Consider the following 144,179-nt stretch of genomic DNA (forward strand, 5'->3'; position numbering starts at 1 on the left):
AATCAATCAATCAATTGGGAAGCTTCGATCGTGATAACTCATAGGACTCTCATCAAGATCCGATAGCCCTTCAAGATTATGAGCATCCAAGACTATGAGCATAGTAACACCCGGTTCCCACAACAAACATAACGAAAAGACGAAAATCAATCAATCAATTGGGAAGCTTCGATCGTGATAACTCAAAGGACTCTGATGAAGATCCGATAGCCGGCCAAGATTATGAGCATCCAAGACTATGAGCATAGCAACAGCAGGTTCTCACAAATAAACATTTTCCCACGGATCCTGTGATAGCCGTAAAATGCTATGAACATAATAACTAAATGCTTGTCGAAACTTGCCTCAGAATTCCAGGAAATGATATCGAATTCTAAGAACGGGAGGGATCAAATTTCATCCATAGTGCCTGATATCTACTCCAACAAAGTGTTCTCTTGAATGAGTTGTATATTATGTTTGCGCAGGGAGGAATCCACAACGGACTCCTGGACGGGGCGGATGGATTCTTAGGGGGCGGTTGGGGATGCTAGCAGTGAGAAATTACTTAAATGATCTGAAATTGGCACAAATTATTACTAAAGTACACTGTTGGTGCCGCTGGATAGGGACCAACGACTTTTCGCCCTCGCACTGGATCCGTCTATGTATTTGCATGAATGATATAGATCCTTATTCAACCTATGCAAACTTAATAGTAGTGGGTTAATAATTATAAAGATACGTGTTACTTTTCGAGGCCGCATATGGTATTTTGTATACACATACTGCTACACTAATACATTAATTTTAATACATTAATTGACATTTAGAACTTTATCTCTACTACAATTCTTAATACTAACTGGGATGGTACGGTCATAGAGAAACTATTTTTAAAGAAAGAATAAAAGCTCATCAAGAGCAAGAAAAGGAAGTTGCTCCTTAATTTAATTTGATCTAAATTTTATGGGGTGTTGTATTAGCTATGGCCTAGGCCATCCCGATTAGGAAATTGCCTCATTCAGTGACCACAATAACTTAGAAAGAATTAGGAAAGTAAGCAGCCTCAGCCTAATGAAGAAGCTTGGGTTTGAGACTAAGGTTTCATCCCAGCATTTGACTAGTGTTACAGAAAACAAAGGTCAAATTTGCATCAGGACGACCGCTTTAAACAAGATTTACTACCTTCTCGATCGGGTATTTCCACTAGAAACGAATCTGACAGTGAGATTGCTCTCACCAAAGTCGACAGTTTTAGTCAATCACATTTCGAGTAATTGTGACATACAAGGCACAAAAACCGAATATCAACAGAATGAAGAGAACGCAAGGCTGTCACACGATTACATACCACAAGTGTCTTAAAATCTTATTTTAAGCATAGGATTGAAAATCACTTTGTTAATAATTTCGGAAACTTTGCTGATTCGGAACACCCGAATTTTCTGACACGGACTTTCGGATCCGGATCCAAGATCCGGTTTTTCGGATACGAATCCAAAATCCGGTTTTTCGGATCCGGATCCAAGAAACAAAATTTCGGATCCGGATCCAGTGTCCGGATATCCGGATCCAAAAATATCCGGATCTGGCCATCCCTAATGTGTTTTCGCACTATATTGAACCATGCCTTCCTTATATATGTATATTTGGGAACCTGAGACTCCGCAATATTGTTCCGAATCGTGCCCTGCACCTTCTAACTGGATCAGATTATCTTCTTTCCCTTACTTTGAAGCAAGACCAGTGGCGGCGGTTGGACATTAAAAGTGGGGGGAGGCAAGGCATGATGTGAACAATTGTATATCAACGTTAGATTTCCTGGTTATTTTTAACACTGTTTGATGAAAGGTTGCATAACTAATAGGATAGTATCTTTCTTTACTTATAATACCATATATCGTATTTCTATTTTATTAAGGAAATTCATAAGTGCAATACAGGTAGGTGCTAGTCCTTTATACACTTAAACAACGAAAGAGTAAGAAGAGATTTGAGTCCTTGCTCATGAGCATCTTAAAATTCTGCATGGAAAATTGTGTGATCAGATTATTTAATAAATTTGCAAAACAAATAAATAGAAGGGATAATATTAATCATAGTAATGATTAATGACGCTTGCTTTGCAAAAGTTATATTGAAACTGGGAGTTAATGAACAACTTATACCTTTTAATTCCACACATGCCATTAAATGAATGTTTTTACTCTTAGAAAATGAAATATAGTAAGTACTGCAAGCATATGCTATGACATTTAAAGAAATATGCAATTGCAATATTAATTGCTTTGAATTGCAATTAAAACGCAATTACTGTAGCTTTCTTAACTCCACGTTAAGACAAATAACCAATACGTACTCACGCAATGGCAAATATATGGCACCGTTTCTTTCTATGAAACAGTAATACATACAAAACCTTTACCAGGGTGTCCACATTCTGGAAAATAAGTGAAAGTCAGGGAAAGATCAGGGAAGTAAAAAATGTATCAGGTGAAGTTAGGGAAGTGGCAGATTGGTCAGGGAAAGTCAGGGAAAAATCGATTTAGGTCCATTGTTCAGTTACTGAATTTATGAAATTGGGTTGATTTCTTTATTCTTACTGGATGCAAAATGTGGAATTCTCAATGATTATATTGAGGGAGTCAGTGTTCTCTGATATATTTCTTGAAACTAATTTTCTGCTAGAAACACAACTAAGTGCATCCTAGCATATTTGCTCAAAAGGGTAGACGCTGTTCTAGAACAATTGCATGGTGCCAAGAGGACATCTGGACAAGTGGCTGAGAACGCGAAAAAATAGTATCTCCAGCTCACAGTGAAAGCTCAGGGAATTTAAGGAACATTCGAATGAAAAAAAATGAAATGAAATCTTTAAGTGTTACGTCCCACGGTTATGCCGGTTAGGCTAAAGGAGACCGTGATGAATGAATGAAATGGTGGAATGAAGAAAGTGGGAGGAAACGGGAGAACCCCGAAAAAGTCCACGAGCACGGTGTTTGTTCAGCACAAAGTCCACAAAGCGCGAGCTGGGATCGAACCAGGGACCCGAAGCACCAGAGGTGAACAATCTACCACTGAGCCACCGCGCCCCCGAACATTCGAATGAATTCATAGCCAATGACAGAGATGGTATTGGACTTGATGAGTTTTCTACTTAGTCTTACGAAATGGAAAGAACTTCGTAGACTTATGGTCAGTTTTATGAAATTATGTTTTATCTTCTTTCACGGAAACGCATTTTTTTTAAAGTGGTGTCACAATAAATAAATTTCTCATTGTTGACAAGTTACAAGAAGAATCTCTGGTGGCTCAGTAGATCATATATGACTCTGTGATGAGAATAGGTGGATCATTGGGATTAATAATTACAAGAGGTATGATAAATTCAGTGAGAAGTTTAATGGAACAATATCAGGTGAATTTTGGAAAAGAAAAGAGAAATAAATGCTGGGGGCGAGAAGAGGAGAGAGAAACGGAAGAGTCAGCAACAACTAAAGGAGCTGGAGGAAGAAGAGAAGAAAATTAAACTGCGGAGACAAGAAGAATATTCAGATCAATGAGAAGAAAACTATGCGAGAAAGGATGAAAACAAATTTCTAAATGGGTTGCATTTAACAACTGCACCAGCAAAAGTATGTTACATAATGTGTGCGTGTGTGTGTGTTATATACTTTTGTTTGTAACTTTACATTTTGTGTAGTATGTAGGCCTAATCAATATCGGCCTATTGCACATGTTTGTAAATTTACATTCCTTTGGAAAGAAAATTGAAAAAAGAGAGAAACAGATGCGAAAGAGATCAAAGCCAACTATGGGGAGTATGGAGGCTGGGGTTTCTTTCTTTTTTTGTATATTTTTAAGTTATCCAGGGGTCAGGGAAATCTGAAACTTTCGTCATGGAGTCAGGGAAAAGTCAGAGATTTTTTGTCCAAATTGTGTGGACACCCTGTTTACATTTCCAAATGAAACTATATAAATTATGGCGTCACTTCAAAAAAGTGGGGGAGGGGGGCAACTGCTCCCTCTTGACCCCCCTAATCGCCGCCCATGAGCAAGACAACTATTTTTTTAACAGATTGAGTTCCCTCAAGAGCAGAATCTACTTTTAATTATGTGCTTGAGAACATATTGTCCTGCTAGAATACGTTAAATATAAACAATTCTTTATTTAAACTTACCTTTTTTTCGTATTTATTCCATTTTCCTCGTGTTTATGAGTAAAATTCAATTGTAAGTATGTGGAGATAATAGAAAGCAATCCATCTAAGGAGATATTTCCAAAAGAATATAATAAAATAATAAAAATATAAGTAAAAATTAAAATTATGCTCGGTTTTGTGTATACTGGCAATTATGCTTAAGAGGGATTTTTAAGTAGCATAGCACAATTGCGAAGGGAAATTGACAATAGGCAGTGAACTAGCTGGCGGAAGGAACTGACAAGTGGAGTAAAATATTGAATTTATTGGTTTAAACCTAGTGTTTAGATGGTTTGCCAAATATAAATTAGCTCCTGTAACTAATTTGTCGTACGAAAATATAGAATTAAACAGAAAAACTCTTATCTTAAGGTTCGAAGCTATACGCACCATGATTATGAGCAATATTTGTTAAGGAAAAGAGAGCAAACGAAACGTAGTTTCCGTGGTTAGGTGGATAGAGTGGCGGAGTAGCAGTTATTTTATTATTTTGACACGAGATCGAATCCCATCCCATTCCATATATATTTTTTCTTAGAAAACTTTATAAGAAGTGTATAATTTTGATGTTAATAAGAACCGAAACTATATAATAAGGAAATAACTTATTGATAGTATCCTTTAGTCGAAGTATTTATTCAGTATTAGAATACGTGTACTATTTGAGACAGCGGTTGTTTTCAGTTTATGGTCTTGTATGTTACACCTCTTGAACAGCAGACAACTCCATTGGATTTGTGTGTCAGGAACAGGGAAAAAAAAACATACGCGACCTTGAGAGTCCTTCCAGTCTTACTCCTTTGTTATATCGACATGACGTTACATCGAATGTTAAAATAGCTTTTTTTCATGAAAAAAAGGAAGAAAGGAAAAAGCTGATGTGAAATTTTCGTTTGCGTGTGTATGTGTGGTTGCTGGTGTGGGTGTTTTTTTTTAGAGTATTAGCTTTTCCCCCTCTTTTTCAATAATAATAATAATAATAATAATAATAATAATAATAATAATAATAATAATAATAATAATAATAATAATAATAATAATAATAATAATAAAGAAAACGAAACAGTTCTTTACATAATTTATTTATTTAAGCATGGAAGTGCAATTAACTTAAGTTATTTCTCTCTCCCTCTCTTTGAAGGCAACAACCTTTAGGGTGCCAAGAGTAGAAAAGGACTTGTGGCACTCACAACTATAGGGTGGTGTGTGGTTGGCCCATCGGGTTCCTTTGTAGTTAGTCCCAACTTCATGGACCGGATGGTTATTCCCAGTAGAAAATACAAGAAAATATACCTTTCTAATACTATTAAAGTAAATAATTACACTCATTCCCTCAATGTGATACCGGTACTTGTTTGTTTAACTGTATACAGAAAGCTGATCCGGGGAAGAATCGTTGATAATAATAAATAAAATAAACTCGACCAATATTATTGTAAATAATAGGTTAAAGTTTGCGTCACACTGTTAATTGCTGAGTACGCCAGTGTACCATGTTATCCGGTTATGACACACTCGAATATAGGGTACAACTTTCTAATTTTTCCCAACTATTTTAACTGCTTCAATTGAAATGAATCTCTAATAATAAGAGAGTGAATTTAGTCTTCTTACCCTTCGACTTAGAAATAAGTTCCGCTAGAATTGTATATATAAAAAACAATAATACCCAGAATTTTATAGAGTAGTTTGTTTTATTCGAAATGACATACTTCCTGCAACTGTTTGGGTTGGAATTATTTGAAATCAAATCTTTAAGTTTTACAACCCACGGTTATACCGGCTAGGCTTAAAAAGACGGTGATGATAAGAAATGAATAAAATGATGAAATGAAGAAAGTGGGAGAAAACAGGAGAACTCCGAGAAAACCCATGCACATAGTGTTTGTCCACCACAAAATTCACTTGCTGCGAGCTGGGGTCGAACCAAAGATCTCATGCACCAAAGGTGAACGCTTTATCACTGAGCCACCGCGGCACCTCTAGCGTTTTGTGAAATATTGCTTAATATTCAGGAAAACCTAAGTCAATAAAATAATAATAATAATAATAATAATAATAATAATAATAATAATAATAATAATAATAATAATAATAATAATAATAATAATCTTAAATTAAAAACTCTCTTCTGGAAATGTGCCTAGTGCATTGGCACAATTCCACGAATTAAAAAGAACTTGTTTACTTCTCATGTAAATGTAGAAGGACTTAACCCTGTTGCTTTCAATATACGAAGGAAGTGTCCAACTGTCAAATGATATGCTACATAAAATGCTCTATGCAACATATTGTAGTATAGACTCGTCATTTCTAGGTTGTCTAAAGAACACTTTTGTTTTAGCAAGAAAGGAAGAAAATAGAAAATGTTCAGTTTTAACATATTAGAAAGTTTGCAGATTTAAGGGAAAATGCACAGAGTTGTTGGATATTAAATGTAGTTCGGATTAATGGAGTAAGACACCGTAATTAGTTTATTGTTTGAAATATACTGGGAGTGACCAAGCGATTACCTATGTAAATATCGAAAGAGATATGTTAATGGTGTTAGTTGGAAACTGTTGTAGAAATGAAAAATTTAAGGAAATCTCTAAAACTCTGAAATCACAGATCCAAATTGACTGACTGTTAAGTAAAACTGCTAAATCTGACTAAAGCAAATAATAATAATAATAATAATAATAATAATAATAATAATAATAATAATAATAATAATAATAATAATAATAATAATAATAATAATAATGACCTGTGTTACAGTTTCAGACATATCATTCTCATATCAAAACTACGATAAATTATGAATTTACAGTTCTGGAATACCAACAAATGATTTTGCTAGATGTAAATTTTGGGAGAACGTTTTTTATAAGGCTTTCGATTTATTTATGGGTTTGTTTGTTTATTAACTTCCCCATGCCGTAAACGTCGCCTACTTGCCGGTAAATTGCGATCGTCGATATAGCGACGCGTCGAAAGATTGCCGCTATTGTGCCACTAGTGGCAGGCATTCGTCGAGTCGAAGCAGATATCTAGAATCTGTGGTATTGTAGTTACCACCACGTAACAGCGAGGACTTCATTTTGATCCGCGCTCCTTTGATTTGTCATGGAGAATCGCAAAGGGACCAATATAAACTATCGCCAGTCATGTGCATACGGTTATTATTTTATATTATTTTTCCGTGACAAATTGTTATTATAAGGACAATGCTTGAGCTCCAGGGGTCAAGAGCAACTCCTGCCTTTACATCATAAAGTGAAAAATCTTGAGATGGGTGCGTATAATTGTATGAATTTAGATGCCAACTGTAGCCGACCACTAGCAAGTGAATATGGGAGAACTATGAAAAAAGTAAACAAACACTTGCCATTTTGCTATAAAATTACATGGTGAGTGCATTTGATCTGATTCCAAACAGTTGTCGTCATATATACACGGTTAAAGGAGTACTCTGATTAGAAATATTAAAAAGACTTCAACGATTTATCACTCTACAAGGTTTGTCTTCATAATCGCTTCCGTGGCAAATTCGGAAGAACACGCAATTTGTAACCCTAACGTTGATGGTTCGCGCCCAACTCAGGGCACTTTTTGTTTACTTTTCTAAAAATGTTTTTAGGCTCACCTTAATGCAAACAAATTACGCATATAGGCGATTTAACGTATTTTACGGGAATAATTTTGTGGTTCGTTTGCGTCCTGTCGCTTCACTTCCGCTGGTGGTATAATTTTCTAAATGGAAGTGGGACCACTGCCGATCGTCGCTGCGGGACTGCCAATTTTTGGGGACATGTTGCTAGTTTCTTATCGGTGATCCACCGACGCTTACGGCATGGGGTTGTTCCCTCACAAGTGAGGCAGATTGTAATCGACCAAAAGTGTTTGGAACAATGAGGAACCTCTTCCGACTTCGAATTCTGAATAATCCGTTTAGGATCAAGTCGCATCAAGGCTGCCCCACGAGAAGGTAGAACAAGTGAGGCAATCGTTCCAAGCACTATGCTCGAGAGCCTCCGTCTCATTCAAGACTTACCACTTCTCTTCAGGAAAAGAAACAAGTTTATTACTTGTAATTTATTCTTTGAGTCAAAGTATTTTGCAATAAACCATTGTTTTGTAAGATATGTTTACGATTGTATACTATTAATTTCAAAAATTGTACTCATAATACAATTTCCCATCATGGACTTGAAAAGATCAAACTTCGAACAAAGAAAGATCACCGATCTACATGTCTCTTTATGTTTGATATGGAAGTCTCATCTTCATTATTGACCCTTAATTTATTTTAGTCCTAGGCAACGTGAATCGACGGGTTGGCTCTAAGTGAAAACATTCATTTAGATAGTTAAGTAACACAACAGATCTTGAGGGAAAAAAAAACAATTTTGCTTACCAGGGGGAGGGAGTAAATCATCTGCTTACGTTTGCTTAACTAGGAAGAAGACAAGGGCGCCGATCCTGGGGGGAGGCTGGCCGGGCCCCCAAAAGCTCGTGTGGGCCCTCCTTTGTATTTATGAATATACAATATTTGGCACAACTTGAGTTCAATTTGTCTTAAAATCCTCATATATATATATATATATATATATATATATATATATATATATATATATATATATATATATACAAATTTCGTAAATTTATAATTAGCATAATGTAGGAAATTCAAGAGCAAAATAGGAATTTCTATACCACGAGATGGAATTTTATAACGTTTGAAGTTAGCACAACCGATTTGAACCCAAAATCATATTCTGTCGCGGATATACAATGGCGATAATTATGTGGATTTGTTGATAATGCGTGCGGGCTCACGTATACCAAAAGTGAATTCGCAGTCTCATTGTTAAGTCCCGTACTCTGAGGTCACATATTCAAGGAATTTTCAAATGAAAAGGCACGAAACGTCGTAGAAACAAAACATCGCTTGTTGAAATAGGAATATATCGCTTTGAAATACCTAGGTAAAGTACTGCGACATCTAAGGATAGAATGTAGTGTCCGGCCTGGTTGTGCCCATGCGTGGCTGGCTTTCACATGATGCAGGAGAGAATCAGTCAATTATGTGCTCCGTCCAGGTCGAATTGACTCGGCAGTGTGTGCGAGGAAATAATAGCGTTCACAATGAAACATTCGACGATTGAGGAGCAGAAAGGTATTATCCGATTTCTGACTGGGGAAAGTGTTTAATCGGTCGATATTCATCGCCGGATGGTGACTCTGTACGGGAGAGACTGTGTGTCCAATAAGTCAGTGAGAAAGTGGAGTGATTCTGCTCCACGATTACGCTTGTCCACACGTCTTGCAGGTCACACGAAGTGTAATGAATAAGTTGAAGTGGGAGCAGCTTCAGCATCCGCCCTACAGTTTGGACATATCTCACTGCGACTTTCATCTGTTTGGGCCGATAAAAAGGCCTCAAAGGCAAGCGCTTGAACTCTGACGAGAACTGAAAGAAACAGTGGAAGACTGGCTGCTATCATACCCACTGGATTTCTGGGAACAGGGAATCCTTCGGCTCATTATACAGTGGAATAGTTGTGCTCAGGCGTCTGGTAATTTCTTTCGAACAAAGACTTCGATTACACCCACAGTGTCATCTTTTACCATTCCATTTAATAATCCCTCGTATATCTGACATAAATATAATAAAATCAATACATTCTTTGTATCGGGTCTTGTTAGAGAGAACGATGAGAAGGAAAACTTGGCTGCCATAATGGTTCTCTGTTTTTGATAAGAACTGTTATAGAATTATCCAATTTTTTTAAATCGCCAATTTTTTAATTCGATAATTTGTGTTCTATCGCAAGCATGCATACTATTAAGTATTCCGGCAGTGCTAATAATATTATCAAACAAGCAGGTGGTAGCATCGATTCTCCAGACCTCTGGATGAGGAGTGAACCTCGAAACTGTTTTGCACAGGGCTTGGGTGTTATTCCAGTGATGGGAAAACTTATTTAGGAAGAGGCCAAAAGAAAAAATAAAAACACTTTGGCGGGCTAATATCCAAAGAAAAAGGACAATTAGGTGGCCTGTACATTTTCTTAAAAAAAACTTCTTGTATTACTAAGCCTATGATTGAAAGACTATAAAGTAGAAGTGGTAAGTGAAATTTGTACAGCATTTCTATGTTTCTCACAATATTGATTAGAGTGGGATTTACGTATTTTCAGAAGTGAAGTTAAATTATGTAGATCAGGACTCATATTGCGGACCTTGAGGTGGACAAACACCGTGCTCGTGGCTTTTCTCGGGGTTCTCCCGTTTCCTCCCACTTTCTTCATTGCACCATTTCACTCATCTCTCATCATTACCGTCTCCTTTAGCCTAACCGGCATAAACGTGGGACGTAAAACTTAAAGATCTCATTTCAGTTTTCATATTGCGGACCTGATAGAATGTTTCAGCCGGTGGCATCTGGCCCGTGGGCCGTAGTTTGCCCATCACTCTTCTAGTCTACAGATGGATAAGACAAAGCCGGTTCCGATACCACTGTACCAAGTTGCTGCATAATTAATATCAGCGCCAGACCTTACTGATACACTGGAAACTTCTTTACTTTTGTAAGGTGTTGGAAAGTCTGCACTAATATTGTTTGCTGTCTTGGGCGATAGAATGTTTTCTTTCTTTAACTGCAGTGACCACAACGACTCGCGAAGCCTGGGCTCTATACCAATCACAGAAATGTTTTGCTTTACCTCTGATACATCAAAAGATTTCGGTATACGATTCGTGTAGCCGTCTTTCGGACGCACGCTTGAGAAAACGTCAAATACCAAAAGTTCACCAACAATATTGCCAAACTTTGAAGACGTGCTGATGATTTGGTTTCGCAAAACCCATCCTAAATAAATCTAAAGACACTGTATCCTCGTGATATATTCTCCATATAACGCGGGAGACGACAGAGGCAAAATTTCATGCATAGGAGTTGTCAACCGACCCCCCTCGCGTTCTATAGAGCGGAAAATCGGTATAGGCCTATTTAGGTGAATTAGACATGTAGGCAATGTTGAATGATATTATGAGGAATGTTCGATAATTCCTGATATAGAAGATCTTCCATTTTCCCACATAGTCCCCTTTCACTATAATGCACTTCTCCCAACAATGTTCTAGAGCATGAACACCAGATTTTAAAAAATCCTTGACGGCTATACTGGAATCCATTCTTCGACAGCCTGCATAACATGCTCATCATTGGTAAACTTTGTTCCTAACGGGTGCTACATAATCTTGGGAAACAGGTGAAAGTCACTTGGGGCAAGATCTGGAGAATGGGGAGGGTGCTCAAGTACTTCATACCCGGCATCGGCAATAGCGGCGGAGGTAAGGTGACTTTTGTGAGTAGAAGCATTGTACTGCAGCAGCAGCACTTTCATGTGTAGCTGTGTTTCCCCTTGATTGCCTGCCTTACTTTTGGAATCAGTTGTGAATAGCAGTCACTTGTAATTGTCGTTGGACCCTGAAGATAATCAATTAACAGTATGCCCTTACTATACCCCCTTCCCAGAAAAAAATGTTACCATAATCTTGCCATCTGATTGCTTTATCTTGAATTTCTTGAGGGGTGGACATATTGATGCCGCCACTGCATGCTAAGTTGATTGGACTCTTGACCGCAATGATGTACCCAGGTTCCACACAGCCATAAGAATACATAACCAAATCAATTTAACTCTCTCCAATCTTCGGATTCTTGTGCACTCGTGCTATGTGAAAGGAATTTTAAAGCTTAGAAGAGAAGAACAAGAGAAGAGATATTTGTTCTTATTTCATTCTTTCTTCTACGATTTTGTAAGATTATTACATCGAATTGTCGAACAGTGGACATTCTTTCAGAAAACAATTGACGTTTCATTGAAAAGCTGGACTTTTTACATGTGAATTTGAAAACATTTTACCTTTTAACTGTGTGGATGATGTTGAATCTGCCTTAGTTCTTGAATCAGAATTGTAGTTGCCCCGGCCAGCATTTTTTGACCGAAGTAATGCATTAAGTTGTTGCAACAAGTATTTGTAAATATCATAATTCATGTTCATGAAACTACATACATTTTAGTACAATGATCGATCCCGTAAATGACTGTATTAACGAGTTTTTCTTTTCTTTTCTTTTTTTTTTTTACACTAAGCATTGACTAGAGAAAACACTCTTTACTCGCTGCATTACCGTACTGCTAAAATCGCAAAATAAAGTTGATAAAGTTCACTAGAAATTTCAATGCCATTGTTACTTCTAACAAATGCCCAACACAACTCTTCAGCAAGAGGTAAATTTTCATTCTAGACTAAGAACTCATAAAAGATAAGGGCTCTACACATAATGAGTTATTAGACCTAAGCTATCTGCTATATGTCTGTGCTTATATAAGTACTTACGTAACTTTCGTCATTTATAGTTTTGTCTTTCATTGATTATTTCCTGAAAGATCAAAGGGAGTTATACAGTACAAATTCAACCAAACTCGTTTATCTGAATCAAACTTGGCATGATTGTAAATCTGGACAACGTTGCATTCATATGAAATAAATATGATGTGCAGCCTTTTAGTTACCGAGTTAGATTAGATCAAATTTGAAGTTTGGACTTCGACACATTTTAGAGAATCAATTTTAATAAAGAGTTGATTAAAAACCAATGAAGGACAGTTTTCTAACGCAATTGAGAAACATACTAATTTTTCAAACAAAATATTGAAAAAATAGAAATATGATTAAATGCCAGACTATTCGAAAACGTAAAATTGTGGATCTAATATGGTGATTACAATTACAAAAGTCTTCTGGTTTGAAATGGTCTGCAGTTAGCGGAAATCAATTATAGTTGGTAGAGGTTACTGCGAGGAGATTGCAGAACGATTTGAAACACTTTCTCTACTTATTTTAACGTAGATGCTTGATTAAAGTGCATCTCTATACCTCTCACTATTCGAGGTGCTTGTTTATAGTGAGTCTCCTCGCTTCTCAATATGTCAGAGTTTCATATATCCTCAGTTGTTATAATTATGAATTTATTGGACAAACGTTTTACAGTAATGATATTCCGTAAAAAGATGTGTGATGCATAAACATAGTTTACATAACGCACACCTTATTACAGCAATAACTGCACACAAATTACAAAATGATCTTTGAAATAAAATGTTACGGGATTGTCAAACGTAGGAGGTTTTTATTACAAATAACCGCTTTCGTATCATAGATACCTAATATTTGCGAATGTGGGAGGAGAAAACCTATTTATGAATCAATGATTAGATCTTAATTATATTATTTAATTTAATTACGTTAATTTATGTTATAGGGAAGGACAATGTCTGAAAAATGTCCCAAGATGTTTCTCCAGGGACTAAAGAAGAGTACATCAAGATCCTAAATCCAGTTGTTCCTTCAGGAATGGTTTCTATTTTGAGATACTCTTTTGAGGTTTAACTCGGGACTCAAATATAATATAAATCACTTAAATACGCACCCCGACTAGTGAGAGGCGAGGAGACTCACTTTTAATAAGCACTTCGAGTAGTGAGAGGCAAGGGGGTCACTTGCAATAAGCATCTCTAATAGTGGGAAGCGAGGGCTCACTTTCTATTAGCATCACAAATAGTGAGAATTGAAAGGACTCACTTTAAATAAGGACCCCGAATAGTGATAGGCGCAGAAACTCCCTTTAATCAAACATGATAGATTTCAAATCGGTTTGTAACCTTCTCGCAAAAACCCCTGCCACCTATGAGTGTTCTTGGCTAACTGCAAACCATTTCAAACCAGAAGACGTTTGTTAACTGTAATCAACATATTGGATCCGCCAGTTTGAATTTTCTAATTTTGACGTCAGATTTTGTATCAGCTGTCCTAAAACGTTCCTGGGTTCTTCTATATTAAATGATTGTTTTCTGTCTCTGCTTCAAAACCTTCCCTAACGTTCAAACTGTTATCGAGAAACCTTAAACCCGCACCATTGCCGAAATTAAAAAAATACGTGTCAATTCTTTTTCGATGTTATACAAATCTGCAAAGTTTCATCTGAGTTACACTTCCGTCAGTCTCCTTGTTAGAGACGCATTCAGTAATATAATAATGATGGCCAAAAGAATTATCTTACACACTGAGCAGGGCTATTACAAGAATATTTTCTAATTCTAGAATTTACATACAAACTGTGGAAACAAAGTTGTCACAGTACCTTTGTAATGTGCAATTTTTGTACTGAGTGCTCATGTTTCAATGTAATTAAGTTGATCCTTAAATTCGTATGGTCAGTACAAGAGCCCGATCAAAAGTCCTGTTCATCTATCCGAAAAGCAATTCCAAACCTTCCCTAACGTCTGAAAAAATAGCTACGCGTTAAAATTCTCAGCATATACTATTTATGTTTCTGTATTAACATTTTTCTTTCGAAACAGTTCAGTTCTTATTCTTTTCCTTTGAATCGAAGAATGTGATATAAAAATAGTCTCACTGTCGTGAGAATGTTTCTACGTCATCGTCACGCAGAAGGTAAAGGAAGTGTTTGAATGACGGGAGAGTAAATTGAAAAAGTGGATATATCCTTCTGAGGGTTTATTAATAAATGCAGCAAGCAATTGTGGTCATAGCAAACCTCGAACGACCTCTCGCCTGTTTACGAACGAGCTCCACTTCTTCTCCGATAAAGCGAAGTGGAGACCAAACAGTTAGAGTGTCTCCCGGTTTACCGTGGTTGCCAGATTTAACCCTTAACAGGAAATATGTGTCTGTCAGACACGTATGGTTTTTCTTTGTATTACATTGGCAACACTGATTCACTCAATGTATCGGTTTTCTCAGTACCTTCCTATTATTTAGTTGTACGTGTGTTGCAGTAGTTCATTGTTGGCGTTAATGTCTGAGTGAACATTTATAGATGATTTTAGAAAACCTACAGTGCCTGAGAGACACACATTTCCGTTATCGTCTATATTTTTGCGTGTTTATTGGACACACATTTCCTGAAGAGACAGTTTTTCTTTCAAAAGGTTTTGTGGTTGACTTTTATTTACCATGAAATAGAAACTATAGAATTCTTTAAACATACTGTTTATATGTTTGAGATTATATGGATTTGCAAAATATAGACCTAGTACTTCGATAAACAAATATAAGAAAGAAACTGTAAATACAGCAGATCCTTATTTCACGGCAAAAAATTCCAAAAATGCTGAAAGTGGAGGAGGACTTTATGTTGTTGTCTCCAGTAGATTCTGATTAAGATCCCTAATTTTTCCCTGAAATTCAAGAATTACCTACTGACAGTGAGGGTGATACTAATTTGATACAGTGCAATGTGTGAGGTCAAGTAGTAACAGAAATGTCAATGTGAGCAGCCCTACTCAGGTTTCATGTGATAACGAAAGCCTTAGATACAGAGGTAAAAACAGGTTTGTTTGGAATTCAAATGAACCTCTAAGAAACCGAAGGGTTCTTCATCAAGACATAGTAAGGGAGATGCCTGGTGTAGCCACCCATGTAAGAAGTCTGGAGTAAAAATCCGAGCAAAGTTGATATTTAGTCTACCTTATGTGATGATGATGTAATTCAAGAGATTTTAACATGACGTTGGAAGAAGGTCAAAACAAATTTGAAGTAGAATAAAGTCAAACTACAGATCTACTGACCTATCTGAAGATAAAGCCCTTATTGCTCTTCTAATGTTGTGTTCTATTTGTAAATCACGATACGACGACATGTATTCACCATTTTCAAGACACTTTGGGACGACTTTTATTTAGAGCTACCATATCCATCAAATGTTTCCAAGCTCTTTTGGACAAATAGCACATTTGGGCAGGGTAGCTACATGTGGACAAATAGCATATTTGCAGGATAGTAATGCGTAGAATTATACTAACTTAAAATTTGTGAGTTTTTAAATGTATGTACTATTTTTATTTAGATATTGAAATATTTTCCGAATTTATATGTCAATAAAACGGAATTATGTTTATCATATTTTGCTCGAAGTACAAAATATAATGTTTCATTAATTTACATTACACATATGTTTTTTTTTTTAAAGAAAGATATTGCTTTATATATGTCCGTGTCCCACAGACACACATTTCCTGAAAGCGATAAAAAATAACGTTTCCTGTTAAGGGTTAAGGAGAAGTGTAGTAAGTTCACTTGACGAATATATGATAATTTAAATATAAACAACTATGTAGTTTCTTTTCACACATTTTTAAATTCTTGTAGACTTATTTCCCAAAAATTGCGTCTACTTTTCTACTTTGTGCTATTATTTTACACTGTAGATAACTGAAATATTGCAACACTGTAGAGGTCTTCATAACACCTGCAATTCTATAGAAGAATGTTAATAGTGTGTGTGTGTGTGTGTGTGTGTGTGTGTAACATTAGATCATCCAGATATGTTATTAGTACCGGTACCATTTATATCTTGCAGGTGATATTGACACCAGGATCCAATAAATATAGTACAGCACCACACTTGTTTCCCAAGAAACTGTTAGAAATAGCGACATAGGTATTTTCCCACCGCAAATGTGAATAAAATTAATGCATTTTGATTTCACTCACGTTTTTGCATCTCTTTTAGTTTTTTATGCACATTTGGTTCCAACAAGTCGGTCTCCCAACTCGGAGCTCACAAGTACGCAAATACGTGTATAGGTGTGTGTGTGTGTGTGTGTGTGTGTGCATTTAAAATAATTAATATACTAATGTGTTTGTGTCTAGGCCGGAAAGAAGAAGAATTGTAATTCAGATTGGACAGTGAAGCTGTGTGCAACAGACCCTCTTCCGCCTGAAAAACTTTAATAGGGTATTTGGTGAATCGTGTTCCGTTGGAATCGCTAGCTGTGAATAAGTGTGAATACCGGAGAATTTTATCAAAAGAGATAAGTAAAAATAACCTAGAAATAATAATATATTACTAAAAAACTTACGGTCCATGAGTATTTTTCAAGCAATAAAATAGTATGTTATGTCTTCATTTAGTTATAAAGGCACTCGAGAGAACAAGTTATAAAGTGTATTTACTCATAGCTATATCGTGTGTGATAATGAGAACTAATCGTAACATTAAAAAAACACACACACACATACATATATGCAAATCAGAATGAGATATGAATGTCTGTTTCCTGCTCTCTCTCTCTCTCTCTCTCTCTTTCTCTCTTTCTTTGTTTGTTGCACATTGAATTCCATGTTGAAAAGTGTTTAGTTTCAAATAGCGGCGGCCGCTCAAGGGGAGCCAATGTGCCGTGGCACTACCACAAATAATACAAAAATAATATAAATAATATTTGCATCTTACTGAATAACAAACTTTTTAATTTTATGCACAATTCTTTACTTGCAACGTCATCATTGCTCACGAGAAGCTGGTTTGAGTCGCGCTCAATGATTGAATGCGCTCAGAATTACTCGCAAGCTAGAGTACATAGGCCTATCTCTACTCTATTCGTGCCAAGTTCTCCCGTGCACTCCCGACTGTTCCAAAAATGGTTTGTGCACATGCGCATTAGTCGGAGAGCAGGAGGAAAGTACGGAGAAATAACTAGCGTTTTGTGCCAGGATTTAAGGTGGCTCAAAGCGGGAGATTTGTTTCGTTTTATGTTTTGATGCTCTAGGAAAGGGGGTTTTGGTTTGGAGTTAGGTCGCCTGGAATTCTAACACGTGACTCTTGATTCACTTGTTCCTATTGCAGTGATTCCAAACTACTTACTTATTACATATCAATATGTACCATCTAGATTTGACCCTCCTAAAAATCGATTTGGAGTTTATTTCGTTATTGTGTTATTAACCCAGGTATGATCCCCCCTGATTAAAACATAAACACATTGTGCGGTGTGCGCCTGAGTGTTTGTGGTGTTGAATGTGGTATGTGTATGTAACTTCTCAATTATAGATTTTTGCAAAATTTTGATGCTGAGTACTGTACAGGGTTTTCATAAAGTCTGGACGGATTTAATTCGCTTATAATTTACATAAAAATGCTCATATTGAAATCAAATCAAGTGCAAACGGTAGCGGAAGGATTACATTTTTACCTGTAATCTGCACCAGCTCAGTTCATTCACCTCCAACTGGGCGCCATTTACGTTCACACATTCGCGTTGTTGATGATGCTTTCCCTTACCCTGCTCACTGTTGCAGGCGATGTTGGCGGCCTCCCACTTTGAGGACGGTCCAGGACGCTTCCTGTCTCCAAGAACTTAGCATGCCACTTTCGGATTGCACTCTCAGTCGGTGCCGGGTTTTTGAAATCTTTGGTGAACTTTCAACACACCAGAATTGGTGATTTTAGCTCTGCGTACCACAGAACACATTGCGCTTTCTCTTTCACCGACGCCATCTTTTATACGGTAAAAAATAGTCTTCTCAGAGGAGTTTTTCATTTATTTATTTCTTTAAAAGACACACACACCAATACAGTTTACAACTTACTTTTAACAGTCAACATTGAAACAACAATGGATGGAATTTGGTAAGAAACTGACCCTTGCTCTCCCTCTCCCTCTCTCAACGTGTTCAGAGTTGCCGCTTATCTAACAGTGTTGCCAAGTAAAAAATTAATCCTTCCGCTACCGTTTGCACTATATTTGATTTCATTATGAGCATTTTTATGAAAATTATAACCAAATTAAATCCGTCCAGACTATATGAAAACCCTGTATTTAAGTGTAGTGCTGTTTTTCTTCTTTCTCTATATTTGTAACTACTTTTCGTGAAACCAGAACAATACATTACGATGAATGTGGCAAGTAATTTAGTGAAATGCCCGTTTTCATCCCTATCATATGACGACAAACTAACTGGAAGCAGGAAATTTAGGAAAGTAAATGCCTAATTTTAAATTGTGTGTTAAGTAAGTGATCCGTAATAAGGAAAGATTGCACCAATTTAACATGAACATGTATTTGAAAAACAGTTCGAATGTGTGGTTGTGATATAGCCAATCCTTTATTTTGTTTTCCGCGTGTTATTTGGTGTGGGGTCGCAATCTGGACAAAATCTGCTTTATGTTTATAATAACTTTACTGTAGGCACAAACAACTTCACTCTAAATAACGCTCTCTCTCTCTCTCTATATATATATATATATATATATATATATATATATATATATATATATATATATATATATATATATATAGATAGATAGATAGATAGATAGATAGATACATGTATGTGTGTGTGACTGTAAGAAAATGATGTTATTTGTGCCTTTACATGTACGGCGTTTATTTATTGTGTACGTTTTGGCACTACCATATCATATACTCAGGAACCGCCACTGTTTTCAAGAACAAACAGTTAAGATGCCCGAGTACATGTTCTGACGATTCGTATTTCACCTCAGTCACAGCTGTCGTGGGAACGCCTGGATGATCTTGTATACAACAGATAGTGAACATTGAACGATAACAGACATAGCACTTGTAATTGTATGTTAAATAATATTACGAAAAGATTAGGTATATTATGTGTTTTAAATTTTGGTAATATCATGTCTACCTGCTTGTCTATCTGTCTGTAGCATGTGCGAGCGGGGCCAGCAAACATTGACGACACGAGCTGCTATTGATCCAAGGACCCCCAAGCAATAAGGCACCGTGCCCCCTAAGTGTATGATAATAAAATAAAATGTGAAACGCATCCTGTCTACCTGTTTATCAGTCTGTCTGTAGTATGTGCTCGGGGCCAGCGTGTGATTGATTGCAATGATTGGAATGACACCATGCAATGATCGTTTGACATCCCATAAATGTTTTAACAATGAACTATGTCCATATACGTATGAAATATAAATAAAAGCGTATATCTGTCTGACTGTGTGTGTGTATGTGTGTGTAAAAAAATTTGAGTTTTACGTCCCACGCTTATGCCGGTTAGGCTAAAGGAGACGGTGATGATGAGTAATGAGTGAAATGGTGGAATGAAGAAAGTGGGAGGAAACGGGAGAACCCCAAGAAAACCCACGCACACGGTGTTTGTCCACCACAAAGTTCACTTAGCGGGGGCTGGGATCGAACCCGGGAGCCCAAGCACCAGAGGTGAACGCTCTACCACCGAGCCACCGCGGCCCCCTGTATGTGTGTGTGTGTGTGTGTGTCTATTTGTGATCTGGGGGTCAGACAAGGGAGCCGAAAAGTTATCAAAATTTGGTTGTGGTCTCAGACCAGGACGAAGTGAAGATATGTGTGTTTAGCCATTGACAATATAATATGATAATTATAAATAAAGTGTATGTGTGTTTGCCTATCTGTCTGTGATATATGGGGTCAGACAAGGGAGCCGAAATGTTATCAAAATTTGGTCATGGTCTTACATTAAGACGAAGCGTTCTGGGAAGATGGTAAACTCGAGTTCACGTTACTTTCAAACTTATCTTAATTTTCATGAGGTAAGGAAGATCCCAAAGTAATAGGGGGTTGATTACCGAAAAATTATAAAAATAATTTAAAATGATTGGTATTGGTGTCAAATCCATAGTTTTCGGGGACGTTGTGTTCAGTAATGAAACTTCGAACGCATTAACACATTATTTAAGGGGTTGAAGTAGGGGGTTTCCAGGGATGATATTAAAACACGTAAAATAATTCAATATTAACAATATTAGTGTCAAATCCATAATTTTCGGGGCCATTTTGTTCAGATGTGAAACTCCGTACTCACTGACACAACATCTAGTGGGGGTCGCCCAGGAGTAATATTAAAACGTGTAAAAATAATTTAAAATGATCGGTATTAGTGTCAAATCCATAGTTTCCGGGGCAATTGTGTTCAGTAATGAAACTTCGAACTTATTAAGAAATTATCTAAGGGGTTGAAGTAGAAGGTCCCAGGGGGTGATATCGAAACATGTAAAAATATTTTAAAATGCTCGATATTAGTGTCAAATACATAGTTTTAGGAGTCATTGTGTGTTATTAATGAAACTCTGAACGAATTAACACATTATCTAAGGTGTTGAAGTAGAGGGGGTCTCTAGGGGTGATATCAAAACACGTAAAATAATTCAAAATGCTCGATATTACTGTCAAAAACATAGTTTTCAGGTCCATTGTGTTCAGTAACGAAACTCTGGAATCATTAACACATCATCTAAGGGAGGTTGAAGTTGTGGTCCTCAGGGGTGATATCGAGACAAGTAACAATAATTCAAAATGATCAATATTAGTGTCAAATCCATAGTGTTCGGGATCGCAGTGTTCAGTAATGAAACTACGAACTCAGTAGCACACCATCCAAGGGTATGAAGTGGTGTCTAGCTGTGAAATCGTGGATCTGGTTACACTACATGTAGTTCTCCAGATAATTTTTGATTGAAATATATATTGGATCTTGGATTGTTGGTCACAACAATTTTCATTCACAATATATTGGATCTTAGATCAAGGGGCCACAAAAGTTTTGAACGGCCGTCTAAATTAAGTTTCCTTATTTTATACGGGATAAGAACATCATACTGAGTTAAGTGATAGTTTTCGCAATCATTCAGACATCATACCTCGTAAGAGAGAGAGATGAAATCTTTCAGTTTAATGTCCCACAAATACGCTCCTTACGCTGTAAAACGGACGATATTAGTGTCAAATACATATTTTTCGAAGTCGTTGAAACTCTGAAAGAATAAATATAAATATAATCTACAGAACCTTTGTGCATTAGACAACACACTAGAAGCAAACTGTGAACATACATTTGTTCCACTCCCGTGGAATACAAAAAAAGTTTTATAAAATTATTTCAACTACTTGAAACGTTTCCTTGAAATTTCTGTCTTTCCGTATAACGAATTGATATATATATATATATATATATATATATATATATATATATATATATATATATATATATATATATTCCGTTTTACATAATACTTATATATCGTGTATAAATAGTTGCATATACATACATATAGGAAAATGTCCTTTTTCAATTACGTATATACATCTAGGGGAATAAAAAATGGAAAACAAGAAGAGTACACAAGAATTATTAAAAGAGATTACGGCCTTTATTATTGACATAGAAAAAGAAGAAGAGACCTAGTAAATAAAGAGATGGAATTTCTTCTAAGGGAAATACATGACGTAATCGGGATATAAGAAGAACATGGTCATCATAAGAGGAAGAAACAAGTCCATAAGGAAGAAGATGATGAAAGGAAGAAGAAAGGAACACAGAAGGAAGAAGCAAGATTACCAAAAGATGCAATTGCTCAAGAAGAAAAAGAAGGAACAGATCTAGTTAATGAAATGGAAATAGCAGAAGAAGAAAAAGAGATGATCACCAGTGCCAAAGAAGAAGAAGAAGAAGATAGACATGCAGTGAATGAAATTAAAATTGCAGAAGAAGTAGAAGATGATGATGAAGAACAAATAGAAATATTAGAAAGTGGATGTAATAGAATGATGACACAAGAAGAGGAAGAGGAAGCATCAGCTTGTATTGAAGAAATTAAAAAACGGTTACAAAAAGAACCAGAAGAAGAAGACGTCGAAGAAAGGACAAGTGAAGAAGAAGAAGAGTTGCTAAATCTTACATTTTCGTAGATAATATAAAAGATTTAGAATGAGGAAGAAAAAATAAAGAAGAAGAAGAGTTTTGCGAAAATGAGCTACAAAATTGGCTTACCAATTTATTGCCCAATCCTATAAAAGAATAGGAACAAGAAGAACAAGACGTCAAAGAAATGACAAATTAAGAAGAAGAGTTGCTAAATCTTATGTTTTCGCAAATAATAGAAGATGCTTACAATGAGGAAGAGAAGAAGACAGAAGAAGAAGAATTTTACGAAAATGAGCTTCAAAATTGGCTTAACAATTTGTTTCCCACTGTTGGAAAAGAAGATGAATAGGAAGAAATATATTCATTATTTATAGAAATATTAGGAAAGACTAACACTGAACATGAAGAAATAGAAGTGGATTTAGACGAAATAGAAAAAAGAATGGATGAATTGCTGTCTGTATTTCAAGCAGAACGAAACACAAATGTACAAGTGGGATTTGAAAGTAACAGGCGTAATCATGATAACAATAGATTTCATATAATACAAAAACGTAGAAGACAATACAGAAGATACAACATGGAAGATAAAATGCTAAGATTCCGTCTAGGCCCCGTGCGTGAAGATGAAAATCCTTGTACTGCATTTGAAACAAGTCTACGAGCTCTAATAGATTATTTGCTACGTAATGTGGATCAACAAGATTACGTAGGAATGACAATCACAAATGAGAAAGAAGGGCATGGCCCTTTTTTGTTGTCGTTCAGAGAAGCAAGAAATCTCTCAGTAGAAGTTCTATGGACAAGTTTTGAGAAAGAACTGTAAAATAATGCGCCTTTTCTTATAAATGAAGATTGTATGGTGAATTATCATCATGTACGTATGCCACGAGGACAAGGTCGTTTGAAACAACATGTTATGAATACCGATTAAGATATAATGGCAAAACATGGTATTACCACAATTAAGAACACGGGTACAAGATGTTTAGAGCACGCAATCGTCGTTGGCATAGGATTAGAAAAACTACAAGGGAGGAAATCAAATCAAATTCAAAAGATATGTAAACCAATATAAATATATAATAGAAAAAGAAGCAGAAGATCTGTGTGAGGCATCCGATGTAGATCTTAGTAATGGTGATGGAATTCTTAAAATTCGTAAACTTCAGGAATATTTAAAGGGCTATAAAACCACAGTGTATAGGGGATTCTCAGGAAGTGGTGTCATGTTCGAAGCACCACCAAGTGATATCGAGAGAACACCTTTAAATTTACTTTTCATAGATAATCATTACAACGTAATTGAAAGCTTAACAACATATTTTAGCTGCGGATATTATTGCCAAAGCTGTCATAAGGAATATACAACGAAGCATGAACATTTGAAACATTGTACAGCTGTATTTTATCGTTGTCATCAGAAGCCACCATGTGACTTTAAATAAGCCCATATTACGTGCAATGATTGTAATGGCCATTCATGCTACGATTATTACGAGTCAGCTCCTTATCAAAATGAAAATCCTTTATGTTCCATTGTGAAATGTTGTGCCCAGTGTTTCAAATTTATGTAGTGAAAGAAGAAGGATCTCATGTATGTGGACAAATGTGTTGCAATATTTGCTATAATACAGTACAACCTAATCATGAATGAAAGAAGAGTAAAATAAAAACCCAACGAAAAAATCATGGAGAAGAAAGCTATGATTGTATTTTATGATATTGAATGTACACAAGATACGAAAATAGAAGAGGATGACACAAATATATATGACCATATACCTATTGTCTTGGTTAGTCAGCATGTACGTAACAGTTGTTATAAAGACAACGAAATAAAAGATGATTTATTGTTTGTGGAAAAAGAGAAAAATATTTGATGAAGAAAATATAATAGAGAACTTTCTAAACATTTACAAAAACCACGTCGAACATTAAATCAGTAACATGCATTGCACACAACTCGAAGGGTTATAATGCACATTTCATCATTGAGACCATGGTTGAGAAGATGAATTGAACTCTAGAAGTGATGAATGGGGCGAAAATTCTATCTCTTAAAGTAGGGAACGTAACCTTCACTGATTCACTAAGTTTTCTTCTAATATCATTCTCAATTCTTCTTCAGACGTAACGCTATACCTCCCTTACAAACAAAATATTAGCAATTTATATCGAAAGAACGGAAAATTGTAAAATGATGGGAGCAACGTTGGACAGTATGCATGCATAGTACTCAGAAAAATAAGCGATTTCAATGCAAAATGAACGAAGAGTCATTGTCATGGGGAGTCATGGGGCCACGGCAGAGCCCTCTTTAGCCAAAATGTCGATAACTTATATCGAGATAACAGGAGGTGATAGTGGGATGGGACCAATGTTAGACACCGTGGATCCATAAGGCGCATCGAAAAAATTGGGGGGGGGGGGCACCAGCCAGCTTTACTTATTTCCAAATAATAATATAAAATTATATTGTCGAAATACACACACGAGTTAGCTAGTAATATTTCATATTATTATTATTATTAATATTATTATTATTATTATTATTTATATTAACAGCGTCTTTTCATTACGTGTGCATGTTTGACATGAAACCAAAGAGAAGATTCATTATTCGTAGAAAGAATAAGAATAGCCAGTTACTGTGAAGGACGGCGAAAAATACGAAAGGAGTGACTACCTATAGCGAAAAGAAACAATACTTTCTCTAAAATGGATAAAAAACCAAGCCGAAATAGATTCCAACTCGCATGGACGGCGCGAAAAGCCAGTGCTTTGTCCATTTTTTAACTGACTCACCGAACGTGCTTCAGTGACTTACTTATTGCTAATTTTACTTGCTTCACTCGTTTAACTTGCTTTTTCTAATAACTTACAACGACAGGGACACGAATACAGAAACATCGAGGACAGATAAAAATCACAAATGCTCTCACGCCGGGAATCGAACCCGGGACACCATACACCAAAGGCGTACGTGCTAGCCTCTAGACCAGCGGGCAGGGCACCGCTCACCCCCTGTGTCGTTAGGGATTACGACCACTGTATTGCCAGCTATCACTTCTGTGGGTTGTATACTATTATCACATGCTCCTTCTTTGCTGGAAGAGCTAAACCTACATTCTATGTAATACATAAAATATTTAGACGTACATGCTCTTCATGTAATGTAATAAAAAGGTAACGCTGGGAATAAGAAAAAGAACATTCCTTACACAAAACTAAAACTATTGGCATCAGAAATATTTATCTATGAGGCATGTGCAGGTCGCATTTTTTACTTTAGGATTTTTGATGGCGATTGATCGGCGATGACATACGTTTTATTATATTCAGATATTTGAATACTCGGATGTTTCAATACTTGAAGTATCAAATCTTCAGGAATAATAATAGATCTAGTAATAATAATAAACTAATATTCTGAGGCATAATTCAGAATAGTTACTGTTTAGTTCAGTAAAGGAAGAAAGGGGTATAAAAAGCAAATATGTCGCGTCAAGAAGATAGACCAGAGTTGAGGGAGGCGGAAGCAAATGTGTAGTAATACAACAACTTGGTTAAATTGATAATTCGTTCTGTATCCTGTAGTAAATCGTATCGCAACTTTACGGGAGATCAGAGAAAGACTTACTAACGCTGTCATATAGTAAGATTTAGTAACACGATAATATAGACACAAGTGGATGTAACTGTGAGTACTATAACTTGGATTTAACGAAAGCCGTTTAGATATTCAGTGGCTTGCAGGGTTGTATAAGACACAAAGGGATAATGCACATTACAATTCTTCATACCTCAGTTTCCGGTAGCTAGATAGATGCAATTTCTGGTTAGATACTGAAACTCCTGTCGGATTTTAATACATGACGTACTGGAGGACACAAAATGCTTTGCATTACTTCTTTCTTTGTAGACAACTACTAGCTTAGTGTTCTGAAAGGTTGTGTATAAACTAGGGATGGCCAATTCTGAATTTTTACTTTCCGGACTCCCGAAAGTAAAACCGGACAAATTCCGGAATTCGGAAAATTCCGATTTTTTTCGAAATCCCAAGTTTTTCAAAATTCCGGAATTTTGTAAATTCCGAATTCTTTCCGAGCTCCGGAATTCTTCTGAACTCAGGAGTTTAACTGAATTCCATAATTTTCCGAAATCCGCAAAGTGCAAGTTCCGCTTTCGAAAAATAGATTTATTTTGTTTAATATGAATCGTGGCGGAAATAAGTCTTTGACCAAATAATGGCGACTGCTTAAAAGAAATGGAGAGTATGAGAATTCCATCTGTCATATCTGTAGTTTCGTGTGGAGAAAAAACAAACTTGTGAACCAACGGCTTAAGAACAACTCAAGTTATTAATGAAAACTTTTCCGACATCATAAGAGAAATACGAAGGACATTTTGAATCGAAGAAATATAACACACAAGTTTGCAAGCGGAGACAAAGAAACCTAACTTAACCAGACGAAGGACGAATCGTTTACCGCGTAGCGATCGCGGTTCAGTGGTCAAGGTGCTTGTGTGAATCCACGTCGCATTTTTTACTTTAGGATTTTTGATGGCGATTGATCGGCGATGACATACGTTTTATTATATTCAGATATTTGAATACTCGGATGTTTCAATACTTGAAGTATCAAATCTTCAAGAATAATAATAGATCTAGTAATAATAATAAACTAATAATAATTTTTATCTCGTAATAGATTAAAAGTTAGGAGATAATTATCGCTTCGGTCATACCAATACAAGCAGAAACGTGAGATTGGGAAATAATATCTCGGTTTGGTTTAATGTTGCCCACGGGAAGCGGAATTTCTCATCTCGTTTCTAAAACAAACAAAATAACATGAGAATTAACATTTTACATTCGAGACGGGACAAGGCTATCTCAAAATTTTCGTTTCGCTTTGGAGATGAGAATCGAGACGAGACGAAAAGTATCGTAAACCTTTCCCGTCTTGCCTCGATTCTCGAAATAGTGTATGTCCATTCTTTAAGTAACAATTGCTCTGCAGACTGAATCTCATAGGCTATTACATTACATTGTTTTTCAGAGCTCATTGAACTATAGTCGGTGTAGGTATTTTTGTAGCAAAGCTTTTATATTTACTTCTGCATATCCTAGAAATGAGTTTATTATACGCCTTACTGTTGCGTGATGTTCAGTTATTTTTATTACAGTTATTTTCCTTAAAACACGCAGTAAAATACTTTCTACATGAAACTTCAGTGGAATGCTGTAGTTTAAAATTTTGGTAGTTCAGAGGTGTGTCTTGAAGGTACGGAACCCTTTCCCCTAAATCTCTACTCTTAAGTATGTTTTGCCATGTTTTAGGGCAAGTTTAAAACTTTTAATGCCATTATTATTATTATTATTATTATTATTATTATTATTATTATTATTATTATTATTATTATTATTATTATTATTGTTATTATTATTATTATTATTATTATTATTATTATTATTATTATTATTATTATTATTATTATTATTATTATTATATCAACACCGTGTATAATCTTTAAAAGATATGCGGTTAGCATCTGAATAGTAAAATCTATATGACTGTCGATCTCGGTCGTCGGGAAGTCTTCAGGAGGCAACGACATCGGTCACGTTCTGGGTCTGAGTTCCGAAGGGGCAAGTATTTGGGCTCGAGCCGAAAATTGTTAAAAGTTATAGGCTTCAGCCAAGCATGTTCAAGACAGCTGGGACCAGGTTTAGGCTCGAACGACTAGGCTTACAGCTCATTCACTACCGAACCGAACTGAGAAGTGAGCCGAGCCAACAGCTCACCCAACAGAGCGGATTTGAGCCATCGGCTTAGTTGAGCTGAGACGAGCCGTGCCGATGGAATAGTTTCAACTTAGCTGGCACGAACCGGTTTACATGAGCCGAGTAGGTAACCATCCCAACCGGCTCAGGTCATCGGCTCAATTGGGCCGAGCTGATGGCTCATCTCAACCGAGCTGACTCGAGCTGTTCGCTCAGTTGATACGAGCCGAGCCGGTTGGTATCACTACCCGGGTTGGTCTTCTGCTTGGGCTCAAGAATTCGACCGTGCAGGTCTCAGCCATGATTTTAAGAACTACAGTATATACTTATATTGGTGATTACGACATTTGAGGCTGTCTCGTAATAAAAAAAAACTCTTGTCCTTTCGTTATCCAGACGAAACGAGATACACTTAAATTGCCCCACGAGATGCTCTAAAATTACGAGACGAGATGCACCCCTGTCGTGAACAACACTAAAAGTATTTCACATCACTGCTTACATTTCTCATTGCTTTCGCTTTCCAGTCTAATCAGGCCATTATTTCAAAACGAGTTAAAACGAGCTGAACGAGCGACCGAGCCATTATCAAATTCGACTCAACTCGAAACTCGACCTCGAAAACAGCGACTTGGCTCGGAACTCAACTCAAGAAAATTACCTTTGACTAGACTCGAATTGAACTCGAGTCGAGTCGAATTTTGGCTCAAATCGTGCTCATTCCTATTCGTATTTGTATTTTATGTTTCCACTTCAACAATTTCTACTCTTTTTCTCCGTATACCTGCTGTTTCTGGATTTCTCTTTCGGTGTCGTCCTTTATTTACAACATGCACTATTCTTATTTACAGCTTGTGACCCGCTTCAATGTCTTATTCAATTTAGGCTTTTCTCCTTACCTTAACTACACATGTGATTGGTTTAATTTTCACTTTTCGCGCAGGATCAATGAAAATTATTATTATTATTATTATTATTATTATTATTATTATTATTATTATTATTATTATTATTGAACTTGCACGGCGAAATTATTGTATAATACGATATCATTTCTGTAACTTTACTCCATTGTATGTTATTTAGTTCATTAATGGTCACTAAATTGTCTCCAGATAATCGAATAAATTTCCTTAGTCATGCACTTTGGTGGAAATATCATTACAGGAACATCACCGGTTCGTTCCAAACATCAGGGCTGAACTTAGCAATATTTAGCTTAGGATGTTGCATGAGAAGACCAGAATTGAAGTGGGTCTTGTGTCAAGTGAGACATGTGGGTCAAGATGTGTAAGTCGGTTACTGGGTCGTGGGTCAACAGGATGCACTAAGTAGAGTGTGTCGGTGGGTCGTAGTGGGTATGTATTTTATGGTGGGTCGCTGGTTTATGGTGGGTCACGGTGGATGGTGGGTTGCAGTGGACCACGTTCTGTTGACCCACGGCCCACGATCTACTTCACCTCTGGTGAGAGGCTTCTAATTCAGCATGGACAAGACAATATAGGTTTTGTTAAATCCGAGACGAAACGAGACAAAGCGTCTGCCTCGTCTCCTTTTTCTAGACGAGACGTGACAGGTCCTTGTCTGGACTCGTCGTGTTTTAAATGTCTTGAAAGCATTCCATAGCCTTCTCTTGGCCGATTATCAATTCTAACTTGTAAACTTCGTTATATTTCGAAGCCGCATGGCCTCCAATTTTACTTCTATTATTATGAGGTTTACGAAAGAAAATTAGACGAAAGGAGACTAGATAACAATTTGTCTCGTTTCGGAAACACAAAATGACACCGGGATAGCCACGAGGCCACTGGCGGATCTAGAAGATTAAAACTGGGGTCTTCCTGAATTTATACTATGATAAGTATATCATGACCTTACTATAAAGTTTCAAAACTATATAAATAATAGCTTAAATTATTTTCCTCAATTTGCAGATGAGGGGCCTAGGCCCCTCGCCCCGGAGGTAGATCCGCCAGTGCACAAGACGAAACACGGGATTTTTCTCGCTTCTCTAAAACAGGACATTTTAACATGACGAGACGAAACAGGCAACCATGTTGTGTCTAGCGCACAAAAAGCATTCCTTTTATTAAATTCTGTTTTCAACTCATTATCAAGTTATTTCCCGAAATACGACCTCGGATCATCTTTTAATTGGGATCATACGTCATTTTTTCCTTCAATAACTTGTGTTTATAATTGTAATTTTTTTAAAAAATCATTCTATTTTCTACAGTTTTCATTCCACGGTAAGTCTACGGTTTTCATTCTACCACTTGTGAAGTGGAATTAAAATATGATAGGTTATAATGGTATTGTGAATGTTTGTTCTGTGTCTAATTGTTTGAAACCAGTGTATATTTAGACAATCTATATTATGTGGGGTTAATTGCATTCCTCTATTACTACTTAACTATCTATGTATGGTTTATCTATAAGTGTAGTGTTCTACGTTTTCCTTCGTAGAACAAAGTTGTTTGAAGGCTTTGGATTAAGTGTAATGGAATTGTATAATAGTCTAGCATGTAACTTTGATGGGGAAATGGAAGTTAGAACTACAGCATGATCTTTCTTTTTTTTTCTCTTGAAATCTCTGTAATGCATTGCTTGTTACGTTCACTGTATCGCTATCTGTCCTTACTGCTTCCTTCAGGCGTTATTCAGCGTGCCTCGGTGGTTAGCCTCTGCATAGCTCACGAGTTTAATATGCATGATTCACTGTGTAACATAGTGTTGCAATAACTTCGCTTTGTCGTTAACAAATATAGTGCTTTTGCTGTCTTGAATATCAATAGAACTGGTTTGGAAAAAAAATAACTGAATACGAAACTGCTAAAAGTCTACTTATATAGTTTAAATTGTAGTCTTAATATGGTCCCTCATCCCAAAACTTGTGATTGTTTTCATTTGGGGTAAGGTGGAGTTGTGTAAGTCACAATATTTTGGCATACGGGATATTAGTGATATGTTGTTCAGATCTTGGAACCTTAGGTGATAACGCTTGCCATTATTGCTTTGCTGTTTTATGGCTGTTTGTATTCGGCATTCTTATTATGTAAGAGTCTATTTGTCATCTCGTTGATTTGAATGGAAGCGTCACATTCTCAGTTCCGGGAGAATCCCTCTCTCTGCGCATACGCACATTTCTGGAGAAATTTGCCTATCGTAGAGATTCACATGGGCGAAATTCGGGAAAATTTCCAGGTCACACCCTCTGATACAGTCCCTGATTAAATATACTTGCTTCCTTATTTTGATTGTCTCACTTCCCCAATAAATTTCACTGAAATTTTTAACCCGTTTTCACTTAACATATTAAACGGGTAATACGCCCTCTTTTACCACCTTACATGTACTGTATGTATTATTGAAAAAAATAAAAACATACTACTTGGGGCAGACTTGAGCCACTGTTCTTTGGATTTGTGATCCAGCGCGTTAATCACTACACCATGTTCGCTACTTGGTAATCGCTTAGTTGTTGGCATATTTGTTGTATTTGTATTTTATGTTTCTGGCTTTCTCTTTCTGTGTCGCCCTTTATTTACACTATGCACTATTCGTATTCACAGCTTGTGCCCCTCTGCAATGTCTTATTCAAATTAGACTTTTCTTCTTGTCCCTCAGTAAACATTTGATTGATTTAATTCTCATACTCTCCTTGTATGAAGCGCAGGAATGCCAGACTCAAAAAACAGGTGTACATTTACTTTCCTGACAGATAATACAAGGAAGCTTATTGAATCTTTCGGGAAGTATGTAGAAGTACTAATATTTCACCATTCCATGTGCACTCCTTGTGGGGTGGGCTACGAATTTTTCAGCAGCTTTTCGTATATTTCTACTCAAAATGGTAGATGTCACCTCATTGTTTTGAAGCAAAATATTTAAGGAGAGCACTAATTAATAACGATTACTAACAAAAAAATCAACATTCTGACAATACATTTTATTAGGAATTAAGCAATTTAATTTCATACACTTACTATTATTATAATTTGCAATAAGGGAAAGCACATCTCTATATATCTCTTTCCAAAAGTAAATCCTTGTACTCGTAAATTAAGTTATTATAAGCCCATCCTATGAATATTGAATGCTCAGAATAAAGTTTCAGAAAAAAAGTATGTAATCTCTAAATAAAACAAAATGTGAAACCGAAAATTACAAAACTCGATAAATACACAAAAGTTATTTAATGTATAAAACGATGTTGATCCAATACGAAGAAAACAAGTTAACCAATTCTGCAATTGCTATTTGTTAGATACAATGAAAGTTCCATTACCAGTTAAATCGAATATACATTATTTCCTATTTTCAGTGCTGAAGTTTAAAAAAAAATCACAAGAAAGAACTATAACTAAAATTTACCGGCAAAAGCGCTAAATTAGAAAACCAGATGCTCAAACAAGAAAGTTTGAGCATTAATCTGCCACATAGTAAACGCATGGATAGATCAATTTGACAATGGCATGCACTGGATTTCTTCATACAACACTTATTATTAGAGAAGCCATATTATGCTTTATTCTTTGTTATGCTTTATTTTTCCCAAATTATGCTTTATTGTTTGTTTCAATCATCATTTTACATTACTCATGTATGATGTAAAATATTTACTATACATTAAATATTCTATATATCTTGATCTATTTTTAAGTATTTTATGCAAGCAGCTTCTTTCATATTTAATGAACTTTCTACTTCATGCACTGTAACAAGATATACATTACTCGATTCAGGTTTTTAATCACTAGTGTGCGCCCTAGAGGTGCATATATACAGAAAGGAAAATTAAAAGATAGAACGAAAAAGTGCAGAAAGTGCTCAATTTCAAGAGGTACACATAACAATATTGTGTGGGGTTCTTGTATGCTATTCATTGTTGGCGGAAAGTTTTTTCTTTTGCTTTCTTCTTTTCTCTACATTAAAGGATTACACCGAAAAGTTCACAGAAATAAAAAGAAGCTTTTTATTCTTGCATTGTTATTGTCTCAATGTTTTTGCATTATAAATATTGGTTTAATAAATATTAATACAGTATGCTAAACTTTCAGTTAAACAGAACTTTCAAGAATTGTACAATATACTTTAAATTATGCTATATTTTCTAAAATTATGCTTCGAAAATTGTTTTCTTCTGTATCCTTAGACACCCACAATCTTGTTAAAGGTACCAACCATTATTGTAAATTGCTTTTAGGCCGCGCATCCATTGCCTTCGAATGTGAATGCGAAGGCGAATGCGAATTTCACTGTACGTGTAAATAAATATTAGTGCCTCTACTAGTTCCGACCTGCGAATTGCGAAAACCGACAAAAAGTTGTGAATGCGAACTATCCCAACGTTCTGGGATTGTTCGTCTGAATTCGTGCGAATGGAGAGTCGTCTGCAGAGGAATTTAGATCTACGTGAGAGAAAAAGTTTGATTTGCGTGAAATTAGACGGCGTTGCGAGTTGCGGAGATTAAAATAAAATAAAAATAAAGTTGGAAATAATGTTTATGCTTTAATACATTGTTTTATTTTTGATAAAGTTCCATTTTGGAACCAAGCTCGTGCAGATTACCACAAACGACAGGTCGTGAACAAAACATGGGCTGATGTAAGTAAGGAAGTTGGAGTGGAATATATGTATATTTTTCTTTATTTTGTCTTTAAAATGTAAAGACTTAATTAATACAGGAACCACAACTTTTTATTCAATGTTTATTTCCTTTTTGTTCCGTAAAGAATGCTTTTACAAATACATGTAATGATGTAATTATTGACAAATATGCTTGAAATAGCAATAACGGGTTTCTTTACACATGGAGAAAATTTAGTATTTTGATTCTGTTATCTCTAATTTAATTTAGTTAATTTATTTTAAAGTTAAAATATTAGCGTTTACCACTGAAGCATAATAATAACGGGAGCGATATTCACTCTATTTTGCACACAAAAGAAATTATTGGATATTATTATTAATTAGGCTCTGAAGACTTTAAGGCAAGACTTTAACTTTCACGCAAAAATATTTCACATTGAAGCTTCGAAAAATACATTGGACTTGATTCGCACTCACAAAGCTTCGGAAGTAGTAGAGGCACATGAATTCGCAGTTCACGTTCGTATTCGAATTCGGCATCTCATTCAGAAGCATTGGAGGCTCGACCTTTTGCTTTTTACGCTTTTGGATTGCTCTACTTATTATAATTTTATTGTTAATAATTCTAACATGGAAAATGTAAGGTATGACAATTGACTTAGTGTTTGTAATTTTTATTATTCTTGTCTGTTTTACTTGTGTAAATACAAAAGTAAATATATAAATAAGGTGTCCACTTAAAATGCATTGTAATACAGTGCAGAATGTAAGAAAAATGGACGAAAATAAAGACAAAACAACACGAAACAGTATCATAATTTGCATCCAGTGTTGGATGGGTAATGTACTTTTGTAAGAACAAGATTGAAGGGAAAAGTAAAAATTACAAGCATAGAATAAATCAATGAAACAACTTTAGTTGGAAATTAAAAAAAAAAAAACTTATCACCATACTTCTAAAAGCTAGGGAAATTTTTATGACAGCCGAGGGAAATTTTCTAACGGAAATCTACTAACTCTGAATCAGGCTCGTAGAAGCAACAACGAAGGGGAGTTCGACAGAGGCTGTGTTAGTGAGTGCCTTGTGGCTTGTGGTGCTTTGTGAGGAATGAGGTTAAGTGGGCCCTGTGATACACCTACACTACACTTACACTTTCTGTTCCATTTACGTACATACATCCCCTTCTTTTTTTACACTCTTTCTATTTACATTTTATACTTCCCACTTTCCTCTACTTTTTTGTCCTGTTCATTTTGGCTTTTCGCCCTCCTTCCTTGTCTGAACTTCCCTCCCGATTATGACTTTTTTCTAATTTTGACTCTTTTCCCGACTTGTGTCCTTTTCTCAATTGTGTCCTGTATTTTATTCTATTTTGTTTTTGAATCCTAAATCCTCTGTTGAGTACACATTTGACAATTTTTGCAATGGTAGCACATATGAATAGTGAGTCGGTGCAACTACCTATTTGACCGATAATGGTTTACGACAAGACAAACAACCAGTGTTGTCAGATGGCGGGAAATTTCCCGCAAAACGGGAAATTCTTAACAATTTCGGGAATGCGGGAAATTCTGGTTGAAAATGGGAAATTCTGTCAACTTTTCCTCCTTTTCATGTCATCTCTTTCTCAGTCCTCAGGGAGTAATCTACACCCCCCTAACACCCCTCCAAATTTCTTTACACACACCCCTGGATGGAAAAGGAACACTCCCCCAAATCCAATTGTATCAATCAGTATCATATAGGTTATTTATTACATCAAGTTAAAAAAGGTTTAGCGTTTAGGAAAGAAGGCAATATTCTTATTTATTTATTTCACTTCAAAATATGAAACGACCTCGTTCTCATGTACGGGCTTCAAGAACCACATGACCTCATTGTTTCGGGCGGTGTTTCGTTCAAAACAATTGACAAAACAGACCTGCTTTATACCTACCCTCCTGGGCTCCGCGGTCGTTTCCGAGAAAAGAGATTGATGTACAGATGCAGATGACTGAAATTGGCAACGTCTTGAGAGGTCATTCACCTACCTCCTCCTCAACAAGGAAAAATGTGACAATAAAGTAATAAGCCTATACCAGATTCAGTTGGTAAGTACTACTCTGTAACAGGCTCGCAACCAGAGGGGGCTATGGAGGGCCCGGCTCTCCCTTCATTTTTCATGTCCCCTCCAGACCTCAATACAACATGCACAATTTAGATATTTGAAAATAAAATTTTTAATGACTTGGCCCCTCCTAACATATTCGTGGCTCCCCAAAGCTCTGTGGCTGGTTTTGAGCCTGCTCTGTAAGTGGTGTATCAACGGACGGACGTTAGAAGGGTGTAGCCAAAACGTTTTTAGAAATGAGGAGATCGATCGAATTAAGAATTATATATATATTTTAGACTGAGTCTAGTGTTATGCAGGAACGCATTTGGCGCTAGCTTAATTTTTGTAAAGTATATTTTTGTTCACGTAAATTGATTGAGTGGAACAGAGCTCATAACGAGTCACTTTTTAACTAAAATTTACTTTTTTTGAAGTTGGTCACTAAAAGTTACTTTTTTTCAAATTTGTCACTAAAAGATACTTTTTTGAGAGGAACGATAATGTCTGAGACGAAGAAATTCGGAAATAGGCCAGAACTGGTTCCACTTACTCAGGAGCTTTTTACATGTGCTAAGTCTGCTTACCACATAACTACAAAGCTTACTCTGAAGACCTAAGAAAGGAGGAAGCTCAAAAAGAAGAAGGAAATAAGAAACAAAACAAACAAAGAGAGAGAGGTGATGGAGAAATTGACAAAACAAAAAAGGGGCATGATGAAATTTTGGTCACTTTTTCGTGTGCTTTGCCCATTTTTGGTCACTTTTCAAGTATTTACAAGAGACCAGACCACTATGAGCCCTGGGATTTTTAAAATTAGGGTATATTAAAGAAGACAAAACAGAAAGATACAAAATATTTGTAAATTGAAAAACTGGATTTCTGGAAAACAACTAAATCAATGAATAATTTTCCTATGAAAGATATTCAGAGCCAATAACGCAGCCAGGAAGGGGCAGGAACGGACATTAAAAGATCAAATAATATTACAACAATTAACGTTAACAACAGCGTTAGAATATTAAAATAATGAAATTGGAACTATGTACGGTATAAATTACTAAACGAATGTGATTTCATCATGGGACGAGGGAATTTTTCCTAATTAATATTTTTGAAAAAAATCACCCACTAAAACTTGCTGGGGTGAAAAGAGAACCCTTCCTTTTAGGGACACCCCTCATTTACGGGCAAATAATGGTGTTCCACCGATGTCCATTTTGAGAGGTTTCACTGTATTACTTAGTTTCATAATAATAATAAATGCTGAAATGTGTGAACTTACTTTATTGAACCTACAAATGCGAAGAGCTGATATTATTATTATTATTATTATTATTATTATTATTATTATTATTATTATTATTATTAGTAGTAGTAGTAGTAGTAGTAGTAGTAGTAGTGTTGCAATAGTTGCGTAACAAAATATACTGTTTTCTTGTTTGAGTTTGTTTAAAAATTATATCACTATTCTGAGAACCCCCCCTTTTATTTTGAACACCCCCCCAAGTAAAAAGTTCTGGCGTACTTACTGTCAGTCCTTATCTCCATCTCTTTGTAAATGGAATACTATGGATTGGAAGCGTCTTTGAAGGTCAAAAGAACCAGGACAGAAAGAACAAAAAATGAAATGAAATCTTTGAGTTTTACGTCCGACGGTTATGCCGGTTGGGCTAAAGGAGACGAGGATGATGAGTAATGTATGAAAATGGTGGAATGAAGAAAGTGGGAGGAAACGGGAGAACCCTGAGGAAACCCACGCACACGGAACAGAAAGAGAGGTTTATAAACCGAACCAAATGAAACTAATTGTTAATCGCGCCAATATTCATTTTCTGCGAGGAGAAAGAAGTGAGGGAAGGTTTATGGCCCATTGCTTACTATATTTGTTATGACCAGTCATTAATGGAATGTTAGTTTAAAGTGAGGAATAGGAAGAAAGGGTATGCTTGGAAGTAGCACACACGCACACACAAACACACACACACACACACAAAATGTATATTTCTCTCTATACTAAATAAACTCCAGATAGAAAATAGAAGGATAGCCCTATGATAGATTTCTCCTTAAAAGATGTAGGCTGCTTCTGATTGATTTCTCATAGCTATTTGATTTTAACTTGAAGTTATTAATATAATGATTAATTAATTAATCCTTAATTATTAATTAAATTAATTAATGGTTGCTATTCTTTCTTGGCGAGAAATTTTGCACGCGATCGGGAAATTTCAGGGCTTTGAGCGGGAAATTTGTTATTCTGAATCTGACTACACTGCAAACAACGAAGGCTTTCAAACATTTTGTTTTCAAAGAGCAATTACGACCGACGAACTTTTCCGGTATTTTTCAGTACAAGTCACTCCTATCAACACCTCTTCTTTCATACATATTATAGAAGCAGCAGCATCAGAAGCCTCCCCATCTACTTCTCAAATTCCTGGCCAGACTCGAACCCAAGCATCCCGTTCCCATTTTCCTTGGTGGAACAGACGTTGCCAACAACTCCTAAATGATAGTAAACAGAAGCAAAAGGCATTTTTTAACGAAAAGTCAACAAACATATGTACTCTATCGCCAGTCCCAAGCGATGTATAAACGATACATCCAGCAATGTCGCAAACAACACTGGCAACAATTTTGTGCCACGCTCCACCCACAGGCTACTTCGTCTTCTATCTGGACGTTTATACGGAACCAAATTTCAGGATCTCCTCCACGAGCAGTTCCTACTGACAGTCTACCGCCTTGGATTGATGAATTTCATCGCCTTATCACGCCTCCAGAACCACTGAATGACAGACGAACTATACAACCTTTTCTTGATCCGGAGTGTGATTCACCAATCTACAAGAATATCACCATCCAAGAATTGAATCTGGTGCTAACTGCTCGGCGATCCACAGCTCCTGGGAGAGATCAGATTAGATATCAACACTTGTACGACCTATCTCCATATGGTCGATCTGTACTTCTTCAAATCTACTCTCAGATATGGAGGACAGGACATATTCCATCTTCATGGAAAGATTTAGCGGTAGTCCCTATACTTAAACCACACAAACCTATCGGGTTGGCTCAGAGTTATCGTCCGATTACTCTTATTTCATGCGTCGTGAAAGTTTTTGAGAAGATCATCCTCTCTAAATTGAACTGGCACTTGGAATATTATTCAGTCTTCCCACCCACATTAACTGGTTACCGGAAAGGCATGTCATCTTTGGACTCGGTTGCTGCTCTTCTTCTCGATATCTGGAACACATTCCAACATCGACAGTATTTGATTGCCGTTAAACTTGATCTGGAACATGCATATGACTCTATCATTCTCGATCGCCTCATCACTCACATGGCACAACTCCACCTTCCTACACCTTTTCTCCGATATACTCATAATTGGTTGGTACAACGTCGCATCTGCGTCAAATACCATAACAGATATTCTTCTTATCGTTCAACATCATTGGGTATTACTCAAGGCTCTAGTCTCTGTCCCACTTTATTTAATATATACACACTCTCTCTCCATCAACGACTTAGACAACTGGTTCGTATTCAACAATACTGTGACGACATGTTGTTATATGTCAAAACTTCCAACATAGTGGACGGGATACGCATTTTGCACGACGCTCTCTTAGAACTTCACTCCTGGACCTCTGAAAACGGCATGTCAGTCAACTGGGCGAAGTCTTCTTGCACTCTCTTCACCCGTAAACGTTTTCAACCTCCCATCCATCTCACGGTAAATAACACTCTTTTACCAGTTACACCTACTTTACAATATCTTGGTTTTCATCTCGATTCTAAACTAAATTGGAAGCATCATCTCAAAACAATAGCACTTAAAGCCCAACCTTATTTTAAGTTGTTGTCTTGCATCAGCCACAAGGGTTGGGGAACAGATATATCCTCCCTGCAACAAGTCAGTACTCAATGTGTGGATGCAAAACTTCAATATGGCGGAATATTACTTTCTCCATTACCCAAACGGATCAGCGAACATCACATCCGCCTTCAAGCCACAACACAGCGAATTATATTCCGACAACCAAAGGCGGCACCTTCTTCCGCACTTTTAGAAGAAGCTGGAATAATTCCTTTCCCAGTGAAAAAATATTTTATGGCTAAAAAATTCCTCCTGCAACGCATATGCTGCACCTCCTTCCTATTATTACCAAAATTACAATTCCTATACAATAGCAACCTTCATACCAGACTTCCATATTATAAACAGCTACCTTGGATATATCGAGCATTCGTTAGTATTCATAACTGGCTCAATCAATTACATCGAGGACCGAAATTACCATGTTATACTGCACAATACAATACTCTTCTATTTTCTCCCACACTTGAGCAACCGGTGGTCTCTTTCAAACGTCTTCGATCCAATCAGCCGCAGATAGTGCGCCATCTCTGGGAACACCACATTCAATCTCATCACTCAAATACCATTTTAATTTACACGGATGCTTCTAAACAGCATACCGAACATGGATCTGTGGTTAGAGCAGGAATTTATATACCAGCGCTTAATTACGCAGAGACTCACAGACTTCCACCGAATACATCCATCTATTTAGCAGAAAGCTGGGCAATTCGCACGGCATTGAAAGTCGCCCTACAACGAAAACTATCTAACGTGGGAATTTGTAGTGATAGCCTTAGTGCGTTACAAGGAATATGTAGAACCCCATGGGCATCTGCCAATACATGGTTACACATCAATATTCGCCAACAGCTTCGAATATTACATAATAATCATCAAGTGGTTACGTTAATTCATACGCCCGCACACTGCGACATCCCCGGGAACGAAGTTAGCGATATCCTGAGCAGATATGCAACACAACATGGCACACCGATAGATCTCCGGCTCCCAGCATCTTCTTTCGACGAGATGCTGCTACAGAAACGGCAAACCGAATGGCGAACCTACCAACAACAACAACGATCAGGACCAGGAATTTATTATTGGCAACTAGAACCGACTCCCACCACGAGAAAATGGGAGGCCCCTCATAATTGGACAAGAAAACATCATTGTTTATATTCTCGCCTTCGTCTACATACTGCTCAGACTCCCATCCAGCAATATAAACAGCAGCAGCGCCCCTCACGCTTGTGTTATTGTGGACTAACTGAAGGTTCTATTGACCACCTGACCTTTCAGTGCTCTCTAACGCCTGGCTACCGTCCGATACTCAACACAGTCATTCATTCTGTTTATTTCACAAGCCCCGTAACAGTGTCTTTCTTACTAGCTAACAAAAACCACCTTGTTCTGTATCATCTGCTTCAATATTACATAGTGAACAACTACGACTTGTAATGGCGTCAAAGTGATCAACAGTGCAGTGCTCATGTTATTCATTGCAGTTTGTAACATATAGTTTCTTCGACATAGTTAGTGTTCCACATGAAGTGATTGTTTCTATTGTGTTTGTTTATGTGTGCCCAAATTGATCCTGGACCATTCATCTCTACAAGTATAGATACCCATTTAACCGTCTGTATTGCTCAGTGGACGAGTTCCTGGAGCATCAAAACATTGAGAGAGAGAGAGAGAGAGAAGAGCAATTATTATGTATTTTATTAAAATCTGACTGTATGTTTGATTGTAAGTATAAAGCTGCTTCTGTGAACTTGTTAAGTCATTTCATTAACATTGGCAGCATAAAATAAAATGAAAATATCAAGTACAGTTGCAAATTTGTACGTATTAAATGTAAAGTCATAATGGCTAGTGAGGCGTCTGTTAAGTTGGAATTTTTGTGCAAAGAAGAAATTGATCATGGGTTCCCTCAGGAAGATCCACTCGAAGGGAAAGGGTGGACATACCAACTGATGACTGATAGCAAAGAATTAATATTATCTACAACGGAAGGAGAGCAAACAATGGAGAAGGATGTAGCTGTGTATTCTTCGGATGTGAAATTAAACATTGATGCGCTGAAATCAGAATTTGCAGCAAAAGATTATGCATTTGAAAATAATATGGAAACACGAAGAAAAGTAAAGGTTGAAGTGACCTCTACGTCGTACTCTGGTGACTATAAACAATTAACGGCAAATGGTTCAAATTCAGTTAGGCAAGAAAGGTAATGTTAAATTTTATATATAGTAATTGGTTCAGATTGATAATCCAGTTACATGGGTTGGGACATTTTATAGTGAAAAGCAATGGTTCGCGAGAAATAGGAATGGCAGGTAGGCCTACGTCAAACCTAAGTTAATAATCTACGGTTTGGAAGTGGAACAACAGACATATTCTAGTTGTACGCAAAGACACGTGAGTACAGCCATACCGGTACAAATATCATGTAGCTCGTATCTCAATGAAGTAATGATTACTATTGATTAAACATTTTTCACGAACTCTTGTAAATATTTGAACTATGGGTGACTTGGTATAATGTTTCATATCTAAAAACTTGTGATAAAGAAAAGGTGTGACTCAAGGGGATCCGAAAATTTCCGAAATGCGAACGTAATATTTGTTATAGTGGATTTTTTTTTTTAAAGAAATAAATATCCGACTCTTGTGAGTTTGCGCAGAATTCGTGTCAAATATGTCCAGCCACACTTTTCCGAAGGACTTCGAAAAACAGCAAACCGTAACACAATAGATAATTCTTATACCTGCAAACTGTAGATTTGCCAAAAATAGGTGCCGATTTATTGTAAGGACCCATACATAAATACTTACCATATGTAATTCTTTCTCAGAAACTCGACCTTTTGTGTTTTCAACAAACGTTTCTGGAGAACGGACTTGCATTCATCCATGCAGCTTCATTTTATGGAATGCTGCAGTGTACATACACAAGAAGGATTGATATACACAAGGCACTAACAAACTTTTGCGTGGTGATCACTAGAGACTTAAGTACTATTTAAATCAGAGCAGGAGCGCAACATAGAGCAGGCGTTTGATGCGTCGTTTGGGGACAGGCGTGTCAGCAAACTTCAATATAAATATAAACGAATATAGCACAAAACAATATTTGGCTTAAAGTTACTTATCTTTCGTGTTAAATTATGTATTTGTATACTCGTAAATACGTTATAGGTAGCATTCAAATACGTTTTCTTTGCTTATATGAGTGTATATCGAAACAGCACGGTTACTAAAGTATATTTCGCAATTATGTGGATCCCTTAAGTCTGGACACTTCTGTAGTAGCGGTACATTTACTTTAGATACTTCACTTCCTTTCACTTACAATGGTTACTAGGTACTTTGTCGGGAAATCCGTGTATAACAGGTTTGACCTTTATTAATTAGTTTTTACAGTGGTAAGAATCTGACGGGCAAGAACACAAATATTTGAAATATCTGCTAGTAGTCTATTAAATATAATTTCAGATTTGTTATGTAAATTATACAGTAAATCTGCACCAGTTAATGCTAGCGTATTTGTTTCTTCTGGTATAATAATTTACGCCGTAGAGTTTGAACACTTCGAAGTAGTTTATCGAAGAGAGCATAGTTTAGATGAAATCGTATGATATATCGACGGGTTACTGTCAAAGAAATGTATCTACAAAAATTGTTTGTTTCAGATACGAATATATATCTGACTTTATAAAAGTTCGAATGTTTCCCCGTGTAAAAGATTATAAGTCAAACCTTACTTGTAAAAAATAGTTGATCACATAAAAACCATTGTGGATTATCGAACGCTAAATCAAATATGAAAATACAATCTGTTTTCGCAATTATTAAAACTAATCTTTTGTAGATACATGCCTATGACACTAAGGCATCGATATATAAATATTTTGTTTACTTTAAATGGTGGGAAGAAAGCGTCAAAATAGAAAACATGGTGAAAATTTACTCACTTTCTCTTATATATATATAAAATCAATCACATTAGAGAGATAAAAATCAAGGATTTTTTAGTTCATTTCTGTCCTTTAGATTATAATTATATTCAAATATTGTATACATTTGTATTTTATTATACTCGACTGATACTTGCTTTCATTTCATGTAGCAGTGTATTATAATGCTATTTTTGATAAAAATTATCTGTTGCTTTGTTGTGAGCTAATCTTATCCGATACCCTTAAGAATTTCGGCCTGCCAGGTTTGATACATATCGTCAGTAACATCACAAACGCAAGATTTTGCATGGATATGTATTTCTGCCACCGTTATATAACAAAGGTAGCGAGTATTTCAAGCTACTAATTAACTATATGATGTAATCTGTATATCTTTTAGCTAATGAAATGTTACATATATTTATCTACAACTATATATTAAATGTTATGTACAGGAGATTAAAAGTATAATTTCCAATACATAATAACTGTATAGAGCAGCGTTTTCAACCGTTGTGCCGCGAGGAATCGCAACAAAATTATTAATTTTATAACAATCAAATTGTAAAACGAAGGGAAAAAGGTATATTTGTATTTCACACTACTGTGAATCTCTACTATGGATCTACAGTTTTATGTTTCATACCGTGTTACTGTTTCGTTTATTTCTAATGTTGAAAAAAGTATTTGTAGTCATTGTGATGACCGTTATTGCTTTCTTATTGTTGCAAACAATTCGCAACTTGAAAATTCAAAATATCATTCAATCCTTTCGAAAAAAATACCTACATTTGTGTTTTAAAAGTAAAAGAAATTGGTTTGTTCGTTCGTTATGTAGTGATCTTCCATCTTAGTGAAAAGTTGAATACTGTTTTTTTTTAAACAGCGTATTTTTAAAAATTGAGTCCAAGATTTCATTGCAATTGTTTTCTATTTTTAAATTAGAATGAAAAATAAGCATAGTGATTTACCACGGGAAAAAACAGTGTACGAGCTTTTTTTGCTGTGAGAAGGAGATCGATAATCACAAAAAAGAAAAAAAAAACACTGTGTTTTACAAATAATATCTATAAGTGTGCCGCATGGATCCAAGTAACACCCGTAGTGTGTCGCAAGTTGGGGAACGCTGGTATAGAGTATATTTTCGAAAACAATAGACTGTTAATATCTTTTTTAAATGTGCCTTATTCACGACATTGGCTTCTTCTATGAAGGATTCCTTTAATGAAAGATGATCATTATGACTGTAAATCAATTTGTAAGCTACGTTAGTGTCAGTCTTTATTAAGGGCAATAACATTTTTTTAGAAAATATGTTTGTAGTACATTTGAAAATTGAATCTAATGAGCAATGTTTCATTACTCTGTGCAGAATCCTTTAGGGCAACTTGTTCGTTATTATTATTATTATAAGTTGATTTCATAGCGAAGTTAGTCTGAATTTTCATTGTCGGCCACTGACATTTTATCATAAAATAACAGCATGAAAAATTGCACCTTCTAACTATCTTTGTATTTTTGAGTGCAGGTTTACTTTAGGTAAGCACAATGATTGCTATAAATAGAAGGTAGTTAGATCTAAAATACTTTCTAGGAAGGTAGTATCCTCGTTTATTATGTCTCTTGCACGGAGTAACTCATTGCATGGTATAGTGGAAATCTTATGAAGATGAGAGTAAAAGCAACTCAGACAATTAGGTTATGGTTCAAAGGCACTATTTTTAGTTTACTTATATATCAGTTTTCCAACTTATATATCAATTTTATATATCAGGCCTCTACTTCGTGGACGTGAAGTATAATGCAGTGAGCTATTCCATGTGAAGTAAAAAACGTTGGGAGATGAACCCTTACAAATTAGATTTCACATTCGAAATAATATGGTCAATGTGTAAAATTGGAAATCTCAGGTTGATTTCCAAGTCACTTTTGTAATTACAATAATTCCAAATATAACCATAATCTACCAAAGAATTGAATGCACGACATTTCTCCGATTGTCATTTGCAGCTAGATTGCAGGACATAATGTACAGGTTTGGGTGCCACTTTAAAGCGTATGAGTCACCGGTGGCAAAGACTCCTTTATCAGGTGTATGATTTTTTAATTATATTTTCGTTTTTTTGATTGTAGTTTGTATTTTTTTCTCTCTTGTCTTGGTCGATTTCTTTCTTATCTATGGTAACTTGTATCAAGCCGTTTTTCTTTTCTCTTGTGCTTCTTTATTTCCTTTGTCTCCCTTTTTCACACGATTAGTTATAACTCAGCATGTTGAGGCATTGCAGAGTTTTATTGTTATCTGAAACTTTAACTCATGTTCTTTCTCCCTATTTTTTACGTTATTTTTAATTTAAAAAGTGCAATATGTATTTATTACAAACATGAAAAATATATAATAGTTGGAGCTACGATATATATCTATATCTATCTATCTATCTATCTATATATATATATATATATATATATATATATATATATATATATATATATAATAGTTTCTTTTTTATATGTTCTTTAAAAATAATATTTGGATGAATTCTTCGTGATTACTTCCCAATTAGTATCGTCTTAAAATAAATATTTTAAAATGTTACCTAAATTGGAATTAAAACAAGGGGATATTGCTTTCAATCAACAAGGATATTTTCTAAAAATTTTTGTTGTTGGTTCTGTATTCTTCGTTTCAAACACCATTTAGTTATTTTTTTTCTTTTTTCCATTTCATTTGTTGCCACACTAAAGACAAACATCTTCAGTCACACATAAATATTATAACGAACATTAATACAAAAAACTGAGGTTTAATTGTTCCAGTCTATTTCAGGAAAGTTTATTTTGTTTGTAACATACTTCCCTCTTCATCTGTAAAGCTTTGTCCTAGTCCGTGTTAAAGTAATATATGACTTTCTTCTCCACTTTCTGTATTCTTCCTTTCGATACATTCTGCAGTATCTGTTTAGGTAAGATCCGAAATTTATTAGATCTTACTTTCTCTCTTATGATGTTTGCTTTTTCTTACATTTTAGCTTGTTTCTAATATCCTTACTGTTTTCATTTCTTCCTTCGTGTAATCCAGACAGCAGTAATATACCGGGTGAGGCATTTAAAACTGTTTTTTTTTTTAATATCTGGAAAACTACAAATCGGATTTTGAAGAAGTTGTAATAAAAGTTGTTCGTCTCGAAGGGGGACATCCAATGATACCACACTCGACCCCTGCCTCCACCCCGCGGGGGCGGGTAGTGGGCAACTTTGAAATCTTAGATAGGAACCCCCATTTTTTATTCAATATTCTGATTCCCCGTGAAAAAATACGTAACTTTTGTATTGAACATTTTTTTCGTTGCGTGATAGATGGCGCTGTAATCGACAAAAATCAAAATGGCTCACAAACATTTGAAAAATGAGGCATTTAAAACTGTTTTTTTTGAATATCTGGAAAACTACAAATCGGATTTTGAAAAAGTTGTAATAAAAGTTGTTCGTCTCAAAGGGGGACATACAATGATACAATACTCGACCCCCTTCGCCCACCCCCCGGGGGCGGGAGGGGTTCAACTTTGAAATATTAAATAGGAACCCCCATTTTTATTCCATATTCTGATTCTACGTGAAAAAATACGTAACTTTTGTATTGAACATTTTTTCGTTGCGTGATAGATGGCGCTGTAATCGACAAAAATCAAAATGGCTCACAAACATTTGAAAAATGAGACATTTAAAACTGTTTTTTTTTGAATATCTGAAAAACTACAAATCGGATTTTGAAAAAGTTGTATTAAAAGTTGTTCGTCTCAAAGGGGGACATCCAATGATACCACACTCGACCCCCTGCCCACACCCCCCAGGGGGGAGGGGGCACCTTTGAAATCTTAAATAGGAACCCCCATTTTTTATTCCATATTCTGATTTTCTGTGTAAAAATACGTAACTTTTGTATTGAACATTTTTTTCGTTGCGTGATAGATGGCGCTGTAATCGACAAAAATCAAAATGGCTCACAAACATTCGAAAAATGAGGCATTTAAAACTGTTCTTTTGAATATCTGGAAAACTACAAATCGGATTTTAAAGAATTTGTAATAAAAGTTGTTCGCCTCGAAGGGGGACATCCAATGATACCACACTCGACCCCTGCCCCCACCCCTCGGGGGCGGGAGGGGGGGCAACTTTGAAATCTTAAATATGAACCCTCATTTTTTTTTCCATATTCTGATTCCCCGTGAAAAAATACGTAACTTTTGTGTTGAACATTTTTTTCGTTGCGTGATAGATGGCGCTGTAATCGACAAAAATTAAATGGCTCACAAACATTTGAAAAATGAGGCATTTAAAACTGTTCTTTTGAATATCTGGAAAACTACAAATCGGATTTTAAAGAATTTGTAATAAAAGTTGTTCGTCTCAAAGGGGGACATCCAATGATACCACACTCGACCCCCTGCCCCCACCCCCTGGGGTCGGGAGGGGGGGCAACTTTGAAATCTTAAATAGGAACCCTCATTTTTTTCCATATTCTGATTCCCCGTGAAAAAATACGTAACTTTTGTATTGAACATTTTTTTCGTTGCGTGATAGATGGCGCTGTAATCGACAAAAATCAAAATGGCTCACAAATATTTGAAAAATGAGGCATTTAAAACTGTTTTTTTGAATATCTGGAAAACTACAAATCGGATTTTGAAAAAGTTGTTCATCTCGAAGGGGGACATCGAATGATACCACACTCGAGCCCCTGCCCCCACCCCCGTGGGTGGGAGGAGGGCAACTTTGAAATCTTAAATACGAACCCCTTACTGCAATGGGTGAAGTTGGTACTGTTGCAAGAACATAACTTTTATTTTAACAGTTGTGGAATTTGAAGTGCCATTCATTTGGATTCTTCATATTTTCTTACGATCCTTACTTCCAGTTGTACAAGGCAGTTTCGTCAAACATCTCGATTAGTATTTATGATTACGGAACACTTTAGCATATCCTTTAGGCTGTATCATTGTATCACGACCCTTAAGCTCAAGCTCAATCCTATTATAAAACACGATAAGAAGTGAGATAGGAGTGTCCTGGAGAAGTTAGATATAGTGCATTCATTCAGCCAATGGAACAAGATGCAAATCTTAGCAGAGTTCTTATTCTGCCTTGCATATCCATCTACAAAGTGTCGAATTTCTGATACGCCTTCACATGACGTGTTTTGCAGACGATGAAACACTACTGATGCAATTTCCGATGATCCTTTAGCTACGTGTGCTTCTGTCCAATAATATACTGTGTAAACAATTTGTTCTTTGTTTGCCTATCGGTTGACGTTCCTTCGTAAATCGTAAAATTAAACAACTAAAATTGTGCTGCTGTAATAGGCGGTTTGACCTGGAACTCGAGGAAGAACATGATTCTTTTGCGAGTCGAATAATAAAGTGATTGCATCATTGCTTCAACTTTTCAATAAGGAATGAAAGGCTTCACCTTTCTCTTATGTATCAAAAATTCAGTTTCACAAGAGGTATTCCCTGATTGAAGTCTCAACTCAAACTGCATACATTTCGAACATTTATTCACAGCAGGACTTCCAAAACTTATATTGTATTGAGTTACAAATAAGAGTATGGAACCCGAAGATCGTTTTCCACATCGTTATTTTACAGTTGGTGAAGTTTTGCTACAAACAAATAACTTGGCAGCTAATGCTTCTTTCCATTTTCTCGTCTGCAATAATGTTTCTGTACAGGAATTAGTCTTTCACAGGCCCGTTTTTATAAGATTGTGCGCCTATGTGCCCTTTTGCTGCCTCCCCGCACAATTTTGCCTCCCCCTCAAAAACGACCAATATTATTATAGTTGAATTCAGTTATTTGGGTGGGGGGTCGCTGAGATGTATAACGACAGCTTTAATACATTTCAACTTCAAGGTCATATTCCACTCCCCAGGAAGGGGGCGAGATTTTAAAAGTAATCGAAAACGACAGATATTAGTGTTGAATTCATAGTTTTCGAGGTCGCTAAGTTTAACGGTATCATTTTTCATGATGTTTTAAGTTCATCCTCACCGCTTGGAATGGGGTTGGAAAGGATGACTTTTTTAACATATTTTCTCGCCCTTCCGCGGGACTCTGCAGATTGCTGGTTTTAAATATTACTTTATTGTGAATCTTAGAGAAATTCCAAAGTTTTGCCGCCCAATAAATTCTGCCGCCTTGTGCTCGAGCATAGACTAGCATTTACCTAAATACGGGCCTGGTCTTTCAATGAATGTTTTAACAGTTTTCTTCTTGGCTTCAAACATATGGGACTTATGGTCTCCTATTCTGTTTTCTGATGCCAGCTATCCACTTTCAAAATTTCGTTTACATATTAGCTTAAACTGTTTCTCAGATACTCCTAACACACAACAAAAAAATTCTTACACACTAACAGCAGTGTTTTGATGTCTATCACATTTCGGATCGTAATATCGAATCCAAAGCTGTTGCTTCTTCCCTGTTGTTCTTTGGTCTTTTTCGTTGTGGTGTTGAAGGTTTCGTATGCTTTAATATGAAATTGTCTTGGATTATTTTATTTTTAACCAAATAGAAGCATTGGTGAAATTTGCAAATATCTCGCATACACATTTCTGTACATCTAAGTCTTTCCTCCTACATGGTTACAGTTAAAGTGTTTCGTGCAAACATTTGGGTGAATAGGTTGACTCTTTTAATTTTTACGTTTTGCGTTTCCACTTGTCAGGATTACGCATTTTCTTCCTGCCGTTTCCAGGTGGACTTGGTGTAATAATAACATCCTCCTCTTTCAAATCTTTTAATCTTTCCATCTCCGTGGACATTTACGCCGGAAAGCTTCTTTTTAATAGGATAGAGTGATTTCATTACACTCTTCAAGCTACTTTTGCTACTCCAACAATGGCGTCGTAGTAAATAGAACCAACCTTATCGTTAAAACCTTATCAAATTTTCAGTTATAGCCTGTGATAGCACAATATTCTTTCTTGAAGGAGAAATGAATGTAAATCCCGTGAAATTTAATTGTTTATCACTATTATCTTGCTTGCTGATGCAATGCATAGCATTGGGACAAAAGACAATTTGAACCGAAAATGGCAACTAGTCATTCAATGGTTATAGAAAAGAGCCGTTTTGAATTTAAAAAATCCTTTCCTTATCAGTGCGCCATGTTGTTGTGGACAATATCACTTATGAACAAAAACCTACTTTTCAAATTACTTTTTTAAAAATGTTTTAGACAGTTTTGGCAAGAAACCAATTCATAAACAGAAAGATACGACCTCAAAGATTTCAAAGCTACTGATATCTCAATTTAAAAAAGAAAAAATAGACAAGATCCGTTTTGAAAATAAACTCGACAATTAAAACTATTTTTAGCGTTACCCAGGAACAACGACGTGGACGTAGTAGTAATTTGTTCCCTTCGGGGTGCTTTTTTAATGTGAGTCCCCTTGCCTCTCACCATCGGGGTGCTTGTTTTAGGTGAGTCCCCTTGCCTCTCACCATCGGAAGCTCCATATTTTACCGAAGCAAATGCTCAAAATGGTGTCCGTTTTCTGCAATACACATTACAACTCTGTTTCTGAAGGACAATTCTACTGCTCTAAGTGTCTCTTCGCTAATGTTTGCACATGCATTGATTATGCGCTGCCGCATATTTTCTGGGGTTGTTGGTTCTTCCGTGTAACATTTTGCTATTAGCGTTCCCCACAGGAAAAAGTCGAAAGAAGTTAAATCAGGGGATCGTGCAGGCCAATTTTGAGGACCACCTCGTCCAACCCATCGATCAGGATATTTTCTATTCAAAACCTCACGAGATATCCGTGAATAATGCGCTGGACATCCGTCTTGTTGAAACCAAATATTCATTCTTGTTTGAAGTGGGACATCTTCCAGTAGTGTTGGCAAAATATTATCTAAAAAATCGGCATACATTTGACCATTCAAATTCCCGTCTATGAAGTATGGGGCAATTATTCGTGTACCTAAAACACCGCACCAAACGTTCACACTCCATGGACGTTGACGCTCGACTTGCCTTAATTAATGTGGATTATCTACTGACCAATAATGCATATTATGCCGATTCACTTGACCAGTATTCCTGAAAGTTGCCTCATCAGAGAAAAGTATCTGTGAAATAAAATCATCATTAACTGCTAATTGCTGTTGTATCCAATTGCAAAAGTTCAAGCGGTGTTGAAAGTCGTCCCCATGTAGTTCCTGATGCAACGAAACGTGATATGGATGGAATCTGTGTTCATGCAGTATGTGCAGAACAGTTCTTTGCGACATTCCAGAACTTCGTGCAATTTGCCGAGAACTGATGTGAGGATTTGCAGCAACTGCAGCTAAAACATTCACTGCGGCATTTTCGTTCGTCACAGGCCGTGATCGGACTCGTTGTCTGGGTTGAATACTTCCAGTTTCAATAAATAATTGAATAATACTGCGAAAAGTCGTTGCAGAAGGAACATTCCTATCAGGGAACAGGTTATCATACCTTAAACGTGCTTCTTCTACTGTCTATTTGACTCAAAGTACTCCTTAACTTCGTCACTTAATGTTACTGATATCTTCAATTGATCCATAATAAGAATTTTTCTGTAACTAATGAACAACTATTTTCATCATTATTGATCACAGACTCTAACTACATAGCAACGTCCAACTTTATGATACGATACGGACTATTGTCTTGTTGCCCATATTCTTTTCTTTCAGTTAACATCCCATTAAAAGTGAAATCCACAATCGAACTCCACTCAATAGAATTTCATCAAGAAACTAATCCTTGAAACTACAAGTTATTCTCACCAATACAAACAACGACATAACCCTGAATGACATGTGAACGTACTTTTTGAGTACGTTATGTAACATTGTCTTTCTTGGCGCTGTCTAATAAATGGCGCTCTAATAGACAGCAATCAAAATGAGTAAACACCGCTGACAAGTGATAAGAAAATGTTCGAAATTGTGACTATTTTTTGCGATATATTTTGCATTATTCAAACTACCGTCTACGAAGCAAGAACTGCTATCACGCGTAGCAGTCCATGGTTAGATTTCCTGTAGGTGTAACACTTGCAATAAGGGATGGGCACGAGCGAGTTCGAGCAAGTTTTCTTTGAAACTCGACTCGACTCGAAAAACTTCCTCCAACTCTACTCGAAATTCTACTCGAATTCGGGTTAAGTTTCGAGTCGAGTCGAGCCAATTCGAGCTAAATCCTGTGTGTAGTTCCAAATACTCTTTTCAAATATCTTACGTAGATAATATAATTATCAATGATATTACTAGTAATATACTACCACTACTATAACTTATTATTATTATTATTATTATTATTATTATTATTATTATTACTACTACTACTATTATTATTATTATTATTATTATTATTATTATATTATTATTATTACTACCACTACTATACGAAAGATAGACGGTTTGTATCTGAATACTAAAAACTAGTTGACTGTCTATCTGCGTAGTCGACAAGTCTTTAGGAGGCAAGGACATCGGTCATGAGGTTCTGGGTTTGAGTTCCGGAGGAGCAAGCCAAAAATTGATAAAAGTTATAGGGCGTCGGTCAAACATGTTCAAAACGGCTTGGTCCGGGTTTAGGGTTGTCATCGGCTCAAGCGGTCGGCTCACAGCTTATTCACTATCAAGCCAAACAGAAAAGTAAGCCAACAGTTCACCCAAGCGAGCGGGCTCAGCCATAGACTGAGTTAAGATGAGTCGAACCGAGTCGATGGGCTGCTTTTAATGGAGCTGGCTCGATCCGATGGCTCACATGAGTCGAGTTGGTGGCTGATCCGAATGGAACCGGCTTGAGCCATCGGTTCAATTGTGCCAAGTCGCTGGCTCGTCCCAACCAAGCCGGCTCAATTGAACCGAGCCCATGGCTTTCCATCCCAACCGGGCCGGCTTGAGCTGTTCGCTCAGTTGAACCAGCCGAGCCTATTGACATCACTGCACGGATTGGGCTTCTTCTGGGGCTCAAAAAGTCGACCGTGCAGGTCTAAGCCTAGACGGTAAGAACTACAGTATATACTTATATTGGTGCTCACGACATTTGAAGCTGTCTTGTTATAAAAATCTATTGTTGTCTCGTTTTCGAGACGAGATGACATATACTAAACGTACCCCCACCAGATGTACCTCTATCGTGAGAAATATTAAAAGTATTCGACATTACTGCTTACATTTCTCATGGCTTTTGCTTTCCAGTCTAAACAGGCCATAATTTAAAAACGAGTTAAAAAGAGCTGAATGTGCGAGCCATTTATCAAACTCGACTCGCGCCTATCCCTACTTGCAATGTGTAGTCTATTGCAGAAAAGGGGGACCATTTCGAACGTTTGTTCGTTTGTTCAGTAAACAATGAAGATGTGTGAGAGGCAAAGAGACAACCCCAAAACAAACACCTGAATGGTAGGATGCAAGAGGCTTAACTAAAACAAACACCTCGATGATGAGACTCAAGGGGACTTACCTGAAACAAGCACCTCCTTAGTGAGAGGCAGGGGGACTCACATTGAATCAGCAAACCAAAGGCAACAAACTAATAGATACTACGTCCACGTAGTCCAATTGAAGTAAATTTCACCTACATCGGTAACAGAAATTACACCAAAAATATGGGCAAAGTAATGAATTATGTTCTGGAGAATCAAGTGTTTTGCTTAAAACATTACAGTTTCTCATTAAAGATTTTAGAATAACCACCTTTCAGAATAACTGAGACATCGTTACGGTAGTCAACTATGGTGTCATTTGATAGCATTTACAAAGATATCAAAATTAACTACTTTAATTTTCTTAATCTGATGCGTATTTCTTGGATATTTTTCAATTGTTCGTAACACATTTTCGTCGATTATAGCGCCACCTATCACGAAACGAATAAAATGTTCAATACAAAAGTTACGTATTTTTCCACGGGGAATCAGAATATGGAATAAAAATGGGGGATCCTATTTAAGATTTCAAAGTTGCCCCCCTCCCGCCCCTGGAGGGTGGGGGCAGGGGGTCGAGTGTGGTATCATTGGATGTCCCCTTCGAGACGAACAACTTTTATTACAACTTTTCTTAAAATCCGATTTGTAGTTTTACAGATATTCAAAAAAATAGTTTTAAATGCATCATTTTTCAAATGTTTGTGAGCCATTTTGATTTTTGTCGATTACAGCGCCATCTATCACGCAACGAAGAAAATGTTCAATACAAAAGTTACGTATTTTTTCACGGAGAATCAGAATATGGAATAAAAAATGGGGGTTCCTATTTAAGATTTCAAAATTGCCCCCTCCCTCCCCCGAGGGGTGGGGGCAGGGGGTCGAGTGTGGTATCATTGGATGTCCCCCTTTGAGGCGAACAACTTTTATTACAACTTTTTTTAAAATCCGATTTGTAGTTTTCCAGATATTCAAAAAAATAGTTTTAAATGCCTCATTTTTCAAATGTTTGTGAGCCATTTTGATTTTTGTCGATTACAGCGCCATCTATCACGCAACGAAAAAAATGTTCAATACAAAAGTTACGTATTTTTTCACGGAGAATCAGAATATGGAATAAAAAATGGGGGTTCCTATTTAAGACTTCAAAATTGCCCCCTCCCTCCCCCGAGGGGTGGGGGCAGGGGGTCGAGTGTAGTATCATTGGATGTCCCCCTTTGAGGCGAACAACTTTTATTACAACTTTTTTAAAATCCGATTTGTAGTGTTCCAGATATTCAAAAAAACAGTTTTTAATGCCTCATTTTTCAAATGTTTGTGAGCCATTTTGATTTTTGTCGATTACAGCGCCATCTATCACGCAACGAAAAAAATGTTCAATACAAAAGTTGCGTATTTTTTCACGTAGAATCAGAATATGGATTAAAAATGGGGGTTCCTATTCAAGATTTCAAAGCTGCCCCCTCCCACCCCAAGGGGTGGGGGTAGGTGTTCGAGTGTGGTATCATTGGATGTCCCTCTTCGAGACGAACAACTTTTATTACAACTTTTTTAAAATACGATTTGTAGTGTTCCAGATATTCAAAAAAACAGTTTTAAATGCCTCATTTTTCAAATGTTTGTGAGCCATTTTGATTTTTGTCGATTACAGCGCCATCTATCACGCAACGAAAAAAATGTTCAATACAAAAGTTGCGTATTTTTTCACGTAGAATCAGAATATGGATTAAAAATTGGGGTTCCTATTTAAGATTTCAAAGTTGCCCCCCTCCCGCCCCCGGGGGTGGGGGCAGGGGGTCGAGTGTGGTATCATTGGATGTCCCCTTCGAGACGAACAACTTTTATTACAACTTTTTTAAAATCCGATTTGTAGTTTTCCAGATATTCAAAAAAAAAAAAAAGTTTGAAATGCCTCATTTTTCAAATGTTTGTGAGCCATTTTGATTTTTGTCGATTACAGCGCCATCTATCACGCAACGAAAAAAATGTTCAATACAATAGCTACGTATTTTTTCACGGAGAATCAGAATATGGAATAAAAAATAGGGGTTTCTATTCAAGATTTCAAAGCTGCCCCCTCCCACCCCAAGGGGTGGGGGTAGGGGTTCGAGTGTGGTATCATTGGATGTCCCCCTTTGAGACGAACAACTTTTATTACAACTTTTTTAAAATCCGATTTGTAGTGTTCCAGATATTCAAAAAACAGTTTTAAATGCCTCATTTTTCAAATGTTTGTGAGCCATTTTGATTTTTGTCGATTACAGCGCCATCTATCACGCAACGAAAAAAATGTTCAATACAAAAGTTGCGTATTTTTTCACGTAGAATCAGAATATGGATTAAAAATTGGGGTTCCTATTTAAGATTTCAAAGTTGCCCCCCTCCCGCCCCCGGGGGGTGGGGGCAGGGGGTCGAGTGTGGTATCATTGGATGTCCCCCTTCGAGACGAACAACTTTTAATACAACTTTTTCAAAATCCGATTTGTAGTTTTCCAGATATTCAAAAATACAGTTTTAAATGCCTCACCCGATATTTGATTATATTCCATATTTAATCCTTTAATACTTGGTTTAAAGCGACCATGACCTGTAACAACTTGCATTGTTTCTTTGTTTAATTCTCTTGTATCCTTATTTTAGTTGACCGAATATATTATTTCAATTTCTCTTCTTTTGTTGAATTTTCACAACTTATTTGGCACTTTCCTGTGATGACTGCGTACAGCTTTAGTTTGCTAATCGAAATTTTTGCACTTATTTCTTTGTTTTGTAAATTCTTTATTGTAATCGAAGTTTCAATTACTGGTTCAAGTACAACTAACGAATGAAATTTCTGGGGGTTGGAGTTCCAAGAAAAAGTAGCTTTGTCCATCAGTAAAATTACTTCAGTATACGTTTCATAGCTGAAGATCCAACATCACGGTACAGACATGCTCTAATACATGGCATGCCTGGATATTCGTCCATTTGAAGCAAAAAAGAATGAATTGATCAGTATTTTTAGAAAACCATTTGATAGATATTCCGTTAGTAGTTTATGTTAAATTAGTGACCATGGGGTAGTGGAGGTTAGGTGTCGCGATGTATTGTTACACTTTGCTTTCTTTCGACAGTGTACGTTCTTGACACACACTCATAGTCAACGTCTTGCGAATAAAATCAGAAAAATAAACACACTGCTGAACAAGACTGCACTTATTTAATATAAAAACATATTTACACGTGACGTTTCGATCTTCTAGCCAAGATCCTCATCAGACGTACACTCTTACCGGGATGTGGTTTTTAATGTTATGATGTGTATAACACTCAGGTTCTTTCACGAACTAATTGACTGACTTTGACACCATCTTGCTCCGATTTCGCCTCGTTGTTCTCTAAATACAATGGACAGACCAATATTTGTAAGGTCGTGTCGCTGGCGTGATGATTGTAGCGTTGGTATCTGGAATGAAGAGACGGTCGAATCACGGCAGTGGTTACTTTTCCACTTGCAAAATATATTTCTATATGTTCATATAAATTATTATTATTCACTTTCTTGCATTTTTTGTACATTGTATTAGATTATGCTACGATGGGTTAGAGTAGATTACGTAAAATCACGTTTGTCGTTTCTTTCTTTCAAAATACATTCTGTCTGTTTATATTTATTTATAATAACTTGCATCTTTCATGTTTACTGGGCATGGGTTAACGCTCGGTAAAGTTACGTTCGCAGAAATAGAAAACCGCCGGACATTTTCTTTACACAGCAGTTGGTTGTATTTTCTTTCGCACTGGAAGTTACTATTTTCAGCCACTCGTAGTGTGTCAGTAGCTGTGTTACAATGCATTATAATCCCGACAAAAAATGGAAAGTATATGTGTTAAAATTTGTACTGGTTTTATCTGAACACCCAACAAATTGTTTAGGGTACATTTAATATTAAAGCGGATATATCACAACTGGTTTCGAATCTTGGATAATATCACGGATAATGTTTTTAACTATATACAGAAGTCTTTTTTGGTAAATTTTTGTTCATAATGTGCAATTAACCAAATACTGCGTTTTAGACTTAACCTATTGTGTGCATAAGTGACAGAAGTCTTGTACAATAGTTTGTTTGTTCGTCCGTCTGCAAACAGCTATCAACAAAATTAAAAAAAAAAAAAAAAAAATCGAGAAACGGATTTTTGCCAGCGGTTAGGCGTCCGAAGAATAGGTTTCATCTCCTCTGTTTATTCTATTCAAATCTGAAGTGGTTGAAATTTTTCATTTCTAATTGCAACGTTTATTGCCACAGCTCGAAAATTTTAATATAGCGAGAAGTGGACACTTGTTAACGATTCAGCAATTTAGCACAACATTCAAGGCTATCCAGAGTATTCTACCGAAACCGAAGGTAGTTCAAATTTACTATTACGTCCTGTTTCAAAATTGATTTCGGTACAAGATAAACAGTCAACGCTTTCAAGATGAAGTTCCTTATAAGTATTTCAGTATGTCATGAATAGGTTCCATTTCGTCCCATAACCCTGTTTTCGAACCAAATATTATTCAACTTAGTCATTTTAATTTCAACATTTATTGCGTTAGAAGGAAAGTGTAACACATAACGGGAAGCGATTGTTTGCAAACGATCCAGTATCTATAGATAACATACGTATCATGACTATATATAACTCTGTTAAAACCGGCTGTTGTTAAAAATCACTGTTACCTTCGGTTTAACATTTTCTGTCTACTTCTATTAAAACCGGAGCAACTGAAACAGAGGACTAGGTATTAAGGTTTAAATATTTGTCACCATGGAATGGAAACCGTAACAGATAGCTACAAATGTTTTTTATATTCAGTTCAGGGTCCAAAGAGGTCATACGAGAACCCACAGCACGCTAGCAAGTGCTTGAAATGTAATAGTATCTAGTTTCTGAAAAATAAACTCACTACTGAAGAAGACTGCACTTATTTATTATAAAAACACATTTACTCGTGATACGAGAACCCACAGCACGCTAGCAAGTGCTTGAAATGTAATAGTATCTAGTTTCTGAAAAATAAATTCACTGCTGAAGAAGACTGCACTTATTTATTATAAAAACACATTTACTCGTGATCTTCCCATCTTCTAGCCAAGATCCTCATCAGACTGCATTGAATGATACAAAAACTACTCTAGAATATATACGCAATTGATCTCCCTAGTTGCTCTCTCATTGGCCCGTTCAAAGAACCAATCAGAAGCGTGGAAATCTATTTGAACTGACCAATGGTACAACATAACATTCTACCTTAAAGAAACAACAAGCCTAGCCGGCTTATTTCTGGGACGTAAAGAAACAAACCTATCCGGCATATTTCTTGGACGTAAAAGAAAAGATTTTATTTCATTTTATTTTGAATGAAAAGGGTTTAGTGCTTAAACGTTACCTCTGGTACATGGGGTCCGTGGTACGATCCTAGCTCGAGCCAATGGAGCTTTGTGGTGGACAAACATCATGTGCGTGGGTATCCACGGAGTTTTCCGATTTCCTTCATTTCACCATTTCATTCATTTATCATCACTGTCTCGTTTGGTCTAGTCGGTATAACTGTGGGATATAAAACATATTTATTTTCGTTTCTTACTTCTAAACCGAAAATTTTAACAACTGGCGAAACGCGGCTTTCTGTAAAATATTCATCATTTATTGCAACATATCATGACTACCCACAGCAATCTACCGAACCGGACATGGTTAAAATTTACTATTACTTCTAGTTTCTTCATATTTTAGTAGTGTTATTGTCACAGAACAAAAACGGTTAAGCATAACGAAAAGCAGTTTCCTGCTAAGGATTTAGCTTGTCAATAAAATATATATTGATTATCCTCAACAATCTCAAAATAGGAAGTGGGACCGCGCTGCCTCTGTTGTAGAGCTTTCCCCTCTTGTGCATGGAGTCCTTGGTTCGATTCCAATACGCGCCAAGTGAGCTTTGTGGTGGACAAACACCATGTGTGTAGGTTTTCTAGGGTTTCCTCCTTTTTTCCACGTTCTTCAATCCACCAGTACTTTCATTTCTCATCATCACCGTCCCCTTTAGGATAGCCGGCGTATGCATGGGACGGAAAAACTAATGAATTTCAAAATTGGAAATCGTTCATATTTACGATTACGTCCAATTTCAGAACTGATATCCCTAGTGCAAAAACGCTAAAAGATGTTAATTTGCGGTTTGTTGCAATCGATTCGACATTGAAAGTATATGTTCATTTTCTCCGTTGAAATTCAATTCAAACTGGAAGTGATTAAAATTAACCGTATGTAGTTTCAACATTTATCTCCACAGAGCAAACACGTTAATAGATAGCGAGAAGTGTTGCTTTTTAAATGATTCCTCATTTGCAAATATGACTACAGCACTATATGATGATCGGAAGTCTTAGATTTACCATAAAGTTTTGAACTTTATTTCCGTAGAGTGAAAATGATAATAGATATGTTTTTTTTTTCTTTTGTAGTCGAGTTATCTTGCCAAGAAAACGTTCCATCTTCCTCGTTGAACCTCTATTCAAATAAGAGGTGGTTAAAATTATCAGTTTCCTGTTTCAAGTTTTATCGACTTAAAACGAAAATTTTTACAAATAGCGTGGAATTATTTTATTTGCAAAGACCAGCCATTTTCAGCGTCTCAAGACAAGTTGGCATAAGTACCGACAAGAATTTACCAAAACAGAAAGTGGTACAAGCTTACTAATACCAGTTTTAATACCTATTTCTATAGAACAAAAACGATAAAAAAAAATCTATGAGTTCTTCAATTCATTTAGCTTGCCAAGAATCGGTTTTATATTTTACGTTAGTCCTAAGTTCAAACCAAAAGAGGTCCAAATTATTCATTTCTGGCTTCAAAAGTTATCACTATAGAACACAAATGGTAATAGATATCGACAAGTAATATTTCTAATGGATACACCTGCTCTCTCATATATATATCGCCACAACCTGCAGTACCGTATCGAAACCGGATGTCGTTGAATTTATTAATATTTCTGGCATCAGATTGTCATGGAGAAAAACTGTAAAAGATTTAGAGAAATGTTTTATTCTGACCTACTCAGCGTCCCAAGTGTAGCTTCTATTTCATCCCTTAAACCTCTGTTCGAATTGGAAATGCTTGAATTTTACGATTGTTTTCAACATTTATTTGCATTTAATTAAAAGTGTAAAGTGTAGCTAGTAACGGCTTATTGAAATAGATCCAGAGTCCAAGGAAGAACTTGTATCTAGGACCTTATTTTCTAATTCAGCTAGTATTAACAGATGTATTATCCCCAGTTCGAATATTGAATTCGCTTCCTTTGGAAGTCTTAGTTTCCCACTTCGTAACGATTTTCATTTGTTTAACTTAGGCCATGTCCAAAAGATACAAGTGTGCATTCGAAGTACGCTTATTTCCGGAATTGAAGTCACGTAGTGTGCGTCAAAGGATCCAAGTTCACGAGTGCATAGTACGTAGTGTGCCAGGATGTACAATACGTTAGCACACTTGTGTACTTAAGATGGGAGTTCTTCGTAGTAGTAACAACAATAATATCAAAGTAACTTAATAAAATTTTAAAAAAATATATTTTTAATAAAAAAAATATATTTTTAATATTTTTTTGAGGCGAATATACTTGTCTGCTGATCTAATAATAATTTACTTGATAAATATACAAATTAGTGACTTTACAAGTGGAATATAAAAATATTACGGAAATAACAAAAGTGTTTACGTTGTGTTATTTTAGTATGCAATGGAATTTAAAATAGCATAGCGAAAGCAACCAAGTAGTTTCTTTAATAATACTATAAAGGCAATTGTGTTTAAATATTAACTAACTAAAACTAACTAACTCTATGGCCTATGGAACCCGGAGATTCAATGCCGCGTTCACAAAAGCTCTCCACTGACTTCTATCCTTAGCTAACTGCATCCAATTTCTACTTTGTATTCCAATCTCTGCGAGCTCCATCTTAATATTGTCCTCCCATCTGCGCCTAGGTCTTCCTAATGGTGTTTTAATATTACATGGTTTATGTAGCTTAATTGAAATAATTACACTATCGGTTATGGAGCTAGTTGCACGTAAATGACAAATTTTAATTTTGTATGAATTACAATGTTAAGCTCTAGCATAAAATAATGATTTCTCTATAGCTACAGCTACAGGTGCAGCTGCAAATGAATTCGTAGGTAGATAGGCTTAATTTTCTATTTTAGATTCTAAACAAATTCCTTTCAAGCTACCATATTTTCTTGCACTTGAGAGACTGTAGTTTACTAATTATCATACATTTAGCATTTTTGACAACTGCCCAAAACTGAAATACAGGTCAAAAATGTCTTTCCACACGTTTATCAAAGATCTCACAAATTCTTCTTGATAAGTCTTTGCTTTGGCCATTTCATTTCTTTTTTTCTATCTTTTTTTTTTTTATTTCTTCGATTCAGCGATTTGATCTTTCGGTTTCGGTTTTGAAAACTTGCCTGTTAGCTCATAAGTTAGTAACTAGCTTGGTTCCTTTCTATAACGAAGTTTAATATTTAATTCACATAGTATTGCCGAGCGAGCCTCAGCGAGTGAAGGCAAGTTAGAGGCTCGCAAGGCACATTCTTTTCAGTCTTAGTTATGAATCGGTTCACTGAACGATTCCTTGAATGAAATGACCAAAGTAAATATTTGCCTTCCTTTTAATTCATATAATCTCATTACGCTACCGTTTGTGAATTGATTATGAACAAATAATTCCTTCCGTATAGTTGAGCAATGAGAGCCACTACATTGCATACTGTATTTTTCATAAAACCGTCTATTAATTTTCATAAAATTATTATTAGATTAACCCTTTGGGGATCTTATGGTACAATTTGTACCATACGGTGTGTTTCATGGTACATTGCGTTATAACTCTTCTATTTGAGCTTTTTCGTCCGCTTTTTTTGTTTTTCAAGTACAGAGGCATTGCAGAAGACATTACGAATGGTTTCACACCTTCCTGTGTCGAGACATAGGAGGTGATGACGTCATAAATCTAAAATTTATATTTTCGTGTAATACTTTTTTGGGGGGGGTTTATGTAAAGTATTTTTGGCAAGCTTATTTTTGCACGTAGAAGATTGAAATTTTGGACAAACATGCAGTCCACCGAGTAGTATTTACCAGATTTTTTCTTGAGATTTCTGCGTTAAAACAGGGGGAGATCCAGAGGGTCAAAAAGTTGAAAAAGGGATATTTTTACCCCAAAATCCAGTTTTTCCTCATTTTCCCACCTTAGATACATGATGGAGACAAGCGAGTGGTACCGCCTGAAAGGCAGTTCTATTCTGAAGAGAATGATGTGCGACACATGGCCCTAGGATAATTAGAAAAGTGTCAGGGAATTTTTATCAAAATATAGCCTACCTCTGTATAGGGGAATTTTGGGCATTTTCGGTACTATTTTTGTGCTGGCTTATTTTTGCACCTAGAAGATTGAAATTGTGCGCAAACATTCAGTCCACCGAGTAGTAATTACCAGATTCTTTTTTCAGATTTCTGCGTTAAAACAGGGGGGTACAGAAAGGCTAAACGTTGAAAAAGGGAATTTTTTACCAAAAAATCACTTTCACGGGATTTTCCCGCCTTAGATATATAATGGGGACAAGTGAATGGTACAGTCCGCGGCATAAAATTTGTTACAAAAATTCTAAGTCCAAATTAATAACAAACTCTTGCCCAGTTTTCTTATGCATTCCCGCAATACATGTATCAATCGATTAGGTGCTTCTAGTATTTATTCCAACTCCTCCCCGTCCTCCACCTCTCCTTGTCTAAAGCAGTGTGTGTGACGTAGTACACTCTTTCCATTCAGCTGAAAAAGAAACAGGAATCAAGTTTACAACGTTATAGCTTTAAAACAGTCTTTTCCATTCGTTTTTTCTGAAATATTTTTAAGAGCCTATATTAAAGTCACACAATCTTCCCAGAGCTTCATAAATATCTTTAGTTTCAGTCTTTTCTTTCTTTAAAGAGTGCAAGCTAGTAAGATGCTCCCTAAAAAATCTATGGAAATTGCCAAGAGCTCTAAAATATCTACGGACGGAAACGAGTTTTATTCAATGATTCATTTAATTTCTTTTCAGTAAGTACAAGCAAATGTTTCAGGGGCGTCATTTGGGCAGGACAGGAGGGTGTAATTCCTCCTCTCTTGAGCTTCATAAATACGTATTTTTTATCAAATGTATAGTAATACACTAATAAAAAGTGAAAATCTTATGTCGCCGGAGAATCTCTTCCTTCCCCCCCCCCCCGAAAAAAGTCTAAAAGACACTGGTTTTAACAACAAACCTATAGAGTTACGATAGCACATTGCTAAAGAGCTTACATTTGGTTTCCAGAGTCGAAGGTTTGATCTCAAGCCATATGAATTCCTGGGTGACATTGAGAGAGAGAGAAAGAGAGGGGGATTCAAGTATGGAGACAGAGAGGGATGATTTGTATACACAGATTTAGAATTGGGGAAAAAATGATCGGACAGCATTCGTATTACGACGAAAATTCTGATTTTGTGAAAGATAAGAAGGGAAGTTTTCGAACTGCGAGGATAACATTAGGCAGTTGTCGAATTAATGTGGAGAACTCTTTTTAGAGCATCAGATGATTACGAAAGGAGAGAAAGATTTTCAGAACTGAGGAATTAAGATTTTAAAAAATTGGTTTCGGCGACGGGTTTCGAACCACGAACCTTGTGGTCATCGAACCATGACTTTATCCATTCTGCTACGGAGGATTCTATTACTTGTTCACATACGTTTCCCTTAGCTGCGTTGAAAGCTACCTTAAGGGGATATTCCAAAAGTTGACTCGGTAGATGCGCCGTTCAGTTAGGACGTAAACATCTTGTAACTTAGTTACAATGTGCAAAATGAACTTCCTCTTCTTCAGGACACTTTTTAAAGCTTTAAAATTTGTTACTATTGGTTTAATTAAGTTACATTTGATAGAACCATCTGATAAAGTAGTGCCAAGCCCTGTGCGTCATTGTCTGTTAGGTGAATGGTTAATGTAAGTTACTTTTACGTGGATGGTCCAAGGTTCCAATCAAGACCATTTTTATTGATTATTTTATTTGAGCTACGCTCATACTGTATATTCCACAAGTTCAAGTTTGAAGTAATGTAGTCACAGCTAGTTTAATTCGAAATAATTTTCCAATATAATATTTGTTGCTAAATTTACATGGCACTCCTCACTTGTTTGTAGCCCTGCATAAATGCAAAATTGTTTTAAAAGTATATTTTACTTTCAAGTATTATTGATTTTTTTAAGATTGTCCTTCAAATTTATTTTATAATTATTTTCTATTTCTTAATTATAACATATTTTCTATTTGTATTGTATTCTACTTTACACGTTTATTATTTACATTTTATGTCTTACCTTTGAAGAGGAGCTTTTGACAATTCAGAGCAGCAGGGACATACACACGATGCAGGCCTTGGCAATCCAGAGCTTTTGCCCCCATGAAATCACTACTTTTTTGTTTGTATATATATCTAGTTTTATAGATGGTGATAGCAGGGGCGGATCCAGGGGAGTGTGTTTGGGATGATCGCATCCCCCAGAATAGGGAACTTTCTATACCTATTATTTTAAAAATAAAACATATCCGAAGTATTTTTCATCTTTGTATTATAAACGTAAATTAAAACCTCAAGTAGATACGCCTTACTTTCTTAAGAAAGTTAATTGTACAGAAGAGCTCTTTCTCATTTTCTAATTTTTTCTTTTCTTTTCTTTGTTTCTTTCTTTTTTTTTCTTTTTTTTGCAATCCTCTCTTACGTTGATTTGACTTCGAACGACCGCCCCTCCCAAACAATCATCCTGGATCCGCCCCTGGAAGATAGACATTTTAGTAAAATCTGTCCTCAATCGCTGAAATAAATTCCTGTCAAGCTTTCGATCGCTGAAATAAATTTCTGTCTACGGCCCTGCGAAACAGTGACGATTTTAGGGAGTGATCAGTTAGTAATGCCTCCCTGGAGCAACGACACTTCCTCAGAAGTCATATCTCCGATATTTCATAATGTGATTTGTGCATTATCACTTTTCACTCTCAGTGTCTTGAAACGCACCAGAAAGGAACTGTTCTGAAGTATTTACTGGTTCTCCCTATGACCCCTTTCAATATGGCCAACTTTGGACATATACACATCTGAAATATCACCTTTTATGTCAGTGATCCCGAATACTACCCATTCGACACAAATAAAGGATATTTTCGATTCTTTATTCTTGTCACCCTTCCATTGTCAACTCGAACCCAACCAAGGCTTATTTTGGACTTACGCAGCATCCACAGTGTGATTTTTCATCTTTGCATATGAATTCGACACTAATTTCGTTCTTATTTGACTACTTTTACATGTCACCTTCACCTCTTGGTAGGGATTTTTTCAGTATCTCGCCCCCACAACTACGGAGAAATTTCAACCAACTAAGTATAATTATAAATTATCATCTGAAACACAACAGTACGGGTGATCTTTTTCGCAGAGGAATTCGTTAACTACTGTTTCGATATCAATGTATTGGCTTTTTTTTGCTGTCCATGCTGAAAATTGCCAAAGGGCTAAACTTCATCTGCACTATTTTGCAATGAATATAGGTTTTAGTGGTTTAATTTACTGAATACTCGCTTAGATGTTGCTCTCGTCACAGAAAAAGTGATATACAGTTATAAAAGAAAAATGAAATGAAATATCTAATTTTTACGTCCCACGATTATGCCGACTATGCTAATGGAGAGGGTAATGGTGTGAAATAAATGAAATTGTTTAATGAAAAAAGTGGGAGGAAACTGGAGAAACCCGAGGACACTCATGCACACGGTGTTTGTCCATAATAAAGTTCATTCGGCGTGAGCTGGGATCGAACCAAGGACCCCATGCACCATAGGTAAAGTTATAAAAGAATAGACGTCTAAACAAATAGGGAACACTACTATCAATGAGAGTTATATGGATTAGATTAGATTTTTAGTTATTTTATTCTAAGTTAAAGTTTCAATCAATCTTGTTCTTCATTATTGTTCGAAAACATACAGTTGTTGCTGCAAGGACGTGATAAATCTTTTCAGTAGACTTCGCAGCTTCTTTTTCATGTAAGGCTAAAGTAGTCTCATTTTAGACATCGAGGAAAAATAGTGGAATTACGAATTTTCAATAGGCCCCGTTTTACTTTGGGCTCCCTCAACGCACTGCCGTTAGTTACGTCACTGTTCAGGATGTATGATGCAGCTTCTGCTTTTAGGAATACTTTCTAAGGCAGTACGATTTTTTTAACTGCTGAGTGAATTAAGTTGTATTTGCTAGAAGTGTCGGTTAAAGGAAACTAAAGATCCTACACTCAAACACAAATAATCTCTTTCGAAACTCTAATGGAAAACGAAACGAATCGTCCTAAACATGTTACGCTTTTGAAGAGAAAAAGAGCAAAGCAGTAGTTGCACATACGCTTAATGGTGTTTCTTGGATACGAATTTATAACTTACAAAAGTCATGTTCACGTCATGGTTTGATAGATGAAGGGGTAGTAAAAGGAATTGTTACGCTGGTGGTCGTGGGTTCGAATCTCTGCTCTTCTTGTTTATTTTTCTCTTAGCTACACTTAGCTTGTGCATTCGAAACCTCGAAGTTTGGTTTGGATTATTTATGAAAGCAGGTAGAGAATTAATTGTAGTCGAAATTAGTTTCAAATATGAGATTATAATTACATATTTTGTCTTTAACTTAATACGTATCAATTTTTATATCAAATTTTCCAGTCTTTATTTAATTCGTCTTCCGGTGTAATACAATGAACATTTCCAGAGCGACATCAGTCGGACGAAAGTACTATATTCCAGTGTTACTTTAATATTCCTAGGTATTTGTTCATATATTTATAAATTGTTTACTAAGTAAAAACTTATGGCGGTCCACATTATGTGTCATATAATAGACCGTACGAAGGTGGACATAGCAGAAGGCGTATTGCAAATATCCCTGGTGATAAAAAGTAGGGGTCTTCTTCACTAGATTCGAACCACTGTTACAGGCTGTTTTGGTTTACATAGCAAGCATAATACCACTTGGCCACCAAGTCTCGCACGTTAGCCGCTTTATTAATGCAGAACATACTGAGACACTTACATTCACTGGTGTCGCGTAATGTATTTCATAAAATTTTGATAATAAGTGGGTGGAATTAGGTAGCCCTCGAGAGGGCTGATGGTGTTGTGGGCGAGCATTTATTAATAGTGTGTATAGTCCCCTTGGGACTCGATTACAGCTGCCATACGCCGTGGCATTGAATCCACCAGGCGAGAGATATAGCGTTGGGTGCAACAGATCGACCACGCATTTTCAACACGCTCCCAAAGATCATTAGATGTTCGTGGAGGATTGTTCGACCTGGTTCCCCGCAATGTTCTTGAACAGAGGCCCACATATTTTCAATAGGGTTCAGATCTGCTCCATGATTAACCCAGTCAACTATTTCGACATCAGGTTGCCTTTGCAACCATGTCTGAACCACATTTGAATTATGTATCGAGCTATTGTCCTGTTGCAAATATAATAGGCCGTCACCTACATGAGCTTTTATTTCCGGAAGCGTTTCATCCAGATGTTCCACATACTTGTGGGCGTTTAGGCGACCATGAATCCTGTAGATTCCTCCGAAATTTGCAGCCTTGCATATCCATGCCCAACATCGGACAGTTACATGTCCCATTCGACCAGAACGGGAAACGTATTCAGAGGCATACCTTTTTCCAGGGGGGGGGCGGTAAACACGCTTCGGCCCAAAGTTTGCACTGGAATATATTTTTTCGTCTGTGAAAATGACCTCGTCCCACACACGTGCAATATTTAACAGTGCAAACGCCAGACGGTCAACCATGTGGTCTTCTGTTAGTCGCTCCTTAACAGCTGCCATGTATGATCTCAAACCGAAGGATTTGAGTCTACGACAGACAGTCGTAACATCGCCTGGGAAATTGATTTCCTCTCGTAACTGTCGGGCAGACATGAAAGGGTGCTCACGGCATTGGGCAATTACACTCTGGTCTTCTTCGGCAGAGGAAACCCTTTGTCGCCCACTTCCTCTTTTACGTCTTACATCTCCTGTTTCTTCATATCTCCTCCACCACCTCCGTGCTGTAGCACGGTTAACGCCATATCTCGCGCCTGCCTCGCTATAGTTCATGCCCGCATGCTCAATTAAAGCAATCATGCTGCTTTTAACAGAAGCTTCGTAGTGAGCCATTTTCACACCAGAAGCAAAATGATAGTTTTGCTTAGGTGTTTGAACAGAACGTGCTTCATGTGACGTCACGTAACAAGGCGGAGTTTCCTCTCATTGCTGTAGACGATATCGTACGCCCTCTGCTGGGTGTTTCGTGACGGAAAAAGTGCTTTTAAGCAGTTCATGGCGACCGCTTTAAAATCAAATGTAAAGTATGAAAATTAAATTTGTCATATCTGTAGTTCGGTGTAGAGACAAAACAAAATTGGAAACCAAAGGTTTAAGAACAACTCAGATTATTAATATAAAACAAGTCAAAGATTATTAACTTGTATTATCATACAAGAATTGCGAGTATTTTGAAACAAAGAAAAATAACTCAGAAATTTGCAACTGAAGACAAAAAAAAAAAAAACTAACTTAAACACACTAAAGGGTATGAGTAGGGGGATTAATGGGGACGTCAGCAATGAGGCTATATGTCCCCGTCTCGATTAACGCGAGGGATGGATTTTACCATTTCACTTTGACGGAATAACGTAGAATATGGAGAGGAGGGGGAAGATACATAACAGCTATAAATATAAAAATAAAAGTGACAATGTTCGGTGGTGAATAACTCTTGGTGAAAAATAAATAGAACAACTCTTGAACCATCCAACTGATTTCGATCAAATTTTCAACGTACATGACATTCGGGCCTGAGATAATTTTTGTCATACCGTGCTCCCAACATGGAGAGGGGAGAGGGATACATAAAATCATCGAAAATGACCAATATCAAAGAGTGCTTTAGTAATAGTAAAACCATAACATATTACTATTTTTCTTTAATTTAGCCCAGCGAAATCGGGGTGCGACTTAGATTCGAGGACGTCTTAAGTTCCAGTAGTTATCGAGAAATAATTAAAGATATTAACGTGTTATTGAGTTACTTTGCTAATAATAATAATAATAATAATAATAATAATAATAATAATAACTACTATTATTATTATCATTATTATTATTATTAGTAGTAGTAGTATTATGATTATTATTGAAGATTTGATCATTCAAATATTGAAGGATCAAAATATTCAAATACCTTGAGACAATTAAACGTTTGTCATCGCCGATTAATGACCACCAAAAATTCTAAATTTAAACAAAATATTCACACATGGTTCCGACTTGAGAACCTCCAGATTATTAGCTAGCGCCTTGAGCACAGATCCACGCTCTATATGCGCTAAATGGTATGTTTTAGTATGTTTAACCCTGCTACTACCGGAATTTTTTCATTACACTAAATACCGTTGGGGTCACTGTTGACCCCATTTCATTTATTGAAGTAACACAGCCTTCTTTGTTTAAAAAAAAAACATTTAATATTGCCCACTTTTACATTCTATCGTGTTTGTTTATACATTCTTTTTAACTTAGCTTTTCTGGTCACGTAATATGCTTATTGTGTTGATAAATTGGTAACATAGTGCAATTATATACATTAAGTACAGGTATGCACATAGGGAAAGTTAATAATTTGGATGATGATTAGTAGTATAGCTGAATTTTCTAGTCTAATTACCTATTTTAGACATACAATTCGATTTTATAACAGCTCTCGAAATTTTTGTTTACCTGTGAAGTAAAGTTTATTTGGTTCAGGAAATTTTGATCTTCAAGAAACAAACTACTCACAAAAGAACTTGTACAAAATTATACTATCGTTTTAGTCGCTGTCACATTTTACACAAAGAATAGCTGAGTGTTGCTTATACACGTATGTTTCGCATCTTTGCATATCTCTTGGATAACATACCGCTCATAGAAATGACAACAACCACGTTTTCGATATTTATTAGCTTCTGAAGATATACACGTGAACTCCGAACGCCGAAGTCGGTTTTGTGTAGTTAGAGACTTAGCTAGTTCAAGTAGAAATATTTTCTATCTGTAATTACTTCTGCTGTTCCATTCAGAGTTGAGTGAGAACCAAATGAAGAAAAAGTTGAGAGCACTGAAGCTAATGACGGAGGGGTCAGCGTCCTCAAAATGACACTAATTTTTCATCAATAGTAATGTTACCCGCTATATATGCGTCCTGTAACGTACTTCCACATGCATCAAAAGCAACTCTAATTGGAAATAATTTTTCCCAACTATGATTTTTGCCTCGTTATTGAGTTTCATTGAACCGGAAGCATTGAGATATCTGTGTAAATCTATTTCTCCACATTGATTTATTGGAAATAGGCCTGTCATCTTCTTTATTCCACAAATGTGTAATACATTCATTGTGTGCTTTTTATACTTCCGCCAGTATAAGAAGCAATATGAAACACTGAAGTTCACCCTTATCAACATACGCCCATTTATATCCATATGTAGTAGAGCATTCCTTGTTTTTGCATTTCAAAATAGTTTCAAGAATATTGGGTCTCATAAAGTGCTGGAAAGGAGGTTGAACCGTATCCACATTCCTGATACTATGACGTGTAAGCCCTGTTTTCAGTCTGGATAATATTGCGAAACGGAGTCTTAGAGACGGAAACTGAGTCCTGAGAAGTCCTTAGTGGATTACTATTGTAGATTTATTATCCATTCTTCGACTTGAAAAGAAAATGCGGATTCATAAGATTAAAGAAAGGGACATTCAACACTGCAAAAACATAAGAGGACTAACAGAAATCAGAATCAAAATCAGAACAAGGATGGAAATATGTTTATCATCGTAGTTGATCGTGCTCATTAGGAACAATTTTAGTGGATTATTCAGAAACACAACATTGAATAATGTGCCCGGTGGCTCATTGGTAGCACCTTCATCTCTAGGGCCTGAGATTTCTGGTTCAATCTCAGCTCCCGCCAAGTGTAATTTGTGATGAATAAACACAGTGTGCATGGGTTTTCTTGGGCTCACCCGTTTTCTCCCACTTTCTTCTATCAGCCATTTCATTTATTCTCATTATCATCGTCACCTTTAGCTTAGGTGGAATAATCATGGACTCTTTTCCAATTCCTTTTTTTACAATATTGAATAAGGATGGGAAAAAGAAAATAACGAAAAGGGAAATCATATTATCAAATGAAAGAACAATTCTGAAATATGTCTTTCATTAAAGTTCAGAAAACTAATAGATCAAGACAAGAAATACAGCAGATATTGCAAGGCTACGATTTCAACTAGGAGCTATTTCTCATTATTTTCAGGACTCCGCTGGATTTAGAGGCTAGCACACTTACCTTCGATCCAGGGTCGGGTTCTATTCCCGGTAGGAGTACAGTTGAAGGAAGAAATTGGTTCGGATTCCCCTACACTCAGTACACCTACGTCTCCTTTAGTCTACACAGCATAATCGAGTGACGTCAAACTCAAAACAAAGCAAGATTAGATGTTTATACTACATGAAAGTATATCGGACTGTATTTTCCCATTTCCATAAAATAATAAAATCAATTGACAACAATCATTGACAAAAATACAAATGAAACAAAAGCAGAAGTTCATTAGAATATACTTACTTGTAAGTGCAGATGTGGTGGAATCATTTTTGCTTCTTTCAAGCATACACTCGTCTTCAGAATCTAGATATGAATTTGAATTTTATTCATCTATATCATTATAGTCCAAAATTTCATCTATTTCACAATTGTCACTAGAGGAAACATCATCGCTTGCAGGGTCTTCTGGCGAAAAGTCAGAATCAGTGATTTCTTCATGCAAATTTTTTTCTACGTCTTCGCAAGATAGATTTGTTGATGCCATGGTGCTTCTCATACATTCGAGAAAACAATTGAAGAGTGACTTGTGTCAAATTTGACTTCAAATAATCAGTGGAATGTATCGGAAAAATACAAAAGTTATTAATAATTACTGGGGTCCTATATGACCCCAATGGTATTCGGTGCAGGAAGTAGAGAAACTTGCGCTCACATACACGTAAAAAATATCACAGTGTACCAAAGTGTAGTTCCAAAGCAAACATGAAAATCCAGTGTTTTTCATTTTCTAATGTAATATATTACGCGAGTTACACACTGCTAAACTTAGCTTGGGGTCATATAGGACCCCACGGTAGTAAGAAGGTTAAATTAGATTTCCTTGCCTCCAGTTACAAAATTCTAAGTTAGTATTTTTCGTTCTTTCAAAATTTCTTTCGATTTTCTTATTCATATAAGTCAATAATCTTTGGCATAGTTTATATTAATAACGTGGTTGTTCTTAAACCTTTCGTTCGCTATTTGGTTTCTTCTCCACACCAAACTACAGATATGATACGTTTAATTTTCATACTTGTCATATGTTCAAAGCAGTCACGATTATCTGGTAAAGCAATTTTGTTCGCCACGATTCATTAGTTTTGTAACAAAACACGTCAAGCAATGAGTTAAATGACGGCTGCAAGAGTTTATATCAAAGTTGAGTATTGTGAGCTAGTGACAAGCATGTAATAACGTCTCGTATTTGAAAATAATGTTAGCTACTTTTAATTCACTAACTGGTATTAGATTTAATTGAAGCTTAAAGAATTGGAATGAACAAACTCAGTGTAGCTTAAAGAAACAAAACGTAAGAAGAACGGACGAGATTCGAACCCTGGACCACCAGTACACAAATCCTGTTCACTAACCCCTCACCTAACAAGCCATCAACTTCTATAAGTTTTAAATTTGCAAGCAAATGATACCATTATACGTTTGTGCAATCAATGTTTTGCTGTTTTCCTCTTCAAAAACGTAACATGTTTACGACGATTCGTTTCGTTTTCCATTAGAGCTTCTAGAGAGATGATTTGTGTTTGAGTATAGGATCTTTTGTTTCCTTTAACCGACAGTTCTAGCAAATACAACTCAATTGAAACAGCTGTAAAAAACAAAAAACAAAAAAAAAAAAAAAACAAAAACTAATACTGTCTTAGAAAGTATTCCTAAAAGGGAGAAACTCCATCGTGCACCCTGAACAGTGACAGGAGTGCGTTGAGCGAGGCCAACAGCAAAATGGGTTCAATTGAAGATTCGTAACTACACTTTGAAGGGTTTTAATTAATTTCACACTTTTTCCTCAATGTCTGAAATGTAACTACTTAGTCTTAGATGAAAAGGAAGTTGTGAAGGTGCTATAGACTGTGAAGTCTACCGAAAAGATTTATCACGTCCTTGCAGCAACTATTTCCAGCAAAAGGGAATAAGTACATCAGACTTAAGTTTTCAAAAACCTTCCCGAGGCGTATTTGTATTTGTTTCAACACGTGTATAACTGATTAATTGTAGCAAAAGAACTGACACACTCTAAGACAAGAAAAACAATCTTGTATTGTAGCACTGCAATTGGTGAGAAAAGCTTGAAAGTGGAAAAAATATTTTTATGTACTTATTCCCTTTTTCCAATCAGTGGTTCAATTATGAGCCTATATTTTTGAGGTGTTAAAAATAATAATAATAAGAAGAAAACTTATTAACTGGTAGGTTACGCTGGACTCTTAATTGTGTATATGGAATAATGGAACGTAGGGTTATACAGAGGATTTTGGATTTCTGTTGGCAATCAATTAATCTTTACCCTAGTAGGGAATACTGGTTGGTCCGGATTTCGAACAGTAATGAAGATCAAGATTGATTGAAATTTCAACTTAGAATGAAATAAATAAAAATCTAATCTTATACAACTCCCATTGATAGTATTTAAACCTTTACCTATGGTGCATGGAGTTGTTGGTTAGATCCCAGCTCGCGCTGAATGAACTTTATTATAGACAAACACCGTGTGCATGAGTGTCCTCGGGTTTCTCCAGTTTCCTCCCACTTTCTTCATTAAACGATTTCATTCGTTTCTCATCATCACTGTCTCCATTAGCGTAGTCGGCATAACGTGAGACGTAAAACTTAAATATTTCGTTTCGTTTTTCTTTTATAACTGTATCTCACTTTTCCTGTGACGAGAGCATCATCTAAGCGAGTATTCAGTGAATTAAACCACTATATTCATAGCACAATATTACAGAATCAAGTTTAGCTCTTTGGCAATCTCCAGCATGCAGAACAAAAAAAGCCAATACATTGATATCGAAACAGTAGTTAACGAATTCCTCTGCGAAAAAGATCACCCGTACTGTTGTGTTTCAGATGATAATTTATAATTATACTTAGTTGGTTGAAATTTCTCCGTAGTTGTGGGGGCGAGATACTGAAAAAATCCCTACAAAGAGGTGAAGGTGACATGTAAAAGTAGTCAAATACGAACGAAATTAGTGTCGAATTTATGTGCAAAGATGAAAAATGACACTGTGGATGCTGCGTAAGTCCAAAATAAGCCTTGGTTGGCTTCGAGTTGACTAAGGGAGGGTGACAGGAATAAAGAATCGAAAATATCCTATATTTGTGTCGAATGGATAGTTTTCGGGATCACTGACATAAAAGGTGATATTTCAGATGTGTATATGCCCAAGGTTGGCCATATTGAAATGGGGTCATAGGGAGAACCAGTAAATACTTCAGAACAGTTCCTTTTTGGTGCGTTTCAAGATACTGAGAGTGAAAAGTGATAATGCATAAATCACATTCTGAATTGCGGAGATATGACTTCTGGGGAAGTGTCATTGCTCCAGGGAGGCATTACTAACTGATCACTCCCTAAAATCGTCACTGTTTCGCAGGGCCGTAGACAGTAATTTATTTCAGCGATTGAGGACATATTTTACTAAAATGTCTATCATCCAGGGGCGGATCCAGGATGATTGTTTGGGAGGGGCATTCGTTCGAAGTCAAATCAAGGTAGGAGCGGATTGTAAAAAAAAAGAAAGAAAGAAAGAAAGAAAAGAAAAGAACAAATTTAGAAAAGGAGAAGTAGCTCTTCTGCAGAATTAACTTTCTTAAGAAAGTAAGGCCTATCTACTTTAGGTTTTAATTTAAGCTTATAATACAAAGATGAAAAATACTTCGGATATGTTTTATTTTTAAGATAAAAATTATAAAAAGTTCCCTATTTTGGGGGTTGTGATCGCCCGAACGCACTACACTGAATCCGCCCCTGCTATCATCACCTCTAAAATTAGATATAATTTATAAAAAAAGTAGTGATTTCGAGGGGGCAAAAGCTCTTGATTGCAACGGCCTGCATCGTGTGTATGTCCCTGCTGCTCTGAATTGTCAAAAGCTCCTCTTCAAAGGTAAGACATAAAATATAAATAATAAACATGTAACATAGAATACAATATAAATAGAAAATATGTTATAATTAAGAAATAGAAAATAATTGTAAAATAAAGTTGGACAATTAAAAAAAACAATAAAACTTGAAAGTAAAATATACTTTTAAAACAATTTTGCATTTATGCAGGGCTACAAACACTGATGAGTGCCATGTAAATTTAGTAACAAATATAATATTGGAAAATTATTTCGAATTAAACAAGCTGTGACTACATTACTTCAAACTTGAACTTGTGGAATATACAGTATGAGGGTAGCTCAAATAAAATAATCAATAAGTATGGTCTTGATTGGAAGCTCGGACCATCCACGTAGGAGTAACGTACATTAAGCATTGACCTAATTGACAATGACGCACAGGGCTTGGCACTACTTTATCAGATGGTTCTATCAAATGTAACTTAATTAAACCAATAGTAACAAATTTTAAAGCTTTAAAAAGTGTCCTGAAGAAGAGGAAGTTCATTTTGCACATTGTAACTAAGTTACAAGATGTTTACGTCCTATCTGAACGGCGTATCCACCGAGTCAACTTTTGGAATATCCCCTTAAGGTAGCTTTCAACGCAGCTAAGGGAAACGTATGTGAACAAGTAATAGAATCCTCCGTAGCAGAATGGATAAAGTCATGGGTTGATGACCACAAGGTTCGTGGTTCGAAACCCGTCGCCGAAACCAATTTTTTAAAATCTTAATTCCTCAGTTCTGACGATCTTTCTCTCCTTTCGTAATCATCTGATGCTCTAAAAAGAGTTCTCCACATTAATTCGACAACGGCCTAATGTGATCCTCGCAGTACGAAAACTTACCTTCTTATCTTTCACAAAATTTTCGTCATAATACGAATGCTCTCCGCTCATTTTTTCCCCAATTCTAAATCTGTGTGTACAAATCATCCCTCTCTGTCTCCATACTTGAATCCCTCCCTCTCTCTTTCTCTCTCTCTCTCTCTCTCTCTCTCTCTCAATGTCACCCAGGAAGTCATATGGCTTGAGATCAAACCTTCGACTCTTGAAACCAAATGTAAGCTCTTTAGCAATGTGCTATCGTAACTCTATAGGTTTGTTGTTAAAACCAGTGTCTTTTAGACTTTATTCGAGGGGGGGGGGAAGGAAGAGATTCTCCGTCGACATAAGATTTTCACTTTTTATTAGTGTATTACTATACATTTGATAAAAAAAAATACGTATTTATGAAGCTCAAGAGAGGAGGAATTACACCCTCCTGTCCTGCCCAAATGACGCCCCTGAAACATTTGCTTGTACTTACTGAAAAGAAATTAAATGAATCATTGAATAAAACTCGTTTCTGTCCGTAGATATTTTAGAGCTCTTGGCAATTTCCATAGATTTCTTAGGGAGCATCTTACTAGCTTGCACTCTTTAAAGAAAGAAAAGACTGAAACTAAAGATATTTATGAAGCTCTGGGAAGATTGTGTGACTTTAATATAGGCTCTTAAAAATATTTCAGAAAAAACGAATGGAAAAGACTGTTTTAAAGCTATAACGTTGTAAACTTGATTCCTGTTTCTTTTTCAGCTGAATGGAAAGAGTGTACTACGTCACTCACACTGATTTAGACAAGGAGAGGTGGAGGACGGGGAGGAGTTGGAATAAATACTAGAAGCAACTAATCGATTGATACATGTATTGCGGGAATGCATAAGAAAACTGGGCAAGAGTTTGTTATTAATTTGGACTTAGAATTTTTGTAAGAAATTTTATGCCGCGGACTGTACCGCCTGAAAGGCAGTTCTATTCTGAAGAGAATGATGGGCGAAACATGACCCTAGGGTAATTAGGGATGTCTCAGGGAATGTTTAAAAATTTCCCTTTGTATACGGGAATATGGAACATTGTCGGTATATTTTTTTTGGGGCGGGCTTACTTTTGCACCCGAAAAATTGGAATTGTGCATAAATATTCAGCCCACCGAGTAGTATTTACCATTTTTTTTAGATTTCTGCGTTAAAACAGGGGAGTCCAGGGGGGCTAAAAGTTGAAAAAAGCATATTTAGACAAAAAAAATCCCGTTTTTCCTCATTTTCCCGCCTTAGATACATGATGGAGACACGTTAGTCATACCGCTTGAAAGGCAGTTCTAAGCTGAAGAGAATGATGGGCGAAACATGACCCTAGGTTAATTAGGGATGTCTCAGGAAATTTTTTACCTGAGATCATTGTGTTTTACGGTAATTTGGGGCATGGTGGGAATCCTGATAAAATTTCTCCCGCCCTTGGTATTCAAGATATTAACTTGAAATTTGGCACATATTCAGTATACCAAGTACTATTTATCAGATTTTTTTATATGGCTACGTTCACACAGGGCCGCTCCAGAGTGACCCAAAGTGCGAGAAAAAAAATTTCCCTCCGAAATTTTCCCTTTGACATCATTTTTCCCGCTCCTAATATATGGTATGAGCATGCAAATAGTATCACTTGAAAGCCAGCTCCATTCTGATGAGAATGAGGTATGAACCATGATCCTAGGATAAATAGTGACGATGCAGTAGCTTCTTGACTGAAAGTAAAAAATAGCCCAAAAAACCAGGTGCCGGAAAGGGATAAACATTACTTGCAACCGAATGGATAGGAGAAACTTTCTGTTGACCAGATTCACACGATATCTCAACAGTAAACAATGCACATGCAATACTACGTTGAGAAAAAGATTGTTTTCCAAACTATCTCGCTTTTAATTAAGCTGAGTAACATCACATTGTGCAATAAATTGTATTATATAGTTGGCTAATAAGGCGCAGGAAAGAAGACTTATGAATTTTCAAAGCAAAGTTTTGAATAAGTTACATAAAACTTTGTGTGAAATAATTGAAAATTTACATCGCTAAAGATATAGTTGATGTTTACAACAGGAAGAGATAACATTTATATACAAAAGTATATAGTTCGAAACGACTAAGCTATTGGTTCACTTTGCTCGCGTCAGTAATACGCATGGGAATTGTAATATATAGGCGGGTTTGTAGGTGAGAAATGATAAGAGAATATTATGAAACATAATCCTATTAAAAATAGGTGAATACAATCTTGGTTGCTTGGTTTAATCTTGGATATATCCGGTAGAGAATTTTTTTCTGAGGCCATGAGCCTTCGGGTTCAGTTAATCGCAAGATGAATGTATTTTGTATATTACCGAATGTATACGAAAGTCTAACGTTGAAGAGTATATTGAATTTTCATCAGTGTTTCACATATCCTGCTATAATTGTACAGTGAAAATTACTAACAGAACTTCAAATGGAAGTCAGGTCTGTTGCAAATATTTAACTTGTTTAGGTCTTCATTCATAGTTTCGTGAACGTATGCACAATAAGTTCTTCCTCTGCTTGTAGCCAGAAACATGCATCTGCTCGCGAGTGTGACACCTCTACAACAGTATGCCCAGAAAACCAATATTTAACTTCATCTTCTGAATTTAACAGGTAAATACAGGCGGGGTGGGTTTATGTCTAAGTTTATTGTACATTGATTAAGGATCTTTGCATGTTGTCGATCTTACTTTTTGGTGGAATGAAATATTGACCATTTAAACACGCATTTCTACTAAGAAAATGGACTTTAACTAATATATATATAAATGAAATGTGTACTTTCTTCAGAATGCATTGGTGAAGGCAGGTCAAAAGATATTTTCTAAATCTTTATTTTAAATGTGTACTTCTTTTTCGGAGTTGTAATGATTTATAAACGTTGAATGTTCATCACAACATTAAGAATATTATGTCACAATTTTTACTTCCTCAATCAAATTAAGTAGATACTTTAAAAAAAATGTCCAGAAAGTGTTCTCGCGTGAACATTGTTGTGTAATAGCTCGGGAACGAAACAGCTAGTATGAACGGGAAGTACGCACGAAGAAATTGTCATTTACATATTTTTTGCAGGAGGTTGAATACTTAACATAAGTAAACGGGAAATTTCATTATTTGGAATAAAAATGATGACAATACTTTGTTTGTCTGAAAAAGATTATTAAGCCTTATGCCAGATGACCTTCTGCAGTTTTAGACGTTACACAAGTTAGAATATCGAAACTAGTCCATAAGATGCATGGGATCACAGTTGAATAGGATTTCATGACATTCGCATGAAAACGTAGATTTCCTAAAATTTCTTGTATTGTAGCAAAGCTGCGATCACTGAACTACATCAGATGATGCGTGGTGGAGGTTTGTACAATCGATATTATTACGAGGGCAGGTCGGAAAGTAATGTCAATATTGTTTTTTTTTTTAAAAAAAATAAGTACCAAAACTAGACAATGCGCAAACGAACTTACATATTTGTCCTACTTTTCTACATTGTCACCAAGTTTCTCAACACATTTCTACCAGCGTATTACCAATTTCAAGATGCTCTGTTCGTAGCAGTCCCCTTCACTTCCGCATCCGTCGCAAAGTTTTGACCGGCCTGGAATTTCTTCCTGGGACCAAAGAGATAAAAGTCCGACAATACCAGGTCCGGACTGTACGAAACACCTCCCACCCAAATTTGTTGAGTTTTCCACGGATAGGAGCATCAACGTGTGGACGGGCAATCATGAAATTGTTTTATATGTACAGCATTAATGTTACGGCGTTTGTTACGAAGGGCGCGACGCAATTTAACCAAAGTTTTCATGTAGGCTGGAGCATTTACATGGTCCCGTGTTCAGGAAAATTCACCCACTGTTCAACAACGAAAATGTAAATTGAACAAAATCAGCTAATTCATATTGATTTTGTGGTGCTGATCACGAATTTGAATGTTATTTTCGAATATTAGCTCTACTGTTTCGTTATAACACACCAAGCATGTCCCAGAACACTGTCACAAACAGTTCCCCCGCAGATTGATTCAGCTTAAATTGTTTTCATTGTGGGGAATCAGCATGTTTCGACTCCGTAGAAACCTGCTTGGTTTCGAGCGTGTAGTAATATGCTCACGACTCACAACTAGTGACGATTCCTTACAGAAAGTCATGCCCTTCTGTGGCGTAACGCGTTAGGTGTTCCAAACTTGTCATCGTTCAGTCTTTCTTTTAACTATCATGTACTTAGTAACCTAGCAAGCACTTACTTTAAGGAATTGCAACGTTTCCTGAACAATTTCGTACACCACATAATAGGAAATGTTGAACTTCTGCGATAACGTTCGCAGGTACACACGCCTGTCGTTCAAAATTCCTGCCTCAATGACGCAGATACTTACTCTTAGAATTAAGTTTACACTATATATATGTATTTTCTGCTTATTAGTTCCTGCTATGTGAGCTGGATTAAATTTAAATGAAATATATATATTTTTTGTGTTTGAGAAACGTAATATGAAATGCTCCTTTTTGTCATTGTATGTCAAATTTTGGCGTTATGTCAAATATATCCTATTACAGCGTTGATCATTTCATTATTTGAAAATTTCAGATAATATATAAGAAATGTGTCCAAAAGTATGGGTATCGGTAACGGTAGTGTAGGCCTCTTCAGTATCGGCATCGGATATCGGTGAAAAAGAGGTATCGGTTCATCCCTACAATACATACAAATACAAGGACGCGAGCGAGTAATATTATGGGAACAATTTTCCCATATGTACGAAATGTAGCAAAGAACTGGCAAAGTTGTTTCAGAATGTTTCCAGTTATTTCTTGCTGGCGAGACACTGGATAAAATCGTACACAAGACGAACAAATTATTAGACAGTGCGTCGCCGATATATCATTATTAGAATTGAAAGATTAATTTGTCCTTTGTATATAGCTGATCCTTACAGAGAAAACAAAGTAAATTTAAATGATTTGTGCGCGAGAAATTTTATAGGAAAGGGTATATTTTGGGTCACAATGACTGCAACGCTCCTGATTCTCACACACTTGTCTGTATTTCGACGATAAATCTACAACAGCTGAGGGATAAACTTGCATACGTAAGAATCTTTTAGAGTTTTTTTTTAGTAGTGTAAAGTACTTAACCCTCTCGAAGATAATGCACCAATAAACAAGAAACTCATAGATTGGTGTCCCTTTCTGCAATATGTACCCAACAAAGCAGACAATTTTTTGCAATTAGAATTTTTACTTTTGTAAATTCAAGAATCTTCCCTTCGCAAAACCTTGCAACATATTGTGATAAAGATCCTGATCCACCGCTCATGACCAGGAATTCTCCGGAATCTATGCTAAAGCGAAGGCGTCACCAATAACATGTTCTGGATGAATCGCCATGATAGTTAATGGTACACCAACATGCCGCTGGCCAACTAACTATGATAGATCATAACCTAACCTTACTTAATAGAATAACTAAAAGCAAGAGAGAGATATCAGCTGCGCTAACTGAGAATACACAACAAAGAGTGAACAGAAGTGTCTTTCGTTTCGCCAAATATAAGACGTTTGTTTCACACTATCCCCAAAAAATAAGATTGCATCTGTTTTCTACTATGCATCATAACAACAGGATTGACAAAACAATAGGTGACCTTTGAAAATCACAAAAGATCACCACGTATGTGTGGTACTTATACTGTGGATTGAATTTGTGGCACGTACTATGTTTCTAGAAACTAGTTATTAACATTTTACCGTATGTCACATTGCGTTCAACACTTGTGGCGTCAAATCTCGTCGAGGAAAATCGTTTAGTCAAATGATAAATTCGGCAACATAGTGTTAACACATATAGCTCAGAAACTTCGAAGTGTGAGAGAAAGTATTTAGTCTAAAGTTAAATTTGGCAATGCATATGTTAAGAGTTACAAGCGATACACACAACTTGTGCGAAGACGATAGGAAGAATATTAATGAAAGATGAAAACTTTTCACGCAAGTAGCACATAAAGGTAACATGCTTTGATGTGAGGAATGTGTGAAGGGACTTATTCTAAAGTCAGTTTCGAAAGATCCATTTTAAGATAAAGGAGCTGGTAACTGGAAAGCAATATAAGTATGAACCACATATTTATGTGTGTTCCGTAAAATTTCCTATGTATGCAGCAGTTTGTTCATGTTGTTTCTACTCTGGCTTTTCTTGTCAAAGACTTTCGTCATAGAATCTGAGCATGCGAATTACTTCTGGGCAAGCTACTAGCAAACGGCCTAGCGTCTCTGGGTTTTCAGTGGTGCCACTTGTATCTCCATTTACTTTGAGATAGCATTCTGCTGTTCGTGAGCGTGCTGCAGAGCGATTTCGGAAAAGGGTTTTTGGGTCTTCCTTGACACAAGTTTAACTTCCCGAAATGGAACCAGACGTCTAGGTTTCTCTTCTCCAATAAAAGCATAATTATGGGGGAATTATACCAAAACTGAAACTGAACTGTTCTTATAGATTCAAATGGCTTAATTATAATCTGAAATTTACTTTTCAGTAGCCTTATTATAAAGTCATTTTCAGTCTAACACACTAAAACGAATATTTCCCAATATCTCGAGTATTTCTTGGAATGTTTTAAGTAAACTAAAATAAAGTTCGGCTGATATTTAACTTGTAATAACGATTTTTGAGCGGAGGCCTACTTCGCAGCTCCATCTTTCAAAGTAGATACACCACTATATATTGGATATTCCTTAGAGTATTTTAGTACAATGAAGCAGTAGTAGTATTAGAAATAATAATAACAATAATAATAGTAAATTGGTCTTCTTTCCCGTTGTACCGGCATTGTCTCCGAAAGAACACAGGGTTGCTTATGTCCAAGTTAGTCCGCGATTTCTCCCTCAAGAAACGTGGACAAAACATTTGCCATCATATTCTTTCTACATCCATATTCATTTCAAATATAAAAGGCGGAGTGGGCAATCAATGCATTCTCACATGTTGATAAGAGTGAACGCAGTACTGTATAATGCATTCTACTAATTTGTTCTGCTTGTGCAACTGATGAAAGCTCAATCTAACACGTGGGCATTCCTATTTGTTTACTCTCCTTTCATAATAAAAATAATTTTAGGTGGGTGGCTTTATTTTCGTGATAATTATTTCTCAAAGTTACACTAGCTGATTCCACTTTATTGTCCAAAGATCTACGTCATTGGAACTGTCACTAATAAGATTAGCCTACTTGAAAACTTTGGAATTAACTCGGTCATTTCGGACATTTTACTTTTATTTGTACCAACTTGTCGATGTCAAACAAACTTGAATTTAAAGGCATTGAGAACTAAATATTCATCTCAGTGAGGCTGAAAACTATGGATTTCGCAGTAATATCGGTCTTTTTCGATCATTTTTGTTCGTTACTGTTTTCTTACTCTTATTTCCAATGCTGAGACCACGTAAATCACTGCATCAGAAATGCCACTCTTTATCTTCGCGGCGTTTAAGCTACGATTTGACGGTAATATTTGCCGTTTTGAATGTTAAGTGCTATCCACTTTCATCCCCATCTCTTAACCCCTAAGCCCAGGAGGCTAACTTTGGTTTTAAATGGCATCGGAAACGTCACTATTGATCTCAGCGCTCCCGTTAACTATAAATTCGACAACAATATCCGGTCTAGATTATATTACATTTTCCTACCTCGAAACTGGTGGTAAGGGTGAACACCAAAATAGGCTTTTTTCCAGGTTGTAATTTACATGCATACTAAATTTGGTTGAAATTGCTCGAAGACTTCAAGAGTTATGATGGCACATCCGCATGTTTTGTATAGATAGATAAAATGAAATTCAAAAGTATCAATGCTTTTTTACGTAAACTGACAGTATAAAGCCTTTATCGTGTAATATAGGAGTAACTAAGGAATATAAATATTTTCTGAGTTATCATTCTTGTTATTGTTGTCGTGTTCAAACAAATACATATTTATATCATTTTTAATCTGAGGCTATGAGGTTGATCCTCCGAGAGACACTATAGGTCTCGGCAGTATTTTGATGCTTTACAGACCATTTGCTCAATCAATATTTGTTTGAAGGGCCTATTTCCACTACGGGCCAAAATAAAGGCGAAAGACGGGTAGAGCTAGTCAGATATAACTTATTCTATAAGTAATTATAATCTTTTATTTGAGTGTATGATTTAAATAAAATACCCCTATGTCATATATTACCCAGAACCCAGAACATGTGTTTTCTCTCTCTCTCTCTCTCTCTCTCTCTATCGCAATGAACGACAAATTTTCCCGCTATGTTTCCTCTTCCTCTTATGTGGAGTTGTTCTAAAAACATTCCTTGTAGTTCTCATAATTTTCCAACAGAAGAAAGGTGTTGGAAAACACTACCGCACAATACGCGTATAAATACGATATTGTCAAGGGATCTTAATAGTTTAATTTCTTTAAGTTAAAATATTTTTCATTTTTATTTTCTGTTGTAAAAATCTCAAAAATTATTTGTCTTGGGTATGGTATGTGTAACGTCAGAAAACAGTCTACAAATATGAATGGTGTAAATTGCCTGAAATGATGTTATATCAATATGGGCTTTTCGTAATTTTTGTGCCGTTATGTATTTAGCGTTGTAACCCCAACACATTGCAATGGACAGTTTTATTGAAGTTATATGGAATGCAGAGTGCTGACATGACGCTCCAATTTAAGAGGAATTGGTTAACGAAGATTTCTTCAGAGAAATCTTATACGTAAATGTTCTAATGATTTTGACCCGAATTTTGGAAGCCACTTGCTTGGTTGCATAAATACTTGAGTCTATTTGGTCAGGAAAGGAGATAGCAGGAAGAGTAGAGCAAATCGGATCCAGTAGTTAATTCACGAAACTTAGAAAACAAGTTGAAAATAGTGTCTTCGACAAGCGATAGTTATCAACAAATGAGCCTACATTCTTGAATAGATTATAATGTTCGTTATGTGATTCAAGTATACATGAAGTTATAACAAATAGACTTGTGTTAATTGTGAATATTCCAAAGATTATGGCATTTTGCATAGTGAAACTTTATAGATTTGGTGGTCATCACGGGCGCAAATCCCTGTGGGTGAAAGGGACATTTCCCCTCAAATATTGATACTGGGGGATTGCCCCTCTGAATAATATGATTTCAAATGTGTTTTTGGCGAGAAATGTCATGATTTGTGTTGGATTACCACAAAGATGAAATTGATATCCCCTAGTGAGCCCCAAAACTGCCCGTCTCCCAATGACAAAGTTAACTCTGCTCCCTGATTCTCGACAGCTTTTTGTTTCAAGTTCATAAATATTTTGAAGATCGCTTAAAGATAAGATTATGGAAGAGGTCTTACCCGTCCCCCCCCCCCCCCCGAATGCTGAAGGCAGGTTTGCGCCGCTGATGGTCATCTTCATCAGTTTTGCAAGTATGATCCCGTTCACCTTTTTCGTCTTTTACATTGAGAACTATTCATACACTTGGAGTCGCTCGAAAACACCCTAATAACTTAAATATGATACAAAATACATGACATCTTAGGTTATAGAAATTTCTGTTTTTTGCGTCTACGGTTCTATTTTGCCGACTCAAAACAGTGGTGGAGAATCCTTAAAAGTACCTCATAAGCATCTCATAGGTGCAATGTTTAAAACATTAGTAAAAAGGTATCTTGAGCTAATTCCAACAATCTGGGTTTATTCTAAGTGCTTTATCAGCTATAATGCTACATTTCAGACATAATTTTAAAGGAGTACCAACCCAGGTTGACATAGCGGGGATGCTGCGATGCTTACGCGTTTGTTACGATCCCAAAATCTCCAAATATTTTACTAGTGTCGAATGACATGTTTGAAATGCTAAATATGGCTTACGCCTATAATACAGCTTAATTAAAAAAAATCAAAAATTTCAAAAATTTGTAGATTTCATGTTATTCAATTGTCAAGTAATTCCCACTCGGCCTCCCTCCCTGATTAGGTTGAGTAATAAGATTTGATACAAACAGTAAATTAGTGTTAAGTAAATTTTGGGTTAAGTATTTCAGGTTTTATGTATTCAATGTCATGACAGAGAAGATCGTATTAACTCGTGCACAGAAAACATTAGAGGGAATTGATATAGGAATAGATCACATTTTTAAAATTACTACACCTCCTAGAGTAAGGAAACATAAGAAACAAAAAAGACCGAATAATCAAATAGAAGAAATTAGTAATTGTTTAGAACAGAATATAGAGGAATTAGAAAAATCACAGTTTAAATTAGGTAGTTCTGAAGAACTCCCACATGTAATGGTAGATTTTCCTAAATTTAATAATAATCAGTTAGATAATACAAACAAAACAAAAGATGTAAACATGGCGGAATCTAAAAGGAAAGTTGCTGTAAGTGTGTTTACAGATATTGGTAGGCCTCTGTGTGTTAAGATAAAAAATAACAATGACATGGTTTAATTTTTTGCTGAGTTTAATGATGCATGCGGAATTTCAGTCTACGATCTGGGAAAACGAAAATCATTATTAACATCAGTGTTCAAAGGCACAAGTAGACGATGGGTTAAATTTTTATTAAAAGGAAAGATTTAGACAACATTAGTCATAAGGATCTACAGAAGGAATTAATTGATTAATTCTTAAGTTCCAATTTTAATTTAGATTCAGAAGATAGAATTAGGGACATATTACAGAAAGAGGACGAACCGATAAAATAACTTTGCATATGATATTTTAACCCTAGCTGAACGGTTAGATGACAAGATGTCAGATAAGAAGAAAATCGGTTTAATTGCATCAGGCTTGTTGTACAGAAAAGTATGGAATTAGAGGTATTTTTTTAAGAAGAGGGAATTAAAATCGAAACAAAGGTTCAGGTCGTGGTAGATTTCATACAAGTCTTAGAAGGAATTGGCAGTATAACAATTCTGGTAATACATTCCAAATGGTAGATAAATGCTTTAGCACTGCATTAGAAGAAGAAAATAGCTTAAGGTTATACTAATAAAACAATTCATTACGAGCAACTACATAATTTATTTCCTTTACGTACCATTTGCCTACCATCTACGGGTGTCGGATGGAAAGGTTACGCAATCAGAGCGGAAGAACATAGGAACGCTTTCAAAATTTTAATTATAAATTCATTCACGAGTGATTTGAAGCGGGCCAGGAGCAGTTGTTCCTACTTGAATTTGAGTGATACAAATAATTTAATTAGTTATATACTAATGTACTAATAAAAAATTTGAAAATTCCCACATCGATGGAAAATCTTGACCTCCCACCCCCAAACAAAATTTCAAATTACGCTGATGTCGGAAAAGACCCTTAGGGAATCCTATACGGAGATGGAAGGTCCATATTGAGAGGAATCTCGCAGAAATATGAATAATATGTAGAAATTGGATCCAATTGCATAAGGACAGAGGAAGCCAATTAAGGCCGTTTGTGAATTCGACTTAGGTTATTGAGTTAACCCAATAATGTCAGTTTCAAGAGGAAATAATTAGATTTTAACTTTAAATAGCGAAGGCTTCAGTTAATGAAAATATATTTTGCTTCCAAGGAAATATTTTTTTCTATGTTTGTTCGTGTATGTTTGATTATGTATACGATGTTCGAAAGGATATGGGGTCTCAGAGTGGCCTTTGATAGCAATAAGTGTGGATACACAACTGTACATGACAGGTATATGATATTGTATAACATTTCCTACTCAAATTTAATTTTACAACTATTGTGTAACAAGGAACTGATAAAAATGTTAAATACTAAGATATTTTTAAAATTTTCCCAAGTTTTCAATTTTTCCTCTCTTTGGAAAAACCTTTAATATCATATTATAAAGTGCATTTTCTTCGATCTTTCACACGAGTAAACCTTCTGCGGGATTCCTATGGGACATTTCTAAGGTCTTTGCGACATAATCACAGGAATGCGTTTGGATATCGAAATATTGTATTGTCGTTGGCATATATCAATTAAAATTCAAGGTCATGTCTTACATATTTCCATTATCTCTAAAATTTCTACTCTTGCAGGCACATCTCATAACTCAAGGGAAATGCCGTCGATATTTCCAGTACACCTAAAGTTTATACAATAACACGTCCATCCCATTGAAATCCTAGCGAAATTCCGTGTGTGTTCCCATTATCGTTAAAGTTTCTATTGTAACAGGCACATCTCACTAAACTCAAGGGAAGTCTAGGATATTTTCATTACTTTTAAGGGATCCAATACCTGTGGTCAATGTTATTGAGACGCTGTACTCCTTCACATAAATTTTTGAGAGGTTAAGTCGGACACAACTTCTTGTTTATTGGTGATTATGCGCGACTGCGTCGAATCAGGTGGCGGAGAGCTCGAAACGAAAATGTATTCACTAATGGACAAGTCTGTTATTTCCCCGACTAGAATCACGTTCAGCCCGTTTAGGGTGCTTGTTTGACAGCACATTTAGACGCACTAAAAACCTTTCAGCAGTTGTTAAAAACGCTGATGAAATATTGTAACTCAGTACTACAACAATTCATACCAACTTTGTGAGCAGCATGGATGCACGTTGCAGAGCATGTTTCCACAACAGACCTGAAAGGGATATTGGACTTATTCAGTAATGTGAGGAGAACACGATGATCGCCGTGCTTTCAGTGTAAGTTATTGCTTCTGTGTAAAAGTCTTTTGTTCTTGTAATCACGTGACTTTGTTATTTCCTGTGTTATACCATAACATTATTTGCTGTGTATGGTTTGAGTTTCATTAATCAATGGGGGCCGCGGTTGCACATCGCCAGATATGGAAGAGCTGGTAAAAAAGACGTTCTTGAAAAGAATCATAATTGATAGTTCATTAATTTATCATATCGCTTAAACCATAAAAGGAACCTATGATACAGTTTAGTAGAATTATTTGCTACTCCACAAATTATATGCTCGCCTAGGGTTGCCTACACGCTAGCATATTATCTTAAGGTTAGAGACGAGGCAGTACAGTTAGTGACAAGTATTAGCTTGACTTGGACTATTAGGCTGACTTGAATTATTAGCCAGACTTGAACCATTGACTTAGCTTGTACTGTTAGCCTTCCCTGGACTATTAGCTTGTCTGTGAACTATTAGTGTAACTTGGACTATTAGTTCGTCTGCAAACTACTAGTCTGATTTGGACTTAGCTTAACTTTGGACTATTGGCCTGACTGGATATTAGCTTAACTTGGTCTATTAGCCTGATTCAGACTGTTATAATGACTATGAACTATTACAAGCATGGCTAACAGACTGATGCGTCTTACATTTATAAGAAGATAACAAGTACACAAAAAAATATATATGTAATACTACTATTAATAATAATTATTAGGTCCATTTTAAGAGAATGGTTAACATGATGGCTACCGGAGAGCTAACATACTAATATACTCTTATATTAGAAACACGCTAAACGACAACTCTTGTACGAATGCGAATTTTTGAATTCCGTTTCTTGTGGTAGACAACTAGATCTAAGTTATCTTGAAAGAGTTTCCTAATGAATACAATCCGTTAACATGTTCAAAATGAAATGAAATCTTTGAGTTTTACGTCCCACAGTTATGTCGGTTAGGCTAAAGGAGACGGTGATGATGAGTAATGAGTGAAATGGTGAAACGAAGAAAGTGGGAGGAAACGGGAGAACCCCGAGAAAACCCACGCACACGGTGTTTGTCCACCACAAAGTTCACTTGGCGGGGGCTGGGATCGAACCTGGGACCCCTAGCACCAGAGGTGAACGCTCTACCACTGAGCAACCGCGACCCCTCGTTAACATGTTCAGCGGTAACGGTGACTTTAAAAGTGGGTAGTCATATCACGTTTAAAAACTATAACATTCCTTAGCGTCTATGCAACCTGGACGGTAGCCAAGAAATGTTGGTTGCTTATAATAAATTGATATATAGCTTTTCTTACTGCAATTATCTTTACTGGATTTTTACTGAAGATAATCCGCTAACATCTTCACGGGTAACATTAAGTTTAATGGTGGCTATTCATATCCAGTTTAACACCTATAACATTCCTTAGCGTGTATGCAACCTGTAGTAGCAAAGAAGTGTTGGTTACGCATAACGAAAGGATATATAGTCTTTCTTTCTTCAATTATCTTAACCGAAATCGTTAATTAACACCATTCGTTTCCATAATCTCGGGTAATGATGACTTTAAAGATGGCTATCCATATCGAATTTTCTATTATTGAAACAAAGGTAAAAGATCTGCATCTTGTAACTAGATTGCAGCAAACATCCTGCAGCGGTTGACATCTACCGGAGGAAATTGAAACTTCGATATAGAAATATATGTTTCGTGTGATTCTGTTTAGTCATCAAACGGTTTATTTTTAGTTTTAGAGATAACAAATCAAATCCCAGGGCTCCACATGGACAGCTCAAAATTGACGTCGCCCTGATATTATAATAAAGCATTGTATGATTTTTTTTTACAAAAATGCTACAAAAAACGTTACATTAAGAACTTAAAATTAAATTAAGAATTTAATGTAGTTTAGTTAAATGTCGTTTTCAAAACGTTAAAGAAAATGTTGAGCAGAACTTAGGATTGAACCTCGTTTTATTTGTTGCGGCTTTCTCACGTTTATGGAAATAACGTTAAAATTGATTTGGTGCACCTGATTTTTTTCTCGAGCAATGATTACTTCCCCCCAACAAAATACAAGGCGCAAAAAGATGGGCACGAAGTACGGTGTGACGTCATGTGTTCCTCCACCTTTTCAGATCCACTTTTAACCCTGAAAATGATCATTTTTTAAAATGAGATTTAATATGGAGGTAGCTTGTAGCTGGAAATGAATGAAATTTTGTATTATTATTATTATATGAACCTGCGGTCTCTACACAGCGCAGTGTTCACATATGAACATGAATCTCCTGGTATTCCTCGCAACATATCTACACCGTGTCTCATAAAGCTTGGCCGCCCTGAGGAAACAAATCTAAGTCCAACTTCGGGTATCTCCGGAGAAAGTTTCGAGTTTCGAACCCCCAAACCAACCTTTGCAATCGGGAAAAATTTCGCTTCTTCGGATGGCGCTTCTTCTGTCTCACTTCCCTTTTCTTCCTCGTACATGAAACTGTGTTTGTTATAGCTACTCGGATAAAAATACCGTTTTGAGGAGTTTTAATTTAATCTTGCAAGAAAACATAACCAGACATGCGTGTTGTTTCAAGGTCTGTAGTATATTTGGAACGCCCTCTTCCTTTTTGCCAGTAAAAATGAAGGGGAAGATTTTATTTTAAAGCTTACCACCGAAACTCGGAGCACCGGATATATATATACCAATAATGTGTTCTTCTTCCGCCGACAAGAAAAGAAACAATTGAGGTAGGAGCAAAAGCAAAAGTGGACCAGAGTTTTCCCTCTTTCCCATGCATCTCATTACAGAAGGAAGAAACACTTATTGCTCTTGCGGTCAACATGAGTTTGAAGTTTTGCATCCTACAGCCTCCCCAACCAAAGGCAAGAATGAATACAAGTATGTGCTTTCATCTGCAGTAGCCTTTTTTAAAATAGCTAATAAAGAACTAGAACTGGGAAATTTGTTCTCAGGAAAACACTGGAAACCTACACTATCACTAGAACAGAATGGTTGTTGAAAAGGAATAAAGGCAATGGGGAAAATATAGAGGAAATTCAAGTTAGCATACATTCGCGCTTGAGGGGTCAATGTCATATATGTTTTCCTTCTGCGGCTGTCGCCGTTCAGATCCGTTTAGGACATCAAGTTTTATAGCTCATTGGGCGTAGGAAAACATAGATGCTCCTCTGTCAGCCATAGCCACATAGGGGCCGGCGTTAAATTGAGAACAATAAACCACTTTGGTTAATTTCGATTTTCAAACAATCGAAGAGTTACATAGGTTCCATTTGGCTTTAAAGAAAAAGGAAAGAAATAGACAGGGCAAGGACTTAAGAGTTGTTCACAGCAAGTTAGGTGTGGATGAGCCCTTTAGTGTTCTCTCGTGTAGTGTTGATGGTAGGTGTTGAAGTGAAAAGAATAAATTGATGGTTGGTCTGGCAACACTAGTTCACAGAGAACAAATTGCGGAGTTACAAGATAGACATAGTTTGTGTTGCTGTTAATGCTTCTTGTGTTCCATGTAAGATTTTGTAGAGATTTCTTTATAGCATATATTACGTTAAATATATTAAACTTCATCCACTGCTATTTTTTCACTGCATAAACCACGCTCTGCGATCTTAAATGGTATAAAAGTAGGTTTACGTTCGTTCTTACGCGGAGTGCAGTTTATATCGGTGCAAACCAAATATCTACTTATATCGATCAATGTTCTGGTAGTTTCTTATGTGGAATCATAAATCTATGAGTGTTTATAATTTATGAACATTTTTGTTCGTGTAGCTAATCTTAAACATGAAAGTGCGTGTCTGTAGTACCATTTACGTACAGCCGTCATAATGGAGAAACAACTAATTATATTGTCATTTTATGCTTCCATTACGAAACTACAGGAACAGAGACCGCCAAATATAACTGCAAATGAAGGCACTTCATCGGGTAAGGTAAATCTTTCTGATGGTGTGAATACCGATATATGAGTTCAGCAGAAAAACGTGCTAAATGTGACGCTAATAGTATTTTTTTCACAGAGTCGGGAAACGGGAGAAGTGCAAATGTCGGTGATTGTGTTAAATTATCTCGTTTTAATAACTGGAAGTGCAGACCATATTTGGCAATAAACAAAATGAAATTATTTGTTTGTTCCGTGTGCAGTAAAATTCGATCTCTTAATGTAGATAGTATGGAACGCGTACGTATTGACAATGCGTTTATAGACGATGTATCTGCAAGAAACTTTATGACAAATTTGGCGATCTTGGAAGATGCAAGTCCCACCTCAAGTGCATGGAAATAATGGATAATCGGAAGAAACAGCACATTGAGGAACCACCCCAAAAAAGCACGAGTGCATGGAACCTTCAAAGTGAAGAAAAAATTACAACAGCATCAACACTCATGCGTATTCCATATATGATTGCTAAAGAAAATTTCTCTTTCTTCACACATTCTTCTTTCGTTGAACTTCAGAGATTAAATGGGGTTTCCGTGGGAAATATGTTATACTCCGTTCATGCGTGCAAAACCATGATAGTGTTTATTGCTGAGGAGGTAAAAATAAAACTTGCTAAGTTTATTGTGGAGTCAGGAGAAAAATTTAGTATTTTAACCCTTGTAGCCCCAAGGGGGGTGCACGTGTACCCCAACTTCAATTTTTTATGCACAATTCCTTTGTCTGTTTTAGCAGAAATGTATGCATTTAGGACATTGCTTTTGTAAGTGTCACGTTTCTTTGAGAAAACTTTCAGAACATTTCAGCAAATAATTAGACGTGGAAGATTTAGTTTTGTTAGTGGGGTGCAGCTTCACCCCCCGTTGGTGCTTAACGTTTGTTGTTTTTATTTCTTTACTTCTGAGATTTCTGACTTGCAAACACTGATTGCATTGCTGATTTTGTGAACGCTATTATATAGTAACGCTTGGCGACAGTGTTTTGTTCGGCTTTGATCTAAGTTCAATGGTTTTAACCATAGATGTCACTGCTTTTTTTTTTTTTTTTGTCTTTTGCCGCATTTGACGAAGTTGTATTTTTTTGCTGTTTAGTGCTCAGTGCTGAAGGTTAGTACTTTGAACCGTGCGTTGTGATGTCTCAGAAATGAAAACGAAACCCAGTTGCTTCAAGTTCTCGTGCATCGGGTTGTAGTCTTACAGAAAATGAAATCGTGAGATTCCTTGACGACGAGGACTACGACGATCCACTGTTTGTACTTTCTGGATCAGATACTGAAGAAGACTATTTGCAAAGCAAAGAAGAATGTGCTGACATTCTTTGTGGATCATCTAGTGACAGTGAAGGAGGCGTGTCTACCCGAAGAATTCTCACGTGTATGGTTAAATGCACTCAGGAACTGATATAAGGAGTACTAAAAGTGAATTAGATGTAATCTACAATGATAAAATCATTCAGTTGTTGAAGTGTTTGAAAATTAAACCGGAAAGTGAAGAAAGAACCGTCCTCTCATAAAAAAGGTTCCAGGTATGAAGCAGTAAAACATATACCGCACAGAAGGGAGTGCGAATTGAAGAAAATACCTCCACAGCTAGTAAATTGTCAACTTAGAAATAGGATACAGAAGCATATAGGAGTTGTTTATTTTATGAAGAATCACATCGCGAACATAATTATTGCAAGGCCCGTGACATATTATTGAAAAAAAAAGAAGTTCTTTTCAACAATACTCTTGTTTTGTGTGTGTGTCCTGACAATGGGGCCAGAATTTTTTTTGACAAAAATTATTATTTTTTAAAGAAAATATTGGCTAATTTTGGTTAGATTTCGTTAGTTGCGTTCATTTACGTTAGCTTTGAGTAGATTAGGTTAGTTAAGGTAAGGTTAGGTTAAGTTTGTTTTACAAAAGACACTTTTACCATTGATATGATATTCGCAACGAAATATGTACGTATTTTGAAGTCTTAAGTTATTTTTAATTACATATAACACTTTCCGTATTGTGTTTTCAACAATTGTACTTCAGAAATTACTCTCAAATCAATTACCCTTTCATGATATGAACTCGTTCTTTCTGTAAACATTCTGTTTTTTACTAGTTTTGGCCCCCTTCTGTCCGACATAATCCAAAATATGAAGCTTGGACACTGCTTTAAATAAGAAATAAATATTTTAATATGGGGTGCGCTTGCACACCACCTTGGTGCTTAACAATTTTTTAACCTTGGGGCTACGAGGGTTAATTGATGATAGCACGACAACATCTAATAAATCTTGTATGACAATTAGTTTTCGTATAGTTTTTAAAGGTGTTGCGTGTAGCTATTTTTTTCAAATTGTCGAGCTTGACAACAATACAGCAGAAGCTATATTAGAAAGCTTGTTAGAGATTTTATCTAACCATGGCATAACGGAAAACGATCTGAAGAATCACCTTGTTGGCTTATCAACAGATTGCGCCACAGTGATGCAGAATTGTTACAGTAGAGTTGCATAAAAATTAGATGAACTTTTGACCAACGACCTAATTGTAGTTCACTGTATGAATCATAACCTTGAGGTTACAGCTCAAGGTGGGATTAAATGTGTCTTTGATGTGTATCATATGCAAGCATTTATGGATGTTTTATATTCAGTGTTTTCTCATAGCCCAAGAAACCCGGGACTACTTAAACAATTATTAGAAGATCTGTCAACAAATATTCGGAAATTAGGTCGCGTGTTTGGAGTACGTTGAATTGCATCTTCGTTCAATTCTGTGCCGTCACTGTGGGAAAAATGCGTCAATTATATAATTTGTCAAATGATTTTTAAAAGCTTACATTTTGTACTAGATTTGTGAGTCTTACAATTTTTATTTCTTTTCGTAATTTTCTTCCTTGCAATTGGCAAAAACATTTATGAGGTGTGTTTTGCAAGTAAACTGCTTACATTCAGCACATCGGATGGTGGTTTTGTGTCCTTGTTTTGTTACATATCTGGCATCGTCCAGCCCTCCGGTTGACAGGTTCTGGCGGCATTGCAACTGGGACACGAATTGACTGTTTTCATCAGTCTTTAATTCCCCTTCAAACAGATGTACTCTGTGTGCCTTCCGTTAATGTAAAAGGTAAGAATTATCTTGTTATGTTGGTCTGAATAGCAGAGTAGATACAACTTCGTAGATTATGTATGAGTATACTCCGTAATTTTTCAAACTTGCGTAGAAAATTCAAGGGAGCCATTTTCTTATCTTTCTGCTACGTGAGTACTGAACAGGCATTTGCTTGAATATATCAACTCCTCATTTGGTGCATTTGTAGAAATGGACAATTTCTTACAAAATAGTATCTCCCTGAAAGGTACACGCTTGATCCATGTTCAATAGAACAAGTACAATCGTATTTTTCATTGACACATAAGAGACTATTATCAGTTGTTTCTCATATAAAAACAAGGAAATTTCACCAGATCTCTTTCTTAGGATTTCATGTGGAATCTGACGTTTATTCTAGTTGAAAACACGTCTGACATAAAATATCTTCCAGAAAGTCTGCCTCATTTTCACTTTCATACATTTCCGCGGATTCATCCGGCTCACAAGAACGTTCATTCCACTATTTCTTTCCCTTCTCGTTATTCACTTCTCCTTTATCCCAGCTGTCATAATCGTTTGACGTATAATTAAAATTTCATTTCATTTTGATGAAAACGGGACAGTATTGAAAGGTCACCTCTGGTACTCAGGGTCAATGGTGCGATCCCAGATCGCTGAAATCGAGCAATGTGGTAGACAAACAACGTGTGCGTAGCTGGCTTCGAGGTTCTCCCATTTTATTCATATCTCGTCGTTACTGTCTGGTTTAGCCTTGTTTTCTTAGCCGTAGAACATACATTTTTGATTTCATTAAATTTTCATATAAAAATGAAAACGGTAGCAGATAACGAAACGCGGCTATCTGGAAACAATATAGCGTCTAATTGCAACATATCATGTGTACCCACAGCAATGTACCAGATCCGAACGTTGTTTATATATACTATTATATCCGGTTTCTGATATTTTTGAACTTTTATTGCCATAGAACAAAAACTATAACGCAAAACGAAAGACTGTTTTCAGCGAAGGATTCAACATCTCAATACAATAGATAATGACTATCGTCAACAATCTCGAAGTAGGAAATGGGGCCGCTGTGGCTCTCTTGTAGAGTGTTCCCCTCTGGAGCATGGGATTGTTGGTTCAATCTCAGCCAGATTGAACTTTGTGGAGGAGAAACAACTTGTGCGTAGTTTTCTCTGTATTTTCCCTTTCCTCCCACGTCCTTCATTCCACCATTTCTTTCATTTCTCATCATAAAAGTCGCTTTAGTCTAGCTGGCAGAACCGTACTAAGTAAAGCTAAAGAATTTCAAAATTTCAAGTTTTTCACATTTACAGTTACGTCCAATTAGAGAAATCTTTTTTTAAAAAAAAGAACAAAAACGCTTTAATCTGCTAACTTGCCGCTTCTTGTGATAGATACGGCATTCAGAGAATATGTTTATTTCCTCCGTCGAAATTCCATTCAAACTGAAATTGATTAGAATTACCCATACGTGGTTTCAACAATTATCCCCACAGAACAAACACGATAATGGATACCGAAAAGTCTCTTCTTAAGAGGTTTTAACGTTCGAAAGCATCATTACTATTTACAGCACTATACGAGAACCGGAAGTCTTTGATTTACAAATCCAGCCCGAAAACTAATGTCCGTATAGCGAAAACGTAAAGAGATAGGGGTGTGTTCTTTTGTAGTCGAGTTAGTTTGCCAAGAAAATGTTCCATGTTTCCCGTTAAGTTCTATTGAAACAAGCAGTTGTTAAAATGACTGGATTACAGTTTCAAGTTGTGTTGACATAAAACTAAAATTGTATCAATTTGCATGGAATTTTTTTATTTACGAAAACTTCAGCGTCTCAAGGCAAATTTGCATAACTATCGACAACACTTTTGCAAACTTGAAAGTGGTTCAAACTTACTATTATTACCAGTTTCGATATTCATTTCTATAGAACAACAACGATAAAAATATATCAGACAAGCTGGATGTTAACTTTAAGTGCAGAGAAATATTTTGCTGCTTGTTTATATCTGTTTTAAATAAAGAAATTTTCAATACACTTGTGCATGTGACCGTTTATTTTAAATAATAAGCTTATGTGTTAAATTTTCTTTATGTAATAATGGAGACACAATTGATGATTTTTGACGTACACTTCTCAGCCTTCTTTTGATACGAATTTCAATTAAACTAACGTGAAAAAACTCAGTTAAAAATAGCACTCATAATATTAGATAATTTATTTTTTTAAATAGTTGAACTTCCTTTTTTTTAAAATCAAATCTATTTCTTTCAATTTCTTAATATTCAGAGTGTAGCATCTGAAATGATTAGCCATTTCTCAAAATATTTAGTTTGGGAAGAGTGTTTTTTCTTAGAGATATATATCAATAGACAACTGGTTTGTAATGGGATTTTAAATTTATCCCAGAGCATTCAAATAATTTGAGAAACACTAATACATATTAGTATACTGCTTGATATAACGTATTTTCTGCAAAATTTTAAAAATCTTCATAGCGTTATCTTATTTCTTCGTTATATCTAATTGAAAAGTGTTTGGTTATTATAATTGCAAAAATCCCTCGCAATTACTAATTTTTCTACCACAAAATTAATGATATAGAACATAAGAACATACAGTGATTGCTTGCCACGATTTTCACCTATAATAATCATATCTTTATTCCATAGTGTAACATATGTACCTTAGTATGTATTTGAATTAAATATGGTAACTGATATATAAATGTAGATACAATTTGTGGTAGTAAAGGAAAGGACATCCTCGTCTGTGGAGAATACAAATAATACTAAAACATCTCAATAGTTCACATTTCCTTATATTTACTAGATCTCATGTAATAGAACACTAATATGAAACGTGTTTTTTTTATTATTATTATTATTATTATTATTATTATTATTATTATTATTATTATTATTATTATTATTATTGTATTTTTCAAGCAAGCTTCAGTATTTCTTTGGTGTTTGGTATATGTAGCTGGATTTTCACTTTCTTCTTTACTCATTTTTTTTCATGGTTCATGAACATATTCTCTGCACTGAACCGTGTATATTTATTAGACAAAAGAAAACAATTTCTCATTCAGTGGAGGAATCTCAGGTTTTCAAGGAGTTTAAAAAACGATTTACTCAATCCCATTTAGGAAGACATACGTTAACACATGAAAGTGCTCAATATTATGTTTACCCAAATAGTAAAAATGTAGTTCGCGGATATTCAACTTCGACTAGTCACATGCTAAACAATACTGGTGAGGAATCTCACACATGCCAAGCGTATGCTAAAGGATTCAATAAACGTACAAATTTGGCGACACATATGATCATGCATTCAGATAAAAGAAACCGGACATGCCACGCGTGTGGGAAGATACTTGGTCGACGTTCGGAACTATGTAGACACATGTTATTACATGCTGGAGAAAGGCGTCACAAATGCCAAAAGTGTGAGAAGGAATATAGTCAACGATCCAGTTTAGCTAAACATATGTTAATACATACAGGTGTAAATAATTACACATGTGAAATTTGCGGCAAGAAATTTAGTCGACGTTCGAATTTAGCTAAACACATGTCATCACTTACGTGCAAAAAGCCATACAAATGCCAAGAGTGTGGGAAAGGATTTAGTCAACGTTCCAATTTAGGTACACACATGATAATACATACAGGTGAAAAGCCTCACAAATGCCAAGAGTGTGAAAAGGGATTTACTGGACGTTCCGCCTTAGCGAAACACATGTTAATACATACAGGTGAAAAGCCTCACAAATGCCAAGAGTGTGGCAAAGGATTTAGTCAACGTTCCAATTTAGGTACACACATGATAATACATACAGGTGAAAAGCCTCACAAATGCCAAGAGTGTGGCAAAGGATTTAGTCAACGTTCCAATTTAGGTACACACATGATAATACATACAGGTGAAAAGCCTCACAAATGCCAAGAGTGTGAAAAGGGATTTACTGGACGTTCCGCTTTAGCGAAACACATGTTAATACATACAGGTGAAAAGCCTCACATATGCAAAAAGTGTGGAAAGGGATTTAGTGTTCGTTCCAGTTTAGGTAAGCACATGTTAATACATTCAGGTAAAAATCCTCACAATTGCCAAGAGTGTGGAAAGGGATTTACTATACGTTCCGATTTAGCGAAACACATGTTAATACATACAGGTGAAAAGCCTCACAAATGCCAAGAGTGTGGCAAAGGATTTAGTCAACGTTCCAATTTAGGTACACACATGATAATACATACAGGTGAAAAGCCTCACAAATGCCAAGAGTGTGAAAAGGGATTTACTGTACGTTCCGCTTTAGCGAAACACATGTTAATACATACAGGTGAAAAGCCTTACAAATGCCAAGAGTGTGGGAAAGGATTTAGTCAACGTTCCAGTTTACGTAGACATATGTTAATACATACTGGTGTAAATTATCACACATGTGAAATGTGCGGCGAGAAATTTAGCCAACGTTCAAGATTAGCTACACACATGTTAATACATACAGGTGAAAAGCCTCACAAATGCTAAGAGTGTGAAATGTGATTTACTAGACGTTACGATTTAGCGAAACACATGTTAATACATTCAGGTCAAAAGCCTTACAAATGCCAGGAGTGTGGGAAGGGAATTATTTGACGTTCCGATTTATCTAGACACGTGTCATTTCATACAGGTAAAGATCCTCATTATTTCCAAGAGTAAGGGAAGGGATTTACTAAACGATCTAATTTAGCGAAACACATCCACGTAAAAAGCCTCAAAAACTTAGAGTGTGAAATGGGATTTAGCCAACGTTCCGATTTAGCTAAGCACTTGTGAATTCATACAAGTGGAGAGCCTTATAAATGCTGAGAGTGTGGTAAGGAATTTAGACAAAGTTCCAATTTTGCTGAACACATTTAAATACAAAGTGTTGAAAAGCCTCACAAACGCCAAAGTGTGAAAAGGGATTTAGCCAACATTCCGATTTAGCTAAACATATGTAATTCCTAAAGTGCTCCGGAAGTCGGTTCAGAGAAATCGGTTGCAGTGTCTGGGTGAAAGTAAAAGCTTGCCCGGAATTTTTATATATTGCTTAGATTTTGGTGATTTTACAGTAAATCTGTAAAAATGAATGCTTGCATGTCCGTTCTTCTAGTATAGAAATTCCCAGAGAAGAGTTTGATTATTTTAAAGTTCTTGTATCAAAAACAATATAGTTTGGAAGAAATCGTAGCCTTTTTATAAATGTTTGGTTAGAAACTTTAAGTGGGGAGAAGGAAGCATCAAAGAAGTAAGGTTAATTCAAAATTTTCAGACTCCACATATGTATATAAAAACATCATGTAATGATTATAAAACCAAACACAATTCGACGCTTTCTTGCATCCACTTGAAAACGTGAAGAATATTAATATTTGTTTGCATATATTGTTATTGTAGACAGTTCCCATAATGCCCACCGACTTCGATTTAAAAAAAAAATGAGAAATTCCACTTTTTATTTTGTGCTCAATTTGCAGGCTTTTCTTACACTACCATTAAGAAACCCATATACATCATATTACGAATTAATCATTATGGAACAATTTCATTTGTTACACGCAGCAGAAATACCAATATTTGAAATTTTTATTTACAACATTTTTCTCTTTTTTTTAATGATTTTGTGAGTAATTGTGCATTCAGTATAGAGGTGCAATCAGATTCGCTCTCCCTTTCTCTCTCTATCTCTCTCTGTGCGTGTGTGTTTCTAGTTTCCGGCGTAAGCTTGCCGATATTACCAGGTATGCTACTGTGCGTACATCTGCAAGTGTGTGTGTGTGGCGTGGGTTTATTAACTATTAATTGGTATCGCATAGTGGAACTTATCAATATTAATACGTACATACGTGCGGCCATTACTTCACGCGATAACTTTGGAAGAATACGAGTTTTTTAATTCTGCTATTTGCAGTAAATAAGTAGAGTGATTCGTCTCAACGGAGTTTGTTAAGGGAGCTGATTCGCCAACTGAAAATGGTAGAAATTAGTCATTTCCAATTTTAACTTTGATCACAATAGAGCGGAAATGGTTATATATAGTAAGAAGCAGTTTTCGGCAATCGATAAAGAGTGTCAAGGATACCTTTCAGCTTCATCCTTAAGAACCTCGTAAAACCGAAAGAGATAAAAAATAATTATGATTTCTAGCTTCAAATTAATCTACATAGTGAGATAACACGAAGCCGTTTTAAGAATGAATTTAGCATTGTGGGAATAAATATCGTTTTCCCTCTTAAACTTCTAATCAAATCGGAAGTAGCAATACTCAACTACTTCCCATTTTAGTGTTGTTGACAACAGATTTAAACAATACTAAATACTAAAAAGGGGTTTTCTGAAATTAAGTGTTCCAACAATATGTTCTATCTCGACTCTAATCTTTCTACTAAAACTTGAAGCGACAGAAGTCAATCGCTTCCGGTTATAACATTGAGCGTTATAGAATGGATAGCGAGAAAACTTTTTAGATAATTCATTAAGTGCTCAAAGAGTACATTCCATCTCGGCAGTAATCTCTTTAATCAAATGGGAGATGAAATAAATATACTAGAACTTCTGATTCCCAGACCACTTTAGAAAATATATCATCCTCCTCTTTAAGATTTTTTTATTATCAGGGTCGCCTAGTGGAACTTGTAATAACGTAATTTTAGTTGGTACGTACTGTCATGTCCAAAATTATTATCGCATATCTATAAATATGTTGTAAGAATATTTTTTAAAATGAATTTGCCCGGTATTTCTTATAATGTTAGTATGTGCATAATTGGCAAAGGAATACATGTGGCAAATTTCATGTCAATAGACGAGTAAGTAAGAACAATAAAACAAAAATTAAACTTTCTTGTCCATTTAGCAACATTTTGTTTTCCTTATTCTAATTTTCGTATTTATAATTATTTTTTTATGGAATTTAACACAAATATGTATTTCGTAATTATACCCATAATATCAGTATTAAAAGAAGTTTGCATAATTATTATCAAATTACAGTATATTCTTACAACAAGACAGTTATACATATGCGACAATCATTTTGGACATGAGTGTACATACATACGTCCGTTACTTCGAACGATAACATTTGAAAGGATGCGATTTTCTAATTGTTTTTGCAATAGGTATATAATGTGATTTTCTCGAGAGTTTACAATAGAGCTGATTCGACAAACAAAATGGTAGAAATGAGTAATTTTAGGTTTTATTGCTGATCAATATAAAAAAAAACGGTAATGAATTAGGAAATCTGTTCTCATCAAACGATTTTGCGTTTCAAGGGATTTTTTTTTTTAACTAGAAAATGGAATCTCAGGTCAAGTCTTTCTTACGAGATGAATAAAATAATTTATGTGTTGCTTTTTTCTAGATTTTGGAATATGAATGGCCTTAGACACAAAACAGTTTTTTTAAGTTTTTCGTTTCAAAAGTATTTTGACAGTCGGATTATTCTCGTCAGTGTAGCTTCTATCTATATGTACTTTTGGCCTTATTTTGTTTTTATTATACAAGTGAAATAAAGCTTTTTGTGATCTCTTAACAGTGAATGAATGACAATGTTTTTTGTACATTTTAGTAGAAAATATATTGTAAAATCAAGTATTTTTTGCATTTCTTAAAACGGTTTTGAATCTGAAATTCGAAAATATTTTCTTCAAATCGGTTTCGAAATGGTTTCAAATCGGACAATATCACCTCTAATTTTGTCTAGACACATTTTAATACATAAAAGTGCAAAACCTCACACATGCAAGGAGTGTGGTTACAAATGTACTCGGCGTTCAAGTTTAGCTACACACATGTTCATACATACTAGTTAATGACTCACAAATGCCGTGAGTGTAGGAATAAATTTTTATTCAACGTCCAGGTTTAGCTAGTCACATGTTAATACATACAGGTGCAAAACCTGACACTGCCAAGTGTCTGGGAACAAATTTAGTCCGCGTTCACATGTCCGTGTTCATGTCGACGTTCACATTTAGGTACACATATGCTAATACGTAGAGGTGGAAAATCTCACATGTGTGAAGAGTGAAATGCAGTGAACGATGACATTTGGTTAAATATACGTTGATACATTCTTGTGAAAAACACTGTTTATGCCAACGGTGTGGGAGGGATTTTGTCAACGTTCAGACTTGCCTAAACATATGTTAGTACACAGTTAAGAAACCTCATACACGGCGATACAGTGATTAGAGATTTGGAAAAACTGCATTTGGTTAGGGGGGCGCGGTGGCTCAGTGGTAGAGCGTTCACCTCTGGTGCTTGGGGTCCCAGGTTCGATCCCAGCCCCCGCCAAGTGAATTTGTGGTGGACAAACACCGTGCTCGTGGGTTTTCTCGGGGTACTCCCGTTTCCTCCCACTTTCTTCATTCCACCATTTCACTCATTATCACCGTCTCCTTTAGCCTAACCGGCATAAACGTGGGACGTAAAACTTACAGATTTCATTTCATTTTTTTGCATTTGGTTATACATACGTTGATACGTATAGCTAAAATTTCTCACCCATTACAAGGGTTTGGGCTTGATTTTTTAATTTAACGTCCCGTACAGCGAGGCTCTATGGAAAATGAACCTTCTTATTAACGTGGTATCCAAACCAGAAGCTCCTGCTGAGAATCGTACCCGGGATTCCCACACCAAAGTTGCGTACGGTAACCGCTTAGCCAAGAGGAGCTCTCATGGCAAAAAGTGTGGAAAGGATTTGTCCAAAGCTAACATTCTGGAGAACACGTTAATTAACACAGGAAGAAAAGCTCAGTGTGTGAAAAGGGATTTAGTTTAGGTTGAAGTTTGGCAAATCATATGTTAGCTCAGACTAATGAGAAAGGTGACATATCGAAGGAGTGTAGAGAAAGATTTTTGAAAAGATCAAGCACATCGAAAGATAAAAAAAAAAAAAAAACAGAAAAATATGTAGGCTATAAAGCTCACAGGTGCCTTGAGTACATAAAATTTTGTCGCATATTCAAATTTTGCAAAACACACACACAGCAGGGTCACGTCCAGATATGATCCAAGAATTTAGCCGGTTTATGTCGTCCGAACGTGAGATGGACCAACATGATACGTGGAATTTCGCTTTCCGTGTATGTGACAGTTCACGTCCATAGATACTTCACCAGGGACATATAGTGTACCTAAACAGAACACTAAGAGCATGTCCAGTGAAGGTTTGTATAGAACTTAGTAGTACTCCATGGAACGTCCATTACATGTCCGCTTTTTGGTGAGCCAGTGGCTCAGTGATTGACACTGCGGATGTTTCTATGGCTAAGTAGAACGTAAGTAGATGCTCAGAATATGTCATGTAGACATAGTGATAGGTAAATTCCCGGGAAGATATTTTTCGGGAAAATTACCTGGGAAGATTCCCAAAATGGGAATTTATCCGGGAATTTATGTACAATCAGAAAGAAAATTGCATTCTATTACTATATTATAATTTCAAAATTGAATTAATTTTTATATCACACCTTATTATTACTGTTGTCCACAGAGGATTCTTTAAAATATATATTCTGAACGGTACTATGTTACTTTGTTAACACTTTATTATTAGAGATTACCTATAAATGTATATTTATTTACAATATGTTCTATGAATTAAATATGTGTGAAAAAATTATATAGTAAGTATTACCAATTGCGTGAATGCAAACTTCCCCATCTGATTTAATATTTTTCGCTGAAGGAAAATATTAGTGGGGAGAGTTTGCGACAGCAACACGATAGTCAATCGTCAAACCGCGTCGCGATAGTAATTCGATTGAATTATTAATATCACGTAAGAATGTGAGCCCTACTACCGCGAAGAGAGTGTTCGATTGCTAATCAAATCAGGTTGTGTCCAACTCTCCCTATCAATCCGCCAAACTACGCTTCAATACTATTTTAAAAGGGTGTAACGCAGTGAAACAATAAATAAAAAAAATAAAAATTAAAAATAAAGCAAGCACTTTAAATTCAAAGAGAGGTGAGCGTTTTCTTCCTTTCGAAGTTATTGGTGAACAGTTTTTGTATGAAAAGTTCCTATAAAACATGAAAATATCAAGAAATATGTAAAATTATGTGCTTTTGAGTAAGATATGTAATTATATGTACATAAGTGTAAAATATGTAAATATATGTACTTTCAAATGGCTGTTTTTAGGCACTATGGTTCACAAATGACATTATTACGCTGATTTTGTATAAAAATATAACGCCTACAAAAATATGTAATTAAATAATTATCCGGGCCCTAATATAATACTGCATTACTTTAGCTTTCATAGCAGAGAGTTCTGGGGTATACCACGTTCTTTTACCTAACTTGGTTTTCTTTGAAGAATTATATCGGACAATCCTTTTAGGCACACACATTTCAAAAATATTTAGAAACTTAGTTAAAAAAGATCAAATGTATCGCTGGCATTTAAATTATCATCCTTAATGTTTACCTCCCAGTTTATACACGATAATAGTTGATTGAAACTTTGGAAATTAGTTTCTGTGATGGGCCTAGTTGCTATAAGTTTGGTGGTTGGAAAACTAAAATTGCAGGATTCTACTTTTGTTGTACTTAGATTGACTAGCAGGGCATCATGATCTGAGAAAGGAAATTGACATACACTACTGGTTAAATATTCCGTTTTTACATTGGTAAATGCATTATCTAAGAACGCTGTGCCTCTAGTCGGTTTACGGTTGTTTCTAAATATTTGGGTGATGGATAGAATTATGGAGGGAATATGTAGAAGTCAATGTTAGGGACAATATTTGCTATTGGAAAGGAGCCGGTTTAGTAGTTAAAGCGTAGTTAAATTTATCAGATAAGGTGGAAAGAATGAAAGAAAATAAGACAGCTAATTAATTATTTACTGGTTTATTTCTGGCGTACCAGTAGGAAGAATTGTTCTAAGATTTGCGTATAAATTGGCTTCCGAATGTGTAGCATAAGAATTCAGTGCAAACAAAGACAAACTAATTTGTGCTAAGTTTTCCATAAAACACGATTTCTTGCTAACTAAGACAGAGCAGGAGTGGAGTTTGTGCACTCGCGCAGAGGTGCGTCCGAAGGAAACAGGCGCGATAGTGATGATGCATATGCGCCTAATCGAGTATAGTCAAAATAAGAGGTTTTTGGCAGTGATACGAGTTTCAATAGCACTTGTCATGGTTTCATCTAGTAACGCTACACTTGAAAAGATAATATAGAGAAATATACCATCGATGGATGATACAATCTAACAGAGTCATCTTTCCTGTGCACTTAGTTATCCGTCGTAAAGCACTTGTAATGATTTTTACACCAATAAGCCTATACTTGTAAACCTTAAATACACCTATTTTGTGTTGCATTTATTCCGAAGTTGGTCATCTCTCTAGTTTTTGGCCAAAAGGGTAAAAATGGTTATAAGAATTTAAAAATCGTCAGTTTACTTGACCAAAGCTTAATTGCCAATCAACATAATGCCGAGTGAGCGACAGCGAGTGAAGGCGGGTTAGTAGCCATGTTGGTTATGTCACTTACCGTTACATTGAAATATATAACTTTCTTGTTTCTTACAAGTAACACTTCACATCGTTGCTGCCGGTCTGACGCTAAACTATACATTTTCGGAAAGCACTAGTCCTAAATAGGATAACTACACAGTGCGACGGTCAGACGTTGCCGCGTTCAGGACTTATGGAGCGTCAAACATTAACATGGGGTTTATGAGAGTAACCATAGCAGTCGTATTATTTCATGCTAATTCGTCTTGCATTTGAACTCTGTGCTAACATGTGTGTTGTAGCAGTCGTATTATTTCATGCTAATTCGTCTTGCATTTGTACTCTGTGCTAACATTTGTGTTGTTTTTGTGTTTTTTAGGTATGCGTTGTAAGATAGATCCGAAAGTGGTCGTTTGGGCTCTGGTGGCCGAGATCGGGACAAATGAGCGCAATCCAAATTTGGAAGAGCAAAGGATGGTGGCACACATCAAGTCTCTTTTGACCAGCGGGATGGAAGTCGTTGAAGAGATTCGTACGCTCGGCTTCGGTGACAGTGATGGTGACCAGGGGGACGGAGACATGGATTTTGGAGACGAGGAAGACCAAGAGCAGGAGGATGCAGAGATGCCTTCGTCATCGCAGCAGTCTCATACGTCTTCCGCATCTGGCTCATCAGCGTCAGAATACCTGCCCTCTCCTGTGAAGAAGCCGAAGTTCCAGGATCAGCCTCCAGAAGACTCCAAAATGACACCAGAGCAGTGGCGCGAGTACAAGGCAAAAGCCTATGCCTACTGGACGGTAAATCCAAAAACAGGTAGGCCTTGGAACACAAAGACCGGTCGTGCTACCCACTCGACTCTGCAGAATCAGTTCAGGTATATTCGGAACATTGGCGTGCTACGTCACTTTGGGGCAACACAAGGCAAAGATGACAAGAAGACGCTGATGGCAGAGATCAATGAGGCAGTTCGGGGCATGTTCGCGGAGAAACAGCACACTGCTATCATTCACGATCGAACGTTGCGAATTTGGGCTAGGCAAACAGCTAATGAACTGGACCCTAACAAGAGTCTCAAGTTCAAGGCATCACCGTCGTGGGTGTACAGATTCAAGAAGCGCAACAACATCGTGGACCGTGCAATCACCCACAGGGTCGGCAGGACCTGGCAACTGAAAGAGTTGGACTTGCAGCAGCAGGCTGATGCTTTCGTATTAGCGACTCGCGAGCTCATTGCAAGCGAAAGCATCCCACCAACGCAGGTTGCCAATGCAGATCAGAGTAGCTTCAAGAAGTTGTTGCAGAGTACTCGCACTCTCCGTACCAAAGGAACAACAGTCGTGCGAGCGGTTGTGGGATCCATGAGCGCAACAACCCACAGCTACATGATCATGCCCGTGATCACCATGGCCGGAGAGATTCTGCGGCCGATGTATGTACTGGTGTCGGAACCAAGTGGAAAGTTTCCGGGAAACAAGCCTGCAGATCCACCGAACATCAAATCATTTGCTGGCAAAACGTCCAACATGAACAGGGACGACCTTAAGGACTTCTACGAGCAAGTGTTCTGGCCAAGCATGCCTGATGATCGGAAGAAGATCGTTTTGCTATTGGACTCGTGGACTCTGAACAAGGACGACAATCTATCGAACGCACTGAAGCCTGCCGACGTTGCGTTGCACAAGAGACTGATTCCTGGTGGTTGCACTGGAAAGATTCAGCCTTTAGATGTGCATTTCTTCCGTCAGTACAAGTCCTTTGTACGCTTTGTGACCGACACACTGGCCATGGACAGTGTCATGGATATCTGGCATCGCGATCGATTCCTGGCACTACAGTCGTTTTCACTCTACCAGTTCAGCGCACCCCGATTCAAGAACCTGATCCGGTACGCTTTCCACAAGGCTGGCTATCTGGACGAGGAGCCGGGAATGTGGATCTCTCCGCACGAGTACTGCTTTGACTCCCTCGACGAAGGTGACGTGTGCTTCACGTGCGGCGAACTACCGTTCGTCAAGTGTGCACACTGTGAGCGCACTCTTTGCATCTCTCATGCTCTGTTCGACGATTTGCACATTGATTGTACCCTTTAACTTACGCAAACAAGTGCTCAATCAGACAACGTCGATTCAAACGTCACAAACCTTGTGTTCTTCTTCGTTTCCTGTAACTCTCATAAACCCCATGTTAATGTTTGACGCTCCATAAGTCCTGAACGCGGCAACGTCTGACCGTCGCACTGTGTAGTTATCCTATTTAGGACTAGTGCTTTCCGAAAATGTATAGTTTAGCGTCAGACCGGCAGCAACGATGTGAAGTGTTACTTGTTAGCAGTTTTTTGGTTATCTTACATTCTGCAATTTATTCTTAGGTATATTAAGCGATTACTTCAGCATACTGTTAATAGGTTTTTCTAATATCACTGCATTGTTTCAGAAACTCTAAATTGACATACAGGGGAACGTGTCTGTACACCTGCAGCCATGTGTATAAGACAAATTCTTATTACTTTCTCACAATCCAACCATGCAGTAACCTTGCACCAAACACTTCGATTCCCAAATAGTTCCATGTTTAGAACCACTTTTATATATAAATACAATCTTCGCTCTCTTTGTATATTAACAAAGACACAAACGAGCAAATTATGCATTTTATCCCTATAAATTTTCAAAATTTTGCTAGACACTGACGACCAATTTTGGAACTTAACCCCTTCGTATTTAATTCTGTCGCGCAGAAATATGCTATTTCCGAACATGTCTTTTCATGCAAAATATCTAATTTTACCGGTACATCTTCCAAAATGTGGTGCGCCAAAACTACACCAGTACCGTTAATTGCCTCTATTTTCATAATGTAACTTAATAATTTTCCAGTAATTACAGTAATGTCAGACATTTATTTCAATTGAAAAATGATATTCAGACGCACATAATTTTAAGTGCAATCTTTTATAAGGGTTAAGTTCTAATAAGGCCCGCTAGCCCAAACAAGTAAGTGAAAGGAATCAAATGATGCCTAAACTAAATTAGCCTATTCATCATTAATTATTATCATGTTCATTAGTTGGCAGAGCTTAGCGAAATAATGCCTTTTGTAAGTTATGAGCTTAGTCTTTAACATGTAGTAAAATACGTGATAATGAAATGCTCGGAATTACTATAAAATACTCATTCCACCTTTGTAAATATACCGGGCAGGAAACTATAATTGGCTCGTCTCGTACAGAATCTTGCCTTTTATACAACGACATCAAGTATTTATGATGAAGATTATTATTATTATTGGTTAAATTCCAAATTAATCGTTCGTTTCTATCAAAATTTTGAAAATTTACCGGGAAAAAATGGACAATTTGCTCGTTTGTGTGGTTGATAATATGTAAGAAGAGCTAAAGTTGTACTTATGTTTCGTCTAAGCGGTTATGAGCATAGAATTATTGTCGAGCGGAGGGAACTACTTGGTGCAAGGTTACTGAAAGTCTTAACTTGCGTAGTGATTATGTGATTAGTTATGTTTTATATTTTCTGTTTATTGTTTATCGAACATCCAGAAAGTGAAATAAGTGAAGACTAGAGGAGGGGAACGTCTAATCTAATAGGTAATAGTCTCCTGCGCCACACAGGCATGAGTAGACAAGCATAATGTATTATGGATGGGACACTTCATCTGAAAGTTAGATAATATTCTTGAAGAAATGTAGGAAGACCCATAAACAGAAAGGAGAACTGCTCATATATGTGAGTTTTCATCCGTGAACTTAAAATTGATAATTCACAATATTGAACATACCTATATTTTTTGTCATGGGTGACACTAAGGGTTGAATTTCTCAAAGAAACAAAAAAGCGCACTTACAATAGGGTGTGCAAACGCCCCATTTTAAACGAGATTATTCCCTTTTTCAGAAACTCGTTCGGTGTACCGACAAAAATGTAAACGAGAATAAAAATGGATAAGGACACATAAAAAAGAAAGAAAGGGCCTCAGCGTGAAAACCCTAAATCTGTGGAAGTATATAACAACAAACAGCTTACTGTGTGGAATGGTGCAGTATTTTCTTGTGACTTACGAAATAATTACAAGCCTATATGACATGAATAAACCGAGAGCCAAATCTAGGTCTCCGCTTTACCGTACTTTAACAATTATGCTATCTAATCTGCTCCTTGAAGGACTACATTCCGTCATGTTTGAAGTTCGTGCTCAACCTGTATTGTACCTCTTTGACAATCTTGTTTCCACATTTTGAAGCCCTCTGACGGTTGAGATCATATTACGTGTCGTAAATTGACGAAATAATCAATAATATCTTACCCATATAGGTGAAAATTAAATTACGTAGAAAGTACCCCTTAAAGAATTCCTAAGCGGGCCCAGGTTGGACCACCAGACGTATTCGTTGGCCCGACAGCGAAGGCCCACCATGCGTTTTTGTAAAAAAAAAAAAAAAACACCTATTGAGCCGCCATGGCGGCTACAAGTAGGCAAGCCACCATGCAACAACAGCTAAAAGTTGGGATGTCATCATGCAGCTGTGGGCCAACTTCGGGCCACCACATTGCAATAGCGGGCCTACTTCGGTCCGCCATCGGCCCCACAATGTCGCCACTTTCAAGCCCCCATGGTGAGATGGCGTGCCGCCTTCGAGTCGCTCTTCAGCATATTTATGGAATCCTTTAATAAACTCATTAATCCTTCCTCTCGCATTGTACATACTATTTCTCCATACTTTTATGACCTACAAACCTGTATCAGGGGAAGTACTTCTACACACTACTCCATAAGGAGTTAAAGTTTGAATCGAAGGAGCCTCTTTAAATGAAACTTCGATTCAAACTTTAATCTTTCATGCAGTAGTATGTGTAGAAGTATTTCCTCTGGTACAGGAATTAGGTTATAAAAGTATGAAGAAATAGTATGCACAATGCGAGAGGGAGAACTAATGAGTTTATTAAGGGAGGTTTACAGCACAAGAAAAATATCTCAGGTATGAATTACATACGTGAATATGACAGAATTTGGCGCTAGACTAACTGCATTTACCGTAATCTTAATATAGCACACAGTAATTATTTGTAAATCTATAAATTTTAGCAACAATAACATCTTTTTGCCAAGTAGCTAGTGCACGTATATGTAATGCACGATATTAGTCTCGGTGCGAAAATTGAGTGTACTATTGTCGCCGGGTTCGACTTCAAACGTAGGTCTGAGTTGCAGTGCTGGACAACAAATATACAGATAAGATGTTTTAATGAATTAACGATTCAAGTAAACTTCACTATGGTGGCACAAATAAATCATAAAATGACGTAATAAAGTGTTTTTCCAGCTTTGTCAAGCAGTAGCCAAGAAAGTGAGACGTCCCACTAGTAGTATATAGCACTCCTCTATCTGTATTAGATGTGTCCACTACTATAACGTAGGATTTTTTTTTTAAATATTAATATTGAATTTCTATATTTGCTATAAGCGTACACATACCATGAACGTTGTAAGGAAATTGTCTGTAGTGGACAAAGTCGGACGACGTTGAACCCAGTTATAAACACAGCAGTAACTATATAAATGTTACATTAAAAATATTGAGATGGTATAATAAACAAAATGCATATTTCTTACTGTATTTTTATTAACACATACATATAGAAAAAATAATATACACAGCTGCCATCTTTCAGTGGTACAATGATTATTTAAATATGTATATACATTCTCATAAACGTTATCTACAATATAAAAAAACATTCGTCGTCTGAGTGTTACACAAACTAAACTAAATATATGACTTTAATGTAAAAACAAGACAAAGTGGGAAAACGTTTCATATCCACATTGGATGAAAATGAAACGAAGTCTCTAGTTTTACGTCTCACGATTATGAACATTAGAAAAAAGAAGATGGTTGGTTAATGAATGTTAGTGATGCCGAAATGATTGGTGAAATGAGAATGTGGGAGAAAATGAGAGGTGAGAAAATCCACGTATACGATATTCTCCACCATAAACTTGTGCTACAGGAGACTGAGGTAGGGACTCCTAGTGCCAGAGGTAAGTGCTTTACTAGTGACTCATCATGGCCTCTATAGCTAAGTGAAATACCTCATTCAACATATCAACGTCTTTCGAAAAACCTCCATGTTCAAGAACACGGCGGACGTTTGTGGGAGGCGTTATCAGAATGTTGCAATGTCTTCAGTGGTATGTTCATTGATTTCTGAAAAAGGGATTTAACTGCAATTTAATTAAACATATTTCATTATGAAATAAATAACTTAGGAACAGATCATAATTTAGTTTCGTTTTGTTCAAAATTTACATATAGAATTTCAGAATTTGATACAAGAGGCTGATCATACTGGTATATTTACTATCTAAGAGATATGGTATCTATACATATTTGCAAGCACTGTGCTGTATTTACATATACAATGTGTTTCCTGGGGAACGGTGGTTCAGTGGACTTGCGATGGATCCGTGGTTCAATCCACGGGCAATGAGTTTGTTGTAGACAAAATATTATCGTCTATATTTTATCGAGGTTATTCCGCTTTCCCCACACTTGCATTCTACCAATTATTTCACACTCATTTACTTTCATCGATCATCATCTCCGCTATTCTAAACGACATAACCACGTAAAACTAAATATTTCACTCCATTTTTACAGTGTATCTCAATTGCTTAACATATTACACTGTTTTATGACAAAAGAATGTTTTCAATTTACATTATGTAATATGGAATATACACAAACGAATCTTGATCGATGTCCACTGTTTTAATTTCCTGTTTAAGAGGTAAAAGAACACACTTCCTTACTCCGTGAATATCGAAACTTGCAAGAACTAAAGGGGAACGAACTTTTAAAATTCCCAGCTTTGAAGATTTGCATGGATATGTAAAAAAGTCAGAACGTACTTGAAATTTAACACCAATCATTTTTATACTATTGTCAATTACTACAAAATTTATCACTAATACAAAATTCATGTCTGGTAGAATACAAACACTGTCTCTTAGTTGGGACACATTAAGCTTATGTCCGGTAAAATGTAACACTTTATATTGTTTGCACCTTGGACATAATAACTCAATTAGTGGTCCCTCATTGTGTTCAACTCTACATTGAAAATTATCAGTTGTATTTGAAGAATAACTGCCTACATTATTGCGTTCATTTATTCTATTGAGCAGTTGTTCCAGAGGATGATCTGAAGCTCTAATTAATTTCTTTATAGTATGAAGAAAGCTTTCAAACGGAAAGGAACTAAAATTTTCAAGAGAACCATATTTTTTACAATCACCAGGAATATGTATAAGTGAATGGACATTACACACTATCATTTCTATTCCATAATATGTTTTGCTTTCTTCTACAAATTTTCTAAACAAAATTTCTGAATAGTTACATAGGCATCGTCCAAATATTTTTGGATTAGTATAAATGTGCCTACAAATAAAAGTAGAAAATGACGATACAATGTTTTCTTAACAACGAATGAAAGAATGACAGGATTTATATACAAAAGGATTAACCTTAACTCTGTAGCTTTCCAACGATCAATATGGTCAATGCTCCGAGGGCGGCGGGCGAATTTTGAAGGTACCCACGATGATGATAATTCCAAATAGTTTGATATTAATTTAACTTTTCCTGAATTTAACCGTACTTCTAATGGGCCTTTCAGCCATGAATGGAAAAGTCTACGTGTAACGCCAAGGAGTATGAGGTGCATATAATCCAAGGGAAACTGGGAAACTAGTCCGAAACCTAACTGAACTAATGGTGAAATCCCTGTGTGATGATCTTCTTGACTGCGATTTAGAAAAGATTCGTCGGTACGGGCTAGTGCATTAAGTACAGGAAATACCATTCGTCCTTCATAAGAACCCTCGACACAACATTTCTCACACCCAAAGTATGAATTGTGAGGTTTGATATGTTTTACAAATGAACGAGCAGGGGCATCACACACAAGAAAACATTTATTCAGTAACAAAGTATATCGTTTACCATCAACTACAAACTCATCTTTAACCAACGACTTTAACTCATGAACAAGGTCTCACAAATATTCATCAACATTATGCGGCTTGGAATGACCGTGGAAAGCTGCTACAACAAAAGGTACACGAACACAACTTTCATTTATTAAGCACAAAATTGGCCAAAACTGACTTCTGGAACTTTTGGTAAGTGGGATTCCATCAATATTAAGTTTCAGAGACATGCTTCTTGTACTCGGCGGTTTCAGTCCAGCACGAATTGCAACTTCAACTCCTTTTCTAAGTCCTATATAGAAGTACTGACCGCCAGCTATATCCTTAATAACATTATTATGTCTGGTCAACAATAAAGTACTGTAGTCAAGCGGCAAACCTGTATGTCCATATTTGTGCAGAATATGGAGCAATTCATTTACTGTATGACACGTCACGTTGTTTTTCACCGCCAACTTTTGAATATCATCACGTATGTTTGGGGATTCAAAGATGTTTGAGTCTTTTTCATCAGTTACAGAAATATTGAAAGTTACATTATTCGAATTCTGTTCATTACTATCAGTATACTCAGGAACAGACAAAGACATGTTATTGCCACAATCAGACACTTCTATGTTAGGTATTCTTTCACCTGTAAGTCCAGCTTCAACGCTTCCACCATGGTTTGGTAATGAAACACCAACATCACTATCTAACGAATTACTTAAGTCATCAATATTTCTTTTCAGATTTTTACTAATATGATAGTAAACATTTGAAGTTAAAAAAATTTCTTTCCTTTTCGGCATATTGCTGCCTTAAGAAAAGTAACGAACATATATACACAAAGTTCTACAACTTATTCCGAGTGAAGGCGCATACACTCGGTTCATGCTCCAAAATCTGCTTAGGTATTTGATGTGCTTGCGTGTTTTTCCACCTGTTAAAAAGAATAAGAATCATCAACATCGTATGAGATGTACCTGCATAAATTTAAAAGAGAATTCATATTTGTTTACATTTTGCGAAGGCTACACAATGCAAAAAATAAAATAGCAAAACTCTAAAGTGAAACTAACAATGCAGAAATATTCACTCACTCAAGATGCTTCACGACATCACATGTAATTTAATTCTTTGATATTTCTGAGATTATCTATGTTAGCGATCTGACCTTTTACCGAATCTTATACTTAAATAACTACAATTTTAAACATATGGAACATTGTAGAGTACCATAAATAATTAATTATTCCTTCTTCATTAGGAAAAATATTGTTTTTAATCATAAATATATCTGTTAAAGCACATTAAAAAATTTCGAATTTCACTATGTGTTAAATACAAGTAACCAAAAAAGTTTTTGCTGTTTCAGAGTAACGATATACAAAGTGCAATACGCTGGATGGTACGTATCTTTAGGTTTCGAAGTAATCTCCATCAGCATTCAACACCTTATGCCAACTTTCCCGGAGAATCAGTGATCTTTATAATAATAATAAAAAAAAGCGTACCCGACACCGTGTTTTATAAAGAGGAGATCCAAATGTTTCTGAGTACAATCAGTACACTATTCATATTTTTATACTTATAACAATATGTGTACAATGAACAAAACAATAATCATTGTACTTTACTTAATACGTAATTTATCATAATACAACTAAATAACGACAAAACTTTCCCATGCAATAACATTGCATGGATTTCTTTAACTTTGTTTTACAACGACAATGCCGTGCCCCTCTAGCGGGCTTTAAATTGTTAATTAATCTAAATGCTACATACACTGAACACCGTGCTGTGCATAGCACACTACCCTACTAACCCACTAACCGTTAGGTTATCTGTATAATGGAGAGAAATAGGAATGTCGGGCCAAAATATATCAAAGGAAACCCCATCTGAAGAATCCAATTATGCGCACTTACTGCGGAACAGTGGCGGCGCGTGGGAGCTACAAAGAAACTGTTAAACACTCTTAGTGGTGATACGTGCAAATCATACAAAATACGTACGGAAGATGAGACCCAGTGTACAGTAAAAACAAGAGGTATTGTACATATTGTGGTCAACATAATGCTGTCTTTAAAAAAATGTGTTCAATATGTCCTCCTTGTTCTTCGAGACAGATAGTTTCACGATGGCGTAACGATTATCTGACTTTTGGCCATAACGCTGTAGTTTGCCTAGTGTGCTAAATGTAGCTCATAGACGCTAGCTAAGAACTTCAATTCTTGTGTACGGGCCGTGTATACACAAGACTCTTCACGTAACCAAACAGGAAAAAGTCTAGGGTATACCGATCGGGTGAACGTGGGGGCCATACTCCTATGCTTCAACGATCTATCTACCTGCGTGGGAATTTTTCGTTCAGATATGCACGATTAGTGAGACATGAATGGGAAGGGACGCCATAATGCATAAACCACATACACTGTCGTGTCCTCAGTGGCACGTCTTTACGTAGAATAGGTAGGCCATAGGTCTGAAACTTGGGATACGATATTGCTTGTGTTAAATCGCTGTGCTAAGAAGTGTTGTTTCACAACGTCATCAATAATACCAGCCAACAGATGGAATTGGAAACGCTGATGATGCTTTGTCTCCACAATTGCATGCGGGTTGTTGGGTGTACATCGATGGTAATTGCGAACATGGTAATTGCGAACGCCACTGCTTCGCCAACACTTATACAGAATTAGATTCTTCGGATCGGTGTTCCTTTGAAATCTTCTTACCCGACATATCTATTTCTCTCCATTATACAGATAATCTATTCATACATTCCGCCTCCCATAGTATTCCTACAACGTAGCGATTGTTGCTTTTCTTCATTAACATTTGTTGCTGCATGTTCAAAGTCACACCCCCTCCTACCATTTTTCAGTGTAAATTGTTCACTTTCTCTGCGTTGCATTCACTTCGTTTGTGCCTACAGGCGTCACCACTGTTTCCTCATCACTTATATATGATTGAATTCTTCGGACGGGGTTTACTTTGATATCTTTTGACTCGATATAAAAATGTGTTTCATACGATGCAGTATTTATTCTTTGCAAGAAATCTAAATTCTCTTCTGCTTTTACGATCCTTTTTTTTCAAAGTGAGTTGATAAAATAGAAATATCCCACGTGCTAAATATGTTTTAAAATTCGTTTCAGACGTTTCAAACACTTTGCCATGTCGGGCATTTTGTGAATACAAAACGGCAAGTTGAAAGTTTTAGAAATGGCCCTGTAACCTCCTTTGGAATCAGAATTTTCGAAAACGCTGGGGCATGTTCACATAGTGACTTCGTTAAGTAAAAAGTTTATATGACTAGTTTCATCTTTTTGGTTTGGAAGATATTTAATTTTCGACATATATATTAAGTCCTCCACCCTCTTAGGATACGAATTTTAATGAAGCTGACATGGTTAAAACCTGGCTTCAGCCACGTGCTAACTATGTTCTAAAATTCTCAGTCATTTTTCATGAGATAAGACGGAAGTGGAATTTTCTAGAACCCTGGGTTGCGTGTCTACTTGGATTTTATATTAAATGTCATCTTCATAACATGAGAGATTTGTAAGACACTGTATTTTTAGCTAATATTTTAGACCTTGACCCTCTCTCCCTTAGCATACGCATTTCAGTGAAAGTGACATGATGATACCATGCTCTAGAATAGTTCTAAATATGTTCAATAATTCTCCTCGAACATTCTATGATGATGAGACAGCGAACGCCAATTTGAATGTTGAGAAATAATTAATTTAATTATTTCTTCCTTGTGCTTAAAAGGAGAATTTCGAAAACACTGAAATAGGTATTCCATTCTTTTTAGTTCAAAGTTTATATACCAATTTTCACATTTCGAATTTAAGCGAATTTCACATTTCATGACATTTTCTGAATAAATAGTGGCACATTTTAATATTGTAGAAATCCTCTCTTTTCTCCATCTTTAAGAGGGGAATTTCCGGAAACATACGTCCAATTACTTTTAGTTAAGAAGTCAAAGCCAAATTTCACATCTCAAACGTAAGCAAATGCAAAAATTTTAATAGGTAGACACAATCCTCCATCCTCCTCTTAGGACAGAATTTTCGGAAAAACTGAACATGTTATGGTTTGTTTTTAATTGAGTTTAATTTTGAAATTGCACGTGCTCAATATAAAAAAGTCTTACATTTATCATTTTCTAAAAATAAATGAAATAAAATACACTTGAAAAATTATTGTTATACGAATTCCTCCTTCCTTGTTTAGGTGCGGAATTTTCAGAAACTGTGAGAAACATGTTCAGTTGTTTTTGATGGTTAGTTTATATGCCTGGTATCATCTTCCTTCAGGGATTAGCAATATACACTATTCTTTAAAAAAGCTATTTACGCCCCTAAGGATACATATTTCCAAAAATCCTTCCTTATCCCTTGCCTTCGTCAAAAAGAGTATTCTTGCTAATTGTAGTATTATTGCTTGGTCGATAATGAGTAACTAACTTATACTGTCTTATATACAGTATAGATTATTAATATTATTGTTATTATTTCACTGCTCTGCATGCATTCTGATGTTTTCAAACGAGTGACATTTTCTGAAATGGACTTTTACACTGATTTCAAATATGTAATCACTTTATTTCTATCACGTCAGGTTTTTGAGAATTCAACATATTCAGAAATCAAGGTTTAGTGGAAAAACTACTTATGTCCATGGGAAAAACTAGTAGAAAATATAAAGATATTCTAGTAATTGCTAGAAGATTGACATTAATTTTGTTATTTGTATGTCCTACGATGTCTTGACTTTCATCCCGGACAATTTTCTCTTGGTATAGGCAAAGAAAACATGAGACTATTTCTTTTTTGTTGAACATGGATAAATTGGTTATTACTGTGACATACCAGGACTTATAAAATGGGTTGGTGTGACTTACAATGCTTCTGATCGGAGACATTTTGTCGATTCATCGAAATCAAGTTGAAAGGTTTCCTATTTAACAACGGCATTATCCTTGGGTCTATTCCTGTTGCATATTCTATTCATATGAAAGAGACATACGAAAATGTTAAGTGTTTGCTACATTGTGTGAACTACAAACAACGCCAATGGCTTTCGTGTGGCGATTTTAAAGTTATAGACCTCATGCTGGGACTTCAATCAGGCTACACCAAACATCCTTGTTATGTCTGCGAATGAGACAGTCGTGCAAAGGATGAATATAAGGTTAGGAAAGAATGGTCATCCAGAAATGCTCTGTCACCTGGAGTGAAGAATGTTGAACGTGAAACACTCGTGGAAAGTTCAAAAATATTACTCCCTCTCCTACATGTAAAGTTAGGCATCATCACACAGTTAGTTCGTGCTCTAAAGAAGGTCTTAAATTTTCGCATTACATATGCAAGGTATTTAGTACTATGAGCTTCGAAAAACTCACAGCTGTATATTTACTGGTCCACACATAAGAAAACTTATCAACTATCCGCGTTTTCAGAATCCCATGACCCAAATGGAAAAGAAAACATGACAAAGCTCAAGGAATTGTGAAGAACTTCGTGGGTAATACAAGACGCTCTCATTACGAACTTATTGTAGAAAAGTTGCTGCAAGATCTTAGAAATCTTAGGTGTAATATGAGTGTCTAACTACAATTTTATATGCACATTTCGGAGATTTCCCAAACAATATATTTATAGTGAAGAATACGGAGAACGCTTTTACCAGGACTAACAGGATATTGAAAAATGTATGAAGGTGGTTGGACCATTAATATGATGGCCAACTATCGCTTGCGGCTGAAAAAGGAGAACACAGGCGTTGTAACTCCTCGAAAATTGACAAAACGAAGGAAATTGTTTCGAAGTAGTAGGCTTTTGTATGATTAAGTGTACATATTTGAGTAAATTTTGGAATTTGTTTGGATCTCTGTGTGTTTAGTTACTGTTGTCATTTTGAAACCGCTGTATGTACATGAAAAATATATATGTACATAAGAAGATGACGTAATGTGTTCTGAATTAATACGTATACCGGAATTTGTATCATATTTCTTTCACTTCTGGTATTAATAGTGAGATTACTGTCGAGATGGAAAGTACTCTTGGAATACTTAATGAATAACGTAAAATCCCTTCTAGCTCTCAATTTATAACCGGAAGTGATTGATATCTGCCACTTCAGCTTTTAGGATAAAGGTTAGAGTTGAGATAGAACATATTCTTCGGACACTAACTGATTTTAGCAAACCGCTTCTCCTTATCTATTAACTTTTCTAATCTATTGCGATCAACACTAAAACCGGAAGTAGCAAAACCCAACTACTTCTGGTTTGGTGTTTAAGAGAGAGAATATCTTACCTGTTCCCACAACGTTAAATTGATTCCATAAAACTGCTTCTCCCTATGGCTTACAGTTTATGTAAATTAAATTGAAACCGGAAGTTATAGTTGATTTCAAAACTTTCTTTTCACTAGGGTGTTAAGCACGAAGATGAAAGTTACTCCTGGAACGCTTTATCGATTGCCGAAAACTGCTTCTTACTATCTATTTTCGTTTTCGCTCAATAGTGATCAACGTTAAAACCGGAAGTGGTTCATTTTTACCACTTCCTGTTTTACTAGAGTGTTAGGGTGAAGATAAAGGTTGTCCTTGAAACGATATATAGATCACTGGAAACTGCTTCTTACTATCTATTACAGTTTTTGCTGTATAGTAATCAACGTTGAAACCGGAAATGGCGCAAGTCTATTACTTCCAGTTTTACTAGCTTGTTAAAAGTGAAGATGAAGGTTGTTTTATTGATTGCCGAAAACATCTTCTCGTTATCTATTATCGTTTTTGCTCTATAGTAATGAATGCTAAAACCGGAAATGGCTCATTTCTACCATTTGCAGTTCTACTAGAATGTTAAGTATAAGATGAGAGATTTCCTTGAAACGTATAATGATTTCCTGAGAACAGCTTTTCGCTATCCATTACCGTTTGTTTTATATTGATCAACGTTAAAACCTGAAATCACTCATTTCTACCATTTTGTTTGTCGAATCACCTCTATTAATGAACTTCAAGAAAATCACACTATATACCTATTGCAAAAAACAATTAGAAAATTCGCTTTCAAATGTTATCGTTCGAAGTAACGGACGTATATATGTACACTCATGTCCAAAATAATTGTCGCATATGTCTAACTGTCTTCTTGTAAGAATATAATTTGTTAATAATTATAAAGGATACTCTTAATACTGACACTATGTGTACAATCGGAAAATACATATTTGTGGTAAATATGTATTATAAATAATTATAAATACGAAAATTAGAATGAGTAAAACAAAATGTTGCTAAATGGACAAGAAAATTTAATTTTCTTTTTAATTTCCTTATTTACTGCTCTATTGACATGAAATTTGCCACATATATGTCCTTGCCAATTATACACACTAACATTATAAGAAATACCGGGCAAATTCATTATCAAATTATATACTTACAACAACATATTTATAGACATGCGACAATAATTTTGGACTTGATTGTACGTACCTACTAACATTACGATATTCCAAGTTAGATTACGTGATCCTAATAATAAAAAAATCTTAAAGAGGATCATGTTATATTTTCTGAAGTGGTTTGGGAACCAGAAGTTCTAGTATATTTATTTCACTTCCGATTTGAGTAGAGTGATTACTGCCAAGATGGAATATACTCTTGGAGCACTTAATGAATTACCTAAAAAAAACCTTCTCGCTATCCATTGTATAACGCTCAATGTTATAACCGGAAGCGATTGATTTCTGCCACTTCAAGTTTTAGTAGAAAGACTAGAGTGGAGATATAACATATTGTTGGGACACTTAATTGATTTCAGAAAACCTCTTTTCGCTATTTAGTATCGTTTAAATCTGTTGTGATCAACACTAAAATGGAAAGTAGTTGAGTTTTGCTACTTCCGATTTGATTAGAAGTTTAAAAGAGAAGACGATATTTATTCCCACAATGGTAAATTCATTCTTAAAACAGCTTCTTCTTATCTCACTATGTAGATTAATTTTATGGCCAGTCGTGCTATGATTATCACAAGTCAGCTCCTTATCAAAATGAAAAACCTTTGTGTTCCATTGTGAAATGTGCCCAGTGTTTCAAAATTTATGTAGAATGAAAGAATGATATCACGTATGTGGAGAAACGTATTGCAATATTTGCTATACGACAGTACCACCTAAACATACATGTTACATGGAAGTGAATGAAAGAAGAAGAAAATGAAAAAGCCAACGAAAAAAATATCATGGAGAAGAAAGCTATGATTGTATTACATGATATTGAATGTACACAAGATACGAAAATATAAGAGGATGACGCAAACATATATGACCTATACCTAATGTCTTGGTAACTCAGCATGTATGTAACCGTTGTTATGAAGACAACGACATAAAAGATGATTGTATTGTTTGTGGAAAACCAGAAAATATATTTGATGAAGAAAATGTAACAGAAAACTTTCTAAACATTTACAAAAACGACGTCCAAGCATTAAATCAGTAACATGCATTGCACACAACTCGAAGGGTTATAATGCACATTAAAACCATAGTTGAGAAGATGAATTGGATTCCAGAAGTGATGAATGGGGCGAAAGTTCTATCTCTTAAAGTAGGGAACGTAACCTTCATTGATTCTCTAAGATTTCTTCCTATGCCCTTAAGTAAATTAAGTGGTGCGTTTGGTCTTCAATCCTTTCCGCACTTTTTCAATCAACATGAGAACCAATCATATGAAGGCACACTTGCAGATATTAGGTATAATGGAGCAGATACCATGAACGTAGGTGAAAATCGCAAGTTTCTGCAATCGTATACTGAACATCAGAGCGGCACCTTTAAAATGAAAGAAGAACTCATCAAGCATTGCGTATAGGATGTTGAAGTTTTACTCCAAGCATGTATTCCCTTTATGAATACCTTTGATTCTGAAATGAATGTAAATCCTTACTTGAATGCATTACAATCGCTAGTGCATGTATTTTGGTGTATCGAAGAAATTTCTTAAAGTAAAACAGGATTTTTATCATACCAAAGAACGGGTATCGATGGAGAGATGTACAAAAATTGAAGAAGTACAATGGACAGCTTGGGAAGAAAAAACAAGAAACATCCAAATTACCAATGCTGCACGTAGTAGGAAAAAACGAGTTGCATGAATGAAAGTAGATGGTGAATGGACAGATACCAATACGGGAAGAATGCACGTATGGGAGTATGAAGGATATTGGACACATGTCTGTATTTTCTGTTACCCTAACGACAGACATAAACCCAAATATAACAATGCTATACATACTATGTAATTTCGATATGGAGGAATAAAGAAGATTAAAAAATTAAAAGATTTTGGCTGTGAAGAGCACGAAAGATGGAGCTGTGAATTTAAAAGAAACGATTAGCAGGAAAGAAGAGATGAATAAGTATGCTAGTAGTCACCCCTACACAAAGAAAAAACCGTTGATTCCTCGTGACGCTTTTTGTGGAGGACGTGAGAATGCCATTGTTTGTTTCCTAAAGCACAAAGTCTGAAAAATAAACTATCTGTTACAAGGATGTTATCAGTCTATATCCTTATATTTGTAAGACTAAGTAATTTTCAATTCGTCATCCCACTATCTATCTGCGTGTTCAGTCAAATATTCGTAGCATTGATGAAGTAGAAGAATTGGTTAAGCTAAGTATTCTACCTCCAAAAAATCTCTTCCACCCAGTTTTACCTTAGAAATCAAATGATAGATTGATGTTTCCAATTTGCCGTAGATGTTGTGATGAATTAAACTAGACACATTGAAATCACAACGATGAAGACCGAGTTCTACATGGTACATGAGTAGCAGATGAAGTAAGGAAAGCAATAGAAAAGGACACAAAATAATAGATATTCATGAAATTTGGGAATATGATGTTGTTTAATATGATGAAGAAACAAAAAGTGGCGGTTTATTTCAGAGTACAAAAACACCTTCCTGAAAGCAAAAACGGAAACTAGTGGATGGCCATCATGGTGTGAAACAGATGAGTTAAAGGACAAATACATTCAGCAATTTTATGAAAAGGAAGGAATACTTCTAGATGTAAAGAAAATTAAACATAATCCAGCACTTAGGAGTTTAACTAAATTTATGCTAAATTTATTTATTTTTGGAACTTTGTTCAACGTGAGAACATGGGCCATGTAAGCATTATTAATGAAACCAAGGAATTTTATGAGAATTTAACATCTCATGATATAGACCCACATCAAATATTTCCAGTAAATGATCGCATGATACATGTATATTGGCCATACACAGATAAAGTTCCGGTTTCACTATCATCAGTAAACGTTGTCATAGCCGCATACACAACAGCACAAGCAATATTAGAATTGTACAAAGATTTAGAACAACTATAAGAAAGAGTATTGTATTTTGATAATGATTCAGTAATTTATACAGAAAAACCTGGTGAAAGTACTATTCCGACTGGTGACTTCTTATGTGATTCTATGTGTGACCTATATTTCAGAATATGTTTTGGTTGGACCCAAGAGCTATGGGTTACGAATATTTGATCCCAGTACAAAGAAGGAGTTTCAAGTATCCAAGATACGGGGCTTTTCATTAAACTATGAATCTTTCAAACACCAAAATTTTGATGTAATGAAGAAAATGATAGTAGATAATGCAAAGGAGGCAGAAGAAGAAGAAGAATCTTGTCCCACTGAAGTAAAAAGTACAAAAGGAAAAAAAGTTTCCGCAGGAAATATCATACCATGCTCAGCATGCCCGAAACAAAAGTGTATAAGGTAAATTATATGAGACAACGTAGAATTTCAAATTCATATGATGCTCTTCCATATGGATGCACTTCTTCCAACAAAAGAAGAGAAATGTAATACGGTAGTTTATAAATATACCCATGAAGAGAGAATTATCATACTTTTTAACATGGATACGACGTGGAAACATCCCTTTTCATGTTTTGTTGCCGGACCAAGTGGATGTGAAAAAAACTTCTTTTGTAATACGATTCCTGTGTAATTTATCTTGTATGATTAATACATCGTTTCGTCATATTTATTAGTACTATGCAGAATGGTAGAATGCATAGAGAAAAATTTCGGCGAAAGTTCAATTTATTGACGGATTGCCTCGAACAAAAGACTTTTTACCTGAAACTGGACCTCAAAATTTATTATTGATGATCATATGTGTGAAGTGACCCGCACTATAGATGATTTCTTTATAAAGGGTTCTCATCGTAGAAATCTTAGTGTACTATTTATTACACAAAACATATATCATCAGGGAAAAGGAAGCAGAGACATGAGCTTGAATTGTTTTTATCTTGTATTATTTAAAAATCCAAGAGATAGATAACAAATTACACATATGAGTTATCAACTAACTCCTGAAAATCCTAAATTTCTTCAAGAAAGTTTCGACGTGACAAAGTTACTATATGGATATATATTTATTGATTTAAAACAGGATACTCAAGATGAACTTCGTTTTCAAACAAATATCTTTCCTGATGATATTTAGCATTGTGTTCATGTTCCAACGAAATAGAAGAAGAAGAAGATATGTTTATAATGCTAGCTATAAACTGTGATTGTTTATTCTGTTAACATGTTTCCAAGAGTAAAACACAGAGATCTTCGTACGCAGAGCAAAGCAAATCCTAAGTTACGTAAAGCTATAGTGGCAAATGCAAACAGACTCTTCAGCAATTCTTAGTATTTGTGAATGTTGTTATAGTGTATAAAAGGGAATGCGCCTCTTACAAAGACACAGAAAGCAAGATTAAAGCGATACAAGAGGACGCTTTGATATCTTGTGAAGAAAGGAAACTCCATCGAATAGAAGAAGAAGCATTTGTTAGTGAAGCAGCTGGCTGGACTCCTACTGGCATTATTAGCTCCTATTTTAAGTGGTGCATTGTCAAGTTTACTATTCCGTTAGTGCAATGGAACATGCAAAGATGATGATTTTAGTTCCACCTGAAGTTCTTAATCGTATACAAACACTATCATCATCATCATGATCATCAGCCCTGGAGAAACGTGAATCTAGTTTGGATCAAGAAATGCAAGAGATTTTATATTTATCATCGCTTAGTGATGAAGAAAAGTAGAATCAATATAATAATATTCTTCAAAAATATTTATATTTAATACCTAAACAAGAAGAGCCTGTGACACTTTCGATTACGTCAACTAAATCAGAGAAGCCTGAAGTAGAAAAAGAAGTATTGTTCTCTATACCCAAAATGTTTCGTAAACGAGCTGAATTACTTCTACATAGAATGAAACATGACGATAATATCACGTGGGGTAATAAAGGAACTGTTTACATCAAAGGTTATAAGCTAGAAGGATCTCACATTGTAGATTTAATTTCAGATGTGTCGCGACCACGGAAACACACAAATCCACCTGCATGGGAGAAATTTTGTAATTATTTATCTTCTAGTAACACACCTAAGGAACTTATTGGAAAATGACAACGTTTGTCGTGTATTTTACGACGAACTAAAGCATCACCAGTAGCATCATCGTCAAGAGAAAAATATATTTGAAGTCGTTTCCAGAAGACGACGAAAAAGTAGCAGAAGAAGAACAAAATGAAAAAATATCATCCCCTATAAGGAAAAGGAAACGTACGTGTAAGCGTCCAGTATGTTCAAGATGGAAACCATAAACAAGCAGTTAAGAAACATTTACTACAACTCTTCACATCCTGCTTCGTTTCCAGCTGCCAAAAATTATGGATAGATACAAAGAAAATTCCTATACAATCTATAAGAAAGTGGTTACTGAAGCAAACAACATATACGTTACAGAAACCAATATGTCGTCGTTTTAAAAGAAATTTATATATAGCGTATAACATTGATGATGAATGGGAAAGTGATATTAATGATCTTCAATCTCTTCATAAATTTAATGATGGATATCGTTATATTATGTGATAGATGTGTTCAGTCGATATGCCTGGGCTGTACCACTAGAATCTAAAAGTAAAAATGATGTGTTAAAATCATTGAAAATTGTTTTCAAAGACAGAAAACTAATTACATTCCGAACAAATAAAGGAAGTGATTTTACTAATAAAACAATACAGAAGTACTTAGAGGACAAAAAATAAAACATATTACAACTAAAAATACTGATATAAAGGCTGGTATTGTAGAACGTTTTGACAGAACTCTAAACGAAAAAAATGTGGAGGTATTTCACAAAGTATCAAACGTATAATCATTTAAATGTATAACCTCTTCTTGTAAATCATACAATGATGGTGATCATTCAAGCATTAAGATGTCACCTTCAAATGTTTCTCAAAATAACCTATTAAAGTATGGTATAATCAGTTGATAATAAAATAAAGAAGAAGAAGAATTCAGATTTCTGAAATATCTAAGATTTATGATATAGTACGAATTAGTAGAAATAAACGCACATTTTATAAAGGATACATACAAAACTGGACTTGAGAACTATTTAAAGTGAAGCAAATAATACCAAGAGATCCACCTGTTTATGAAATAGAATATTTAAACAACAAACCACTGGATGGGTTTTCTATAGAAAGGAATTATAACCTTTGACGCTATCAAAGACGTTTTCCATAGATAAAATCATACGTACAAGAAGAAAAGGTAGCAGACAACAATATATTGTTCATTGGAAAGGATATCCTTCTTTCGATTCCTGGATACCTGCATCATCCGCAAAGACGATCGAGAAGTACAATGGAACCTGACGGTGATTTTTATGTTACGCTTGCCAGTAACAGTTCTATGGAATATTTTCCTGACAACACCTTAACATCATACACTACTAAACTTCATCAAAGAATGGAATTCCGTGGAAAGTGGCTATTCTTGAGATTCATTATATTCATTCAACATTAAATATTGATGAAGAAAATATATTTTTTATAAATCTGCAAAGGGTGATGAATGGAAATTTGTAACTATTCGTGAACGTTATTACACTGACATTTCAGAATTGACAAAGATAATTAATACGGACAACAGATTCACAAATTTACCTACTTCGTACATTCGTGACAGTGATACCTGTTTTATACGACGTCTTCATAAAGACGTAGATGTGGACTTGCATTATCACCAACTGATAGTGCGATGTTGGCATTTGATCCAAACGTTGATTTAAAGGATATGCAACAAGGGCAAACAATTCCAAATTTACGTTTAGGACTTCCATTTACAATGCATGTATATTGTGATATAATTCAATTTGTATTTGTTGGAGATAGAGTAACACCATTATTACGTATCATAAATATGAATCCTGTGAATCCTACATTTGGAAGTAGTGTTATAGAAATTTTTAATCCTCCACATTATGTGCCTATAGAGAAAATGCATTTTGAACAAATCAAAATAAATAGGAGAGATAGTACAGGTCCTCCAGTGGCACTCACTTTCGGATCTGTATGCGTTAAACTACATTTCCGACCAGTGCGTCAGCATCAACAAATATGAATAATCCACATTTACAATATTATCAGAAACAAGCTCTTTCTGGAACTGAAAACGTTTATGTTGGTTCACCTTATGAAGTTGGACATGGTATTGGAAGTTTCCTTAGAGGATTATTTCGTTCTGTCATGCCATTAGTAAAACAAGGAGCTAAAGCATTACGAAATGAATTATTAAAATCTGGAGAAAATTATATTAATGATGTCATCGTTGACAAAAAACAAACTATTGACGATTCCTTTCTTTAACGAATGTGTGAAGCGAAGTCCATCTTGCAAGATAAAGCTAAAAGTAAACTGAAATCTATGCTAGGATCTGGATATCAACGAAGGAAAAGAATTACACGTCATTCCATATTTAACCCCTCCCCATTTCACATCATCAACCGCAAGAAAAAGAAGAAGGGCAAGAGAAAACGTACACACAAAACAAAGAAAAATCAGTCTTATAAGAAGAGGAAATTATCACACAATATCTTTGATTAATTCATCATGGCTTTCTTACATAATCAATCCTGCGAGTGTTTAAAAAGTGAACTAGATATTATTCTACAAAACCAACGCAAACCAGTATATTGGATAGTCATGTTGGTACATATAAACCAACCAGTTCAGTAGCTGATAATGCACCTATAGAATTTGTCATCCCAGGAACAAGTAATGAATACATAGATCTACCGCATACACTTATTTGCATTGAAGCTCAAATCGTTAAGCCCGGTGTATAAGCATTTGGTGAAAGTGATAAAGCTCTGGCTCCTATTAGTGACTTTTTAAATTCTATGTTTAGTAAAGTGGAGGTGTATTTAAATAACAAACTGATTTCATTTCCATCGCATAATCATCCATATCGATCATACAATCGAAAAACTGTTAAATTATGATGATTCTGCTAAAAATACTCATCTTCAATATGCATTGTGGTTTCAAGATACTGCTGGATATTTGGATGCAACGTCTATAGGTAATAGAGGATTTCAACAACGTTAGGAATTAACAAAACGTTAGGAGTTCAAAATTCGACATGCTTGGACATCTTCGTTGTGATATTTTTAATTAAGATAAATTTTTAACCCAAGGAGTAGAATTACGCTGCAAGTTATTTCCTGCAGAGCCAAACTTTTCCCTCATCGCTAGTGATTCGTCTGTTGAGGCTAAAGTGAATATTTTAGACGCTGTTTACATATAAAAGATAGATGTTAGTCCTACAAGAAAACTAGCACATAACGAGCTTCTACAATCAATAACCGCCAAATAATCTCTCACAAGAGGGAAAATGAAGTTATTCTTCATTCCAAAAGATCTTTAATCAAAAACAATCGATAATTTATTTATGAGAGTATTACCAACTCGAGTGATTGTGGCGTTTACTTAAAATGTTGCCGATACAGGGACGATAAGTTCAAATCCATTTCATTTGAAGTATTTTGACATCAATTTCTTCTTATTATACATTGATGGAAAACCTGTACCTTCAAAACCTTTACAACCAAGTTTCGAGAAAAACCTCTATGTTTCTTCATACCATACCTTATTCTGTGGATCAGGTATTCACTTTTCCAATCATGGTAACAATATTGCTCTCCTTGACTTTCCTCAAGGATACATTATCATTGTTTTCGACGTTACACAAGATTAAGAAGCGAGCGCTGTACAGCATTGGAATCTTGCATGTCAAGGCTGTGTTCGTTTGGAAGTACATTTTAAGAATCCTCCACCAGCACCTGTCTCATGCATCACATATGGCGAATTCTAATCTCTCTTAGAAGTGGATCTTCAGAGGAACAGCATCATGGATTTTTAAAGGTACGTTATTATTATTATTATTATTATTATTATTATTATTATTATTAATAATAATAATAATAATAATAATAATTTTTAAATACCATAACATATATGTACATGTTTGCATTTTTATATATGATGTCTCCTACACTAGATTTATTGCATGCCCTTCAAACAAATTCTTTATTTCACAATCATTTCATTGGTGTATATGCAACGAATGAGTTAGAAATGCATGTTCCACCACCTGCAGCTATCATCATAAATGCAGATCCCGCTAATAAAATCGGCACCCATTGGATTTCCGTATATATTAATACTGATGGACGTCCCCACTATTTCGATACATTTGGATTTCCTGCGTATGTAATGCAACTTATTCAATATCATTTTCTTATACACTTAATAATAAACAAATTCAAAGTGTGAGATAGTCCCTATGTGCACATTTTTCATACCTACTCCGTTGCTTTAAAGCTAAAGGAAAGTCCTTAAACGATCTTTATTATACCTTCTCATCAACTCCGAAAAAAATTATCGTCGATTGATGTATTTATTAATACAGGTGATCGTTTCTCCTGTATACATATTATCATGTCTTTATTGTTATTGTTATGATTGTTATTTCTTTTTGTTCTTCGTTTGTTTTTGATACGAATCCGGAAATCACATTTGCCGTTTTTCCGGAAAATTTTTCGTGTTCCGATTTTCCGGAAAATTTTCTGTTTTCGTTTCTCCAGAAAATTTTTCGTCTTCCGTTTTTCCGGAAAATCTTCCGTCTTCAGATTTTTCGGAAAATTTTCCGTTTTCGTCTTTCCGGAAAATTTTCCGCCTTCCGATTTTTTGGAAAATTTCCGTCTTCCGTTTCTCTGGAAAATTTTTGTTTATGTTTTTTCGGAAAATTTCCCGTTTTCTTTTTTCCGGAAAATTTTCCGCCTTCGGAATTTCGGAAATTTTCCGCCTTATGTTTTTCCACATAATCTTCTGTCTCCCCATTTTCCCGAAAATTATCCGTCTTCCATTCTCCCGGAAAATTTTGCGTCCTTCCTTTTTAATTTTTTTCAGTTTTCGGAAGAATTATATTCCGTTTTCACTTAACATGCGGTCATCCCTAGTCTTTAGGAAGTTTAATATTTTTAAAAGTTCTGCTATATTTATGTACCATGGCGTACTATCGTCTTTGACCGCTTATTTAGGTGCTATAACAGGTATTTAGGCTGGGATTTTTTAATTTTTGAAGTCAAGAATAGACCAAAGTTATTTATAGAGATTTGTAGAGTCTGAACAAAACAACATATGCTTGTATATGGAAGTTCTCGTACCACATTTGTGATATTAATATCATTGTCATAGATAATTGCATGTATTTTATCTGAAATGTTCCATTAGTCTGCAACATGTGCTAAGTGCTGAGTTAGGTTTATCCTTGTGTGCCTTACTTCTCTTTGAATGATTTAAAGGACTGAACTTATTGAACTTAGATGGAAGCATATAGTGGGCGGTGATTGTATAACTTTCCGTAGCATGCGAACTCCAGCTATCTGTTGCCAAAGTAATCGATTCCGCAGCCACACTTCTCCTTAGAAAACAAGGCCTCGATACGGCGAGTTTCAGTTTGCCTGGATGGTGAGTGGTAACTTGGTCCTATTTCATTTATAAATTCAAGAAACCGAACTGCATCAACCAAAGGCAGAGGAAGAAGATCCTTTGGTACCATATTACTTATTTTACTATGAAGCACCTCTCCTCTTGTGGGAGCACAAATGAGATAAGACAAAATTCTTTTGTGTTTCTTACGGAGTACTATGTTCCCTTATTTGTAGAACATCTTTCCTGTGATCTTTCTGTTACTTTAGATACATTTGAACTTTCACCAGGTGAAGTGATAATCTGAAATATAGTGGTGGAAGCACCAAGATTATCATCTAGGTTTCTGAAATAAAAAATAAACACTTTGATTGCATTAGGATTTGACACTTTAGTAACAAAACATGAATGTAGAATAATAAGAAAAACTTTCAAATGCATACAAAAACACCGATAATTGGTCAGCATTGAGAACTGTATTGGTGTATCGATGACTCGGTGGAATCGTCGTTCACTTTAAGTTAAATTTGCGGGAAAAGTTATGAAGAGAATTATGTGGAATAGATCATTATATGAATAGTTGGCGCTAGTTACAAGTAGTGCTATATACTATGGTATGTATAGTCAATAGTATCGGTATTTGGAATTCGTGACGCTTCAAATTGCAAGATGGTAACACTAGGGTACAGTATAAAATTGAATTACATCAGTAGAATTAAATTTATCTTACCGGTGTAAAAAGTCTATGGGTGTAACTGAGTAATAAACTTACAGAAAAAAAAAAAAACAGTCGAGACGGTAGGGAGTTCGAATCGATCATCGGTGTCCTGAATGATAGTCCTATGTTCTAATTTCTGAGCTCAGTTGGAATCCGTAGTGTACTCCTCCCATTAAATGATACAAGATTACTGCGTGTGTATTCTATAGAACCTAGGGCGCCAACCTAGGGGACAGAAGTAGGCTGAAAAAATGTTTGCAACTTTCTTTTGGGATAAGATTGGAGTCGTGCTCATAGACTACCTGCCAAAGGGTCAGACATTTAATGTAGAATCTTGGTATTACTCTCAAAATTTAAAGAAAAGTTGAAAAAGTTCGTCGAAATTAGTATACACATCAATACTAATTTCGATCTATTTCTATTGAGCCTAGAGTACTTTGGCACGATTGGAACGCACAAATCTATATCACTGCACCAATAGTCTTTGATTTTCGGAAGTCTGTGGTACCCACGAGAAAACTGTAAAGCAAGAAACCCACAAATCTTTTCCACACTTATTGCCAGAATCTTCCTTTGTTTTTGCACGGATTACAAATTGGATTGGTAGACGATGTTATTAATGATATTACTGTCAAAAATGTCAGGAAATAATCAGTAGCGGTATCCAATGAATAGTATATTTCTGTAACGAAACCTTTTCGCAGTGTGAAAAGCAGGATAGTTGTGCTTATGCCCTTCTCCCGCCATTTTCTTGCGATTGGAATATTCGATGGAAGCGAACTTTCTTCATCTTCAACAGCAACTTCTGGTTCCCTATCTTCCGGTAATGGCGATTGTCTGGAACAAGACACTTGCCTGTTAACCAGAACTCGGATTTTCATTCTCTTCGTCGCTTGAACCCTCAGGCGTTACAACATTGTCGTCCATCTCTTCCAAGCATAAAAGGATTTCGTCTGAGGGGAGCAGGCGTCTATGTTCAACCATCTAAAAAAAATGTTAGTATCGTAGGAGAACTACATAAATATCGTACAAATAAGTTAATTTTAGAGTCCTATTTACTCAAATGTGCCTAGCCTGCAGCTCGGTCGATAGGGTGGCCGACTGCCAATCCATCGACCCCGGTGCAATTTCCGGTGGATGTAGTAGAGGAACCTTTCAGCCCAGGCCTTAAGTCCCGGAATAGTGCTCTCGAACGGGACAAATCAGGTTAGAGCAGCTCGAGTCACTTGTCGGGTCAAGTCAGAGCTACTCGAGTCCCAGATCGGGTCGGGTTGTACCTTGACCAGACTCGTTGAGAGCACTATCCCAAAAGTTAACTCACCCTCTGAAAATGAGTGACGAGGAAAACCGGAATCAAACCAGGGAGAAGGTCCAATAAAACACCTGAATGTGTTTATGGATGCATTATTGGCGTGACCAGCATGGAAAAATTGATCATCAGATGGTCTCCCGAACATTCCCTATTTACTTTGACTTGATTACGGTATCCATTTTTCAAATTATTTTCCAAATATATATTATATTATATAAAAAATCATGGAGACGAATGCCCCTTACCCCTGTCCACATACGCCACTGCTTGCATCTGAGTCAGATATATCTATGCTTCATTCATTCAAAGAAGTTGGAAACACATTTCACATTAGATGGAGAAGTTTATTCAATTCTCCCATAAAAATCTCAAAAACAAGTAAAATGAACCATTAAATCTATCTTTCCAGCCCGGGCGGTACTTCAAAGGCAAGAAACAACAATTGGCTTTCTCGCACACAACAAACAAAGGATTCCGAAACTGAACAATGAATACATGAATACCGAGTACTTTGTTAAAAATAAAAAAAATATCTGAGAACCTTCCTGTTTTAGTTAACTCTCCACAACATTTCAAATCCGTAGTAGCTAAAACTGTGTGGCACCCTTTCTGAATTGCTGAAACAAAATGGCTTTGGCGGGGAAAATATTTCTTCTACATTGTGCAGCCAGCTGTTGGTCGTTTTGCAAAACAGAGCGAAGTGTTACCAAGAAGAACCGTTCGAACACAACGTACGAATGATTTTCTATAACATTTTCTTTCTGCATGTACTTAAAAGTACCGACAGTAAATAAAGGGTTAAACCGAACCCAAAACCAGTTAAACTTGAGATGACGTTAATCAATGAAAACTTGACCAACCACCCACCGTGACCCACTGTGACTCACCACCCACTATGAACCACTGACTCCCATCCACCATGAACCACTGACCCACCAAAACACATCGTCATCAACACTGACACATGATTCACGGCCTCTTTACCGACTAATGAGTTTACACTTGTAATACAACCAGATTGTGAAATGTTAACTAATCGGAGTTTGAATGTCTACCGTCAATCGCTGAAACACCGCTCTGTTACAATAACGATGGATCTGACCTTTACTATATAAAATGGAAAAGTGTTTGTCATGGATAAAATTACGATGAATTTCAATTAAACTATCATGGTCTAATTATTTCCTTGTTGAATTATTGATATTTTTTCAGTGAAAAGCCGAATGAAATCCTTAAACTCCCAAATCAATGTAAGTAGACCAACATACAGAAGCTAACATTACAAATTTTATGTCTATTTTTCTCACAACTTTATGGGTTGATTGTCCTGTATTCTAAGCACTCCATACAATAAACAAGCTTCAGCAATTATTATAGTAGAGCGTACGGTAAGCAGGGGCGATCGCCCCTCAGAATATGAAACTTTCTCATTTTTTATATAAATATAACCCAGAGTTCGGAGCTCTTAAAAGTAGCTCTATGTAGCAGTATTACAACCCACCGCCGCCGCAGAAGTGCGTCCTGGATCCGCTCCTGATGGTAAGTATATATGGACATATGATGGGAAGCACTGTATTCTTTGTGTCTCAACTGACATCGATCGTTTTCGACTATTTTTACAAATTAACCCAATATCAATTTACCATGTACAGAAAATGCCGTTCCTCCCCATAAAGGACGTTTAAAAATGTTAGGAGGCGATCTGTTTATTTGATATACTGAATTTCAGCTCCGAAATTTGAACGGCTTGAAAGATACTCAGCTTTTTCTCAAAATTTCGGATCCCCACTATACCTTAGGATACTAGTATAATTAGAGCAATATGACAACATCCAAGTTTGAATTAAAGTCTAATTATATACCAAAATTCATTTTATTTGACTGGAATTTGACCGTAATGATTAGGCAGACATAGTTACTTCATTTCTTTATATAATAATTTATATATTACAGCGATTCAAAAATGTATTTTTTTCTGCAGTTAGCTCCTCTAAAAACTCATAGTCTCGAAAGCCAAATTGTAATATAAGTCCTATTGCTATTATTACAATTACGAATATCAATATCCAAAAATGCCTCAAGTTCTTTTTTCACCTGTAGATTCTGATCTCTGATACGTAAACGGAAACAAATGGAAAAGAGAATTAAAGGCCTTGAAAGTAAAACGTAAACAAATTCACCAGTGTTCAAAAGCATATATTTAAATTCGACCCTACTCATAGGACCTAAATACGCGGTTCTGCTTAGTTGCAGTTATCAGTTTCCCACCATGCAGCATATATAAATACAACATAAATCAAATAACAGTTACTTGTGGTCTTCGTGGCCGTACATACTAGCGCAATACGCTAATAATCAGAATTGCTTTTGGAGTGGGTTCAAACCCGGGCCAAGGAATTTTTCTTTTTTATATAAAAAAAAGTAATACCCAAAAAGTGATTTATTTACGTTACGTGTTCAGTTCTGCTACGCGATTCCACTGTATAATAAGAAGAAGAAGGAGGAGGAGGAACGGATTAGAAACCCCCAGGACTCGTTTTGTTCCACCTTGACTGCCATGATATATATTTAACTTCAACTGCTTCTTCACACTTCTTCTTCAACTCCAACAAAGTGATAATTTTTCTCTGTTATAACTATAATACACAATACTTACACCAGAAGGTTTGGACCAGGGCCGCAACCAGCCAAAGAGGCGTAGAGGAGCCATGAATATGTTAGGAGGGACAAGTGATTAAAAATTATCTTACACAAATCTAAATTGTGTTTTATGAGTTGAGGTCTGAAGATGCCAGAAAAACTTTAGGAGGCAGCACTAGAACCCCTCTGGTTACGGGCCAGGTTTGCACAATCGCAAACTGTAACCAATCAGAAACGTGAAATGAAATGAAATCCTTAAGTTTTAATTCCCACGATTATGCCGATCAGGCTAAAGGAGACGGTGATTATGAGAAATGAATGAAATGGTGGAACGAAGAAAGTGGGAGGAAACGGGAATCCCCGAGAAAACCCACGAGCACGGTGTTGACCGTCTCAAGCTTACTTGCCTTGGGAAAAAACCAGGTATCCCACCCATCAGATAGTTCAGTAGGCTGGGTCTCAGTTTCGAGTACCGGTGGGAGAGAATTTGAATATTAAATGTCCTCGATGTATCTGTGTTCGTGTCCCTGTCATTCAAGGTTACTAGAAATAACTGTACAACGAGAATAACCGAATATAATACAGATAAGTTACGGAGATACTTTCGGTCTTTTTTAAAATTTAAACTTGAATTCTCCGGACTATAGTATTTTGTAATGACCGAAATCGGTATTGATATTTCTGACGCATAATAACATGAAAAATAGTCAATTTCCCTCGTTTTTACAAGTTAGAGTTAAACCACTTCCTTCACAGAGGAAAACTAACAAAATGACGCCACAGTCTATAATCTCGATTCCTACTGTCTGAAAAGTTCGCGTGTTTCGCAAACAAGTCATGCATACAAACGGGTCATCCTTCAGGCCTAGTATGAGTCATAAATTTGTTTGAAAAGTCAATGTAGAATTGCTACTAAGTTCTTCCACTCTTACTACAAATAATAATAATATTTTCGTTCGCCATTTACTACACGTTCCGTATATTCGTTCAACAAAACTTGGTAAGTACGAACAATTCTCTTTTATATTTGTTTGTATATTTTTTAAAATATCAATATAATGCATACATAATCCAATGTCTTTTACCCAAAGAAAGGGTGTTACTCTGTATCGTGATGAAGACAAATCCTATCTAGTTTCTGTTTAAGCATCCGAAGGTTCGATATTCGTATTGTTCAGTAGCTGACACCTTCTTTTCTCACCTCTTTTCTTTCCAAAGTATCTCTTATATTTCATCATTATAGTTTGTCCGAAAAAATTCTTTTCAGTTTTCTTGACTTCACTATGCTTATTTGCATTGGAATAGGACGTTATATTGAGGTATCAAATATTCAGTAATACGAGTACTACTACTACTACTACTACTACAACAACTACTACTACTACTATTACTATTACTACTACTACTACTACTAATAATAATAATAATAATAATAATAATAATAATAATGTAGAAGATAAATTCCGTATGACGACAAATTTTATTAAAATCTGTAAAATCGCCCCTAGCCTTAAGGTAAAAGTTACAAAACTGTCGGGATTGGAGAGAAGTGTCAGGACCATCAGGACATATCCTTTGGATACGTCCCAACAACTAGCTAAATGTTAAAATGGAAAGTTTCCAGGCAAATTCCATGTAGAAAGTAAGGATACTGAACTCAAAAGAGCCCTAAGAAAATTTAATTTTAAGTAATGGTTATGGAAGCTAAACTACAGAATAAGTCGATGATGGGAATGAAAGAAATATTGGAATAAAGAAAATGGCAGGAATCTTAGCCCGCAGAGAACATAGACACACAGTGTTTAGTGCCCACTAGATGGGAACTGGGTGGAACAGCTTGAACCATTAAATTAGAATCACTTCAGTAATAATAATAATAATAATAATAATAATAATAATAATAATAATAATAATAATAATAATAATAATGGTATGAAAAGTTTTAACGTTGGAATAAAATTTGGCAAAACTTACTTAAACGTAGGGATTTCAAGGAAGGGGCTCCGTACCTTCAAGAGACACCTCTCCATCTACCCAAATTTAAACGAAAGTTTTCCACTAAAGTTTCATGCAGAAAGTATTCTACTTTATGTTTTAAGGAAAATAACAGTAATAAAAATAACTGAATAACAGTAAGGCATATAATAAACTAACTTGTAGTATATGCAGACGTAATTATAAGAGCTTTGCTACTAAAGTATATACACAGACCATAATTTAGTGAGCTCTGAAATACAAACTAACAAAATAACGTATAAAATTCAGTCTGCTGGATAATTGTTTCTTAAACAGTGTCATACACTATTGCGAGAATCGAGATAAGACGAGAAATGTTTACGATACTCTTCGTCTCGTCTCGATTGTCATCTCCAAAGCAAGAAGATAATTTCATTTAGCCTTTTACCGTCTCGAATGTTAAATGTGAAGTCTCATCCCGTTTATTTTTGTTTCAGAATCAAGAAGAGAAATTCCTATTCTCGTGGGCAACATTAAACGAAACCGAAATATTTTTTGCCCAATGTCACGTTCCTGCTTGTAATGGCATAACCTGAGCCAGGCCCGTATCCACGGGGAAGGGGGCAAGAGGGGGCGTGGTCCCCCCTAAATTTTTCTTCGCCCCTCTAAAATTTTCATGGAAGGCTTGAAAAATCTCGAATAATTATATGTGCAAACACTAAGAATAAAATGCAATATAAATAGGATTATTCCAAGAATTTTTCCATTCTAACTATTTGACGAACACTTCTAAAGATATTTTAAAGGAGTTAAAGTAAAGTTTATGAGTCTTCTCGAATCTCGATATGAAATGACATAATACATATTGTCAACCCATGTAGATTTGGAATATTTGTTTTATTGGAAATTTGAAATCAATCTAATTGGAAACAAATTATTTAGGTAGAAATTAAATATTGTTTAAATTCATAAATCAAAATTAAGAAAGATTGTAGACAAAATATAAATATTACAAAAGCATGTTGTATGTTATGTCATATTTATGTTTACGTTTATGTAATAACACTGAAGACACGAGTCTGCAAATGAAGTAATGTTGTGATGACAAGAAAGAAAATTAAGAAAATGTTATGCCATGAATCTTTGTACACGTTTGTTAACAATTACAAATTTCGGATATGTCAAAACTATGAGACTTGCAGATGAAGGATTTCTGGAGATTTCGGTCACTGGATGACAATGCAGAAACCACGAGGTTTCGACAACGAAATAGGACAACACGGAGATGTCATCAGTTGCTGCAGCAAATTTCAAAAACTAAAAAGACTAAAAACCCTTTGAAGGAAGGAAAAGGGATCAGTCAGTTCAGATGGATCAGTCGCAGATGACTAGTCAGTCAGTCAGATCATAATCAGATCATCAGTATTCAGTAACAGGAGATCAGTAGGAGGATCCGTATCCGAGATCTGTCAAGTCTTGGTTCGTGTAGAATTCAAGTAATTAGAAACGACCTAGATGGTGGTCCAGAGTTCGAGTCCGAGTTGCTGTTGAGAGACCATCATTCCACCCAGGCTACATGGTATTGAAGTAAGAGAAGCTCATCATCCCAAGGAGGCAATGCAGAGCCATGAAGGTATTTATTCCTATCTAAAACTATTATTAGTGATAAATAGCCAGAATCGTTGGTATTGTGATCTGATATAGTTTTGACATATTCTTTCAACACACACACTTTATACACTTGACACTAACCGTTAAGATTAAAAATACATGCCAACATTACGGTAGATTGACATGGCGGAGATGCTTCAAGGTTTACGCTTTCCTTTCGGTCCCATACCTCTAGACATTTCACATTCACCGACAATTCCGGTAGGTTGGCAATATTGATGCAAGTGTTTACGAAAAGAAGGAATACGTTCGTAATACTTCATGCCAAAGTTGTAATAGCGATCTGGAAAGTAAGAGACAAAGTGTGAAGTGCTTGCTGCAAGCCAAATCATAAAAACAGGAACAGAAACAAAGCGTTTTTCTTTTGTCGATTGCAGTAACGACGGTGGGTTATAGTTATTCTATTGTGTAGTTGTAGTACATACATGCATTGCAAAATCCTCGTCAACAGCAAACCTTAGATTAACTGTGGAACAATTAGTTATTAATTGAGTTAAGAGCTCCGAGTTCCATTAAAGGCGATTGATTTTAGTAGGGTCCAAATTATTGTGCTGTGATATGTAAAACAAGAACTGTGGTGGAACATTCACCAAAAAAGTAATGGTTGCAAAGACTTTCATATGTTTGTTCTCGTAGAAAAATAAAGTTAAACTAAATTACCTTAATTAGATGAGTAACTGAACAAGTGAACATATTTAACATATAACTTAAGGATTAAATACTGGGTTGTGGAGCCAGGACTAGTAAAAATTTGCAAGATTTAGATAAGATATTAAGTATCAAAATGTTTTGTATTGTACTTGGGGTGGGGGATACCGTGGAGGTAGCTATTTTTAATATAAAAGCGTTGTAAATTGGAACTATTTCTAAGTCACGTACATGTAACAATGTTGTAATTCAACATGAAAGAAGCAGTGACGCTTTTACTTGTAACTAGATGGGCCGGCGGGAGCTCATGTGGTTCGGATTCCAC

At 36.0% G+C, this 144,179-nt stretch overlaps 2 protein-coding genes across 2 annotated transcripts; both read left to right on the forward strand.

The window, feature by feature from the left end:
• The first annotated feature begins 38,767 nt into the window (after nt 1-38,767).
• LOC145681738 (uncharacterized) lies at nt 38,768-41,512 on the forward strand. Its single transcript, XM_081753347.1, has one exon. It carries the CDS (start codon nt 38,768-38,770, stop codon nt 41,510-41,512), a length of 2,745 nt encoding a protein of 914 aa, XP_081609473.1.
• On the forward strand, nt 41,072-107,993 carry LOC145680270 (uncharacterized). Its single transcript, XM_081750616.1, has 2 exons — nt 41,072-42,281; nt 100,557-107,993. The coding sequence occupies exons 1-2, from the start codon at nt 41,920-41,922 to the stop codon at nt 102,028-102,030; spliced, it is 1,836 nt and encodes a 611-aa protein (XP_081606742.1). The 5' UTR covers nt 41,072-41,919; the 3' UTR covers nt 102,031-107,993.
• Nucleotides 107,994-144,179: the final 36,186 nt, after the last annotated feature.

This window comes from Thermobia domestica, chromosome 3 (genome assembly GCF_964235325.1).
Source record: "Thermobia domestica chromosome 3, izTheDome1.hap1.1, whole genome shotgun sequence".
Classification (NCBI taxonomy): Eukaryota; Metazoa; Arthropoda; class Insecta; order Zygentoma; family Lepismatidae; genus Thermobia; species Thermobia domestica.

Excerpts from the sequence above, each read along its gene's own strand:
- LOC145680270 (XM_081750616.1), top strand. The coding sequence starts at position 41,920 with ATGGCTAGTGAGGCGTCTGTTAAGTTGGAATTTTTGTGCAAAGAAGAA. Across the intron at positions 42,282-100,556 it reads AATTCAGTTAGGCAAGAAAG|ACAAAAGAAAACAATTTCTC; the intron begins GTAATGTTAAAT and ends TATATTTATTAG.
- LOC145681738 (XM_081753347.1), top strand. The coding sequence starts at position 38,768 with ATGTATAAACGATACATCCAGCAATGTCGCAAACAACACTGGCAACAA.